A 144179-nucleotide genomic window follows, 5' to 3' on the forward strand; every position below is an offset into this window, starting at 1 on the left:
TGTGGCATACATAGGTACATCAGGATAACTTTTCTAACCGCCTTTCTTGGGAAGAACGCTCCTTTATTTTGAGACGATTATCTTCCCATTTTTAGAGCAGTTTTTACATTCTAAGCAGCAACTCCAAAATCCTGGAACAACTATTGCCATTAGCCAGCCTTATTTCATCATTTAACCCAACGTGCGTTAAGCGTCTGCTCTCCGTGCGGCTCTGGGGATGTCCCAGGGAGCAGGTGCCACCAAATGCTGCTCTTCAAGAGATTCGTGGCGGGAAAGATGGGTATTGACGATGTCATCAGAGCACGAGGAACACCAAGAAGGAGAAGCACGGGACATTGCAGAAGCATGTGACAGGCATCCTCGCCTCGCTGCGGGGGGATCTGGGAAGGCTTCCTTGAGAAAAATGGCATTTAAGCTGAGTAGGAATGAGTAGGATGAGCAGAAATAAACTGAATGAAGTAGCCCTAAGTGGCAGCAAAAAGTGAGGCAGTTTCAAGGAACAGAAGGGGCTCAAGAGCCAGGGGGCTGGCTATGTCACAGGAGCACTTTATTGTTTACATCTAGATGGTCTATGGCTAAAGAGGAAAGTTCCCCCACCACAGGGTAAGCCTGAATTAAACCCATAGTCTGCATCTCCCAAAAATGTTCCTGACTGCTTGCAGCAAAGTCACCAACGAATAAATGCCTGACTGCACACTATCAAGTAGTGTTTGAGAAATAAACGTTCAATGAGTAAGATTCTGTCCCTGGCTGAGGAGGTTGGACAAACAGGTTACTTTGCTGATCACTCTGTGCTTTGTTTCGTTTTGTTTTTTGTTTTTTTGCTTTTTTTTTCTGATGCCTAAAATAAGAGGGTTAGTTCTTAGTGCTCTAAGGTCTATTCCAGGGCAAACATTCCATAACGATAAATGTGTAACAGCTACCATTTATTGAGCATTTAAAAATTGAAGTGACTGTGTTAGATGTTGTATCTGTATTATCAGTAATCCCCATCACAGCCTCACGAGATAAATGTTATTACCACCATTTTATGGATGAGAGACTCTGAGACATAGACCAAAAGTTCCAAGGTCATGCTCTAGTACATAGCAGATCCAGGACTCAAACCCAGTGCTGTCTGATTCCCAAACCCATGCTCTCTCTTATCAGTTTGTGCACACTACCGTGAAGTCTTGTGATGTTCTGTGATTCAGCTCCTTGTCCCTTTGATATTCTTCAGCATGGCACTCAGAGTCTCTTCTGAGCCACTCTTCCCCCTGGCTGTAATCACACTTGCCTTGGGGCTGGTCCACGATACTCATCCCCCGGCAGCACTCTGCTTATGATGTTCATCCCTGATCCCCCCATCACCACCTCCTTCCCCCACTAGAATAAAATCAAGTAAGCAACTGGACAATGGCCCGGAAATAAAACACACTGAGTGGGGTCATACAAGCACACAGGAGCAGATGTTTTAAGAGAAGCTATTTGAAGTCCAACCGGGCTGATGGATGGAGTAATTCCTATGGAGTGAGTAACAGGATAAAGGTCTTGGTGGGCCCGTCAGCATCCAGAATCTCCTACAAGTGTGACAATTGGACCACATACACAAATATACAGGCATGATGCTGGCCAACAGTGGCCCAGGATACAGCGATGAAATTCCTGAGACTGTGGGACTGGGTGGACGACCAAGGCAGGCGCTTCAGCCCTGAGGAGCAAGGCAAGAAAGAATGGAGCCCAAGACTGGGGTTTGGCTCATGGGACAAAGAAGGAACCAAATCATTTATGAGGGATGCCTCATATGAGCCAGAACAGCAACAGAACCCCCCCCCCCGCCAGCCCCCAAAACAGGACGAGGGCTGTTCCCAGGTGCTGGAACAAATTTGAGTCTGATGTCTTGGACAGGGAATCAGTGAGATCATTACACTTCTCTTGGCTACTTTGGTTCTAACCCTAGCCCTGATGTTTACTAGCTGGGCAACCTTAAGCAAACTAGAAGACAACTCTCCATGAGTCTCTCAAGTTCACACGTCTCTATGAGAGAGGTGCTGATTACTCTTTGTTCCAGATTTAGCTCTTCAAAGACATCTTGTGTAACAAACAGACTTGGAAGATAGAGTGCCCCTTGGAACAAAATACAAGGCTTATTGCCCTTTATAAAAGATTTGGGTCCCCTAAGCTCAAGCTTCCTCTTTTATTTTTTATTTTTTTTTTTTTTAATTTTTTTTTTTTTCAACATTTATTTATTTTTGGGACAGAGAGAGACAGAGCATGAACGGGGGAGGGGCAGAGAGAGAGGGAGACACAGAATCGGAAACAGGCTCCAGGCTCGGAGCCATCAGCCCAGAGCCTGACGCGGGGCTCGAACCCACGGACCGCGAGATCGTGACCTGGCTGAAGTCGGACGCCCAACCGACTGCGCCACCCAGGCGCCCCATCAAGCTTCCTCTTTTATAGTGAAACCCACTTCAGGTACAAGTATCATCTGGTCCACCTAGCAGATTTACTCAACAAATTACATTCCTTCCACCACCTCTTTCAGAGAGGTGGTGAAAGGATCCTAAAAAGCGCTCACCATAAATGCTAATGTGCTCCATTGTTAATAATTGTTACTAACAATACAAACCCTACGACTTCAAGTCCCAGCTCATTTCTCTGTCTCCATTTTGACCTTTTCAAATAGGTGTCAGGACAGAAGTTAGTCACATAATTTACACATATTGTCAAAAATGATTATGCTTACTTCTTAAGCATAACTTTTAGCTCCATGACTTGATTATTAGTGTTTGAGGGCAGGGATCATATTTCCCACCTCTTCTGGATCAGGTATCTACACTTAGCTTTATGATAAAGATGCCCAGTAAACACTTGTAAATGATTGAGTCTCATATGTCATCGTTCTACATACCTATTACCAGGAGAAGCTTAAGGAAGGTCAATAGGAAAGAATGTTAATTGTTTTTTAATCAGTTTTACTGTCTCTGTGATACAGGCTTTATAGCCTGGAAAGAGGGCAGGCTGATAAAAACTGTTTGTGGGATGGCAAGCCCATTGAACTTATCTGAAAGGCTGATTTAGCAGTTAAGATGTTTATAGGATATTTGCATCAAGTGTATTATTGAGCACGGGCTTAAGTATTTATATATGCAAAGCAAATTGCAATAATTCACATGAGTTTTTTCCAGCAACTCATCATGTGGAACAAGCCATCTGCCCACCTACAAGAAACAGTCAGGGTCAAACCTCAGAAGCCACATCTTCACCCTGTTCCTGGGCTCTCTGAGCCACAATGCATGCCATCTACTTCAAAAAGACATTAACAAAATTAAGCTCTAAGCTATTAGGGTCAGCAAGCAATAACTCCTATGAGAAAAAGCAAAACTAAAGCAATGAGAACCAAAATCAAGTTTATTCTATAAATAGTTACTATGCTATTACTATCATTATAGACAACAGGGCATCCAGGCAGTTTATTTTCTCCAAGACAGTTGTCCTACAGGGTGATAGAGGTACCTGGGTGGTGGCCTCCTAGTCTAATGGCTATACGTCTTGGACACATGGTTAGTAATGAGTTGAGAAAGCTCTCTCAATTAGTTGTGCTAAATATACGAAAGTGTTCCTAGAGTCACCAGGACAAATCCAAACCGATGCTGTCGTTGAATATGACAGTCCACAAAGTAGTATGAGTATATCATTTCACAAACCTGCAAGTGAGGATCGGCACTCAAAAAGCGCCCAAATGTGGAAGTCTACCCATGTTATAATCTGACACATTATCAACAGCCAAATTATGGAAAGAGCCCAAATGTCCATTGACTGATGAATGAATAGAGAAGAAGTGGTACACACACACACACACACACACACACACACACATATATATATACACACACACACACAATGGAATATTACTGGTATATATTTATATTACATATATATTTATATTATATATATAGTTAGTGGTATATATTAGTATATTAGTTTTATATATGTGTGTGTGTGTGTGTGTGTATGTATATAATGGAATATTACTCAGCCGTCAAAAAGAATGAAATCTGATAGAAAGCTTATGCAGGTAATTGAAGAAGATATAAAGAAATGGAAAGACATTCCCTGCTCATGGATTGGAAGAATAAATATTGTCAAAATGTCAATACTACCCAAAGCTATCTACACATTCAATGCAATCCCAATCAAAATTGCACCAGCATTCTTCTCGAAACTAGAACAAGCAATCCTAAAATTCATATGGAACCGCAAAAGGCCCCGAATAGCCAAAGTAATTTTGAAGAAGAAGACCAAAGCAGGAGGCATCACAATCCCAGACTTTAGCCTCTACTACAAAGCTGTCATCATCAAGACAGCATGGTATTGGCACAAACACAGACACATAGACCAATGGAATCGAATAGAAACCCCAGAACTAGACCCACAAACGTATGGCCAACTCATTTTTGACAAAGCAGGAAAGAACATCCAATGGAAAAAAGACAGTCTCTTTAACAAATGGTGCTGGGAGAACTGGACAGCAACATGCAGAAGGTTGAAACTAGACCACTTTCTCACACCATTCACAAAAATAAACTCAAAATGGATAAAGGACCTGAATGTGAGACAGGAAACCATCAAAACCTTAGAGGAGAAAGCAGGAAAAGACCTCTCTGACCTCAGCCGTAGCAATCTCTTACTCGGCACATCGCCAAAGGCAAGGGAATTAAAAGCAAAAGTGAATTACTGGGACCTTATGAAGATAAAAAGCTTCTGCACAGCAAAGGAAACAACCAACAAAACTAAAAGGCAACCAACGGAATGGGAAAAGATATTTGCAAATGACACATCGGACAAAGGGCTAGTATCCAAAATCTATAAAGAGCTCATCAAACTCCACACCCGAAAAACAAATAACCCAGTGAAGAAATGGGCAGAAAACATGAATAGACACTTCTCTAAAGAAGACATCCGGATGGCCAACAGGCACATGAAAAGATGTTCAACGTCGCTCCTCATCAGGGAAATACAAATCAAAACCACACTCAGATACCACCTCACGCCAGTCAGAGTGGCCAAAATGAAGAAATCAGGAGACTATAGATGCTGGAGAGGATGTGGAGAGACGGGAACCCTCTTGCACTGTTGGTGGGAATGCAAATTGGTGCAGCCGCTCTGGAAAGCAGTGTGGAGGTTCCTCAGAAAATTAAAAATAGACCTACCCTATGACCCAGCAATAGCACTGCTAGGAATTTATCCAAGGGATACAGGAGTACTGATGCATAGGGGCACTTGTACCCCAATGTTTATAGCAGCACTCTCAACAATAGCCAAATTATGGAAAGAGCCTAAATGTCCATCAACTGATGAATGGATAAAGAAATTGTGGTTTATATACACAATGGAATACTACGTGGCAATGAGAAAGAATGAAATATGGCCTTTTGTAGCAACGTGGATGGAACTGGAGAGTGTGATGCTAAGTGAAATAAGCCATACAGAGAAAGACAGATACCATATGGTTTCACTCTTATGTGGATCCTGAGAAACGTAACAGAAACCCATGGGGGAGGGGAAGGGAAAAAAAAAAAAAAAGAGGTTAGAGTGGGAGAGAGCCAAAGCATAAGAGACTGTTAAAAACTGAGAACAAACTGAGGGTTGATGGGGGGTGGGAGGGAGGGCAGGGTGGGTGATGGGTATTGAGGAGGGCACCTTTTGGGATGAGCACTGGGTGTTGTATGGAAACCAATTTGACAGTAAATTTCATATATTAAAAAATAAAAAAAAAATAAAAAAAAAATAAAAAAAAAATAAAAAAAAGAAGAATGAAATCTGTCCATTTGTAACAACATGGATGGAGCTAGAGTACATTATGCTAAGTGAAATAAGTCAGAAAAAACCAAATACCATATTTTTCACTCATATGTGGAATTTAAGAACCAAAACAGATGAACATAGGGAAAGAGAAGGAAAAATAAAATAAGACAAAAAACAGAGAGGGAAGCAAACCCTAAGAGACTCTTAAAGATAGAGAACAAACTGAAGGTTGCTGGAGGGGACGTGAGTGGGGGAGGGGATGGGCTAAATGGGTGACGAGCATTAAGGAGGGCATTTGTTGGGATGAGCACTGGGTGCTTTACGCAAGTGATGAATCACGGAAGTCTACTCCCGAAACCAATATTACACTCTATGTTAACTAACTTGAATTTAAATAAATTCTTGGAAGGAAAAAAAAGAATCTGACCACACTTCAGCATGTTCATCTCCTGTGAGTAGAGAAATACAAGAGGCCCTACTTTCTGGTCTGAAGTACAGATGGCCCACCACATTCTTTAACTTAGATTTTCAAACACTCACACACACACACACACACACACACACACACACACACGGCTTTCAGGTAACATTACAACCTGGGAAAAGAAGTGAAATCATGTATGTGATGTTTCTGATTCATCATTAGCATTCACTGAATGTTCATTCAGTCCTCTCTTTCCTTTCTCCCTAAAAGAACCAGAAATGAGAGCTAAGAACGTGCCAAGAAGTCAGAGACAGTAAGAGACCACAGCCTGCTTCATCAAATGCTACCTCCATCCTGGCCACTCACACGTGGGGCGGAGGGTGAGAGGAAAACCCAGACCAGACACCTGCTGCCGCTGAGAATGGAAACACTTGTCTTTAAAAGCTTGTGCTGTGATGAGACCCGCCCAGATAGGTCCAGGTTAGCATCTCTAGGCAGAGTGCTCGCTTGGGCCATCAGAAACAGAGCTTTCCCACCTCTTTCTTTCACCAGAACATGAAGCATTTGCAGTGCGAGTGAACTAGACTGAGAGCCAGCCTTTGGTCCTTCCCGGTTGCGCATTTGACAACCCCTACGTCACCCACTACCGCGCAGGCAGCCAGGCGAAGCCGCCCAGGATCGGGCAAACTCCGGCACATCCTCGATTAATGAACCCCGCGGACTTCATTAAAAATCAGAAAACGTGGGTCAGGTCTCACAAACCAATATACTATTGTCATTTGTTTCCACCTAAGAGGTGAAATTCCAACCTTGGGCAAGTCAAAATACAACCTTGGGCAAGTCAAAATACTCTCTCTATAAATTAAGTACAATTATGCCTGGCGGCAGATATCAGATATGTCGAGTATAAATAGCTTTGAGATCTCAAGATGAAAGGTCCAGTTCTCTTTGCTCTTTGTGATGTTATTTGCAAGAATCCCCAGATACTGCCCTTTTCCTCTTTTGCCCTGTGCCTTCCACTCCCCTCCCCCAACCCCTTGGAAACTGAGCTCCAGGGAATGCTCCAGAACTTTTGCATCCGATTTGCCACAGGGGAAAGAAAGATGGGGGAGCTCAGGGTTAAATTCTGAGATTTAGAGATTATTTGGAATAAACTCACCCCTGTGAACCAAAATTTCAGATAACGAGCAATTTTATGAAGTGCTGTATCAGAACGACTTGTGGTAGCTGCCATACAAAAGGTAATGTTTTAATGAGTGTTTTTGCTTCTTTTATTCAAGGGCCTTGGAATCCTTTAGGATGAAAGGTCCTGGGAGCCTGAAAGGGATTAATGACAGGCTTTGCATGTTATTATCCTCCCACAGAGGCACCTACAATCTAGAGTGCAGAAGGTGAGTTTTCAGCCTGAAGCACTCAGTGACACGCCGTTTTTGCTGCTGCAGAAATCCTCCGCGAGAATGACCCTCAGTGCCAAGAAAATAAAAGGAGGGCAGGAGAACAGTCACCCTCATCCCAATAACAGCATGCTGAGGACAACAGTTTGAATTTTACATTTTCCAGATGAGGAAACTGAGGCAACAGGAGATTAAGTAACTTGCTCACATTTGAAGATCTTATAAGTGGTGCGAAAACAGAATTTGAATCCGGGGCACCTGGGTGGCTCAGTCGGTTAAGCGACTTCAGCTCAGAGCCTGGAGCCTGCTTCGGATTCGGTGTCTCCCTCTCTCTCCGCCACTCACCTGCTCCCTCTCTGTCTCTCAAAAAATAAATGTGTTAAATTTTTTTTTTTTAAACAGAATTTGAATCCAAGTAGTCTAATTCCAGAGACGAAGCTCTTGACAGGGAGACAAAGCTATTTAATCCTGTCCATTTCATAAAAGACCAGCTCAGGTGGGAATAGAGTCCCCATACTCCTTCCCTGTTCCTCCCTCTGTACCTCTGCTCTCAGTGTGGGGGAACACCCATCCTACCCACGAGAGGAAGAGAGGAAGAGAGCAGGCCTCTTCCCAAGAGAGGAAGCTCAAGGAAAGGAGGGGGGAATCTGCTGAGCATTGGCTCCTCGAGTCTGCCTCAGAAGCTGCTGTGTAAAGACAGATTGAGAGATCTAACAGATGGAGGCTGAAGGAGGGCCACACTGAGCTCTGGACAGACACTTTCCAGCCCAGACCATGCGGAGCTCATTCAGAACAGCCAGGATGGTGAAAGAACAGGATACTACACCCAATAAGGAATTGCTGAAGGAACAGGGCATATTTAGCCCGGAGCAGAACAGACTTAGAAAACAGGAGGGCTATCCTCCCGCACCTGATCTGTTCTCCTGGAAAGAGAGATGAGACTTTGCCTGATGAACCCAAGGGAAGAATTTATGCTAATTTTAGCTAATGCTCAGAGCTGTCCAAAGACAATCGCACCGCCTAGTCTTAGCAAAGGTGTTTAGGTACGAGCCAGAGGCCCACCGGCATCCTTGTTAGTAACACATCCTTTCACTTTCAAAAGGGTCCTGACTTGGGTCTACAATACTGGTCACCGGAAAGAGGGAACACAGACCCTGAGCTCCTGGATGACCTGTGTAGGTTTCAAAACATTTCTAAGTGTGTCATTTTTAAACTCACATATACAAGATTTTTTGAGATAGTAATCCCGTTAATGATTCGTAACTACAAGGATTATACTTTTTATCTACTTTTCCATCATTTCCATTGTGGTGATGGAGCATAGTCCTTCACAGGCCTGCTCCGCTTTCCTGTCTGTGCGCTCCCACCGGCAGAGGAAACAAGCCCAGGAATGTTGTGCTGAACGGAAAAGACAGGAAAGTTCTGTTTGACTTGGAATTCTGCGCCATGTGGCAGCAGGGTGGAGGAGTGACTGAGCTCTCTGAACAGGGTGTTCTTTGGGGCCTAGAAAACTTGCTGAAAGAATCTAAGTTCCAAATAAACCGGGAGGGAAGGACGGAAGGGACAGGCAGGGACCAGGCCAGGGGAAAACAGCGTTCGGGGACACAGTCTCACCCTTTGGTGTGGCAGCACCACTTTGTTTTGCTTCGTGCTCTTTCTTTTTTAAAGAAAATACATCACCAGGCTAGGGGCTAAAGTAGCCATTTGAATTACAGTGTATAGGGAGGGAGGGAGGGAAGAGAGGCCTCAGAAAGGAAAATTATTTAAGAAAAAGAAGTAAAGAGATCCTCATGCGGTCTAGGTACCAGGTGCCTCCATCAGAGGACACGAGCTAAAGTTCTCTCAAGTTCCTTTTAGTTTATGATGTGCTGATTTTTGCAAAGAGGAACTGCAGTCCCGTGCAGTGTGAGAGAGCAGAGAACATTTGGCTGGGGTCACCACTTCCCTGCTTGATTCTGGGGCTTTCCCTAAGTCACTTCACCTCTTCGAGCCTCAGGGTCCACATGTGTCCACATGAAACCTTGAGGACACCATGTTTCCAAGGCCGCTTCTTTTTTTTTTTTTTTAAGTTTATTTATTTTGAGAGAAAGCATGAGCGGGGTAGGGGCAGAGAGACAGGGGGAAAGAGAATCCAAAGCAGGCTTTACGCTGTCAGCGCAGAGCCTGATGTGGAGCTCGAACTCACAAACCGTGAGATCACGACCTGAGCAGAAATCAAGGGTCCGACGCTAAACTGACTGAGCCACCCAGGCGCCCCACCAAGGCCCCTTCTAACTGAAGTTCAGTGATTCTATGATTAAAGTCTAAAAGAGCTTGTAATTGCCCTGGGCACGTCCTCCAGGTAAGGCAATGAGATGGGAAGAGCGGCAGGAAGGGAATCTGTCCATGAGAGTTCTTGACATGCTTGTAAAAAGGAACTGGGCTGATGAGGAATGCAAGCAGGGAAGCCCCTAGACTTTTCCTCTTACTCCATGTCTGATGATCACCAAAGAGAAGGGCAAAAACCACTTCAATTGCCCACCTCTCCTCTGGAAATATCCTCGAAAAATGAGATAATGGTGACAACTGATAGCATCCCTTCTTCTGAGGGGCTGAGGAGGCACAGACAGGAGGCCTATATGACATCATCAGCTGATTTTATCAGAGGCCAGCTCAGGCTTCAAGCTCCACAGACCAGGTGTAAAGTGAGTCACCCAACACCACGAGTTAAGGCAAAGAATCGGGAAGGAGCAACCTGGCAAAATGTGGAAGGGAAGAGGGGAGGTCTCAGGGTAGGCATATTTGTAGAAGACCCTGAAAGCCCCAGGAAGCCAGAACGGCTGGGGACTAGTTGCCTTCCCACACGGAAATTCTGTTCTAGGTCCTCAACAGCATCCCCAATGCAGCCAGTTGCCTCTTAGATGCCTACACAGGCTCTGGGCAAAACAGTCACCAGTCAGTGCAAACACACGTGTCGGAGTGAGGGGAACATATCTGAGCACGTCTCCTGCTGCTTCTGGAGAACCAGGTTTGGGTCTGTGCTGTCTGACAGCCCAGTTTGCGAGCCGGAGAACTAAGGCCACCGAGGGAACACATCCGCTAACGTGCTCTGTACAGCAATCCCTCCCAAAAGCCAGTGCAGCTTTGAATGTAGCTGTCCCCTCTGGGCAAGAAGCCACCAATAAAGCCCCATGCCCCTAGGTGAGTGACATCATAATAGTAGCTGTGTGTGCAAAAGCCTGTGTGTCAGGCTTTCCTGTGTGCCTAGCTTTGATGTATGCTATCTCATCAGATGCTATAACAACCCCGTGAAGTAGATAAAATTGATCCTGTCACCCCTATTTTAAGAATAAGAAAACTGAAGCTCACAGTGACCCAATGACCTAATCAAGCTCCCACGCTAGGGAGTGTCCGAGCTTACACAGACTTTGGTCCCAATTAACGAAAGGCAATACTTCAAAAAAGAAAGAAGGAGCCTACCCACTCCTCTTAGCTTTGCTTTGGAATTTACTTGTATTTATGCCACTGTGGCTGTGAGCCCCAAGGAAGAGAAGTGTGTGCGCTTTCCTGCACAAGAGGCTCTAAATACCTGGCCAATCAGTAGCGTCTCCCTGCTCACTCCTCCCACACACTACACACAACTCCCCAGAATCACACTGGGTGGAAAAGTTAATAACGATCCCTGCCGCACTCCGACACCAATTAGTACCTAATGTACGGAACACCCACGCAGTCCTCACCAAGCCCTGCAGGGCTTTATGGCCACAGAGAAAATGCTGTCTTTATTCTCAAGGAATTTACAGTCTTAAGAGGAAGTAGGAGAAGATGCATATCAAGTTACGCATGGCATAAAATGCTTCACAAAATGCCAGGATGACTGGGAGTACCCGAAATCTACACATAGGTGGACGATGTCTCCAGCGGGAGAGCGTCCTTGGGGTCGGGTCACACTTCTACGTCCAAGGCTAATTGCTTGACCAAGCATATTTGCCTTGCTCGCTGTCCTTAGTAAATAAAAATGCACGTGCATACTTTCAAAGGCGTGCTTAGATTTCACAGCCTTGCATTTACTACTACGATAGCTAATACGCTGCACACTTCCCTTTCCCTTTTAAATGCCTTTTGTGTCAATTAGGACTATTAATAATAACAGCCTCCATTAAGTAGATGTTTACTCTGTGTCTGGCACTGTTAAATGCTTTGTATTTGCTATCTCATTTAATTTCTTCTAAGACCCTATGAAGTAGCTGTTTTTAGCTTCACTCTTCAGATACAGAAACTGAGGACTAGAGAGTTTTGAATAAACCGACTCAAACTCATGCAGCTGATAAGGAAAAAGTAGATTTGAACCAAGGTCTGTCTAAATCCAAAGCTCCGAAGCTTAGAGTCTTCCATTTTAGCTTTATGACACCTTTATGAAGTAAGTAGGAAAGGTTTTATTAACCCCATTTTAAAGATGAAGAAATGGATTTATCCAGAGTATCAACAACTTACCTAAGAGTTTTGGCACTAATCCTGCAACCCATTCTACTTGACAGTCTATCCCATCGTCTTTCCACGGTATCAGCCACTACATACATGAAGAGGGAAAGCCAGAATATTATAATCAGCCTTGAGACCTATCATAAGCAAGAATGCAATCCATGTGTTTTTTAAATTGTTATTTGCTACATGAGTAGCATCGCATCCAAATGTTAAAAATTCTACCCTTCACCCAGTAGAGAATGCAGGTGGTTTGGACTCTTCAAAGCCAAGCTGGAAATGACCTACATTTGAGAAAACTCATGTCCTGGGCTCTCTCAAAGCCACACGGTGCCAGAGATGGTTGGAACCTTGAGCAGACTCGTTTCAGCGCTTACCACTCGAAACTAGCAGTTACGTTGGAATCGCCAATGATTCAGACTCCAAACTCCCCCGGAATCCCTCCCTGCAAGCCCTGTCTGCTCTCAGTTTGCCTCCATAGAGAGTCACCTTCTCTGAACTTCCGCCATGTTTGTTAGTCATCCTAGTAAGTTGGGTCAAATGTGCGTTCAGGCTGTGATACTTTCGCTTCCACAGAAACCCTCTGAGAGCTACAGTCCTGCTGTAACTTACCAGAAATTCAAGGGTCGTGATCTATACAGTCATATCCTCGGGTTGTTCATGGATAAAATAATATTAATGAGTCCACCTGACTGCATCACGGGGACTAAATGAGACAATGAACAAAAAAAAATCCCATAGCAGAATATGTTGCAAGTAGTCAATAAATACCCAATATTGTATTACATCACATTATACCGTATTATGTTATTAACAATGTAATATCATTATATTATTACTACTCATGAGGAGTTTGAGTATATTGAATTTAATTAAGGAGAGTATGACTAATCAGTATAGGCAATTGGCTTTTTTCTTTAAAAAACTCTGAGTAGGATCCTTTCTCGGCCAAACAATGGTTTAAGAAAGGAAAAGACAAGAGGTAGAATTATTTGTATAGTCAATTTGGATCACATTGTGCCTGTGATGTCTGAATGGATCAGGGGAAGAAGGCAAGGTTGAGAACCACCTACCTTTCATATATGGGAGGGAGAAGAGGCTTACATGAAGAGCTTGTATTTTGGAGACCTTTGCTCCTTTACTCACAGAATCCCTACGTATTCCATTTTTCTGTTATAAATTAAAAGCAGTAAGGCACAGAGAAGACATGCCTTCCTGCAAGTCTGTGTATGAGCTGGGAGTGAGGATGGAGACTGAAGTGATTTCCATTTCTACCACTGTATTAGTTTCCTAAAACTGCTGTAACAAATTACCACAAACTTGGTGGCTTAAAACGCCAGAAATGTACTGTCGCCGACTTCTAGAGGCCAAAAGTCTGAAAGTTATTCCACTAAGCCAAAAGCAAGGTGTCGGTAGGGTTGCACTCCCTCTGGGGGCTCAGGAGTGCATCCTTCTTTGCCTCTTCCAATTCCTGGCCACCGCCATATTCCTTGGCTTGTGGCCACATCACTCTGGCCTCTGCCTCCACGGCCACATTGCCTTGTCCTCTTCTGTGTGTGCCCAGTCTCCCTCTCACATAATGTTCAAAGTTCATCTAGTAACAACTTTGTCCCATCTCTGGGATTGGCCATTTCTTTGAGGAACTCTTGGTTTTACAGGCCAAGATTTGAATGCTAGGTGCTCATTGCTACTGGGGAGCCTTTACTTCTAGGCCCTTTCAGTAGACAAAGCTAGAAAAAATATACATATATTTATGCATATACATACAAACATAATACATAGGTGCATATTATACATATACACACATGCACACACATATGTACAGGTATACATATTTAGGTGTCCATATATATTTATATGCATACATATGTATATATGTATGCATATGTATGCATATAAATATATATGTATATATAAATAATACATATGTGTATATATAATACATATGTATATATGTATATATATAATTTATATACAAATATAAATATATATATATTTTTTTTTTTTTTCACACTGATGCCTCTAATTCCAGTCCACCCAATAAGGTTCCTTCTTGCCTTCCCCCATTCCATAGTTTGATGTCACTTTCCCATATGGAAATTCTAGCTCCCAACTGCATTAACCATGTTTCCATTTGCCCAGTGCCACAATACCTCTGAAATGTTTCAAAATTGCTTGACACATCTACCACAAGATGCATTAAGGATATTTACTAAAAGGAGTTCAAGAGGTGGCTGCCATTCTCCTCAACTGAACTTCACCCAAGACAGAAGGTAAATAGTCACGAGTTACTTGGATTTGCTCCGTTCCTTTTTCCCCTTCAGGGTGGTTGTAGTGTTTATATGAAATACAATTGCCTTCGTTTGTTTCCCGTTTGTGTTCAGTTGTAGGTTTTTCTTTCCCTTCCCATCTTGTTTTAATTTTATTTTTGAATACGTAGAACATTAACATGCTTCCAAAAGTCAAAACGACACAAAAAACATTGTTCTCCGCGAAGTGTCACTCCCTCCTGAATCACTTCCATCCCTGCCCCCCACCAAGTAATCAACTTCATTGTTTTTTGGTTTATCTTCCTGTTTCTTTGGTAACAATAAGCAAATATTTATGTTTTATTTGCCCTTCTTTCTCCCACAAAAGACAGCATGTTCTATATCCTCTTTTGCACTTTCCAGTTTTCCAGTTAATATTTCCTAGAAATCATACTATATCAGTTCATGGAAATCTCCCTCATTTTGGTGTTTTTTTATTTTTATATAGCTGCACAGTACTTCATTGTTTGCATGTATCCATAGTTAATTCAACTAATCTATTTTGGGAGATTCAGGTAGTTTCCAATATTTCATGACTGCAAAGAGCACTGCAATGAATAACTTTGTGCATATGTATTTCCATATTGTTGGAGGTGCATCTTCAGGGTAAATGCCTAGAAGTGGGATTTCTGTGGTCAAGGGATAAACACATGTGTAGTTTTGTTCAATGTTGCCAGTTCTCCTCCAAGGGGCTGGTACCATTTTGGATTTCTACTAGCAATGAATGAAAGTGCCTATTTCCCCCCACAGCCTTATCAATAGAGTTATATTGTCAAGGTTTTTAATTTTGCCAGTCTGCCAGATGAGAAATGAGATTCCATTGTTTTTTTTCCAATATGCACTACTCTGACTATAAATGAAGGTGAACATCTTTTCATATATTTAGGGCCACTTATATGTCTCTTTTCTTGAATTGCCTGTTTCTTAATTTTGCCTGTTTTTTCTAAGGGAATTTTGATCTCTTTTCTCCCTTCATGTCTGAAAAATCTTTATATGTTAGGGAGAGTAGCCTTTTATCTGTCATATGTATTACTCATATTTTCTCCCAGTTTATGATCTGTTTTCTACTTTGTTTATGGTGATTTTTGCCATGGAGAAGGTTTTTGTTGTTTATTTGTTTTTTAATGTAGTCAAACTTATCAATCTTTTCTTATCTAGTATCTGGATTTTTAGCCATAGTCTGAAAGCCTCTTTTTCACCCAGATTATGAAGTAATTTGCCCACACGTTCTTCTGGTACTTGTATAATTTCATTTTTTTTTACATTCAGATCTCTTGTCCGTTTAGAGTTTATTCTTGTATATGGCATAAAAATGGATACAATTTACATTTTTCTAAATAGCTAGCCAAGTGTGTCCCAATGTCATTTGTTAAAAAGATCATCTTTGCCCCAGTAATTATGGATATCACCTTTATCATATACTGGGTGTCTATATGGAGCTGTGTGTATTTCTGGACTTCCTCTTCTATTCCATTGATCTGTTTGCTAGTTGCGTACCAGCACCACATTGTTTTCATTATAGAGGCCTTGCAGCCTGCTTTAGTATCTGTTAGGGTTGGTCTCCCTCAGAGCTCTTTCCTTCCAGCTAGTGTTGTGCGTCTGTTTTCCTAAATGAACTTTAATATCAACTTGTCTTGCTCTTTAGAAATGCTCACCGGTATTTGTATTAGGGTTACATTAAATTTGTAAATTAACTTAAAGAGAACTGACATCCTGATCAAGTTGAAACATGCCAAGAACAAGGCATGGTAATTCCTTTTGTTCAAGTTGTCAATAGGTCATTTCAATCTGGTGTCCTCCCTTAGGCATTTACTTAGGCATCTTAGTGAATACGAAGCTCCCCATTGTACAATCGGATCATACATGCTATACAAGTTCAGAGGAAAGGGAGAGAGGAGACAACTAGAATCACAAGAGAAGGCTCTGGGCTGAATAGAGACTGGAATCACGCGTCCTGAAGGTTGTGTAGAATTTAAGTGGGGTAGCAAAGAAGAGGAGGGAATCCCAGCGAGGGGCACGCAGGCAAAGCTCAGGGGTGGACTGAGGGTGACCTGTCTCACAGGGCAGAAAGCCCCCATCCAGACTCTTAGCTGGAATAATGGGAAAGACACCACCTTGCTCTTTAAACCTCAGAGTTACGTCTCAGTGTCAATAGCTCCCAGATCCTCGTTATGTATTATTAAGATTGTATTAGTGAACATCAACTAGATTTCCAGATACTGGAATGATAATTTCTGCACATTCTTGCCTTTTCTGGGAATGGTCTAGAGCTGTGTTATCCAAAACAGTAGCTACTGGTCACGTGGTTACCGAGCCCTTAGGTGACTAATGCAACCAAGGAATTGAATCTTTTTTTTAATAAGGTTTTTTTTTAAGTTTATTTTTATTTATTTTGAGAGAGAGACAGAGAACAAGCAGGGGAGGGTCAGAGAGAGAGCCAGACAGAAAACCAAGCAGGTTCTGAACTGTCGGCGCAGAGCTTGATGCTGGGCTCGAACCCACAAACCATGAGATCATGACCTGAGCCAAAATCAAGGGTCAGACGCTTAACTGACTGAGCCACCCAGGCACCGCTGGAGCTCATTCCATTTTCATCAGTGTCAGCTTTTTTTCCATTGAACCCAACTTTATTGCTCTGAGGAGGACTACATTTTATTCTGATGATACCACCGCATAAGATACCATTGTCGCATCGCAACATGTGTGTCCATTTTACTTTTTTAAATGTGGCTCCTAGAAAATTGTAAATTACATGTATGGCTCATATTGTATTTCTCTCTGACGGCACTGGTCTAGAACCTCCCGCCTCAGTGCGGTCAGCAACGTGTGGGAACCATCCCAGGCCTTCAGAATCTGCTGGTTTACAAGGATCCCCGGCAGGGAGCGTGTTCTTCGGCCCAGGAACAGCAGCCCAGGTTTGGATGACTCAGAAGATATCCAGGTCTCTGGCAGTTACCCCAGAGTGCCCCCCCATCCTTCTGGGGGTGGTGAGAGGAGACGGGGGGGAGGGGTGCAGCAGAGATAGCCCTACCTCCCACTGTGATGTCACAGAGAAAACCTCTTGTGTCAGCCAGCCCCACCCGCCCTGGGCCGCAGGATATCCTTTCCATCTCCGGCAGCCCATCTCACACCACCTCACCCCTCTGCTGGCAAGAGGGGACCTGATTCGTCTTCACACCAGAAACTCATTCCGTGCAACCGATTAAGGCAGAGCCAAAGAGAAACGGAAACACCCTTGCCTCAGAGCTTCAAAAGTGAATGAGCAAACCCTCCCAACTGACTCAAAATGTTTGTCTCACCCAGAAGGTAGGTACCAAGACTTTTTTTTTTTTTTGGTTTTATTTAAATCCAGTTCGTTGACACACAGTGAAATGGTAGTTTCAGGTATACTGTATAGAAATTCAACAGTTCAGTACAACAACATGTCATCACAACAAAATTTTTGAAATCTCATGACTCTCCCCTGCATCATACCCCTTATGGTGGATTTCTAATACAGCTTATAAAAATTCACTGCCTTGTTTCGCATGCTCATGGTAAGGAGCTTGAGAACACACTATGGGATTATACAAAACAGGATCGAAATTTGTTACTCAAGCCCCATTTTTTTTTTAATTTTCTTTTTAACGTTTATGTATTCTTGAGACAGAGAGAGACAAAGCATGAATGGGGGAGGGGCAGAGAAAGAGGGAGACACAGAATCGGAAGTAGGCTCCAGGCTCTGAGCTGTCAGCACAGAGCCTGACTCGGGGCTCGAACTCACGGACCGTGAAATCGTGACCTGAGCCGAAGTCGGCCGCTCAACCGACTGAGCCACCCAGGCACCCCGGTCTCAGGCCCCATTTTTATTGATAAACCTGGTGATGTCCATACCTCGGCCTTGGGGTTTTTTTCATCTTCTTCCATTATACTTCCCTTCCCTCCTCCTTTGCCTCTTCATCTTGCTTTTCCTTGCTGCTCCCAGGACAACTTAGAGCCCTCTAGTTCTCCTTTCTTCCCTCCCATCTGTATGATTCCCGCTGCCCAAATCTGGTTCCTGGTAAAAGGCTCAGCGGTAGTGGTAACCACAGAGCTGTGTATCACTCTAACGAAGAAAGAGCAGATTTTAAGTTCTCTGCCAGAAAAAGGTGAGGCATCCCCATGGTCCTGCTGGTAGGGAGCTCTGATCTGGAATCTACTGGAACTAAGGACAGCACAACCTTAGTTGGGCTCTTTCTGGTCTCAGGGAACCTGGGAGTATCTGCAGGGATCCTTGCAGCTCCAGAAAGACCCTCACGGTCGGCAAAAGATGTCTTGGCTTGTTTAGGAGAACTCACATCTGGAAATGACTTGCCTCCCATCTGAGATAGTTGGGAACTGCCATCTTTCCGCTCAAAGGGTTACTAAAAAAGCAAATGTTCATTCTCATACCTCTTGCCTTTCTCGGGAGAGAAAAATGAAGCTTACAATTCGCCAGAGAAGTAAAACCCGCACGCACACTCACGCACACAGAGCAATGTGGTGTGCTGTTAATTGGCTGGATATTAGGGATCACAAAAGAAAGGATAGAAACCCAAAGTGAATAGGTCATAAATAGGAGAACCCACAGAAATGGGCAAGAACGCGATAGAAAAAGCCAGACATGGTAAATTTTATTGATTATTGATTTAGGAGAGACAGAGGGGGTATGGAAGTTTGTATATCTTAAGTATAAAACACAATGCGTCGCATCATTCTGTGTACGTTTCCATAATCTGTCCTGCGATCCCTGTCTTTTAAGTGTGTGCGCCTCCCCTTTACGGAGGGGCAGCCTGGGGTTGAAACAAGAGACTTTGAATATTGACTCCACCATTTACTAGCATTGCGGCCTGGAGCAAGTCAAATGCTCCCTCTGGAAACCATCTGTCCTTCAGGCCTATTGTGAGGGTTCAAGGAGATGTTTGTGAGGAGCCTAGCAAGGTGTCCGGAACACCGTAGATTCCCTTCCCCTTCCTCCACACTTTCACGAGGCCTCTTGGTCTTCACGGCGGGACGGTGAAGAACAACTCTCTCCTAATTTACTCCTGAATCACTCAGGTAGGTTGTGTAACTTGGCCGAAATCGTTAGTCCAGCGGTGGGCGGAGTAGTGACGAGAACCCAGAACTACTGAGGCTTCTCCGTGTCCCAGTTTCCCCTCTTGGGCCCACGAAAGGAGGCAAAGACACAGTCTTGCTTTAAAATTTTTTTTTTCAACGTTTTTTATTTATTTTTGGGACAGAGAGAGACAGAGCATGAACGGGGGAGGGGCAGGGAGAGAGGGAGACACAGAAGCGGAAACAGGCTCCAGGCTCTGAGCCATCAGCCCAGAGCCCGACGCGGGGCTCGAACTCACGGACCGTGACCGTGAGATCGTGACCTGGCTGAAGTCGGACGCTTAACCGACTGCGCCACCCAGGCGCCCCAACACAGTCTTGCTTTAGAACAGCGGCCAGGGGCCTGAGCCTTTAGGGGAAGGGCGGGGGCTGGGAAACGCCGGACTTTGGGCTCCCCTGCACCCCGAACCTCCTGACTCTCAGGCCTACAGGCCGGGGAGTGACGAGATGATCGGATGACCCCGGCGGCGCAGGAGCCGCCGCCGGCCAGCAGGCCAGCCCTGGGCACCACGTGGCGGCGGCCCGGCCTCCCTCCCGCCAGCTCTCGCCGGCTCCTGGTCTCGGGAGGCCCCGGGCCGCGGCTGTCAGCGGACGCAGGAGCCTGGAGAGGAAGACCGGCCCCAGTCCCCGGCCCCAGTCCCCGGCCCCACCCGCTCTCGCGTCCCCAGCGCTCAGCCGCTAGGGCGGGGCCTCGCCAAACAATTCAAAACACGCTCGGGGCGCGTCGCCATGGCAACGCGCGCCCGCTGCTAGGCGACTGGGGAGCCATAGTAAACCGGGGGCGGAGGTGTTACTCATGGAGGGAGGGGGGCGAAGGGAGTCGGCGGGGACTCGGCGGGGCTCGGACACCGCGACTGCAGGGGGGGAGGGAGAGCAGAAAAGTAGGGACGAGGGGGGCGCGCGCGGAGTGCAAATGGGGCGGCCCAGCTCCGGGCCCTGAGCATCCCTGGGGAGACCGCTCCCCTTCGGCGCCCCCTCCCGCCCCGCGGTCCCCAAGAGCCCCCAGCCCCGGCAGGCCCCGAGGGCTCGGTCACCCGCGCGTGAGCGATTGCCCCACAGGATGTGCAGATGTGGCTGCCGCTCTGATTCACTCCAGCTGCTTAGGGCATGGAAGAAAGGCCGCTTCCTCTCCTGGAAATGACTGCATTAGCAAAAGCCCTCTAACAATTCCACCAACAACGGAAAGGGAAAGGCGACAGAGGAGAGGCCCCCAAATGCTATTCTTCAGTCCTTCCCACTGGGCATAAGTAGAAGCGTTCCCAGAACTCAACTGGGGACCCATGTTAGAAAGGAGTCGGTCGTATTTATTCTACACGCCCCTGTTCTGGGGCCATGCGGACCCTAAACACTTGCGGGTGAGGTTAACCTGAGGCTGAGAAATCCCACAGCTAAGGGTCCTATGTTAATATTTTGGACATTCGGCATGGGCACTTTGGTGACATGACTCTTCCCTTCTGGGCTGGGAGGCCTATCAAAATGTCCTGCGTGAAGACATTCCTCGTTTTATCAGTGATTCTGTGAGCTGTGGAGCTGTGAAATCTCAGATGGCTCAAGACATGTCATCCGAATGGGTTCCAATCACTAGGGAATCACAGAGCTTGGGAAAGGACATGGCATTTCCAATCCGTCACTGGCTTTTAGCAATCTGTTTGTACCCTGCTATCTGTGAACCAAAGATAATACTCGTTCGTGAGATCACTGCTGTTTTCTGGGCTTTGCTCATCAAAAAGCAGGAATGTTTCCACAGGTGGGAGGAAATGTATTGGCAGAGGATCTGTTCAGTGAAACTATGGGTGCATCTGTGTAGAAAGGCACAGGGTGTGTCTGTGGACCTGTGGACCTTCTACCTTCTCACTGTTCTCCTGTATGGGAATCAGGAAGATTTGCTCGTCCCTTAACAATGAAAGACTGTTTGGGACACTTTTCTTGTGCTCTTCACCCATAGGCTTCCTCATTGTATTCTGAGCCTGGTTTCCATTACAAACCTCATTCACTGATTCCCGGATGTTAGAAAGTGCTGGGCGCTGAGGATCAACAATGAATAAAACACAGCTGCTCCTGTATCTAGCGACTTAAAGTCAAGTGAGCATGTTATGAGCTGCCTGAGAGGCACACGGTAGAACATGCAGGAACAAAGAACAGGGGCATGTAGATCGGAGCCAGCGACAGGAGAAACATTTCGCATTCCACTCCAGCTTTTTGTCTGCTGAGTAACAGAAAGGGATTAGTTAATGGGTCATGGGTCAGATAATCTGACTCCTGGGCAAAGGACAGAGATACTACTGCTAGGGAGGGCAAATGAACCTATCCTGGGAGAAGAGGCCACTATTGATAATGGGGCAGGGGGACAGACAAGAAGGGATTTGCCACGAGGCTTTGCCTTAGGGAAGTGGTATGCTGTGCAATTTTCTCTGGCTCAGCATTCTTACCCATTGTTTTAATCATGTCTAATGGACACTGTATTCACAAAACAGTAAATTGGATTCCTGTTTACAGAGTTTGTGTGGGTGTCCCCAAACCATTGTTTCCCTTTGTGTGTACTTAATAAATATGGTTTCGTACAGTGCAGGGAACAGGGACTGAGGACCTTAGCAAGTATAGGTTAGTCCCAACCCTTGGTTTGGTGATGTCATAAATGCTGAGTCACCTATACATCCCCATGGGGAATCGTCCTGACATGGTAACAGTCCAACATACCAAAGTTAAATACTGTTTTGGGATGTGGAATCTTTGTGTCTGTCCTGAGTCATGAGCTTCTGAGCCCAACCTAATTATAGTCATGGTGCATTGACTAGCAATGACTTTTTCTGTTCTAAGAGAGGAAAGAGAAGAAAAAAATATTAACATGCCTAAATTATAATGAAAGGAAGTGAGTGGGATGCCAGACAGAGAAACTCATGGTTCATCAAAAAGGGGAAAGTAGACATTGTGGCATAGGGTCCTCGGGGAGGGAGGGTGTCCTCCCTGGATGGATCACAGCTAGTAGCCAGCCAGCCCAGCCATGCAAAGAGCCAGGCTTCGAAGGGGTGGATTCAGGCTTTGGGGAGGCCTAAAATAATGTAACTTTGGAGGCTCTCTTTAAGAAGAATCATACAAAATGAGGAGTATGTAACGGTCTGGGAAAGGGGCTGAGTTAGCAGAAGACCCCAAAGCCAAAGTGTCCCTGGCTTCACTCAGTCTACCTCTAGGCCTCCTCACATAACCTCCAGCCTGTGCCGCTCCCATCCCCTTTCCCTTGGAGAAGGCGCATTTAATGCTATGAGGGCAGAGGGGGTGCGGTTTCTGAGCAGAGGCAATAAAAACCAAAGACATCAGACTGTGCCAAACAGTGACTCAAGCGGGATATGAGAAGTGTCTGCAAGTATTTGAAGGGTGTAAGCACAGAGCAGGGAAAAGAATTGTTCACTGTTCTGGGGTGGGAAAGGGAATGAGGATACGATTCAATAAAGAAAAATGTGCACAAAACTCATCAGGAAACATTGGCGAACTCTATTTTCTGACACGGTGGAGTTGTATGTCCCATGGGAAGTATTTGAGGATCTATTGAGTCACTGGAACTGGAACTGGCCACACACACACACACACACACACAAATGTGCTACAGGAAATAATCCTGCGAGATGTCCTCGAGGGAGCGGCTGGATGCTCCCAGAGTTCGTTCCGAGCCCTGAATTCCAAAAGGCTGACACATGGCATTGTATAGATTAGTGAGTGGGGAGGAGGCCAAAGGAAGAAAAAAGAGCCATCCCCCCACAGGGAGGGACAACCACCTGCACCCCCCTGACAGGAGTTCAGGACGGAAGAGGAAAAATATGAGGAGACAGTGCCACCCAGCGTCAGGACAAAAGCTGTAGCCAGTTGAAACGTGAAAAGTGACCACAAAATTCCTCCTCCCTTCTCCCAGAGAGAGAGCTCTGCCACAATGAATTAAGGGTCCTTTGGGTGAAACGGAGAATCAACGCCTGGGCATAAGCACATGCGTGTCAAATGTGCTGTTACATCAGTCCTAGAAGAGTAGGAAGCAAGATCCAGAGACACCCATCTGGCTACAATCTGGATTAATTCTGTCAGAGGGGAGCGGGCCTTTGAGTCCCCAAACTAACTGTACAAATACACAACGGGAAAACCATGGCTTGGTTGGTGGCAAATCTGGAAGAGGTGGGGGAGGGCCGGGGTAGAACACGAAGGGTTTCATTAAACCTAAGCCCAAAAAGGAATCAAACAGGTATTACTTCATGGTACATTCATTCCCTGGCTGTATATTTTCCAGTCTGTTCCGCCTTTTCCTCGTTGTAAGGCTGAAGTGGCAACTTCCAAGCTCTTTACCTGCGGAACCAGAAACCAGAAGTCCATCCCTGGGTGTATACGAAGAGTTTTCTACAATTGCACATTCCTGGACCTCACTCAGCCTTACTGTGGAATCTCAGGATGGGGCCCAGGAACCTGAGTATCTTTCAGTTTTCTGATGCTCAGAGGTTGTTCTGATGCTCAGGCAGAATTGAGAACCTCTGCTCTCCAATTAAAGAGTGGCCTTTTGAGGACAGGACGATCAAGCCAACTAACCATGAACCACAGAAAGCATTACGAGAGGGGTGCAGTATGGAAGGACAGAGAGGAGGGGGTTGTTCTTTGAGAGAAAAGAAACATTTTCCAAGAATGAGTGGCCTTAACACTACTCTTGATAAGAAGCAGATCGGGGCGCCTGGGTGGCTCCGTCGGTTAAGCGTCCGACTTCAGCTCCGGTCACGATCTCGCGGTCCGTGAGTTCGAGCCCCGCATCGGGCTCTGGGCTGATGGCTCAGAGCCTGGAGCTTGCTTCCGATTCTGTGTCTCCCTCTCTCTCTGCCCCTCCCCCATTCATGCTCTGTCTCTCTCTGTCCCAAAAATAAATAAACGTTAAAAAAAAATTTTTTTTAATAAAAAAATTAAAAAAATAAAAAATAAAAATAAAAAAAAAAAAAAGAGGCAGATCGCCAGATAAAAAGGGACTGAGGACATTCCAGGTAGAAAAAAGAGCGCCTGCAAAGGCACCCAGGACAAAAAAAAATGTGTGGCATCGGGGATTTGGAGAATCAAAAGCAGCTGCAGAACGAGCTCCATCCTTGCTATCCCAATTAATTGGTACAATTTTTGAGGACGGAAAGAATTCCTGGTTCTCAGGTGGCTGGCCGCAAGAAGCTATGCAATCCACCCCTTACTGATTTGTCAAGTTACTTTTTTAAAGTCTTAGAAACACTTTTTAAAAAAATAAACATTCGGGGCGCCTGGGTGGCTCAGTCGGTTGAGCGTCCGACTTCAGCTCAGGTCACGATCTCACGGTTCGTGAGTTCGAGCCCCGCGTCAGGCTCTGGGCTGATGGCTCAGAGCCTGGAGCCTGCTTCCGATTCTGTGTCTCCCCCTCTCTCTGCCCCTCCCCCATTCATGCTCTGTCTCTCTCTGTCTCAAAAATAAATAAACATTAAAAAAAAATAAATTAAAAAAAATAAACATTCTTCTTCCTATGCCCTGTAATATTTTCTGTGACTACCATAAAATCAAGCCCAGTCCCACCAGCTACCGAGGGAACGGCAGTCAGATGGAAACTGAATCTTCACTTACTTTTTAAAGACCCGTCCCTCTGAGAATGCAGGTCCTTGCTTCTTTGTGCTTAATCCTGGATCCCTATTGGCAAGCTCTCCCATGTAATCTTCCAGAACAGCTGGGCCATGATTGCATTGTCAATTATTAAATGCCCACGTTCCCTGCAAGGCAGCGGTTTAATCAAGAGGCACTCCAAAAGAACAGGAGGTAGAGGAGGAGGGAGGGGCCGGGAGGTGGGAGGGTGGGAAGGCAGTTTCATTCTGTCAACATTAAACCAAAGGGACTTGGGGCACAGATGGCATCCGTGGTCCTTCAGACAAGCAGCAAGTCGCTGACCATGGCCAAGGTAACCCAGCTTCTCGCTCTTATTGCTCAGAACGTACATTCCATGGTTATTTTGCACCTGATTTAGAGGTGTGTCTGTCTCATCAATGTGTTGTCTATGTTAATTCTGAGTTTTTCTGTTAACCTCTGTCGATGGAAGAATTAGTGACGTTTTGGCACCTATGCACTTCCAATTGGTCTGAGCCAGAGTGTCAAGGGAAGCCACTCTCTGCCCCTTTTCTCAAGAGTAGAGAGTCACCTTGGCGCGGGACTTGTCAGCATAGGCAAAGATAAAATTTTCTTATGGCTGCTACCCCTTCATGATGACCTTAAAGAGACCATTGCAAAATTAGACTTGGCCTTCCAATGCAAGAGGTACCTGAATCCTGGAGAGAAAAGGCCATGTTTAGAGGAGAAATAAAATACAGGATGAAGGGCGCAGTACTGTAAGTGTTGAAGATGATTCTCGAAAAGGCTCTTGAATGAATTCCCATTCGATAATCAAAATAATTCTTGAATGAGTCTCCTTGCGTCCGTCCTTGGTAGGACACTCCTTCTAGAAGCAGCCTCTTTGAGCTTTACTCCAAGCTGTAGTTCACCCTTTGTCTCTCAACTCACTGCTTCCTTAAATTGGTTATCACCTTGGTGCTGCAAAGTGGTCATACCATGGTGTGGGGTTCATTATCCTTATCTGGCAACAGTCTGCAGAATAACTTACAAATATGTGTAACTGGAAATGGATTGAGGGTAAAGAAAAAAATCTGATGTGATAGTAGTCAAATCTCCAAGCCATAAAGTTGCTGAAAATATAGAATTGCCTAAATCATTAGCTCAGTCTGTATACAGAATGATTAATGAAGATGTTTCATCTGGAAGTCCATTGCCTGTTCAAGCAATGGATATGAAAATAATTAGAAAGAGTAACTTATAGTAACAGAGCAATGACTAAACCAATAGATTTCAGAACTAAAAACAAGATGAAAGCATTCTTTTGGGGGGACAGGGGCAATATGTGACTTCCATACCTGGTAATATAAGATCTTTCTTCATTCCTGATGCTGTGGTTTTCAGTCTTTACCAAGGTCACCCAGAGTCTTGCACAGACTGACAATTCTTGGGGGATTTAATTTGTTGAGTGCTTTTTTAAAAAAATCATATTAGCAGATTGCTTTCCAGAAGTCGTTTTATCATGTATTTTATGTATTGATTTTTATATGCATATGAACCTTATATATTTCTTATTGCCATAAATAATCTGTCCTTTATCTGTGGTATGCACTGTTTTAGTCCCTGGAAATTCTGAAGAACAAACTGTTATATTTCTAAGGTAAAGTTCTCTGTTAAATGTAGAAAATGCTAAGCTGGAGATGATGAGGCAGATTTATGAGCCTGTCCCATTTAGCTATGGTTTTATTTACGTTTCTTAAGCTAAGAAGATTTAGGTCTGATTAATTCTGATATGAGAGATCCCCCGGAAAGCTCAAGATGGTTTACTTAAGAAGCGTCTGTCAGCAACTAAATATGGGCTTCTTTTCTGTTCCGTATGTATTAATGTAACAGTATAAACAGCTCTATAACACAAAAGTGCAAGACCGGTCAGATTTCTTTATTTTCTAAAGTTCAGTCTGGCTCTGAGCCACCACTCATCAGGGTTGAAATATCTACTATTAGTCATTTTTCAGCTGGCTCTCCTCTTAGGCTAAAAATGAGGAGGAGGTCAGGGGCTCCGGCCAGAGCCACATGGGCCACAGATCTTTCTGCGGCCACACACTGTCCCCGCTGTGAGGCAGGCACCACTGCTGCCTCAAGCAGTGGAGATGCCCCCCCAGTTCCTCCCCAGTGGCCAAGGGCATCCTCCCTGTGGCTCCATGACCATGACACTTGGTGTTCGGTCTCCACGGGCACCACCCGGATACCTCCCATTTGAGATTCTGTCATCTCTGTGGCAGTGTGTGAAAGCCGGACCCAGATCACCATCTCTCAGAACCTATAGCCCCATCTCCTCTCCCGGAGTCTCAACAACCCCGCGTCCCAGTTGGTCCGCTGCCTTCTTTAATCCTGAAGGCCCTAATCCTTGCTCCCCGCCCCCTGACTGGGGTGAGCCACTTTAATGTTTATCGAGAGAACATATCCCCCTTTCCTCTCCTCTCAGAGGAATCTGTCAGGCAGAGAAGAGGGCAGCAAAAACTTCTGCTGTTACAATAATACCTCAGCCCATCAGGACTACTACGTTCCAGTGAAGACAAGATCAAAACAATTCTCAGCAAGAGCATTAGAGTGACCACAATTCTTTTACTCAGCTTGAGATAGACTAGCTCAGTGGCTTAATCGCATTCTGACTGAGGTTATTATCTGATCCTTATTCAGATCATCCTCAGTAAACATGTTCATGTAATAAGGTCCAGCTTAAACAAACAGCATCGCCACGGTGTCCACTCCGGGCCACTGCTAAAGCTGAGCCTCCACACGGCTCCTTGGAGAGAGCCCCGGGGGCGGGCTGTGCCTGGCACAGGGGAGGGGCGTGGCTTGAGCCCAGGGAGCCTCAGGATCGGGCACCCTGTCCAGATCTCCGAGGGGGCTCTGCAATCAGCTTCTCCGCTCCTGTTGGTCTGTTACAGGTGGAACTCTCGCAGGGCTTCTATGGCCAACGGGCATTCCTATCTGCCATCCTCAACATGCTATCACTCAGCCTCTCCACAGTATCCCTGCTCAGCAACTACTGGTTTGTGGGCACACAGAAGGTGCCCAAGCCCGTGTGCGGAAAAGGTCTGGCAGCCAAATGCTTTGACGTGCCAGTGCCCTTGGATGGGAGCAGCACCAACAACACATCATCCCAGGAGGTGGTGCAATACAGCTGGGAGGCTGGGGATGACCGCTTCTCCTTCCATACCTTCTGGAGTGGCATGTGGCTATCCTGTGAGGAAAGCGTGGAAGAACCAGGTGGGCTCCTCACCCAGGGGACCTTACGCAGCCGAAGAACCAGAGGGCAGTGGCACTCGCCATCCCCGGCTGGGCCCCACCCCCGGACTCGGCATCTCCCACCTCTGTGTTGTGTCCCTTCTCCTCGGACTCCCTTTTTCTTTCTTTGAAGTTTTATTTATTTTTGAGAGACAGAGAGAGAGCGAGCCCACGTGAGCTAGGGAGGGGAGGGGCAGAGAGAGAAGGGAGAGAGAGGGGCGGAGAGAGAGAATTCCAAGCAGGCTCCCCGCCGCCAGCACAGAGCCCCAAACCCACGAACTGTGAGATCATGACCTGAGCAGAGACCAAGAGTCTGACGCGTAACCAGCTGAGCCACCCAGGCGCCCCAGGACTCCCTTTTGATAGGGTCAAAGGCCATCTGGATTTTCCCCTCCTGACTGTCTCGTAGACCCTCTGGTTTAAAATAGCATTACCCTTAAAGGGTTTCATTTAGACTTGTAACATCATGAGAATTCCCACTCTAGTGAGTTAGGATTGCCGTTTGGAGACCCAAGGGAGGAGAGATGATTCTTCTAGAAAAAGCCCTGGCTCTGCCTGGCTGTGACCTTATATGAGCAGCTTCCTCTCTACAGACCTTGATTTTCTCACAGGTGAGATGAAAGGATCAGAGTAGGTTACCTGTACAGCCCCTTCCTCCCTGCCCCCAAAAGGGTTTTCTCCTTCTAAGTATTCTCATTATAATTTACCAGGTCAGGGAACTGAAGCCCCAAGAGGGTAACTAGACCCTGTAAGGGTGCCCTCGACCCTCCCAGGTCTCCTGCCACTCAGCGCATACCGGCAGAGCAGTGCCCTGTCATTGTGCATTCCTTCACTTGTGGTTCTCGGTCAGGAGCAGTTGGCCTAAGGACACCCCCTCCCCCTTGTGCAAAGCATTCAGAGGTCACCTGCTAGTGAAGTTTCTCTAAAGCCCAGAATTGTGTACAATTAACCACATTCTATTTCTCCCAATTTGGGCTAAGGGAAAAAGGAGATGGAAGAGAAATATAAATGCATGTATATTTAGATTTAGTATGAACGTCCCGCTTAGCACTCCTCCAACCCCAGTCCTGGAAACAATCGAGAGCCATTCAGACCAGTGGTACAGCGGCAGCAAAAGGTTGACACTAGGATTGTGAACCCTTCCTGGCACGAGAAATGGGGACGTTTCCCCGCGGAAGCCCTCTCAGCGATGTTCTCGTCTTCACTATCTGGAATCGGCGCGGGGCGGGGCGCGGGGGGGGGGGCGGGGCGCGGGGGGGGGGGCGGGGCGAATTAATCCTGAGGAATTCTAGCTTATGCCATTGCCTGCCTACTGTATGCGGGCAGGCACTGGTCTGAACGGATGGAGCTGCACCAGGTGGGAGACTGGGGGCAAAGTCTTCATCCCTCCCTGACGTCAGGCCTCGTCTGTGTTTCAGGGGAGAGGTGCCGAAGTTTCATTGAACTCACGCCGCCAACCGAGAGAGGTGAGAAAGGACTACTGGAGTTTGGCACGTTGCGAGGCCCATGTCACCCCACTCTCCGATTTGGAGGGAAGCGGTTGATGGAGAAGGCTTTCCTCCCCCACCCTCCCCCAGGGCTTGTGGCAAGTATGTGGGTTCGATAACAAATTTAGTTGCCGTTGACTCTGACTCGGGCCTCTCTGGCCCAACTGTGCTCTGCATTGTACTGTGATCTCCTTGTCTCTTCTTCTGAGCCCCACAGGCTGACACACATTGCTTCCAGAGTTGACGCTCATTCATATTCAGGAATGCAGAACAGGAACAGCAGGAACAAATAAAGTTCACAAATAGAAAACCGCTTCCAACCAACCTCTCTAACTTCCTCTTATTGCCTAGTAACCATGTTGAAAAGCTTAGAGGGTTTTTCCCTCCCATATATACATATAAATATATTTTTTTCTATATATATTTTTTAGTGGAATGGAATGAAAAAGGGGAGGGAGGGAGAAAGAAACAAAATTGATCGTTCCAAATTCAATAAGGAGAAAAGAGAGACAAAAATGACCCATAGCAGTCATGCCCCTGGAAGATTTTATGACCATTAGATGGCTTCTTCTGGAATCTCCCTAACGGTGTTTCCAGCCAATCAAGTTTACTTGATTATATATCAGGTAGTGAGCAGAGAGAGCCGAGGGGCTGACAGCAAAGGACCCAAATTGGAGGAAGCTCCCAAGCAGGTTCCGGCTGTGTCTCATTCTCCCCTTCTCTGACTCCGCAAGGCTTTTCCCTTCTGATAGTCATCATTTGTACCACGTTCAGTTATTTAACTGCCTGGGTGAGGGCTCTTCTTCTTCTGGTTTCTGACAGAGATCCTATGGTTATCAATGGGAGCCCAGTTCTCCTCCATTGGACTTGAATTCGTCAGCTTCCTCCTGCTACTGATGGACCTGCTGTTCACTGGGAACCCGGGCTGCGGGCTCAAGCTGAGCGCCTTTGCGGCAATCTCCTCCGTCCTGTCAGGTGCGTGCCTCCCGGGCTGGAGGGGGTGGGTGTCCTGGCCACCTTTGAGGCACCCCCGGAGGGTGTGTGTGTCTGCAGGGAGGGCAGGAACAGGGTGCCCACAGGCGGTATAAAGAATGGACGTTGCAGGCATGTTTAAGTTGAAATGAAATTTTGTATTAGAGCATTATGTACTCTGCAAAATGATTTATCTCTAGGTTCTTTTTACTTGCAAGCTTTCCCAGTATGTGAAATATGGTTTGGTTTGCTTTTCAGTTGTACATATACACACACAGCTTTTCAAGACTCTTTTGGATCAAGTAAGAGAAAGAGATGCTTATATCTATCTTACATCTTATATCGGCAGATATAAGACAGATCAGGAATAAAGCTCACGTACAGGGCCTGGGTAGGAAGAAGTAAAAGCCCCAAATGCAGCATTGACGCAGAAACTTTTCCCATAACCCTACACCTAAAGCCTGGGGCAGCCTATTGGAAAGCTATGCATTCAAGGAGAAGCCCCCATTGCAGATGAGTCTCCCTGGGAATGTGGTGGCAGCTGGGTAATGGAACTTCTCAACCTAGGCTGCACCTGATGCAAAACAAGGCGGTTGCTCCAAACTCCTATTCCCTGTAGACGGCAATGCCAGTGTCTCTCTAAAGGCGCTGCCTTCCTGTTCCCTCTGTAGGCCTTCTGGGGATGGTGGCCCATATGATGTATTCACAAGTCTTCCAGGCAACGGTCAACGTGGGTCCAGAAGACTGGAGGCCACATGCTTGGAATTATGGCTGGGCCTTCTAGTAAGTGCTTACCGTCTCCTGAGCCTTTTACCCCCTCCTCGGCCAACCTGCATTAGATGTTCTGCCCTTAAGCAGGTGCTTGCTCCGTGTCGTCCTATCTTCTCTTCATCCTTCATCCCTCATCCCAGGGGTCTGTGGACCAGCGGGCTGGCCCATGAGGTCACATCTATTCTTTCCCCACCTCCTGGGGAGCTACGGAAGGGATTCTGTTTTTCCGATGATACGGTGGTAGCAGTTGCTTCTTCGCCTAATACACATGTTGCTTTGGGAAACGAGACTGGTTTTATGTGACTTACGGAAGCGATGCTCCATGTTTTACGTATTTTGTGGCTCAAGGTATTGGAGGACAGAGCAACGAAGAAATAGCCTTGAGATTTGGTTGGAATCCCATGGCCTGTGAATGGCTGACTCTTCTCCTGTAATGAAGAGTAACTTCCTCCTCCTTCCATTCTTATCCCACCAAACTGTGTGAGAAATAAAACCTCCCCTGCTGGACATCCCCTAACCCTTAAAGAATGAAGGGGCCAGTTGTTTTCGATTTCTCTTGAGGAGAAGCAGCCACCGTGACAAAATAAACACCAAGTAAACATCCCCTTTAAGAGTTCCTCGCCTTCTCCCTTGAGGAACATGCTGTCTCGGCTGCACGGGTGCCAGCTTGGAGTTGCCCTACTGTCTGGGATTAAGTGCGAAGTACTTTCATCGTGCTGAAAAGACACGGTGCTGGGCTCAAGGAGGCGATATGGAAGCCCATCCATGTCTGTTAGGAGGTCTTATCCCCTTTTCTCATGATAGGAAACAGGCCATTTGATTCAGGCGTCTTTGGCCTAATCCACCAGCCACCAGAACTTATTTTCCACACACGTGGTTTTGCACCTTGTGTCTATCTTTAAGCCATTCTTGGCATCAACATCTGCGGGGCTCAGACTACAAAACCCCCATCAGAAGCATTGCCAACCTGAGCCCACTGAGTCTGTCAGAGGCAGCAGATAGGAACACACTGTGCCAGCGTGTGGCCTGGCTTTAACCATCACTTGACCTCCTGAAATTCCTCGCTAACCTCACACAACTTCCTGTTTCCTGGGCTTCCCAGAATCATGGGGAGATTTAGGGGTTGACTTTCCAAGTTTTTAGGAATGTGTTTGATACAGTTCCCTGGTGGGTTTTTTTTTTTTTTCCTTGTCAAATCCATCCAGCTTCTCTTAAATCTCCGGCTTCTCTTCCATCCATTATAAACTCCCTTAAGCCAAGAACCACACTGTTTTCATAATAGGCAAATTCCACTATTACAACCTATAATACCTCCAGATTTGTAGTGAGTATTTCCTGAATGACTCTGAGAGGCTCAATTTGTGAACCCTAAGAATGCTAACCTCAAAACGAAGAAGGCAGAGGAATGATCACTCTCAGCATCTGATCTGAACAAAGGAAAATCTTTGGCAGGGTGTGGGGGGTGCTGAGGGGGTGCATTGGGCTGCATCCACTCTACACGGCTGAGCTACAGGTTTGTGCAATCTCGGGAGATTACAAGGGTATCTGCAGCTTGGAAAACAGTCCAGAAAACTGTGTGTGTGTGTGTGTGTGTGTGTGTGTGTGTGCGTGCCATGTGTGTTTACATATGTATATAAAACAGGCACACTGGGAATAAAGGAGCTCAGCACTGACAACGGATCAATCCAGTGAAAACGAATCTGTTAAACTCCTAGTCTGACTCTTAACACTACTGACTACAAGAGTCATTCCCTTGGACTACAAAACATTCAGAACGTATCCTACTAAGACAGACCAAATTAAGGCCTCGTGCCCATGGTTCTTGACCTACAACGTAGTGGAGGGAGCACACGCAGGTCCCTAAACCCTGAGGGGCATCGGCCTAGTTTGCTGGTAGGAAGGAATCATGGTATTTTCCCTGAAACCTGTAAGGAGGTCAGGTTCTTACTGTGCAATTTTTTTTGTCCATCCCTAGCACGGCCTGGGTTTCCTTCACCTGCTGCATGGCATCGGCTGTCACCACCTTCAACACATACACCAAGCTGGTGCTGGAGTTCAAGTGTAAGCACAGTAAGAGCTTCAAAGGAAACCCGACTTGCCTGCCACATCACCACCAATGTTTCCTCCAGCAGCTATGTGCAGCCCACACAGGGGGTCCTTTGACCAGCTACCACCAGTATCCCAATCAGCCCATCCGCTCTGTCTCTGAAGGAGTTGACTTCTACTCAGAGCTCCGCAACAAGGGATTACAACAAGGACCCAGCCAGGCTCTTAAGGAAGAGGCGGCGGGGTCAGTCGTAGAGGAAGAACAGTGTTAGGAGTAGTGGGGGGTTTAGAGGGCAGGCTGAACCCAACCCTACATGTTCGTTACCAACATGTACATAAGCCAAAGTCTGTGTCTTAAGCATGGTTTTGATGGGTAAGAACAAAAGTATCTTAAAGTACAAGACCAAAGGGGTGTGTGCCCAGGTGCCATCACTCCCTTTTCCTTTCCCACTCCGTCTCCTGTCTCGTTTCACCGTCCCCCTATCTCCCATGTTCAGAATCACCTCCTCTCCTTTACTGATTGCTTATTATGTGCCAGGTTCTGGGCTAAGCAGCACAGTCCCTGTCCTTTAGGAGTTTATCAGTTTGGTCATCTATCTGGGATTTGGAGGAATGGAGGTGGGCAATTCAACAGGTGACTGTGACTCACCTTTCCACGATGCACTTGAATTTTCCTGGAAGCCTCAGAATGGAAAACGAAGGCCCTTCCGGGAGCTTGGACATGTAGGACAGATGTCCTCCACACTGCCTGCTGCAGTGTCCTGCATCCACGTAGGAGGGTACCCAATAAAAGTTTAATTAGGTATTAACCCAGAGGCCACCAGGAGACTAGTATCCTAGTACCCGGAAAAGATGCTTCTCTTTTCCGTAAGGGAAAAGAAACCATTCTAATGGCTAAGAAGAATGAGGATAACACACAAGCATGTTTCTACACATAATTTTTATTTGTTCTGCAACAATTCACATTTTTAATAGTGCTTCCTGACCATATACCAGCTGGCTCTTCTGTAGTATGGGCAATAAAAGTAGCAATTCACATTCAAGGGGGTTGGTATCAGCATCCCACACTGCCAAGGAGGAGTAGAGACCATCTACGGGATGGGGGGATGCCGTCTAGGATCGAAGAGGCTGTAAGGATAGCAAGGAGGAAAGCTTGGGCGAAGGAAGCCCCTTGCATTTGCGGAAGTCACTACTATCCCTAAGTGGCAGTCATGCTGGCCTTGCCGGCTCCCCATGTTGTGAGTGGGGGGGAAGGGAGGAGCTCTTCCTATCTTAGATGTCAGGTTGGGTGGGTGCCTATCTGACAGACCAGCACCCAAGCTGGTCAGATGAAGCTTCCTCAGTCCTCAGCCACCATTTCTGCCCTCTGCATGGCTGCAGGAGGGACGACAGCTTGTACTGTGTCTAGCAAAAAGGGAAAATTATAGTCAAAACAGCCTATGTTAAGTTAGTCTGTACACACATCACGAAGAATGTAGGGATGTATGCTTTCCTAGCTTCCTCTTACATAGTTCTGGGACTCACCCAGCATAAACACAATCTTCTACCAAAAAGGATCCCCCCAGAGCAGGTCCTCCGTAAATGACCTTGCATTTTATTCCTCTACCTAAAGTGGCTGGCTTCCCAGAGAGCCTCAGCATGGTAGAGAACGAAGTTTAGGCATAGATGGCTCAGCCCAGGCCACAGGACCACAACCCAAGCTTTAGGTATTCAGTTGACTATAGATTAGTCCTTAGAATTATCTACTAGGCCAAACAAGATCCTAGGCTCTTCCACCCAAGTAGATTCAAACCCTAGAAGTGAATCTAGAATCATCCCCATCCTCTTGGGTTTTCATCTAATTAATTGTTTCCCCAAGTTTACAACAAGCTGGACCCACACGTGCTTCCCAAAGTATTGAAACCAGATTTGCTTTCAGAGACTATGGCAAGGGGGTTTCCAAGAAACATCGCAGGCCAATCTGCTAGTGCTACCAAACTCGTGTTATGTCATAATGCCAACCAGTGGGCAAGTAATATACATCCCTTTAAATCTGGGATCCCTAAATTTCTGTAATCTCTAAATTTTCTGGACTCCCTTTATTAACACAAGCTAAAAACACAAAGGCTCAAGCAAAGACAGAACCTGAGTTGCACTCGGGCATGACCTATCAAAATTATTCAAGAAGAAAAGCAGTTCTTCACCGGCTAACGTGGGATTTTCTGCTATACAAACAATGACCTAGAAGTTGAGAAGAAAACTTAATAGAAGTAACATATGTATTGAAGAAGGAAGAAATAAGCACTGGAAGTAATTCCAAAGAACTTAATTATAAAAGTTATAATATTTACATGGGAATTTTCCCAAAATACAGTGCTTCCAAGGCTCTACAAGGAAGGAGATGTGCAGGCAAAATGGTTGCATACTGGACTCAAGCAAGAGTAAAAATCCAGAAACAGCTTTGCTGTCATGCAAGCAAAGCAAAAATATCTCGGCAAGTGAGAGGCGCTAAGGAGGATGCCCCGTAGGAGATGCTAAGAAAGCAGAGTAGAGATGAGGCAGGGATAAGGCTACCCACCTCAATCGTTCCTGACTTCACACACATAAGGACCACACACGCACAAGCACTCCTGACGTTACTGCCGTGAAAAGGTCATGATGGGCAGGGCAGAACAATCAAGACCACATGATACCATTGTTAGAGGTCGGTCCCCAACTATACTTCTCTGGCTCCCCTTCTGACAGGAATATGGTGGTGGTTATGGTAACTAAGAATATAGAGATGGAAAGTGTGAGGAGGGAGGCTCTGTATGATAAGAAAGTGCTGGATGGCTACCTCAGCCCCTCACTGCCAGTCTTCTCCCTGCTGTTAAAGTAGGGAAGAAGCCAAGGTACAGGTGGTGAGAGAATACAGAGGGAAATGACAAGTGGCCCTGAATATTGGAGGCAGGGCACCTGACGTCTCAAGATGACCAAATAACCCAGATGTATTTCAGAAGGACAAGAAACCGGGTCCCTGAAGCTTAAAACAGACCTAGAAAATATTTCATCACAATACTAATACATACACACGCGTGGCATGATGCAAAACAAAATGTTCTGGGGAAGAACTTCACTGGAATTTCCCAGTAAGAGTTTATAAATTAGACATACAAAAAACAACATGGAAGATTCACATTTGCATACTATCCACAGAGTGCCCAGAGGGGGTTAACGCAGGGACTGAAAACGTAGGTCAGATACCCCAGCCAAATGGATGGTGCTGTCATCAAAGAACTCTGATGCGCCTTCCAAAGTGCTTTGCAACAATTGCGCAGACGTGGTCAAATGAGGTTGAAGTCTTCCTTCTCTCCAAAGCACTGACTCTGCGCTGATGGGGGGGGAGAGAGTACCACCCTGCTCACTTCTTCTGAGACTGAAGATTCCATCAGACTATATCTAGGGGCAAGAGCGCAAGTATCAGAGACTTTATTTTTTTCATGGTAGAGAACTGGAGGAAACCTAAAGGTCAGGCTATTCCTCTACTTTTCTGCCCTTTTGTCTAGCCCCAGTAGTTCATAAGTCTTTCCGGAAAGGTCCAGAGACTTTACCTTTTTCCATGACAAACTCATCAACACTGAACTAGACCACAGTATTTGAGGGGTGGGGGGTTAGCATTTTGAGCAAGATAATCCTCCGGAGTAACCACCACAATCACTGCATGACGTTAGCACCACTAGGCCCAACCCAGAAAATTAAAGTAGAAGCCACCCACCTCCGTCACTGAGACGGTGAAAACCATGAGCCCACATTTCCAAATGTCCCCTAAAGGAGATGGTACCATTCCCAGCTAAAAACAACTGAGTATTTCTGAATGGTCATGAAGCACCCTAAGAAAAGAGTGCTGCTCTAAAACAACTGGTTCTTGGCACCCAAGAAGACTCCCACTCTCCCTACCTTCTAGAGAACAAAGTCGGAGTTGGTAGTATTTGCCCCAAACCCTCAGTGGTAACCAAGTATTTCTTTCAGAAGCGATTCACCTGGTAGGGAAGATCAACAAACTTTATCCTAGAGAGGAATCTTCGCAGCTCCCCGCGGCCAATTTTGGGGGTGGTATCCTCGAGTTGGACCACCTGGCCTTCCATCAGCGCCCACCGTAGACTGAGCTTGCTGACCACCAGGGGTGCTGGGTGGCCTTCAGAGCTGGGGCCTGTTGTCCTGGTAACATAAAAGGCATCTTTCCAGAGGTCGTTAATTCCAACTGAGGAAGGACAAAAACAAGAGCAATTAACACAAAGACCAAAAACTTCTGCTAACAGGAGAGTGGCTCGGTTCAGCAGCTAGATTCATTCATTCATTTACTCTTCCATTAATTCATACACAAAGTTTATTGAGCACCTAACAAATGCAGGGCACTGAGCTAGGCAGTGGGTGCACAGTGGGAATGACTGGTGGCCGGCAAACCAGCACATTCCTCTCGGTCTCTGAACCTTTCCTTCTCTGAAGCTGTTTCCAAGAAAACCCCAAATCAGGAAATGAGGATATGCCAACTCTGGTGACAATTTGGTAAAAAAGTGAGCACGACAAACCAGAACTTCTGAGAATTCCTGGACTGTCAGTGCATGGTCACAGAAGCTATGTGCCTCCCAGTGTTTATTTGGCCTCATCCTTAAAACAGGGATCATAAAAATGGTCTGGATTCTTAATCACCATCATTTAGCCCTCACTGAATAATATTTGATGCTAATATTGAGAAATGGCTCATTTAGATCCAATCACAGGATTCTCCCCCACCCCGGCCCCCCACCACACACACAGCCAGCAGGCCAGTATGCCTGCAAGTTCCAGATCAGGTGTTCTTCCCGATGTATCTCAACAAACTGAGAGCCACAATCATTGGCTTTAACTTCAAGGCAAATGAGTTTGTGCACAGTGAGCCAGTCTGTGAATGGCAAGAGAACACAGAAGTAAAGGAAAAGGGGCCAGTCTGGTCTTCCTCTCCACAATACCCACAGCAAGGACTACAGACTCGCTTAGGCCAGAGAGAGGCAAAGGATGTCGGTGGAGGACACCATCAGACACTTCCAGACCAGGAGGTGGCAGCGGCTGAGTTTCCAGAGCTTTGACCACCTGAATTACAGGACTCCAATACAGGATCCAGATTTTGCTGTATGGTATTATTTACATACATATATAAAGCTGAGGAATACTTCTAAAATGTTAATAGCAATTATGAGTGGTCAGATTCTGGCAAATTTTTTTTTTTCTTTTTCCTTTGATTTTTCTCTTGGCAGCCACTTCTACGCAATGGGCATGTTTACTTGTACTAGTCAAAAGAAAGCCTCCCACTGATCCTAAACCAATATCCTGGAGACAACATGCTATCTCCATCATATCCCTCACAGTTAATTCTAAATCCTAAGCTCTTGGAGGGTCGTGAAACCAGTCTTATTTGTATTCCTAGCACCTGGCACGATGCCTGACATACAGGTGATGCTCAGTGAATGTCTGCTGAAGGAGTGGCTGTGGGAATCACATCCCCCCAAGAACCTCTGGGACATGGGGCTGCACTGGCCCTTGGCTTTCAGGCCTATTGAGAGAATTGGGTCCTCAGCCTGTGAGCCAAGTGCTCCTCCCAGAGGGAGCACTCCGGCCATGGCCCTGGGCACCAGGACGCCAGGGAAAATGCATGGGAGTGCTCAGCTGTCATTTGAAAGTACACATCCCTCCGCTGGTAGGACGGTGGTACCCTCACACACACACAGCCGGCACACATCTCCTCCCCTCGCTGTGCACGCAGTCCCCACTGTCACTGGGACTCACCCTCTGAAGCCGTCACTGTGCCCGTGGCATTGGCCAGATCGAGAAGAAGAGAGGGGAATGCTGGGTGCAGGAGGTAGAGGTGGTGAAGGCTGGGTGGCCCAGTTCCCGGGATGGCGTCCTGACAATGAGAAGCAAAAAGGAAGAACGCAGGTAACTCTACGTTCCCACATGTGAGGTCCTCAGACGAAAAGGGCAGAGGGGACAGTGATTACTCACTCCTCTCTGATGCTATGACCTGACCCCAAATACAAGCATGTGTTTGAGAAAAACTCCCATATAAAACTCCACATATTTCAAAGGGCTCAAAACAGACTAACCACTAATTTCTTCAAACCACTAGAGCTGGAAAATGCCCTCTCCCTTATGAGAAAAAAAAGAACGGAAATGTGCATGCCCCAGGAGAGAAGTTTGATGGGGCGGCTCCCAGTCTTCTGCCCGTGGAGTATTACAACACCGGGTCATCTCTTGCAGTAGGTGGGGCTTTGTGGAGACAAAATGTATGTTTGAAAAGACATCTGTCTCCTCTCACTGGATAGTAAAGCCAATTACAAGTGTCAAGCTAAAATCCACAAAACTCTTCTCAGTTCCTGAGATAAACAGAGCATTGGCCACACAGAAGCAAATCATTAAAAAAAAAAATTCCAAGGCCCAAGTGTCAGTGGTCTTTGCAGAAGACATGCACATTGGCCCTTCCTTTACCGGTGTGACTTTTGCGCAGAGATGACATTCCACTCTTGCACGTGTGCAGCCATTCGGTTGTTAATGCACAAAAATACCACGGATAGGTTAGTAAATGACTGCTCTACCAAGCTCCTCGAGGACCTCCCCTCCCCTGCGAGCATCCTGGGGCTCTGCTAGTGGAGGAAGTGGAACCCCATATTCTTAGCATAAGAAGTCCACTGAGGGGCGCCTGGGTGGCGCAGTCGGTTAAGCGTCCGACTTCAGCCAGGTCACGATCTCGCGGTCCGTGAGTTCGAGCCCCGCGTCAGGCTCTGGGCTGATGGCTCGGAGCCTGGAGCCTGTTTCCGATTCTGTGTCTCCCTCTCTCTCTGCCCCTCCCCCGTTCATGCTCTGTCTCTCTCTGTCCCAAAAATAAAAAAAATAAAAAAATAAAAAAAAAAAAAGAAGTCCACTGAGTGAGGAGAAACACAGGCGGGAAGCTTGCAGCCACGCTCCCACCACCACACAGAAGAGGGCGTTTTCCACACACACGCTCAGGAGCCCAGGCTTGAGAGGACAGACCTCTGGCTCTGTCCACGTGACAAGCAAGGAGTCAAACTCCCTCCTCACTGCCTAGGGAATGGAGCCCAAATTCCTAGCCTGAAAACCAAGGTCTTACGGCATTTAATCCAAATCTGCCGTTTCCAGCCTCTTCCTACAATTATTTACCTGCCCACCCATGCTTCAGCAACCTCTACTGCCCTTGCCCTCTCTAACCTCTGCCAACCTATTTCCTCCTTAGACTGTCTAACAATCCCTGCAGCCCATTTCCATGCATTAATACAATTCTCAGCCTTAGGTCCCACACCTAAATGCCACCCCTTTCACAAAAAGCTCTCTAACTGCCCCAGACAAAATTAATATCCTCTCCTTTTGTGCTTCCACCTAAACCTCTTATTTGTGCTTCCTTTGCGGCATTTGTGACACGCCTTTGTTTTGTGGTTATTTATAGACACTTACATTTGAGAGTCACTTGCTCCAATCCCCTCATTTTATTAAATGAGGAAACCGGGAAGTTTAAAATGTTAGGCAAACTATCCGTGGGCACACGTTGGGGAAGAACAGAATTAGGACTAAAACCTAGATTTTGAGTAAATCTGATCCTCAAACTGGGGGAACATATTAGCATCTTCACTAACAGATAAAGAGCATGAGGCTCAGAAAAGTGAGGTGGCTCGTCCAAGAGTGCACGGTTGATGAACTCAGGACTCTTCATCCTTTGGGGTCCCCCCCTCATCTGGGGACCATCTGCCTTCTCCTCTAGAGGACCAGCACTCTTTCCAGGCTATCCTTAGGTCCCTACAGAGAACACGGCATCTGGCGCAGAGTGAGTGCTGGTCAAGATGTGTTTAACTGAACTCATTCAGAATGGGTGTTACCAAAAACTCCCAAGCACCTAATACAGGTGGCACCCTGCCTCATCAGCCCCACTGAAATGCTGTGTATAGCACTTAACACATTCCAAAATCTGCCTTCTGGGCATAGGACCCTCTCTCCCACACTTCCCCCGGGTAAACTCTCAACCTCAGCCTCAGCCTCGTCATCCTCTCCAACTGCTTGCCATCCCAGCCCCACACCGTTTCTGCAGGCTCCATTTATTCGCCTCAAAGCCCAGCCTCACCCTCCATGAGACCTCCTCTGCCCATTCCACACCAGTCACAGTTAGTTCTCTTCGACTGTGGCACAGATGGATCATCTGGAAATCTGGACCTTGTGGCTTTAGAAGATCTATCCTTTATCTAGCCTCCCATTGTCAGCAGCCAGCAGCCAGGGGCTGTCGGCTTGCACAATGCTCGGCCGAGAGGAAGGCCAGGGCAAGCAGCGCTCAGGAGGAAGCAGGGTCTTGCCCTGCCTGCTCCAGTGCTGCTGTGATCCACCCCTGCCCCCTGGAAGCATGGCGGCTCCATGGACCCCCGCAGGCCCAATCAGCCCAGCAGAGCAAATATCACCTCACCAAGTGACAAAGGCCCCCACCCCCCAGGCCCACTTACAGAACTGGGAGATACCGCCGACATCCCCTCGGCCCAGAAGAGGAAGACAGACTTCTGATCTGAAGTAACCGCCGAGGTGGTTGGCGTTTCCTTCATGTGGCAGGGAGCGTTGTAGGTCCAGGTAACAGAGCCCGAGTCCCCATCCACCACCATCATCTGCAGAAGAGGAGCCTGTGAGTACAGCCCGTCTCCAGAAAGGCAGCAGGCCAAGAAAACACACAGAGCAAAGAAAACCCGCAGAGATCCAAATAACACATGTATTAACAGGTTGAGCTTATTACATGTGAACAAACTGGGTGTTCGGAGAGCATTATATAAGGCCTAGGGACCAAGCCCCACTTTTCAGCAGCCGTTGTCTCCATTTTGTAGAGTTTAAAGGATTGTAGAATTCTCCAGTGGGAAGGAGATGTTAATCATCTGATCCACCTCTCATTCTCAGGGTGAGAGGGTGGGAGGCCCGGGACAGGAAGGGACTCAGATTGTTCAGGGTCTGTGACAGTGCTCCGACAGAGAGCGGCCCTTGGAGGGGAGCACCTCCTCCCGCTCCTTCCCTCCCGCCACTGCAGCCACCACTTTAGGGAACAATGACTAAGTGGACGTAAGTCCTATGGGCTGTGCTAAAAGCTTTCTGGGTTTGATGATGTCACGACACATGTAGCTCAGCCCCAGGGTGGTCTCAAATTCAAAAGAGCACATCTAAACAGATGAACACATAAACTAAGAGATTCACTTAGTTTACTTAGATTTACTCCTCAGCTGCGTCTCTCAAAGGACAATTAAGGGGCCTGAACTCATCATCCCTGACACACTGCTATCTCCTTTTCACCCCAAATACCTCATACCTCACAGTTTTAGAGCCTCTTCTCGGCCAAAATCCACAAGAAACTCCCCATCCACCTCTAGCCCCTGTCTTTATGGCCCTTCTCCTCAAGGGTCTTTGTTGCATAAACGGAAGGACTATAGCTCTGGCAACAATCACTTCCCTGTTCTTCCAGCCTCTGGGTCCTACCCTTCTTTGTCCGTGCTCGGACTCTGCCTCATGGAAGGTCCTGGAACCACACAGAGGGACAAACTCCCCTGAGCCAGCAGTTCAAGATTCCCTCCGGCAGTCTGAGGAGAAAAGTCTTGAGACACCACACTAAAAAATTTTATCCAGTCACACATATTATTTAGCTGTCATAATAACCCTATGAAGATAGGTGATACTCCCACCTTATAAAGCGATGTAGAATCTGCAGTTGGGTGAGATTATGTAATTCACCCAAGGTCACTAGCAAGTAGTGGAGCCAGGATTAAATTCCAGGTCCAAACCCTCAGCATCTCAGCTCTTAAGCAAGCAACATATCCCCTTCTCCCTTAATCCCGCTGGAATGCCCATGAAAATTCCAATCTCTACCTGAAATCTTCCTTCCTGGACAGCACTGCTGGAACTGCTCCCTGAAGTGATGCTTCCATCATCGGCTCTGTCCTCCACTCATGACCAAATAACCCTACTGTCTCCAATACGTCACCTAAATTCTGCAGCCTTGCTTTTCAGGGCTCCCCATCATCAGCTGAGCTCACTCTGATCTCTCTGGAGGAAATGCCCCTTGGCTTACCCTTATATACCGACCCAGCAAACCACTTCCCTGCTTTCATGATTTGAACATCTCACCTGCAACCAACATGAAGCACCTCTTGACTCCCTGTACTCTATCTGCTCCCCACATCCCCCATGGCATTGGGCAGACCTCCTTTACCTACCCACCATGATGTGGTAGGGCTGTGTGCATACAGGCACCCCAAAGACTATGAACTACACAAAACCAGGACCTTGTCTTCATTACTGCTGTGCCTCCACAGACATCATCTGGGCATCTGGCACGGAACTTGGCAGATATTAGAGGAGATGATTAAGTGTTGTGTTTGCTCACAGGGAACAGGGCATAATATATAAATATATATGTTACAGTAAAGATAAACTGAAAAGATTGGTCAGTTATAAAAAAGAAATTTTAAAAATTCTAATTCTCCCGGTAATAAGAATGAAAACTGTCTATCCAATCATTATAACCTCATAATATGCAACCTCACATAAAATCAGGAAGACCTATGGAGCATGCCATACCATTCTGTCTCTGGGCCACTGGTGTCAGTGTTTCTAACCTAACAAGCCTTCCCAACCACCCTTCCTCATATAAATGTGGTTCAGCTTTCCAGGTTCTGCTCATCATCTTTCCCTCCTTTGTTAAGTCTTTCATAACAACCCAACCACCCCAGATATCCTGCCTTCTCTGAAATCTTGGGAAGATATGTACTGAAGTACTAAGTTCATTTATGCCTGCCTTTCCCCACCAAGAGACTTCAGAAGGTTCCTATTGCCTAACTGTGAGTTAAGAATCCAGAAAGGGGGGGCACCTGGGTGGCGCAGTCGGTTAAGCGTCCGACTTCAGCCAGGTCACGATCTCGCGGTCCGTGAGTTCGAGCCCCGCGTCAGGCTCTGGGCTGATGGCTCGGAGCCTGGAGCCTGTTTCCGATTCTGTGTCTCCCTCTCTCTCTGCCCCTCCCCCATTCATGCTCTGTCTCTCTCTGTCCCAAAAATAAATTAAAACCGTTGAAAAAAAAAAAATTAAAAAAAAAAAAAAAAAAAAAAGAATCCAGAAAGGGGGGTGGGGAGGGCGGCGGGGAGGCGGGCAGCACCTGGGTGGCTCAGTCAGTTAAGCATCCGACTTCAGCTCAGGTCAAGATCTCGTGGTTTGTGAGTTCGAGCCTCACTTCAGCCTCTGTGCTGACAGCTCAGAGCCTGGAGCCTGCTTCAGATTCTGTATCTCCCTCTCTCTCTGCCCCTTGCCTGCTCACGCTGTCTCTGTCTCTCAAAAACAAATAAACACTAAAAAAATTTTTTTTTAAAAAAGGAAAAAAAAGAATCCAGAAGTGGGAACTCATGTACAGGAAGGAAGTTAGCTAGACAGGCTTCCAATGCTATAGATTGTAGCACCGAATTGTGAGTTTTCATTTTATCCATCAGCCAGAGTTTGAGTTCTCTGAAGGAAGGGACCAAATTTTAGGTTCTTTTTATTTCTCACAGGGCCTAGCATATGGCTGGACACAACATATATACCTTATATATGTTTCAATTGATTTGAGTCCCAAAGTTTTACCTTTTTCATCCCAACTCCATCCTGTATCTGTAGAAGGAAGTCTAACGTCTGATCATCAGTGAAATACCCAGGAGTAGGCTGGCTGCAAATGAGAACACAGTGATCAGTGGTGAATAAGAAGAGGAGGAAAACAAGGAATTCTCTTCTCCTGCATTGCCCCACATATCAAGCGATTGTTCTGAGGAATTTTGACACACGGGAAAGCGGATCAGAACGGCAAACACACAGAGGAACACGCTGCAAACCTGTGCAGGCCTTGCAGGCTCAATGTCCAGGAAGGTGTCAGATTCTGCCCCCGCAGCAGGACAAGGCCTTGCCTGGCTGTAATCAGGAGGTTGCTGCAGTTGGAATCAGGTGCCTTCACCATCTGGAGTAGCTCGACACCATCACTGAATTAAACAAGAGCCCAACAGTTAGCCTCCAGCTGGGATGAGATTCCCAACCCACCAGCTTGGGTTTCTGGTCTTGGTACTCTTGTATTCATCTCCCACCATTATCTCATCAGGTGGGCACTCTGTCATTCCAGGGAATCTCAGTTTAGAAACCAAACATCCCTAGAGAATTCATGCAAGTTCAAAAGGAACTCCCAGGAGAAGCGCTGCAGAGCCATATCTCTGATGTTAGACGCCCTGGGAAAGATAACAGAGCCAAGGATAATGGCAAGGAAGGCGGATGGAAACCTGGACAGGAGGCCTGAAACTGTCACTAAGCTTGGACAGCAACTCACTTGACACTGCATCAAATTATTTCTCTGTCTGGACAACTGGGACGATTCTATTTAACAACTGCCAAACTGACTGAAACAATGTGATACTGCCAGAGAAAATGCTAGAAAATGATTTGAAACTTCTGACAGAAAAGAATGAAGACAATTACCATCCAGGCCTGGGGTTAAATGGGTAAAATCCAGAAAATGGCATGCTTTGGATTAAGAAATAAACAAAAATAAAAAATAAGATTTCATGGATGCTAGCCTTGCTTCTGCCAAAATGAGTTTTTAACTAAGAGAAAAACACAGAAGAAGAGTAGGGCAGATGCTTCAGCACAGTTTTACAAGCAGGTCTTTTAAATAAATCTGTCTCCCTACCTGAAGGGTTCCCAGTCTCACCTATCCCCTCAGAACCCTAAACAAATATCCTTCTTTGCAACCTATGTGCAGAGTGGTCACAAATCATGATCACCAACACACAGCTATCAACACATTATGTTACCAAGAAAAGAAAGTTTCTAACTCACCAGACCAGAAGATGGTATATTAAGGGCAGCACTGTTTCCCCCCAAACTTCTGCCCACTTATTCACCAGCCCAACCAAACTTGGAGACTCCATAACACATGAGATCTCAGATCTCACTGTGACAAAGTCAGACATCTGCCCTACCTGTAAATGTCAATGAGCTCAGACAGGTTGATAGATCTTCGCTTCTCCCATTCTGGCTCTTCTATCTGCAGAGAAGGTGGTAAGCTGTCTCGATTTTGGGCCTGAACAAAAATGTCCCGCAGGGCGACAGCTTGGATATTTCCTAGCACCACAGGAAGAACCAACACTGAGAAGTTGAATTTACTAGAACTCTCCCAGGGTGAGGATCTGAGCAAGAGACACAGAGCCGAATCAGATGGGACTAATATAGCCCACCCAGTACATATCCAACATGGAGTGACTGGAGAAGTGATTAAGTGGGTGCTGCACAGTCTTTGGAGAAGGCAGCTGAGAAAAGCAGAGTTAATAACCCGCAATGGGTGGGGGAGAGTGAGAGGCCCCTGGGACAGGAGGTGGCAATAGGGCTGGTGACAGCAATTCCCGAGCTTTCATTGTCTCAAAAGGGAGGCCTAACACACACACACAGATGGGGAACAGCAGCGAAACTACACTTAATTCTTTAATTCTTACCAAAGCCAAAAAGGATATAGACAGCCCCGTTTGTGGTGACGTAAACCTGAGGACCAATCAGATTCCCCACGCCCACGATGTTGTACTTCACAGGTCGGCCCACCGGACTCCCTGTCCGGCCAGACACCAGCAGAAAACACAGATCTGGCTGAAGAAGCAAAAAAACGGGAGTCAATAGATGTCATATCGTCTCCTAATCAAGTAGCTTCTACAGAAGTCACTGCGCTCTGATTAGCTAAGGGTTCAGAAACACTTCCCAACGTTGCACAGCACAAAGCCAAACCTGCTTCCCTTTTTTTCCCTGGAAGCAAGAAAATGAAGCCAATGTCCCATTCCTTGTTAGATATGTGCAAAAAGCATCTTCATGGTAGCTCAGGCAATTTCTCTGAAGCATGGTTGTTGCCGATTAACAGTCTTCTGAGGCACAGAGTTCTAGCCGAGACCTAAGTATAGGACAGCTGACTGCTGGGTCTCTATTCTCATACCCAGAAATCCCCAGTAATATTTGGTCCCAACTAAAATCAACACGGGCAGTCTCTCCCATCATAACATTACATGTCTAGCCTGGCCACTATCAACCCTCAAGCAGAGATCAGCAAACCTATCCTGTGAAGAGTCAAAAGGTGGATATTTTAGGTTTTGCAACTCAGATGATTTCTGTAGCAACTAGTCAACCACCATAGTGTGAGAGCAGCCATCGATAATAATAAATGAAGAGGCATGACTGTGCTCCAATAAAACTTTAGAAAAACAAGCAGTGGGCCAAATCTGGCCTGCAGGTCAGTTTGTCAACCCTGCCCTAAAGGGTTTTCTTTAGGAATAGAGTCACCGGTCACTACAATATGAGGACTGTAGTGATATCCTGACTTAAGTAAAGCTTTTGACGAAGTTTAACATCACGAATTCTTCTGGACAAGATAAAAAGATATGGTTTTCAGTGCACCTAGAGTAAGAGTCAATGCCAATCCAGAGGGAGACTTTTGGTGGGATGTCACAGCACTCTGCCATTATCCCATTGCTACTAATCACTCTCATCAAAGACTTGAATGAATAGCTTATCTCAAGCTTATCACAGAACTGAAAGTGATAGCTAATATGCTATATGACAAACTCAAAATTCAAAGAAGTCTTAGGCTTGGAAGATGGGTCAAAATCTGAAAGAAGAAATGGGGCCACTAATGAGTTGATTAAGTAAAAGGTGTGGGTGCTTTAACGGATTATAAACAAAAACTAAATCTTAGAAAGGCTATCGCAATCTTCAGCTGCATTAATAGAAATATAAAGCCTATATCTAAAGAAGTAATAATTTCCCTATGCTGGTAAAACTGGCTATATCACGTGGGGCGCCTGGGTGGCGCAGTCGGTTAAGCGTCCGACTTCAGCCAGGTCACGATCTCACGGTCCGTGAGTTCGAGCCCCGCGTCAGGCTCTGGGCTGATGGCTCAGAGCCGGGAGCCTGTTTCCGATTCTGTGTCTCCCTCTCTCTCTGCCCCTCCCCCGTTCATGCTCTGTCTCTCTCTGTCCCAAAAATAAATAAAAAACGTTGAAAAAAAAATTTAAAAAAAAAAAAAACTGGCTATATCACAAATAGAATATTGTTTTCAGATATGGGTACCACATTTTAAAAGAGATATGGATAAAATGGAGTGCAAAGGAAAAGAAAGCAAGAAAGAGAGGGGTCTAGACTTCATTTTGTACAGAGTACAGTATAAGAAATTGGGGGTAGCCTTAGAGTAGCAGGTGTAGTGGGACGAGGCTAAGGGCTAATAGGCCTACATGAAAGCATGTAGAAAGAGGATTAGATTCTTTCAGAGTAGCTTTGTGGGGCTGAAGCTGGAACAGTGAGTGGAAGCTATGAGAAAACAGAATTCTCACCAATGTGACAGAATTTTCTTGACCAAAAATGAAATGAACTGCCTTACAAATCAGTGATATTCCCATTAGCCTGAGTACTCATGGAGAGTATGGATGCCAATGTGTCTAGAATACCGTATCAGACTATAGCACAATGGAAGAGGGTTCACCACATGGCTTTTAAGGTCCCTTCCCACCTAGAAGATCCAAACTGTTCTAGACCAGATCAGTTCCTCTCACCCCAAACCAGGTCCCACTGTCCCAAGCCCACCTCACTCTAAACCCAGATCTAAGAACAGAGTCACTCTAAGTCATAGACCTCGTATGTTCTATTCCTCAAGAAGAGAGAGCCTTCTATACTGTAGCTTAGAGTAAACCAGCTTAAGTTTCCCAGGTTCTTTGTTGCTGGCATCTTGGTCAAGAGATGTCAGTAGAAAGATGAGGCTACTGCTGTAAACCCATTGCTTCACTAAGATTTTTTTAATCTATCAACCATCTATCAACCATCTATCAACTTTTCAGGCAGAATGTGTAAATAAGTAAATTCTGTGACACAAGTTGGGCAATACACATTTTTGCTGTTTGGTTAAGACAAAAAAAAAAAAAAAAAGCACAGAGTTGGAGCAGACAAGAAGCTAATTCTTCTAATAGAGGCCACCTCACTATGGAGGGTCCTTAGAAGCCAGAACCTCTAGCCTGTCAACCACCTCTGGCTAATAAGCCAAATGGGGTATTAAGGCCGAGATTTTTAAACTTATCCAGGATACAGAAACTTTTTCAATTTCTTGCTATGCCTCTGCTAACCATACTTCCATTGAAAAGAAACTCCCCATACTTTCCACTTTGGCACCTTCGGATAATCACTCCCTGATGGGCATAGTCTTCAAAAATTTCCCCACACCCTGGTCTCTTTATTCACAATGACTGTAATAAAAAAGGTTATGTAAACAATAGTTGAGTTTTGGGTTCAATCTACTTTGAGACCAACTGGCTAGCTGAAGAAAAACTAACAGAAAGTACCCTTAAAACAAGCTAGCCTTCAGAAATTTACCTAACTTCTTTGTTTTCATCTTACAAAGTATCACCAGGTGTCCTAGAGCAGTGCTCCTCAACACTTGTGATTGGTGAAGCACTTTCAGTTAGTCTCTGGTGCTCCTGGCAGAAAACCATAAAACGCTGATAGATTTCACGCTATTCTAAATAATTTCACTTGCAGATTTTATAACTATACTCCACGCATATGCATTACAAAAATCACAGCAGCAAACACAAGGTCTACTAAAAATTAACATATGCTACCAAATAAAGCAAAATCATCGACATCCACAGTTTTCCACAAATGTTATCTGCCAATTGTTCCTGGCAAACTCACATAGGAAGTCTGAGAAAAAGACTTAGAGGAACTCTGACACAAGCTTGAAGAAAAGCTTTAGGAGTAAAAGCTTAAAGTTGAGATAAATCTGTTCATTAACATATTCTTTCCTGTGAATCAGGAGGGAAAACTACTATTATTTTAACTGTGCACAGAATAACTAGTTCCAGTACCCCACAGCTCCAATAAAGCAGAATTGAGAAGCGTAATTTAAGGACCAACGTACTAGACTCAAAGTCTGTATTATCATAGCCTGCGTTACAGCTATCCTTTCTTAGGTCATTGTTGTTATTACTTATTCAATTTACAACATGCTCTTATGTACATGAGCTATCAGCCTATCTTATTGTTTTATGTAAAATAAAAATTAAGTATACATAACTAACAACACAAACGCATGGTCCAACAGGCACTACGTTAGGCACTTAAATACATTAGTTCCAACTTTCACAACTATCCTGTGAGTAGACAGAACCTTCCCATGTCCAGGGCCCACCTGGATCCCATGGCTTGCCCACGGCCACACAGCTACAGCAGAGCACGAACTGAAACACAGACCTATTTGGCTCCAGAGCTCTGCCATGTCACAGTCAACGGGAACATAATGAGGCTGCCGGGGAAAACGAGTTCATGATCGTAATTTAGTCATTAAGTCTCACAAAGACTATTTGCTTAGACCCCGGCCCTCGTAAAAAGCTTTCGAGCAGCATTTATAATAACAACACCAGGAGCTGACTGAAGTTGGAACGTTTCCTACGAGAAACACAGACCATTTAATACCGGCCGTACCTGCAATTCCCCAGCGGCCAGGACTACCAGATCTCGAACACCATCTTCATCCAAGTCTGGCAGCACCACCCCTGGGGCAGCCAGGGTACCGTTGGATAAGTAGTTTGGGTTTAAAGTCCAAATGGCTTTCCCTAGGGGAGGGCAAAGAGGCTGATCACAATTTACAGCTTGCGGACTCTGGAAAAGGCAGACGCCGTGCTCCCAGATCAGACAAGAGAAACCCAATGGGCAAACGACAGACAGCAGCTCTTCCTTACTTTTTTAGTTTTTATCTTACAGGGGGCAAACGGAGCAGGGAGTGCAAGCTGAAATCCTCAAGTGTCTGACTCATAAACCTGTGTGATAACTTCATGCCTAGATTTTTTAGATAAAATAGAAGTGCGGAAATCTCTTCAAGAAAGAGGAGCCCACTTGTCTGGGGCAGAGAAACTGATCTGTAAGAGATTATTACAACTATTAAGGAAACATCCAGGGGCAGCCAGCCAGACCAAGTCTCCCTCCCGCTACCACATGTTCACATGAGCAGGGAAATTGTAGGAGGTTTTCAAAATGACTTCACTTCTGCAGTTAACTCACATTTAAATTTTTTTCACTCAAAGTTACCCCACTACCAAACTCCAACCTCTAAAACTGGGAAGGTTGCTATGCATTCATTCAGCTTCGCTCGAGTACGCTTATGGTGGTGTCGGGGGCCTTCACTATATTTGATTCTCTTTCACTCCTTGTGTCATGGATGTCTGAGTATAATAAGAAGTCAAAAGGCCAAATCAACATGCATCAACAAACCTTAGTTTCCTCCCTGACCTTTGCTGAGGTGGTTAATGGCCAAGTTTACACAGGGACCCCGTATATATCAGATACAAGAGACAGAGCTTGGCTGTCTTTTGTACACAGCAGGAAGACTAAAACCAAAAGCCTCAGGGTAGTTTCTGTTTGGGCAATTCAGTTTAGCCCCAACCTAACACCAAACAGGTTTAACCGTGGATCTATTACTCAATCTATTCAAACCCTTTCTCTATCTACCTTAATACTCACCTTCCCAAGTAGTAAAATCAGATTTTCCATCATGCGACAGTGGTAAGGCCCCCTCCACACGAGACTGTTCTGACCAGAGACTGTGACTCACTGGAACAGAGGCTTTTGTGGAAAATGATCTTTACCTGAAGTCGCATTGAACGCACTGAACATCTTATGCGTCCCTGTCACGAGGCAGATGGTCTCAGCCACGCTTCCCGGTATCAGATCCAAACATGTAATATCTCGGGCCTCCTCGGGGAGGGGACTCAACCAGAGTGTGCTGCCATTCATCCCCGAAAGGCACACAAGGATAGCAGCTGGCCTTGAGACACCTAAAAGCACTCGAGAGATACAAGAAAAGAAAGGAGACACAGAAGATAAACAGTACAGGTGAGAAGGAGGCCAGAAAACCAAAAGTAAATGGTGCCGAAGCAGCACCTCACACCTGCGTATTCTGCTCCTTCCCATATTTCTGGCTCCAAGTCTCAACAACAGAGTTCCTCTCATATCTGCCCAACACACTTCTCACGTAAGACAAGAGGTTGTGGACCTCGTCCGGGCCACCTTGTGTGCATGTTGCACCTCCCCCAACACGCTTGTTTACATGTCCGTCACCTCAGCCCCCACTAAATAGCAACACTCGTAAGCATAAAGACTGTCACATTAATTTCTGTATCCTCAGTGCCTCACAAAGCACCTAGCACACACAGCAACCAATCGTTTGCTGAATAAAAGACAGGAGCAAAATCTAGAACATGGGAAAGTCACTGCGGAGAACAAAAGCAATCAAGAGGGTAAGGCATGCTCAGAAAAGTCAGACTGAGCTAGAACATGCACAGAGCAGGGGCAAAGAAATAACTGAGTTCTGAGACGCCGGGGAGGCTCAGTCAGCAAAGCCTCCGACTCTTGATTTCAGATCAGGTCATGATCTCACGGTTCATGAGATTGAGCCCTACATCGGGCTCTGTGCTGACAGTGTGGAGACTCCTTGGGATTCTCTCTCTTCCCCTCTCTCCGCCCCTCCCCTGCTCTCTCTTTCTCTCTCAAAATAAATAAATAAACTTGGAAAAAAAAAAAAAAGAAAAGAAATACCTGAGTTCTAATCATCGCTAGCAAGTGCTCCCTGAGAGCAGAAAAAATAAAACATTTTAAAAATAAAATCCTGAAGATTACATGTAGCAATGATCAGTAGGCCTTCCTGGTCTAGACTCCCAAGGAATCAGCTGATATAGCCCCAGTCAGGAAAGAATACTTGGGAAAACTTAATGTCTATGTTCACGGACAGCTGGTAAGGGATCAGAGTAGCTCATCTCTTTAGTAAATAATCCTTTACGTCACTTAATTAACAATTAGAATAACAACTTTCTCTCTTGCCAGTTTTACATTCACTTTCAGGATAGGGATGCTGACTCATCTCAACACTTTCCACTTCCAGCAACAACCAATATGGACAAAGCAATTAAGTTTTAGAGTTTCACTGTACCTATTCCTCAGCACTGCTAATTAAATATACAACCAAAAAACAAGAGACAAGCTGTGGCTCACTGTTTCAGACCCTGTTGCCAGAAGCATTGATACACATGACAAATTACAGTAACATATGTTAGCTTCCGGACTTCCCAGGGTGGCTGTGATTAATATACTGTGCTGTCCTTCCTCCTTAAGGACCCTCTGAGACTCCAGATCAATTCTCTGAATCATCTTTTTCCAGGTGGTAATGGGCTATCCGTTCCCCACCAGACTGCGGCTCCTTGAGGCAGAGACCACATTCATCTTGTTTAGCTTCAATATGACTGGCACAGCTCTATGTAAGGTGCACAGCAGGTATTCAATTCATAGTTGTTGAATAAATGGATGCACAAATGAATAAATAAATAAGTAAATAAATAACATAATCCTTCTTGTGCTCAGTGGCACAGATCTTTGAACCCACTGGCTGGGGTTATGGGCACAGCAGTTTGACATGAGGGTCAAGGATGTGAACTCCAGAGACTCTCAGCTATACAGTTTGACCCCAGCTCTACCATTTACCAGCTATGGGACTTTGCCAAGTTCCTCAAACTCCCTATGTCTGTTTCCCCATATGCAAATGGCGAACAGAGGGATATTAGTCTACCCCATAGGATTATGTTGAGAGATAAATTTGTTCATAACACGTTATACACTTATACCAGTGCATAGTATACAAGAAGTACCATATGTTAGCTCCAGTGTTTTCATCATCTGTAACAAAATCAGGCTAGTCTGCATTGTGCCCAAACCCATGGCCTTGCCATTAGGAGTCCTGATATATAGCAATCTGTGTAAAACAATAACTAAAAAAAAGTCTCCAGGGGCGCCTGGGTGGCTTAGTCGGTTAAGCGTCCGACTTCAGCTCAGGTCACGATCTCGCGGTCCGTGAGTTCGAGCCCCGGGTCGGGCTCTGTGCTGACAGCTCAGAGCCTGGAGCCTGCTTCCGATTCTGTGTCTCCCTCTCTCTCTGCCCGTCCCCTGTTCATGCTCTGTCTCTCTCTGTCCCAAAAATAAATAAACGTTAAAAAAAAAAAAAATTTTTTTAAATAAAAAAAAGTCTCCAAATCTAAAAGGGGATAGGGAAAATTTTTACTTCAAAGGCTAATAGTCATAGACAAAAAAAATGTAATTAAAGTTCAATCATATAAAAGTCAATTAAAGTCAAAAGTCAACCCTCTAGGCTGAAGTTTCTCTCTGCAAACAGATCTATTCCTAAATTGCTTCTACAGATTACACAAGACCCAGAAGGTTTTTTTCTAATAATGTCAGAGAAGAGGGCAGCTTAGCATTCCCTAAAACATACCTAGATGTTTATTCCAGGGCCTGGATGATTAAAAAGTAGCTACTAGGGCATCCTCAGCCTCAAACCAGAGTTCCTGTATCAGTTTACAGACTACAGTTTGAATCCACTTTAATGGATGCTGTAGGACAAACCAGAAGCCCCCATGTACCTACACTGAAAATGCAACTTTTTTTTTTTTTTTTTTCCTGTAGTTGACATATATCACACACTCAATCAGGTTAAGTTGTGGTAAGGTTTAATAAAGAGACTGTTTACAAAGTTGTGGTCTGGGTACAGACAAACCACAAGGGATAGTGCAACCCCTTAGAACTGTTACCACTCCCAGGCACAAAGAGACAAGAGAGGAAGTGATTCCTGAAATCCCAAAAAAGAAAGTCCTATGAGAAGACCACCTTAAGAGAGGATGTGACCTATGATCAAGGATGTAGCCAGCCTGAGTTCACCCTGGCAGGGAGGGAGCCAAGGGAATAAATACCCTCCCCCCACTCTCTTCCTCTCCTCCAACTTCTTGCCTGTGCTTCCTATTGGCCAAACCCAATCAGAAGTTGGTAAGCAAGGTAGCCTGTTGACATAATGCCTACTGGTTGGCCTTCCAGTGCAGAGAGCAGGGTGGGAGACCAGAGAGAACGAGAGAGGACTAAACACGAGTAAAAAGAAAGCACCTGGCCAAGATATATGTGTGTAAAAATATATTAGAACATGAACAGAAGCTTTCTGCTGGGGATGGGAAGGTCAGATTGGATTAGCATTTACTATAATCTAAGAAGCAATGGAAAATTGGCCGGGAGAAAACTCAAGAACCCTGAGAACTAATGCTGTTCATTGGTGTGTAGACAAGTCACTTCCTCTCTGGATCTCAGCTTCTGTATTATGGGACTGGGCGACCCACTAAAAGTTCTTCCAGCTACAACTCTCCATGATTCCTTGAAATGAGCTTTGCTTACACACAGGAGCTTTCCAATAAGGTTAGTCACATATGATAGACCCATGATGACTTTCTATTGACTCCAGATCCTTTTCTATAGTGCCCTTCCAGAGACAACCCTCATGTTTTCTCTTAGTTCACAGCCCCTCCAATCAATGAACTTCTCCTGTAGCAGCCTCTATAAGACATGTCTCTTACCGACCGCACTCCCATTCCTTGAAGTTACGAAGGAGAGAAGTACATCGCGCAGGCCATCTCCATTCACATCAGCCAATTCCAACGGAGACAGGTCCCCACCTGATGAACACATAAAAACAAAAAAGTCCTGAGTTAAGTCACCACAAACCAGTTCTCCCAGGTTACAAAGGGAACAGACACAGAGCACTGCCAGCACCTCCCTAAAAAACAGGCAGACTTCTGGTTCCTAGATAAGACAGAGTACACACAGTACTGCCTATTCTTCTAAGTGCAGCTCAAGTCCCCAGGCATTACTGAGAAAACAAATGTAAGAAGACTCTGGAAGGCGCAGAGAAGGTAGCATGGCTAGAGACTGCAAAACCCAAGGAATGACAAGGTGATGACTCCCCTGGGCTTTCTTTTGGCCTGAAATGTCCCAGACGAGGTGCTGCAGAAGCTGGCAACCAGAAATGCCAGCAGGTACAGACAAAAAAGGTCCAAGAAAAGCTGGCTCCCCTAGCCAAAGGACCAGGAAAGGAGCAGCATAGCAAGACAGGCAAGTTTTAGATGACAAGTGTTCTACACCAACCAAACACCATACAGATAGAACTGTGCCCCCACCCCACCCCCACAGCAAAGGCCAAGTGAGAGCCTAGAGTTCCACTTTGCCCAGCTGTAATAAGGCACCCTTCCCCCAGCCCAACCAAGGTCACATCGGAGAAGGCCAGGTGGGGAGCCAGGACTTTCATCCCTGCCTAGTGCCCTCCACACACACAAGGGAAGCCTATAGTTTTACCCCTACCTGGCATGAATGAGGCAGCTCGCGCCGCCCCTGCCTGGGTGGTGTCAGCAGAGGCCTAGCAGGGAGTCTGGGCTTCCCACTGAGCGGTGACAAATAGATAGTGCCACCCTACCCCTCAACAGTGTGGAGTCAGAGGACACCTGCCAAAGTTGGAGAGAACTCATGCACAGCTGGTGGAAGTGTAAACTGGTACAACCACTATGGAAAATAATTTAATGTAAATTGAACACACACACACACCTTATGACCCAGCAGTATCACTCACAGGTTAATGCTCTACAGAAATGCTCACACACTGCATCAGCAAACATGTACAAGAATCTTCTTAACAGCATTATTTATTTTTTAAAAAATAGAAGTCACCTAAATGTTCATCAACAGTAAAATGAATCAATAAATCATGGGATAATCATACCATGGGAAATCAGTGATGAAAATGAGTAAGGTCCAGTTACAGTATATCAATATTGATGAACCTCAAAAAGCATTTTATAAACATGCTAAACAAAAAGAAAAAACAAGTCACAGAAGCCTGCTTAATTACATTTATACAAAATTCAAAACGGGAAAAATTACTTTACCTTGTGGTAAAACTTTAAAGAAAAGTAAAGAAATAATGACACAAAACTCAGGGCAGTAGAACTCCGGCAGGGAGAGGTGGCTTTGGTGAGGAGGGACACATGGCGATTTCAACGGTCTTTATAATGTCTTATTTCTCAAACTCGATGGTGGATACATCAATGATTTGTTCCTAGCCTTTACACCATATACAAATATTATAAGAGCTCACTTAGAACCATCAAAAAAGGAAAGAAGAGGTGTGCCTGGGTGGCTCAGTCAGTTGAGCATCCAACTCTTGATTTCAGCTCAGGTCATGATCACAGGGTCATGGGACTGAGCCCTGTGTTGGGCTCCAGGCTCTGAGCTGAGTGTGAAGCCTGCTTAAGATTCTCTCACTCTCTTTCTCTCTCACTCTCTCTCTTTCTCTCTCTCTCTCTCCCCCTCTGCCCTTCGCCCCTACTTGAGCTCTCTCTCTATATAAAATAAAAAAAATTTTTTTTTAATAAATTGAAATCTTTGAAAAAAGGAAGACAGGGAGAGATATCCTGTGTGGTGGGAATACAGCATACGTCACATCTACCCAGTCTTGCCTTAAGAGAAAGTAAAGGTGAGAACACAGAACTCATCAGAAGCTAAATCAACTAAAATTAGTGAAGTGTCAGAGGTAAAATACTTCTAAACGAAGATGATGTAGGGGTTTGGGAGTATTGTAGGGGAGGGAAAATTTCTCCTCTACCTTCTTAGGGTTCCTAGCTGGGACTGAGTAATAAAACATAATGAGATAACTGGTTAAGAAGACAGACTGACGTGACAGAAGGACTCAACGTTTACTGAATGAAATTTCACATGTACGTGGGAGGCCCCACAGAAAAATAAAGACCTGGAGAAGTGCTTACGTACTAGGTTGAACAAAGAGTGGTAGCCATGGGAAGGGAGCTAACACGTCTAAAGAGACTAAAGGAAGAGAAGAGTTATTTTAACAAGGTCTCTGCACAGACTTCCCTCAGCCTCAACCCCCTGTCTCTGTTGATTAGAAGGCTTCTTTCCTCCTGGTATTGGGAGGGCATCTTTCACATAGGAGTTTCATCTCCTGCTTTAGGGAAGAATTAAAGGTCAAGGTCAGAGTGCCCTTCTTGCATCTGCTGCTATTCATGTGCCTTCAACTCAAAATAAACAATATTTTGTTTGCTGTGACATATTTTGGGGTGGTGTTGTGAACCCCCGCACCCCAAGGCAGTTCATAAAAGACAGGACTGTTTGGCACTCACAGCTCAGATGGAATCGCATTCTGGACCCAGAGCAAGCGGTTTTAAAGAAACCTGCCCCAGAATGAGACAAAATAGCTAGAATTACTTGGGTGGCACCAACCTAACCATTAGGAGCAAGAAAGAAAACTTACCGCAAGAAAACAAGTCGACTTTACTTGAAAGAAATTATTTCAAAATTCAAATTGGGTGAGGCTCCTATAATCGACAAATGCCTGAGGGTCCTACAAAGCCCTGGCCTCCGCTCTGGCCAGGCCTTGAGCCTTACTTTTCTCTGTAAATAGCCCGTCTCACAGCTTTGCTCTCCCCTGACAGTGTTGGCTGCACTGCAAGGACCCAGCAAACCAATGCTCTGTCCTATCTGCATCTAATTAAGACCAACGCCAATAGAAACACAACAGAGCAGCGACCTTCCCAAGCTTCTGGAGCTGTATCAATCTTTTTGTTTTATTTCCAATTTTAACCTCCTAACCACCTCCACACACAGGGAGAGGAATGCTATATGACACACATTTCTTTGTAAAGACCTGGAGGGAATTTTCAACGCCATCAGCATACAGTTTTACAGAAGTTTTACAAAATTACATGTAAACTTGAAGTTTTCCACAATTGGGGCTGGAAATCCTGCAACTCACCTCTCTGGGGGCCCAGGTGGCGGCTCCAAGTGCTGTGCAGATCTCTGGGGGGACAGGGGATCAGGAAAGCACATACGAGCACCAGGATCATGGAGATGACCAAAGTTAGCAGGAAGACAGATGTGCGTACGTAAGACACGATGGAAGAGGTTGCCTTCTGCTCCAGGCCCCCAAGAGGTTCTGAGGGGTACCCCTCTGTGGCGACTTCTGAAAGATGCGGCTTTGCAGCCCCCACAGCCTCAGCATCTGAGTCAGGTTCTGGCACTTCTCCCAGAGGGCTCTTCCCGTTTTTGACCCCTCCATTCTTCTGCTGCAAGTTGAGCACAAGGTCATCCTCGCTCTCGTCACTGTCGGCCTGTGTGAGGGGGTCATATTCCCCTAGATCTGGACTTTTCTTCCCTGAAACACAGAAAGACGGAATGTCAGGAAGAACTAGGAAGGAAAAACCCTCAACAATTACATGGCAACTGTGAACAGCTAAAAGAACACACAGAAAACAAAATAACTTAAGTTTACAAACTTAAATCTTGATGGCTATCTATAAAACAGATGCCAGCAAAATGGGGAAAGAATGGGGGGGAAGAAAATCAGTGTTCTAGAATTATTGCTTTTATGACTTTAAAAAATTGGAAAAGAAACAAAGTGGCAAATTTCAAATACCTTTTTAGTTTTTTTTTTTTTTTCAATATATGGAATTTATTGTCAAATTGGTTTCCATACAACACCCAGTGCTCATCCCAAAAGGTGCCCTCCTCAATACCCATCACCCACCCTCCCCTCCCTCCCACCCCTATCAACCCTCAGTTTGTTCTCAGTTTTTAAGAGTCTCTTATGCTTTGGTACCTTTTTAGTTTTAAAAAAAAACTCTTAATTTGTGTGAATCTCACTAAAGAAAGACATGGCTCTTATATCAACCTTCCATATGCCTTATGTGCAGATTTCCTTTGATTTTCTTAGATCTGTGATGTTCCAATCCTTCCTGGAACTTGCCTAAACTTCAGAAGAATCGTTCTCTGGGCACTGCTTCTCACAGTCGGATATTCGTGGCTTCCTAATGGTCTCCACAGAAACAGCTTGCAAAGTAGAACACTGTCACCTGAAAACTCACTTCTGAGAAACTTCCCATGATTCTAAAGCCCTGTCAGTACATGTTTCAGTAAACACTGTTTACCTTTAAAAATGCTATTCCGACCAAGTATTTTAGGAGGGGTGGGATCAAGCAGGAATGCAGCGGTAAAGGATTTTTCTCAAAGCTGGCTTACACAACAAGCGCCCTATTTTTACTTAGACTCTACATTTATCTGGGGTGGCTGACAGGTGAAAATTATAGGAGAGCTGGAGCTCCCTATGTTGTTGGGAGCAACACTTGCTCCCAAGCCACTCCTTGACCCTCACCGCCAATGACTAACTGCTTTTATGCCTTTAGTTCATGCTATCACCATGCAAAACCAAGAAAAAATTTCCAGTGTTAGAAATTACATGGTAAGTTGTACTAACATAAACTCCATTGTTAAAGCTTTTATTAAGAAGAAATGTAAAGGGGCACCTAGGCTCAGTCAGTCGAGCGTCTGACTCTTGATTTCAGCTCAGGTCATGATCCCAGCATCGTGGGATCAAGCCCCACATCAGGCCCCTGTCAGACTCCATGCTGAGCATGGAGCCTGCTTAAGATTTTCTATCTCTTTCCTTCTGCCCCTCTCCCAACTCTCCCCTCCATCAATCAATCAATCAATCAATCAATCGTGTTTAAAAAAGAAATATAAAAAAGAAAATACGACCCAGTTAATTAAAAAGGAAAAAAGAAAAATTCTTGATGTTGATCTCTGCCTCTTATCACTGTGATCTTGGTGATGTCACTCCATATATTATGTCTCATTTACTCAAGACATAATATGATGCAATAAAACACTATATAGAAACCAATATGGGAAGTAAAATCTTTAGTGTAAAGCTTAGTGCTTGGTACACAGAAAATCAATAAATATTTTATTAAAAAAATAAACATTGATGGGTATTGAGGAGGGCACCTTTTGGGATGAGCACTGGGTGTTGTATGGAAACCAATTTGACAATAAACTTCATATATTGAAAAAAAAAAACATTACACAGATATACTTTATAACATTAAGTATTTTACAAAAAAAAGCACAGAAGATACTGAGCAAACTGGCATTCTATTAACTAGACACTCCTACGTATTTTCACTTTCAAAGCTATTCATTTTATCAACAAATATTGGATTTGTCTTGTAAAGGCACAAATTGTAAGAAAATAGACCAATTATTAGGAATTTAATTCAAAATAGTATTTCCAAATTATGCTATAAAGTCAGTACAGGTTTTAAGCTAATCTTCTACAATTTATATATCTACTCCGTGAACCAAATTATTTTATTAATTAGGGTACCCCATTTTCTAACTGTCCCATATAATTTTAGTTACAATAATCTGCAAACAGAACCATAGGCTGTTATAATAATATTAACTCTAAAACTTAAAACAAAAAATTTTTTTAACTAAAAGGATATACCTGGTGGGATTAAAAATGTGATATATACTTCCCATGGATTACTATCCCACCTTAAAAAGTAAAGAAACTCTAACATGCTATATAATACAGACGAACCTTGAAGGCATTATGCTAAGTGAAATAAACAGAGACACTGTATGATTCTTATATGAGATATTTACCTAGATTAATCAAATTCATAGAAACAAATTAGAATGTAGTTTCCAGGGCCTGGGAGTATGGGTAAATGGGGATTTGTTATTATTTAATGGGTACAGGTTTCCCTCACTATCCAAAAGTAGGGTATTCCTGTCAAAATCCTCCTAAGCTGTAATAGCATAAAACAAAGAAGGAATTATCATTAATTTATATGGAAAATTTTTTTGAGCTTTCCCAGACCCAAGCAATAACCTCTCCTAGGCTTTTCTGATACCTCAGGGCACATCTTGCTAATGGATGCACAAAATAAGTTGGGATAAAGCACAGATGCCCCCAGACACAGTTCAAAGCCCTGGCGGCTTGGGGCTGAGATGCTGAGGGTGGTTCCCAGGCAAGGAGTTCGGCGGGACCCCTCCCACAGCTGGGGTGAGCGCTGCCTCTCTAATGACTTGCTGCAAAACAAGCACCGAATGCTCTTTTCATTTTTTGCCTTTTTTCACAAAAGCGAAAATCCTCTTTGGATTTCTTTAGGTTAGTGAAAATAGGCACTGACACAGGTCTTTCATAAAAGCAAAGGGACATAATGCAAACTATCAAAGAGCGGGGGATGCCTTACAGAGTTTCAGCTTTGCTAGACAAAGTGCTAGACACTGGTTGCACAACAATGTGAATATGCTTAACAATACTACATTTAAAATTGGTTACATTTTAAACATGCATTTAAAAATGGTTGAGAGGGTGACTTTTATGTGTATTTTACCATGATTTCAATTTTTTTTTTTTATCGTTTATTTATTTTTGAGACAGAGAGAGACAGAGCATGAACGGGGGAGGGGCAGAGAGAGAGGGAGACACAGAATCAGAAGCAGGCTCCAGGCTCTGAGCCATCAGCCCAGAGCCCGACGCGGGGCTCGAACTCACGGACCATGAGATTGTGACCTGAGCTGAAGTCGGACGCTTAACCGACTGAGCCACCCAGGCACCCCTAAATTTTTTTAATTAAAAAAAAAAGACTATATCTAACAAAGAGGAAATCAAACACCCACCATGCAGTCACTCAGCATACACCTGAACATAAGCAGTGTGAGGGAAACTCACTGCCCTCCAATCCAGAAAGCAGTTCCATACACTGATTCGAGAATTTGTTTCTGGCCATTTGCCGATTATCTGCCCTAGTTCTAACTTCTGGGACCCCTCTTCCACATGCAAGTCCTTCAAAACGTGAAGACACCAGTCATAAGAAAAGTATGGCATGGTGTTTAAGAGTTCAAGTCTTTACAGGCAGACAGACAGACAAGACAGACAGTCAAATCTCGGCTCCATCTCTTTTTAATCATGTGACCTCAATTAATTTCTCAGCTTTAGTAAGCCTTATTCTCCCCATTTCTGAAATGGGGCAATTATTTTTCCCACCTCATGCAACTATTTTTGAGGATTAAATAAGATAACATATGCATGGACCTTAGGGTCTGGCTTATAGTTGCAGTCAACAGATTTCAGCTTCTATTATTACTGTTGGCATTATTTCTCCCAACTGCCCAATCTTGTCTTCCCCGGGTTAAATGTCTCCACCTCCTTCAACTCATCACTTGAAGAAGCACCATTTCACGTGTCCTCAACATCCTGGTCGCTCTGCTCTGGACACAATGTGATATGTCAGTGCTTCTTAAAGTATGGTTCTTGGAACTGGATACAATCCCCAGGGTGCAGTCTGACCAGGCCAGGGGAGGGCAGAACCATGTCCTCCCTAATCTAGAGAATACGCTACAATTCGATTACTGTAACCTAATATCTTGCCAGCTTTCTTGGCAGTCACATCACACAACTGATTCAACTCAAACTCCCAAGTATTGTCTACATACACTCAGGCCATCTTATATAATGGTACAATTGGATTTTTAGCATCAAGTGAAAAATTTAGCATTGATACTTACTAAATTCAACCTTGCTTGTCAGTTGCCACCTTGCAACAAATATACCAGTCTAAAACAGTCAAAGTAAAACCATTACTAAAATATTGGCTAACAAAACAGTTTAAAAGAAATGCATTTTATGATATCACACACTATCACAGGCAGGAAGAGAACTTGGCTGCATATGCTACAGAAACTAGTAAAATCTTTACTAAACCTATAAAAATAATTTGCAAGCATCCTTTGAAAATCAGCTGCTCTTGAAATGGTCTCTGTAAAATACTATATACTTCCAGTTGATGATAACAAAGGAAAGCATTTCTGTCAGTAGTCGTCCTAAAAACTGGGGGGTGGAGGGAGGGGTGTAATAAAATGGGAGAAAAGAAAACAACCACATTCCCAAACTACAATTTATGAAAAATTGTTGCCAAATGCAGCAAAACTTGTATCCTATTGAGGAAGCACAGTAAGAGTAGATACATGCATCTCAGGTCCCCACCAGTGAGCAGAGTTCACAGAGTTAATAATGACAACAATAAAGGTGATGGCAATAATGATAACTGAAAAGTAGGAGTGCCTACTATCCTGGGCACTGGTCCAAGCATGTTAATTCATTCCACCCTCATGACAACCCTGGAAGGTAGGTATCGTTGTTGTTGTTGTTGTTGTTGTTGTTGTTGTTGTTGTTATTCCCATTTTACCAACAAGAAATGAAAATATAGACAGATAAGTTGCATAAGATCACAGAACTAGGGAGAAAGAGAGCCAGGATTCAAACTCAGGCAATCTGACTACAGAATTCACAATCCTAACCAATCAATTGTATTACCTCCCTTGTTCCATGGATATATAGCCAAACTGGTTATTTCTTGCTTAGAAAGACCAAGTCCGGGGTCCCAAAGGCATCAATGGGCCCCATTCAACACCACAGACTCAAAAGCAAGGTAAGAGTACATGAGAAAGGCTTCTATGTTTACAGGAAGCAGGCTGTCAGCCTGGCAGGTAAGAAAAGTAGCTGTACACAGTCAGACCTGAAGAGGGGGATTTTTTTTTTTTTTTTTAAACAGGCTGGGGCCCAAGTAGATTAAATTCTAGCTTCTAACTGCCCTGGCTCACTCCCCCAGCCTCTGCCTGCATGTCAGCCAAGAGCTAGCTATAAAACAAATGACCATTAAATATGATTTATAAAAAAAATAAAAAATAAATAAATAAATAAATAAATAAATATGATTTATAATCAGAAAGAAGCCATCATTAGTACTTATTCTATGAGATACTTCAAAGTTCTGCAAATATTCAAGAAAGAAGTTACAAAAAAACAAAGCCAACAAAATCTACTGAGGAACCAATGCTGGACAAATTATGCCACAAAATGGAAGAAATAATGAACAGATACTTCCCCAGAGAATCCAAGAAATTAAAGAAAACAGTTTCTCTGAAATAAGAGTACACACACACACACACACACACACACATAATATTTCTAAGAATAAAGGACAACTGAATAGAGAAGATGAGAAGTAAACAAGCAGGGCTCAGAAAATCAATGGAAAAAATAATAAAACAAGTTTAGAAAAGATACCCTTACTGGAATGAGCAAACAGGCAGACATGGCTGAAAAGAGTCCGAGATATAAAGGGCAGACGGTGGAAAATCAAGCAAAATGAAATGGAAACAAGAATGGCTGGTAGTTCCAAGCACTTAGTGTGCCCTCTTCCACACCCTTTTACTGCCTTATCTCTGCAAATCTTCATAACAACTTTTGGAGACAGAAACATTATTATCTCCGTTTTCAAGATGAAGAAACTGAGGTTTGGAAGTTTAAGTAACTGGGCCCACAGTTAAACAGCAAGTAAGCAATAATGCAAGCATTCAAATCCAGGCAGTCTGGTTTTGAGGTCTCCCATGGAAAAGATCAAGACTTTCAAGAAGACTAAAAAGGCATAGATACAGACAGCAAAAGTGACCCCATATATGCGTAACTGAAGAAGACAACGGAAAAGAAAATGGAACAAAAAACAATAATTAAAAGACATGCCAAACAAGCTCCTGTAATACAGCAAGACCCAAAATGGTAAAGGGTACACTGAGTCCCAAGAAAAACTGATACAGAATAATCAATACTGAAATATATTGCAAAAAAGGGGCTAAACTTCAAGGACAAAAAAAGAATCATATATGAGCAGCCAAGCCAACGGAAAGAGAATCCAGTCACTAAAGATGGGAACAAAAACCAGGCTAACTTAGTAGTGCAATTGCTGGGTTGTAGGGTTTTGAAGGGGCACATGCACCCCAATGCTTACAGCAGCACTATTAACAATAGCCAAAGTATGGAAAGAGCCCAAATGTCCATCTACGGATGAATGAATAAAGAAGATGTGGTGTACACACACACACACACACACACACACACACACACACACAATGGAGTATTACTCAGCAATCAAAAAGAATGAAATCTCGCCATTTGCAACTACGTGGATGGAACTAGAGGATATTATGCTAACTGAAATTAGAGAAGGACAAATATCGTATGACTTCACACATACGTGGAATTTAAGATATCAAACAGATAAGCATAAGGGAAGGGAAGCAAAAACAATATAAAAACAGGAAAGGGGACAAAACATAAGAGACTCCTAAACAGAGGGTAACTGGAGGGGTTGTGGGAGGGGGGATGGGCTAAATGGGTAAGGGGCATTAAGAAATCTACTCCTGAAATCACTGTTGCACTATATGCTAACTAACTTGGATGTAAATTTTAAAAATAAAATAAAATAATCAGGCTAACTTCTCGTCAGTAACCTATATTATCAAAAGATAGTGTATTTTTCCAGACATTACACAAAGCCCAGCTTAATTATTCCAGACTATAAACTTGATCAGAGAACTCCTATGTAAATATGTTGGCTATCTTTCACAGAAAGACAAGGGATTGTGAAGTATAAAGTACACCAACTTGCCTGAAGTTATAATCATGATCAAATCCACACTTCAGAAGGCAGGGCACTTTAGCACTTTTTTCTCTACTGATTACAGCCACCACCCATATTTTTAATCAATGAAAGGTTTTCAAAGAATAAAGGAGAGGATACTGATTTCATAATGTATCAACATAAATGAGCTTTCCACAGCTATCACTTTTCACCTTAGGAAGACTGAGGATGCCAGTTAAACAGCATTCCCAAAATGGTACAGAGGAAAACAGGAAGGAAGTACAACTGTATCTTTCCCAGGTATGTTCAGGAAAACATGGTGTAAAACACACCATTCTGTGATATGTGCTATACATAGACTACACTCTACTGCAATTAAAGGTAAATCACATCATAGATTAGATTATCCAGGGCCCATAACGATTCTAAATTACACATAATAAAACACATCATTACAGTAACACTGCGCTCTGATATACCTTTCAGGGTTTGACCTTCAAACTTTAAAATGGACTAAAAAAAATATTTACTTAAGATAAGTTGTTCCACAGGCTGCTTTATGAATGTCACATTGTCCTTCTGTTACTAATTTACCCTATCATATGCATGTGAGCCAAACATCTTTCCATCTTGGGCTTAGTGGAAGGGTAAGAGACTGAAATAGATTCCAAGCAACTGTCCTTTCTTCACCAACTTGATGACATCTGTCATTAGCTCACTGTTACATTAGGCCTTCCTTCAGGAAGCACATTCCTAAATGAGCCTGGTGCTAACAAAGATGATAATAAGAACTAACACTTACTGAATAATAACAAACCTCTTCAGTACATCCATTTCTTCTACTAAGACAAATAATCCCGTGGCGCCTGGGTGGCTCAGTCAGTTAAGCATCCAACTTCGGCTCAGGTCATGATCTCACGGTTCATGGGCTCATGCCCCGTATCCGGCTCTGTGCTGACAGCACGGAACCTGGAGCCTACTTCAGATTCTGTGTCTCCCTCTCTCTCGCCCCTCTCCAGCTCGCACTCTCTCTCTCTCAAAAATAAATAAACTTTGGAAAAAAATTTTTTTTTATTTTTTTTTAACATTTATGTATTTTTGAGACAGAGAGAGACAGAGCATGAACGGGGGAGGGTCAGAGAGAGGGGGAGACACAGAATCCGAAACAGGCTCCAGGCTCTGAGCTGTCAGCACAGAGCCTGACGCAGGGCTTGAACTCACGGACCGCGAGATAATGACCTGAGCCGAAGTCGGACGCTTAACCGACTGAGCCACCCAGGCGCCCCCCAAGAAATTTTAAGCCAAATAACCCCATGAGGTAAATATGTAGCAGAGTGTGCAGTACCTAAAGAATTTTCCACAATAATAGTATTACGACACATGAACAAACTAAAGCTTAAAAAGATTAAATAACCAATCTGGTAAACACTGGACTTGAACCCAAAGCTGTGTCATGCTCTTAGTTACCATTCTAGTCTGCTTCCTTACACATAGAAATAGTGAGGATGTCACTGTGGTGATCATTTTGCAATATATACAAATATCGAATCATTACGTTGTATACCTAAAACTAATAGGATGTGTCAATTAGACTTCAGTTTAAAAAAAAGAGACGATGTTAACTAAGGTAACATAACATAGTAGCCCAAACTGGATAACAGCCTCACAGTCCCAATCACAGGAAATCCAAAAAAAAGTTATTAAGAAGGCAACTTCTACCTAATATAAAAACTAAAAATTGTATTTGGGGCAGTGGGGAGAAACGACAAAAGAGAGACAAGCAAAAAGTACTAACAAAAACAAACAAAAGAAACCACAACCCACATCATCGAAGAGAACACATGGCCATTGCACCCGGGCCTTAAAAAGTATGGAACATACCTGTCTCTTCAGGTCCAAGGCGCTGTTCAAACACAGGCCCAAGGACCAGACTATACTTTCCCTACCCTGTCAGCTGACTGAGTTACTGCAACTGAATACTCCAGGGAGTGATAGTGTCACAGCCTTACGACGTGAGAATGCAAAAGAGCTCAAGAGTTTCAAAAGCGTTTTTCTTGCATTCCCGTCCTTAGAGAAGAATAATATCTATGCCGGAAAAAAAGAAAAGGAACTTAAAAGAAATAAATCTAAATATGTCTGACATCTCATTATCCTTGGAGAGGATATCATCCTACACTAAGGATATACAAACTCTCTTTAAAGTTAATTAATCCTGGGGCACCTGGGTGGCTCAGTCGGTTGAGTGTCTAACTTTTGATTTCGGCTCAGGTCATGATCCCAGGATCGTGGGATGGAGCCCCACGTCCAGCTCAGTGTGGAGTCTGCTTAAGATTCTCTCTCTCTCTCTCTGCCCCTCTTCCCCGCTTGTACTCTCTCTGCATTCTCTTAAAAAAAACAAACAAAAAAAACTAATCCTGCAGATAAAGGCACACATCCATCCCCCACTTCATTCCAATGTTACATACACATTCCAAGACAGATATTATCAATGTTCCTTCCAATGTTCTAATGAGCCCATGTCAGGGGAAAAATGTCTCAGGTCACGAAGTCTGGGGACAGAAATGCAAATTCATACCCAACCCAGTGTCATCCATGGCACAATGTGGCAGCAGGCTGGAAGCTCCTTTAGAATAAAGTCCCTGTGATACACCCTGTGATGCCATATGCTGGATTATCCACCAGACACCAAACTAGCCCTTTCTTCTGATGCCAGTGAAAGCAACTGTTTTTCCTACTAACCCTGCTTTTCCCACTATCACCGTATCAGCAAATGCCTGTTTGCAGCTTAATGTTCAAAATTTATTTGGGCAGTACAAATATACTTTTATTTAAAAAAGCAAGCTTGTAGCGGCACAGTCCCATTCTGGAGGTTTAAGAGAAAATTTTTAAAAACTTGAAGCTGCTGCCCAAAGTACTGAATTAGCTTTAGAAGTTGTCGACACTACCAGTGTGCCTCCTTAAAGAACATTCCACAATTTATCTGTAACTTTCAGGGGCCAAATCCTTTCCCTCCTCAATACTTAGCCTTGAGAGCCAGAGGCTGATCAATAGGAATCAAACCCCAGGATCTAGAATCAAGAGACCCCAGCCAGAGGTTCTAGTCCAGGCGTTTCCAATACCGTTTTTGCGACCTTGGGACAAGTCAATTAGCCAAATAACTCTCATTTTCCTCTTCTGTAAACCAGAAGGGGTAAACACCTGTCCCGCTTACCTTATGGCTGCGTCAGTGGTGTCATTAAGCGGAGAGGCTGCTCCAGAGGGTGGCCCGCTGTCCTGCAGCTCCTGTCCCCCCTCGCCCGCAGGGCCAGCCCAAGACAGAAAGAACTGGGGACCCTGCGGTATGTGGTCCACGGCGCTCAGGAAAGGATGCTCCCCTCACCAGCCCTCCCTTTGGGATGGCGGCGACGCGCGCTCTGACTGCCGCCCTCGAAGCAACGCCCGCCTGCTCCAGGCCACCAGCCCCGCGCGCCTCCAGCGCTCCCTCCCTTGAGTCTCCCAAGCTCGCCCCGCGCCCGCGACCCCCGACCAGCCTGGCGCCCCTCTCGCCCCCTGGTGGTGACAGACCCCCAGCCCGTGGGGGCTGCACCGGCTCGCCTCCGCGCGCCTGCATCTACGCTGGGGCTGGGGCCAGGCCCCGACCGGCTTCGCCTCCAGCGCCTCGCCTCCCAGTCTCCCCAGGGCCCGCGGGAGCAGGGTGGTCGCGAGGCTGCGACTCCTTACCCGGGAGCTTGAGCGCCCTGGACAGCACAGTCGCCATGGCGGAGGCCCCGGTGCGCGTGCGCGCGCCCGCTTCCTGCCGGGAAGTGTAGTTCGCAGCGGGCCGTGCGCGGGACTGGGACCGGGGAAGGTGGGAGCCGCGAGGCAGAGCAGAGCCGGGGGAGGCGCGGGGTTGCGGCACCGTAGTCCACGTGCACGCTTCTGCCCGCTCTCCTCCCGCCCACTCGGAGCCAGACCCCTTTCCCGGCAAGTCACTTCACTGCTCTGAGTCTCACTTTCCTGCTCAGTGAAATGGGGAAATAAGAACTACCCCGGAGGCTTCCAGTGAGAAGGGAATGAGATAGCAGGTATTAAAGCAGGAACTGGTTGTGAAATGAGCCTGGGCTTTGGAGTTAGACGGGATTTGAATCCTACCTGCATACCTTGCCAGCTGGGCCATCTTGGTCAAGTCACTTGGCATGACTAAGCTTCAGCTTCGTTTTTTAAATGGAGACCCTACCTAATTCACAGGCTTATTGTGAGAATTAGATAATCTGTTTAAGACACAGGGCACACACACAGTAAACGCTCAGTAAATGTGTTTCTTTATGTTTCTTAGGTAAAGGGTGAGGTTTCTTGGGCCTCTAACCCTCGTCTGGTGTTTCCAGTTCTTCCCAGGTATCTACTGGACACTCTACCCTGCAGCTTCTAGCTTGAAGGGTGTAGGAAGCAGGAACTGACCTGCTTCTTCCCCACAGGCACCAAGAGATCAGCATTTTAGCGCAGGATTGCTGAAGATGTTATTTATCTTAGACTTGGGACGGGTCTTAGAGGTCACCTAGTCCACCCTCCTTGTTTCTCTGAAGAGAAAACTAAGATCTAGAAAGATGATGTGACTTCTTAGTGTCAAACAAAAGCTCTAAGATACCTCTCTCTTGGACTCTGCCCCCTTCCCATGAGAAACCGTCAGTGGGTATCCTGTGGGTGTAATTCACATCCCATCACCCTTTTCCATTCAAAAATATGTCATGGACTCTGACAGGACACAGAGTCTGGGGACAGGCCACTGAGTTTGAATCCCGACTCCACCATTTCCTAGCTGCCAGATCTAGGGCTTCTTGCTTAATCTCTCTCTGCCTCAATTTCCTCATCTGCAAAATGAAATAGTTCTAATTCCACAGAGTTGTCCTGAGAATTAAATGGATACATGCAAAGCACTTAGAAGAGTGCCTGGCACCTAGTACCTGTCATATAAGTGTCAGTGCTTCTTTTTATTAATAAGTGATTAATTTTTGACAACTTAATAATTTAATAACATAAATTTAATAATAACTTAACGGATTGGTAATTTATCCATTTATTCTTTCAGAGTTCTACGATACCCCAAATGTTTACTCTTTGCCATATCTCTGGAGGTATGATTAAAAATCATATTTTACATCTATGTAGGTCATCCTGGACCAACAGCACTACAGATCACAGTAAGCCAGGAGTGGATTGCCTGATACCAGATTAGCTAATTAGAACACATTCTTGAGATATGGAGACTGAGGAAAATAACTTTAAAGTGAGCAGGATGCGGGGCGCCTGGGTGGCTCAGTCGGTTGAGCGTCCGACTTCGGCTCAGGTCATGATCTCACGGTCCGCGAGTTTGAGCCCCGCGTCGGGCTCTGTGCTGACAGCTCAGAGCCTGGAGCCTGTTTCAGATTCTGTGTCTCCCTCTCTCTCTGCCCCTCCCCTGTTCACGCTCTGTCTCTCTCTGTCTCAAAAATAAATAAACGTAAAAAAATATATAAATAAATATATAAATAAATAAATAAATAAATAAAGTGAGCAGGATGCAGGATATGTCAGTGTTAGCTGCAGAAGAACAGGAACTTGAGTTTCTAGGAGAAAGCAGGTGGGCTGGAACAGCCAGGGTACACAGAAAGGAAAGAGATAATCTATCCACTTTTCATAGTAAAAGGGTATATGCTTCTTATGTGACGGAAGTAAAAGTGTACAGCTTAAAGTTTGATTAAAATTCTGCTTCAAAGGGCATAGTCACCCAAAGCACCAACGTGTGTACATAATTACCTGTGAGCACATACACACGTGTGAGTGTACACATATCCCAGAGCTGTGTCCTCTCCGGCCCCTCAGCTTTCCATGCCTAATCTTTGTGGCATTTACAATCTCCCTATAATCACCCCAGCTTTGCCCAAATGATTTTCAGGGGGAAGCAGATCGCTGAAGACTCTTTCTCAGCTCCCTGAGCGGTCCCCCCTCTTTGTTTTCCTTGGCCCTTCCAGAAATCTCTTCCATCCTCCAATTTTTTTTTTTCATCTTAACACAGGACCTCCAGCTTAGAACATTGTTTCTCAATTTCAATGTGCTTTGCTTCCAAATGAAGGAAAAAAACCTCAGAGCAACCACCAAATGAATCAAGATCCTGGCCTTTTACAAAGAGGAAATCTGCAAGTTCCTCTCTCGTTACCTGCAGGAATGTGCCTTCAGTGCCCAAACACCCACTGAGGTCACTGTGAAAAACGCAAACATCCTGGGTTTCCTGACTGCCCAACTTGGCTTACCTCCTGGAGAAGTGAAATAAGGGGTGGCCGGGGAGGGATGCCAGCAGACAGCCTAACCTGCCTGAGTGTTGTGCCTGCTACGTGGAGAAGAAATTCTATTTCTGGAACTCATTAACTGAAGCCAGAAGGGCCCCTTCTCTTCTTCTTACATGATCTGCATTGGGAGAGTTCCTTCCCAACTTTCCAAGGTTCCAATACTTGGTAGAGGGGACCCATACTTGCTGCTTCTTATTACCATCATGCTTTCCCAAGTTTTGCTCAAAATCTCGAAGCGTCCTACATGGGTTCATGATCCTATCTGGTCATCTAATCCTTAACATTCCCTGGATGCTGTCACCACTTCTGCTGGCTGTGACCCTCGCATTAGCATTCACCGCTTCCCCTGGGAACCCATACTGCTGTGTCCACCAGGAGCTATAACCCCTCTCTCTTGGTACTACTGAGACCTCCAGGCCTCCTGGCCATTTCTACTTCCTTTTAAAACTGCTCCTTCTTCCTCTGTCTCCCATCAGTTAACGCCACTTCATATTTTAATGCTGTTAACGTGGCAAAGCTGTTTGATGCAGTGGCGACTAGGGAAGACTGGCTCTCTTCTTTTTTTATGTTACTCTTTATTAGAAAAATACTAACGCTATGCTGCCCATTCTTCAAGGTCAGATGCAGTATTTTCATTAAACAGAGATTTCCATTTTTACTTAGCAAGTCAATCAGGGCAAGGTTATTGCTGTTAACGAACAACCTCACAATTTGTATGGTTTTAGAGGATAAGAATTCATTCAGGCTCATGTCACCATCAAGGTGAGAACGGGGATAGGCAGCAATGGGGTTCTATTCCTCCCATTTATTCAGGGCTTCCATCTGGGGCTTCATTCTTCATCCTTAGGGCCTTGGATTCCTCCACTGGATTATCTGCATCCCCAATCATGCAGGAAGCTTCATGTGCCAGGCCTGGAGGTGGTATATGTGACTTCTGCCCACATTTATTTGGCCAGAAATCAGACAGAGAGTATGTATGCCAGGAAGGTATGAGCCCAAGAAGGAAAGGAAACAGTTCAGTGAGCGTCTTTTCAGTCTGTGCTATAGTAAACACCCTACCTCTTTATAGCATATAGACCTGAGTTCTTGGTAGTGGGGAGGGGGTTCAGCACTGCTCCACTTAGAATTACCCTTCTCCTCTAGAGGCTAAAGCTTTGCTCCTGAGCTGAGCTTGTTGTCCCGAGCTAAGACTTCCCAATGTGTGTCAGATAAGGAAGTCTTTCCCAGGAGGTTCCTCAATCCCTCCACAGACGGATGTCCAGGAGGCATTTCTACGTCTGTCAGCAGGACAGAGACAAGTCTGAACCCATTGGTAGACCCATCTCAGGCCCATCTCTACCCTCTGCTTCACTGGTGCCAAAGACATAGATCAGGAAGCAAAAGAGAAGCAAATCGCAATGACAGCAGGGGAACTGAGAAGAGCAAAAGAGGTGCACAGCAAAGATTACTTTGGGGTTAAATGCCAATGTCAAGAATCCTACGAAATCAGCCTTGCATCTGGATCAGGAAGTTCTAAAAGGGCCCGCGCAAGTGGCATATTCGCTTCTCGTCACAGACGACTTGATTCTATGACCAGAAGTGGTATGGCTTATTGCAGGTTTATGTTCTCAGAGCATCCTTTAGTAAAACACAAGGGCTCATCCAGCTTAGATTCATACACATAGAACTTTCTAGAGTCTAGACTATAAAATGCTTTCTGGGCCCTGAGATTTAAACAAATGCTGCTTCTTAAGTCTCTGGCTGGAACATATGTTTAAGAATGACAATATAATTAAGGACAGACCTGCCCAGGGCAACTTGGCTCTCCTTCATCTGGGCCTTCATCATAGCTTGTTCCTATGTCTACCAAAGCACTTGTGGTAGTAATGGGCATGCTGATAGTTACCATGTACTGAGTACTGATCTCCTACAGGAGAAGACATTGTTTCGGACCCTTGCCAACCTTGATCCAAAACTCAGCCCTTCACCAGCTTTCAAAAATAAAAAAAAAAATTCAGTGGACCAAGTATATTGTGAATTGTGTAGTTTTCCTGAAGATTTAAGGGAGCCAGAGGGTGGAGACACAGGGTACACATAGCATTTCACCAAAAAATATTCTCCCGGGCCCTTGTTCCTGGATCCATTACTGTGTCTTCCTCCACCAGGACCCCCTTGTGTCTGTCCCACGTTTAAGCTAAGCTCTTTCTTCTCCCTTGTATGCCTCCTGCTGCCCTTAGCCTTGACATAGGCTGGAATCTTACCTCCATCCTACAGTAGGCATGATCTTTGCCTGGAAGCCATCACTTCACACAGTGGAATTGTGACACGATGTGTGCCATGTTGTGCCTCCTTAATTCTCACAAGGGTCCTGTTCCTTAGGTCTTACCCCAATCTTACGACGAGGATGTATAAGCTAGATGGATAAAGCCACTGGCCCAAAGTCTTACAGCTCCTTCACACTGGAAGGAGGATTTGAATCCAGGTTTGTGGTTTTTATTTTTTTAATTATTTTAATGTTTATTTACTTTTTGAGAGAGAGAGACAGAGCATGAAGAAGGGAGGGGCAGAGACAGAGACAGAGAGAGAGAGAGAGGCACAGAGTCTGAAGCAGGCTCCAAGCTCTGAGCTGTCAGCATGAAGCCTGATGTGGGACTTGAACTCACAAACTGGGAGATCATGACCTGAGCTGAGGTCGGACGCTCAACTGACTGAGCCACCCAGGTGCCCCCAGGGTTGTGTTTTTTAATCACAAGCAAGGACATCAAATACATGACACGTGGACTACAGTTTGTCTTCCTTCATCCCTGGCACACATCAGTCACCACCACATTCTTTCACGGTGAGCCTACACACAGCTTCCAAATCCTTAACTCAGCTATCTGGGGAGTCACAACCTATCAATTTCTAAAAACTGGCCTAAAAACTGAAAACTATTTGTAACCCTTGCCTCGCTTATGGCATGGTAACCACACTACACACCCCTTTAAAGATGGTACCTGATTCTCGACAGGTGTTCAGTGTTGAATGTAGCTGATAACCGGCCAACAATTGCTCTAATTGGTCAGGAGTCCTAGATGATTAGTCAGACAGGTTATGATTGGTCAGGACCTATGTGGTACTGGTTTGTTAACATCTAGACTATACCCCTGGTTGAGTCTTTTCAGTTCTGCACTTCTAGCTCACTGGTTAAGTCCTAAGTAATGCTCTAAAAGTCAGTAAACTAGGTTTTTTGTGTAACTAACTCCTTTTTTCTGCCCTTCTTAGAGTATCACAGACAACTGCGTATTGTAATCATTTGAATATATGTCTACCACATTAAAACTCCCATACAAAATGTTGACTTCTTAAGAAATAGAAGTGAGATTCTTGTATCTTTTTTTAGCCCTATACAATGCAGAGGACATTGCTTTCAGATGTTTATTGGATAAATGTGAATTCATGAATAAATGACTCATGTGTGAATAGGATGAAATCAATTTAGCAACAAGGTCTTTAAAACTGAGATCCCTTTCATAATGAAGGAAACCTTTTTCCCCCCTAAGTTCACATTCCTCGATTCATGTAACCCAAATGTTCTTTCACCACTGCTCATGCTGCCAGGGCCATGGTCCAAGCAGCCAGCCTGCCTGACTTCAGGAAACCCAGTCCCTTTGCAGATCTGCCCCTTAGTAGTGCTTACACACACCACATATGCCTCGTGCTGTTACTTCTCCCCCATCACTCTGGTTAGGTGAAGTCAGCTTGTCTGATAATTACCTCCGGTATTCTCATCTCTGCATTTCCATAAGGCATCATACTACAGAACAAGAAGCATTGACACTTATATCAAGTGCCTTGCTCCTGGAGTCCACAGGCTATGTCCTTCTCAAGGGGCCACTCCTGGCCAATTCTTTCAGCAGAGCTGAATGTAAAATACATTCACGGGGCACCTGAGTGGCTCAGTTGGTTAAGCCTCCAACTCTTGATCTCAGCTCAGGTCATGACCTCATGGTTTGTGAGACTGAGCCCCAAATCGGGCTCTGCAGCTGACAGCATGGAGCCTGCTTGGGATTCTCTCTCTCTCTCCCTCTCTCTCTGCTCTCTCTCTCTCCCCCATCTCAAAATAAATAAACTTTTAAATATAAATAAATAAAATAAAATAGCGAACAGAAGCAGCAAGGCCTTGCAATCTACGGGGAGAGATGGACATCAAGCAAGTAATAAAACATGTATCATTACAAATGGTGATAAGCACCATGAAAGAAAAGAACCTAGTGCCATGAGAGAGAATTACAGGGAGAACATTGAATAGGTAGGGACTGGGGGTGGGGGGGGGGCATGGGCACAGGAAATGGCTCCCTGTGAAACTGAGACCTGAAGAACAGGTAAAGGTTGGCTGAGGAAAGGATGAAGAACAGTGCATGTGAAGTCACGAGTCAGACAGGAGCTTGGTTGTATGGAGGAAACCAGTGTGCCTGGAGGACAGTTGCAAAGAGCTGGTGGTGAGAGCAAGAGGTGATGGGAGTCAGACCAATCATGCAGACGCCTTAAAAACTGTGACATGAAGGACTTCAATCAAAAAGCGATCTGATCTAGTTGGCTGCTATGTGAAGAATAAATTGGAGGAAAATAAGAATGGACACAGAGGGAGCAGTTATAAGAAAGATATCATGGTGCATGAGGTTTCTCATGCTTTGTCTTTCAGACAATATATGCACAGATTCTGATTTTTCACCTGCTTTCCTGTTCTGGAAAGAAAGAAAATATGGGGATTATCTATTCTCCTCGTATCATGCAAACTATTAAACCTCACAGAACTCAAGCGTTTTCTCCTGGGAGCCTGACTGTAGATGGCACAGTTAACCACACCCAGCCTGACATCAGCAGCCAGCCTCTCTGTAGACACAGGCAGCTTGCATCCATAGGAGTCCTGGACCAAATCACACACAGACATAGGCTCCCTGGCTCTCTCACACCCTGAGTGATGCCACTGGGCTGTGTGGAACCATTGCCTTAGGTGACAGCCCAACATGCAATGTGTGGAAATAAAACTCTTTCCCTCTATATTGATCTGCCATGAGGGGACTATAAACGGCTGCCATATGAAATATACCATATAAAATTATGTTTTCTCTAACACACAATTATGTTAAATACTATCCAGGGGCGTCTGGGTGGCTCAGTCAGTTGAGTGTCCGACTCTTGATTTTGGCTCAGGTCATGATCCCAGGGTTGTAGGATCAAGCCCTGCATTGAGCTCCAAGCTGAGCGTGAAGCCTACTAAAGATTCTCTCTCTTGGCCCCTCCCCCACTTGCAAGCACATGCCCACTCTCTCTAAAAGAAAAAAAAAAAATAGAGGCACCTGGGTGGCTCAGTCCGTTAAGCATCCGACTTCAGCTCAGGTCATGATCTCATGGTTCATGGGTTCAAGCCCTGCATCAGGCTCTGTGCTGACAGCTCAGAGCTTGGAGCCTGCTTCGTATTCTCTGTCTCCCTCTCTTTCTCAAAAATAAATAAACATTTAAGAAAATTTTTAAAAATACTATCCATTATTTTCATTCCTATACAATTAACACTTTCAGCTTTCCTTATTTGAAGCACATTGTTGTAATTTAATGAATTACGTTAAACCTAAAAATCCTTTCTGAAATCTTTGTCCTAAAATTATGTCTTAAATATTTTTAATTATAATCTTATGACCAAAACTTACTTCTTAAATAGTTTTCATTAGGATCTTGCCTCTAAGATAATCTAATAAAACCTGATTACTGTTTACTTCCGGCTGGCTTTCTGGGTTTGGCAGTGAGCTTGTCTGGTCAGCCTGGAGTTTACTATAACACAGGACTTATTGTGATGCTTCATTTCTCTCTAGAATGTTCTTTGAGGTTTCGAGAGGACTGATCACAATGGCAGAGTTGACAGCACATATGTAACTAGAAACCCTCCAAAGGTTGGGAGACAAATACATCCACCCTACCTTTGCCACCACAAATATTTTCATTCATTCTTTTTTTTTCTTTTCTTTTGTTTTCTTTTCAAGAGTTGGTCCTTGGGGTGCCTGAGTGGCTCAGTCAGTTAAGCGTCCGGCTCTTGGTTTCAGCTCAGGTCATGATCTCACGGTTCGTGAGATTGAGCCCCATGTTGGGCTCCGCACTGACAGCACAGAGGGGATTCTCTCTCTCTCTCTCTCTCTCTCTCTCTCTCTCTCTCTCTTTCTCTCTCAATAAATAAAGAAACAAATAAACTTGAAAAATATACTTAAAAAAAAAAAAAGAGTGTGTCCTTAAAGAACTAAAGGCTCTGAGAACATTTTTCAGAAACTCTATATAAAGCTGATTTTTTACTTACCCAATTCATAAAATCACATTCATTTATTTTTCTTCTTTCCTATCACAAATATCATTCTATCTTAATCTTCCACACCTGGGAATTTTATTTTTTCACCTGAGTAACAACTTTTTATTTCCTTACCCCGGCCTTAAAGACCAAAAGTGGGTTGCTTAGAGATGACATTTTGCATACGGTTATGTCCTCCTTCCCAACACAGATTGTCTCACTTTATTTCTTTCTCTGGGTTAATCTTAAGAATTTGAGTTTTTAAAATAAAATAAATTTAAAAAAGAAATTAAAAAAGAAAGAAAAAAAAAAAGAATTTGAGTTTTGTTCTTCACCTGGAAGGTTTTGCATGAAACCAATCTTTTTGCCACTTCCCTAGTCTTAAATACTAGTGCTGGTCTTATTTGAGGAGATGTTTTATAATAGGTTGTTATATTTTTTCCATCACTTTTTGGGGGGACACTTATTCCCCAATGCTCAGATTTCCTTACAGAGGGATTTCCACTAGAACATCATGGAAGAAGTGAGTTTTCTGATCCGGTGAGATCAGAAGAAGGAGGGGGCGCCTGGGTGGCTTGGTCGGGTAAGCGTCTGACTTCGGCTCAGGTCATGATCTCACAGTCCGTGAGTTCGAGCCCCGCGTCGGGCTCTGTGCTGACAGCTCAGAGCCTAGAGCCTGTTTCAGATTCTGTGTCTCCCTCTCTCTCTGCCCCTCCCCTGTTCATGCTCTGTCTCTCTCGGTCTCAAAAATAAATAAACGTTAAAAAAAAAAAAAGAAGAAGAAGAAGAAGAAGAAGGAGGGCATGCTTAGCATAGCTGTTTCTCCTTGGGACTCATACATTCATTCATTTTAAAAATTATTCATTCAATCAATATTTGAGTGATCACTACTTTCCAGGCCCTATTCTAGATGCTGGGGATAGAAGATCAAACAATACAGACAACACTCCTTACTCTCTGGCATATGTGTTTGCGGGAGCAGAGGAGCCAGGGAGGGAAAAAGGTAGATAAATAAAATATATGCTGGGTCAGATGGTGATATATGTTATGTAGACAAGAGAGAATAGGGAAGGGGAAATGAAGGATGGAAGCTGTAGGTGGTGAGGGGGGCAGAGTGCCCAATTTTAAGTGGGATGGTTAGAGAAGATCTCAGTGAGAAGGTGACATTGGAACAAAGATTTATGGAGGCAGCATGAATAGGAAATGAAAAGTCTTGGAGGCAGAAGCCTGGCCTATTTGAGGATGAGCAGAAATGTGGCTTGAAGGGATGGTTCTAAAGAAAGATTAGTAAGAGATGAGATCAGACATGGCCAGAGCAGAAACAAGTTATACGGAGTCTGTGGGAGACCCAAGGAAAGATTTTTTGGCGTTTAGTCTATGTTAGGTAGGACTTCGAACGTTTGGGGGCACGGAAGTGTTGATTTGACTTAGATTTCAAAAGGATTCCTGTGGATCACTTTCCTGTTCTGAGAAAAGACGATGGGGATGCTAGGGTTGATGAATGCTTTTGGCTAGTGCAATAATCCCAGTGAGAACTGATGATGGCTTAGACAAGAATGGTGGCAGAGGAGGGAGGGAGAAGTGGTCAGACTCTTAATTTATTTTGAAGATAGAGCCCAAAGGATTCTCTGATGAATCGAATGTGAGCTGTGGAAGAAAGAATTAAGGAGACCTTGAGGCTTTTGGCGTAAGCGACCGGAAAAAAACAATGACAGGGAGACGGAGAGGACCAGGATGGAAAGAGGAGATCAAGGTTTGGTTTGGGGTTGCCAAGTTGGACATCCAATTGGATGTGCAAGTAAAAATGGCAGTTGGGCAGTTGGGTATCAGAACATGGAGACAGGGAGAAGTACTAGGTGGAGATGTAAATTGGGGGTTGTTAGCACGGAGCCCATATTCGAAGCAGGTCAGCATAAGGAGTGCGTGTCGCTGAGGAGAGCAGGGAAGGGGAGGGGTAGTAGAGTGAGCCCTGTGGCATTTCAACATTCCTGGTTCTTGGAGAAGGGGGAGAACCAGCAGAGGAAGCCAGCAGGAGTCGCCAGTGAGATCAGAGACTAACCAGGAGAATTTGGTGTCCCAGAAGCAAGAGAAAAAGTATTTGGCAGTGGGAGTGCATCAATCGTTTGAAATGCAGCAGAGAGACCAAGGAAGAGTAGCCTAGGAGTGATCTGCCTGCTTTCAGAGCGTTTATTTTGGTCTGTTCTCTGCAGCTGTCCTGCTGGGTAGGTCTTTCTAATTCAAAGAAAGAATCTGCAAGCCCTTTTCAGCCCCAGATCTAAGCCATGTTATTCAGTATAGCTTTCTTTTAATAGTGAAGCCGGTATTTTTGTCTCCACCTTCCCATCCCTTTGCTCTATCCTCAGTTCAGTCAGAGCTATGCAGGGAAGATGGGTATCAATTTATTGTCCCCCTAAACCTTCAACAATCAAAAATATTCTTTTTGTATCCCTCTGCCTGATGGGTGTCTGTTCTCTCATACTACGTTTCCAAATGATGTTATTTCCTCTTCTTGCCCTGTCTTAGGTTCTCTCCCAGGCTACTTTCTTCTCTAGCCCCCAGCTTTTAACACCTATTACAGGAGCTACAGATACCTTCACGTGGAGCCAGACCCTGATCTAGCCACGGAGCGATTCCTTCTTCTAATGGGGAGCCAATGGAATCAACACACCGTTCCTAATTATTGTTCTTAAACAAGGTACTACAAGATTTGTAAACCTCTTCCCAGAAGCCAGACTGTACATCAGACACAAAGGAAAAGAAGGCACATTTCTTTTTTTTACACCGTCACCATTAAAAGCCCCTCCTTATGGAGAAACCAGGCTTGTATCTTTTCATATTTCTAAGAGGACAGGAATAAACATGCCCCTTGATGACCCAAAGGAAGTGGAGGAGATGATGGGTTATCTCCATGATCCCACAGTATCTTCTCTGAGCAAAGTAATATAGAGAGTGAAAAACAATCCTACTGGTTGAAAAAGTCACGAGGTCATGCCTGCAGGACATTCAGTTGCCCACTCTCTTCGGAGTCCAGATAGACAAAGACGCACCAAATCTGGGCCAAGGACCCCTGGGAGCTTTAAGGAAGACCCCCTGAGGCAGACGAAAACAGCAAGGAAGGTCATAAAGGTGTTGGACAATCCTCTGGTAGCCTCTGGCCCTTGGTGTCTGGAATTTCCCTCTCAAGATCAAAAGCATCAAAACGCAGTCTAGCTGAGATATGGCACTTGCCCCAATTTTGGAAGAGCCTAAAAATAAAACCCATTAGGATTTATTAGAGACATAATAGTGCGTGGGACTACTCTTGCATGAAATTAAACTTATTTATTCTTCATTCTATCTTTTATGTTGGCGTTAAAGAGCTTGGATTTTTTGTTGTTGTTGTTTGCCTTGTCATTGCTTTACAAACGATTAAGTAGGATTCTTAGATTTACATGAAGCTATTTTCTTATTATCATCAACAATATTTTCATTCTAACCTCTCCCCCGGGGGCTAAGATTTTATCCTTTTATTCAGGAGACAGTACCCGAAGCTACATTCTCATGCCTGTGAAAAGCCCTTATTTTTATGTATTTACACAAAACATTCTCCTTCAGTAATAGAGTCTTAAAGTCAGGTAGATTTCTGACAATGGGCATTTCACATAATGCCAACCCACTCTTAAAAGTACAAATTTCCTTTTCTTCTCAGCCTTAAACATTTATGATTGAGTTCTTTTACTGAGAAAATCTGTGCACATCTCTCTTTCACCTTGAAACTGGGTTAGAAATATTAAACACTGGAGAATTTATTATCCTTTGGCTTTACATGATATAATTCTTTCCAAGTGAAATAACAATTTAATTTTCGATCTATCTTCCATTACATCATTATGCAGGTTTTAAAATATTAATCTCATTGATGATATATCATCTCCTCCAGATCCTGGTATATGGTAAACTACATGTTCTTCAGTTTTCATTTAAATGAAGAAATGGAGGGGTGCCTGGGTGGCTCAATTGGTAAAGTGTCTGACTTCGGCTCAGATCATGATCTCATGGTTTGCGGGTTCTATGCTGACAGCTTGGAGCCTGAAGCCTGCTCCAGATTCTGTGTCTCCCTCTCTCTCTCTGCCCCTCCCCTGCTCTCTCTCTCTCTCTCTCTCTCTCTCTCTCTCAAAAATAAATAAAACATTAAAAAATAATTAAAAATTAAAAGATTTAAATGAAGAAGTGGAGGATAAAACTTGGCAAAAATCTAGTTAAAAATGGAATAAACAAAAACACTTCATTAATCTTCATCTACCAAATTTAATGTCATGCCTTCTAAGTAAATCCAGAATGAGAATTTCAGACGAAAGGGCAGTGAGTACAGCCTTCACACCAGGGCAAACAGGGTTCCTGTTCTGGGCCTTACAGCTCAGAGAACACCCAGTTTGAAGAGCCTTCCTTGATATGTCCTAAGTTCCCTCCAGCGCCTGGGACCAAGTGGGTGCAATGCATTGTTGTCGCTCTCATTAGGGGAGCTCTGCGACCCTGCCCCCACCCACATGCCCATGAATTTTCCAATACTTTTTCAATCAAACTGTTTATATTGATGAGGCCCTGCTAGAAATATTTCCCCAGGTCATCCCCCACCCACCAATAGCCTCCCCACCACAGAGAGACACCCTACCTCGCTCCCCGCCAGGTCCAGGGCCAGTCTTGCTGAAGGGGATTTGAGGGTTTGGGGTTGTTCCTTTTAGTAACATTGGATCTCAGTGTTGGAAGGGATTCCAGATGTCTGCAAATCTAACCCTCACCAACTAAGAATTACTTCTGTACTCCCCAGTCATTTCATTTCTGCTCAGGTATTATCAGCCTCTGAGAGCCCGTGGCGTGCAGCAGATACCCGCTGTTGGATAACTTTGCGACTGCCACCCGTGACCCCCATCCAGTAATAGTAACGCTTCCTTCCAAAGCCATAGAAGAGGCCTAATTCCCATGCCATATGGCAACCCTTAAAATGCCTGACATACGAGGCAATGTCTCAAGAAATTTCGCTTGAAGTTATTTCCCCTTTTCTATCAAAAATATTTTTCTTTCTCCCCCTCCCCTTTGCCTTAGGTATATGAAGTCTTGTCTCCCAATACAAGAGGTTCGCTTTGACGTTAATTTCTCCTTTCAGCAATCAAGCCTCACATTCCTTAGAGAGAAGGATTTTTTTATGGAGTTAATCCCCCCTTCCTCTCAAAACTGTTTTCTCTCAATGCATGGGCTTTAAATCCTTAAAGACCTTAAATGTATTTTCTAAAAGCTGAAAACGTCCATTTCCACTGGTCAAAGCTTGACGTTCAAGAAAGGCTTTTTTCAGAGAAAGGAATGTACCTAGAGCTACTTGGACCTATCCCATTCCATCACAGAACTCTCTCTGTTTCCCTTTCTATGCTAACCTTAAAGAACCAAGTTTTTGTCCTCACTTCTAAGAATGAAGCTCTGTTCTTCATTAGGCCAACCTTAAATAAGAGAAAGCACCTTAGAGAAAGGATTTTTGCATGTTTTTCTGCCTATCCCATATAATCCCTTACAAATTCTTTCTTTCGCCTTAATTTTAGTCCTGCAGTGCTGTTCCCTCATCTGAGAAATTGTTGAATATATTTTCCTCCACTCCCCTTTTTTTTTTTTAATTTTTTTAACGTTTATTTATTTTTGAGACAGAGAGAGACAGAGCATGCACAGGGGAGGGGCAGAGAGAAAGGGAGACACAGAATCTGAAACAGGCTGACGCAGGGCTCGAACTCACGGACCGTGAGATCATGACCTGAGCCGAAGTCGGACGCTTAACCGACCAAGCCACCCAGGTGCCCCATCCCCTGTCTTCAAGATCAAGGATGCAAGAGTCCATTTGCTTCTTTTACAAATGTATTGCTTTCTACACATTTGCCTTATAGATCCGCAGATTTGTTCTTTTAGTGAATGTGCAAAAAATACAAGCTGGCAATTTAGAGAATAGATACATCTGGGACCAATAACCAGATACTACTTATTCAGATTATATATATAATATTTTCATTTTAGAAGAATAAAATAAGGGTATGGTTCATTTAATTTTATCTTTTTGTATATCATTTCAATGAAATAAAAATGTAATTCATTACATTTGGGAGAAGGGTGGGTGAAATAGGGGAAAGGGATTAAAAGGTACAGACTTCCATAGGGCGCCTGGGTGGCTTAGTCAGTTAAGCGTCTGACTTCAGCTCAGGTCACGATCTCATGGTTCCTGGGCTTGAGCCCCACATCAGGCTCTGTGCTGACAGCTCAGAGCCTGGAGCCTGCTTCAGATTCTGTGTCTCCCTCTCTCTCTGCCCCTCCCCTGCTCATGCTCTGTCTCTCTCTGTCTCTCAAAAATAAATGTTAAAAAAAATTTTTTTTGAAAGGTACAGCCTTCCAGTTATAAAATAGTAAGACACAGTGATACAATGTACACATCGGAAATATAGTTTATAGTATGTAATAATTTTGTGGTGACAGATGGTAGCTACATTTATCATGGTGAGCACTTCCTAATATGAATAAATGTGGAATCATCATGTTGTCCACCTGCAACTAAGTTATAATACAGTATGTCAACTTCCTTTGATACAAAGGAATACATGATATAAAATATGTTACAATTGTAATTATTTAGCGGTCATTCATGAAATTGATACTCAATCCAACAACTAAAACATTCCCACTGGTTTGTAGCCATGTGTTTTTTCTCTATTCTATTTCTCTGCTTCCCACAAGTGATAACCAAGATACTGAAGATTGCCTTTCAATTTCCTTTAAAACATGAAAATGTTTTAATACATGTGGATATATACCTAAACAATAGCTGTTTAATTTTGCTTGTTTCTGACTTTATGAAAATGGTATCACATATTATCATCTTCTGGACTTGTTTTTCCCTTAAACAAATATTTCAAGGATTCATCCATGTTATTGTAAGTAGCTATATTTCACCGCCTTTTCTATTGTCCATTGGGTGAATATATCGTGATTTATTTTGCTATTCTCCTGTTAATGTATGTTGGTTGTTTCTGTATTTTCCCATATATAAGAGTGCTGTTGCGAGATTCTTGCTATTTGAGGGAAAGTTCTCCTGTAATAGACACCTAGGGGTGGAATTGTTGTGTTGAAGTGTATGCAAAGTACAACTGTATCAAAAATAAAAATTTTTAATTTAAAAGTTGTAATACTATCATTCCTACTAGCAGTGTATTAGAGAGTCTGTTGATGTACATACATCATTGTCAACACATGGAATTGCCAAAACTTCTTAAAGTTTCTGCTAATCTAAAGGGTATATGCAGGGGCGCCTGGGTGGCTTGGTCGGTTAAGCGTCCGACTTCGGCTCAGGTCATGATCTCACGGTCCGTGAGTTCGAGCCCCGCGTCCAGCTCTGTGCTGACAGCTCAGAGCCTGGAGCCTGTTTCAGATTCTGTGTCTCCCTCTCTCTCTGCTCCTCCCCTGTTCATGCTCTGTCTCTCTCGGTCTCAAAAATAAATAAACGTTAAAAAAAAATAATAATAATAAAGGGTATATGCAGCATGTAATTCCCTGATTACTACTGAGGTTGAGAATATTGTCCTATGTTTCTTCTCTTATGTGCTTCTTTTTCTGAGAATTGTTAGTTCTATCTTTTGCCCATTATTCTACTGAGTTGTTTGAAGTAAAAAAAATAGATTTCTAAAAAACATAATTTGTTAGTATGTGTGCAGAATGAAAAAAATAATGACGTAGATCTAAATGTAGTAAGATGGGAACATATCCATCATAAGTTTCAGAAACATATAGACAATGATCCTGTGTGTGTGTGTGTGAGTTAATGTATATAAAAAGATGCAATGGACTGAATGTTCGTATCCTCCTACAATTCATGTATTGAAACCTAATCCCCAGTGTGATGGTATTTGGAAATGAGACCTTTGGGAGGTGATTATATAAAGAGGGCAGAACCCTATGAATGGAATTCGTGCTAAAAGAGACCCCATGAAGCTCCTTCACCCCTTTGCCACCTTAAGACACAGCAAGCAGACAGCCATCATGAGCCAGGAAGCAGGTTCTCTCCAGACACCAAATATGATGGCACCTTGACCGTAGACTTCTCAGCCTCCAGAACTGTGGGAAATAAATTTTTGCTCTTTAGAAGCCACCCAATCTGTGGTATTTTGGTTATAGCGGCCCAAACGGACTAAGATAGGAAAGATAAATCTAAAACTGTCAAAAGTGGTTATCTCTGGAAGGAATGTTGCATTACACCATGAAGGGAGAGTACTGTTACAGAACTTTCACTTTTGACTCTGTATTCAGTTGTGTTCGTGGGTAATAAACATATATTCCCTATAAAATATTTTAAAGTTGCCACCAGAAGAGAAATAGAAAAGAAAAATTAAATATACTAAAAACATAGAGTCAATCAAGAGAAGTTATGTAAAATGTAGATATTAATTTCTATCAAAATGCTTTTCTAATATCTAATATTAGATACTAGATATCTAATATTTAAATTTTATTAACCTCAAATTATGTCACGTAGTTTAATTTTATAGTCTAATGGTGATTGTATTTAACATTGATTCCAGTTTTCCTGTGAAATAGTCTGTGATGAACTTTGGTATCTCTCCTCCTGCATATTGAAGACTAGGGCTATATCTCTTAAGGAAGCATTATACATGTTTTCCCACCGTGGAATTTCAGAGTTTTTATATCATAAGAATTCTTCACAAAAAAAATGCTTTCTTTTTCGTAGCGGTAGTCAATATTTTATTTTCTAACCCAGCATGCAGTTCCCAGCTTTGCTGAATGCCTGTTTTCCTCAACTTGACTCTAATCAGGTTCAATTTCTCTGGGGTGTTGCCATAGAAAATTTGTAAGAGATGATAAACCAGCGTTTCCCCATATTTTCTCTCTTAAAAAAAATAAATGTCGGGGCGCCTGGGTGGCGCAGTCGGTTGAGCGTCCGACTTCGACCAGGTCACGATCTCGCGGTCCGTGAGTTCGAGCCCCGCGTCAGGCTCTGGGCTGATGGCTGGGAGCCTGGAGCCTGTTTCCGATTCTGTGTCTCCCTCTCTCTCTGCCCCTCCCCCGTTCATGCTCTGTCTCTCTCTGTCCCAAAAATAAATAAAAAATGTTGAAAAAAAATTTTTTAAATAAATAAATAAATGTCCCTTTCCCTTGTTTAATTTTAGAAATCAAATAGAATGTTTACTTCCTGCAAAGATGGAAACCTGGCACAGATTGCTGGCTCCCTTCCCCAGGTGATTCAAATGAGGAAACAGTTGAAGGGGATGTGAATTCCAGGAACTAATGACATGGATAGTCAGAAGTTCTGGGGAGGTAGGAGCTGTGCACCTGAAGCGGGTTGGGACACATGTTGGGCACAGCCTGGGGCAGATGACTGGCAGCGAGAAACAGGTTAGTGGAAACAAGTTTACATTTCCTCTTGCCTCTTCCTTATTCTGCTTTGAGGCCATGACTGTCTTCCCATTTGCCAGGGAAATCAGTGAAATAGGGACCCAGCGGATAAAATCAGGCAACTGCAATCTCAGCAGGAGTTACGAGTTAATGAAGACGGGAGGACTGACCAGCCTGAAGCATTTACTCCTCCAATCCTTCACCATCCTCTCTGGCTATTCACTTACAAGTTACATGTCCAGGCTGGACCTTGCCCCTGAACTCCAGGCTCAGATAGACAAGTGTCTATTCTAACTCTCCCTGGATATGAATAGGCATCTCCAACAAAACGTGTCTTCAATCGCACGCCTGATAGTCCCCTTAAAACCTGTTCTTTTTGCAGTCTTCCCCCTTGCAGCAAGTGATAACTCTACCCTTCAAGTTACTTATTCCAACTCTGTTTTATCTGGATAAATTCACACTGTGGAGAACTATGCAGCTGTAGAAAGGAATAAGATTTCTATGTACCACTATGGAGTGAATTCCATATGTTTATTTTAGCTCAGTGAGAAAAGCAAGGTGAAACATAAAATTCTACTATTCTAAATTTTACATTAAAAGTGAGGAAATATATTGGGGCTTCTGGGTGGTTCAGTCGGTTAAGCGTCCAACTCTTGATTTCAGCTCAGGTCATGATCTCATCAGTTGTGAGTTCAAGCCCCAAGTCAGGCTCTGCGCTAACAGTGCAGAACCTTCTTGGAATATTCTCTCTCTCTCTCTCTCTCTCTCTCTCTGCACCTCCCCTGTTCGCATTCTCTCTATATCTCTCAAAATAAATAAACTTTTTTAAAAAGTGAGGAAATATGAAAAAATGCATATATTTTCAAAGATGGAAGAACAAATTAAAATGTAATGGAAAATGGTTACTGTTAGGAGGAAAGAGGAAGCAGGTTAAAGGGAACAGGGCTAGAAGCCAAACTTCTCTGAACTTACTTTGGGTATAGCTTTTAACTTAGAAACCATGTCAATGGTTTACATAATTATAAAACAAAATTAAATCAAGATGGGAAAATATCAGTCCCAGAAATTGAAAACAAGATATCAAACATATCAAGTTTATGTCATAACTATATAGAGAAGATTTAATTTAGTAACTTCTAAATATAGCAATTTGACTGTATTTTCCCAGTGGGATGTATTCTAAAGGGAAAATAAAATTTCAAAGAAATCTTAAGTTGTATTCAGGGCTCATATTGCTAATAACAATAGTATGAGACTATTATACACATGTATATAACAGGATAAAGCCAATATGTAATTTGCAAATGATGTTTGAAACTATTATATATACACACAGAGTAAGCTAAAGCAAGTTAAGGAATGAGTTATGTTAATGAGTAAGAGTAAAGAGATACAAATATTAAATAAATGAATTAGGTAAAGAAAAAGTGTGATGTTTTGAGTTGGAAGTATGAGAATTAACTCTCATGAGGTATTTTTCTTTTTCATACAAGAATACATACTTCTAGTTCTGTCCAAGGAAAACGCGATGGCCGACCCAATGAGGACCCCTAGTGCCCAGATTGAATCTCTAAATACTACTGCTTTTGAAAAGCAACCAGTACTCCTTGGAACAATAGAGTTTCAATTGGGAGCAGGAATGAGCCTGTAATATCTAGTCATGCTAGAAACAAGGAAGCTTTTAAAGTCCACTGGGGTCGGGGCGCCTGGGTGGCGCAGTCGGTTAAGCATCCGACTTCAGCCAGGTCACGATCTCGCGGTCCGTGAGTTCGAGCCCCGCGTCAGGCTCTGGGCTGATGGCTCGGAGCCTGGAGCCTGTTTCCAATTCTGTGTCTCCCTCTCTCTCTGCCGCTCCCCCGTTCATGCTCTGTCTCTCTCAGTCCCAAAAATAAATTAAAAAAAATAAAATAAAATAAAATAAAAAAAATAAAGTCCACTGGGGTCATGTTGAAAGGTCACAAGAACCAATCTGAAGGAGCTCCCAATGGTCAAAACTGCAACAATTTGGGGGCACCTGGGTGGCTCAGTTGGTTGAACGTCCAACTTTGGCTCAAGTCATGATCGTAAGGCTTGTAGGTTCGAGCTCCACGTCAGGCTCTGTGCTGACAGCTTGGAGCCTAGAGCCTGCTTCAGATTCTGTGTCTTCCTCTCTCTCTGCCCCCCACCCCCCAACCACTCACACTGTCTCTCTCTAAGAATAAATATTAAAACATTTTTTTTAACTGCAACAATTTGAAGGGGCTCCCAATAGCCAAAGATGAAACGTTATCATTAAGAATCATGATTATAAGAGAGTGAAACATACAAAATATGTTAAAATCCATAAGTTTGTAATGACACATTAAAAAAAAAAACCCTTACTGGTCACTTTTGGAGGATACAAAAGGATGAAATAATTTTTCTAAAAACTGGAAATGCAAGAGACTTAATGCCCCATGGGACAACCCTCATACAAGAACAGGAGGTGATGATAAGTATTCCCTTCCCTTCCCTTTCAAGCAGACAGTTCTCACACACATTCTTCCCTAGCAGGGTTCACCTCGAATTCCTCACAGTGGATCAACTCAGTGAGGTGCTCTTCGGTTACCTGTTCTTCCTTGCCTGCTTCATTCTTCCTTTTTCTGCTCCTGGAAGGATCATTTCCCAAAATAATGACCATCAAGCAAGTCCTTGTCTCAGGCCCTGCATTTCTTGAAGACCATCGGCTAAAACAACGGGCAGTAGAAGTAGGTCTGGAAAGCAGACCCTCAGAATGAGATTCTGGAACTGGGTCACCTATAGGTCAACCATGGGTAGGGATTCCATTAGTGGTGATAAGTAAGAAGGAAATAATTATAAAGACTGTGGAGTTGGCTGGCTTTTGTTCATAGCCTTAGAAGCCTTGAAGAAAAAAAATTAAATTTAAATTAAAAAAAAAAAAGATGGGCTCAGGTTAACCAGACAACTCAAGACACCCTGGGAAAGTGAGAAAACCTCCATGGCAGTGTTTAAAGAAGTGCTTATCCTTTGTAGCCCAGGGGGCAGACCATGCTGAAAATCAAGTCCAGAATTTCATTACTAGGCTAGCAGGGCTCAAAGAATACTGAACAGCAGCCTAAACAGGTCTCCTGTCAAGGTCAAGGACCTTGTATGATGATAGTGAGAATCAGAGACCTAAGATGGGGATATCTGGGTGCATGAGCCTAACAACCTTGAACCCTTATACCTCTTAATCCTCCCAGTATGCAAAAGCAGCCCCCTCCCCGTGGCTAAAGGAGAATAGCCTCCATTCCATCGGAGGTTCCAAAAGACCTCAGCTGAGGCAGGCACTTCACGACATGGTGCCTGTCCTTCTCAAGACCTGCCTCCACCTTTTCTAACTTCCTCCAAACCAATGACTAGGGAAAAGTCACAGATCAGCCCCAATGGGTAACGCCTCCCCTGGAAACATGTTGTTTCCTCTTGGAAACATGCAGCGAATGAAAATACCTGGCCAACAGGTATCAGCAGGAATTTTTTAGATGTCCTTGCACGTGTGGGAAAGGATATGTGTAGGGAGTTATTCATTCCAGCATTGTTCTCATTATCAAAAGTATAAACGGCTATTGACTGGCTACTTTTTAAGTGTGGCACCTCCACGCACGGGAATCTCCACAGCTGTGGGGAATATGAGGATGTTCCTGATATACCAACACGGAACGAATTCATTCTGTATTGGCACATAAAACAGTTTATAGAAACCATGAGTATAGCAAGCTACCATTTGTGCAGCAGGAGTGGGGAGAACAATAGATGCACGTATTTGTCTATGTAGAAAAAGAAATCTGGAAAAAATATATCTGAAACAATGTAACAATATATGCTTCCGAGAAAGGGAAGTAGGTAGCTGAGAAACAGGGGGCTAGAAGGAAACTCTTTACTACATATCCTTCGGTACCTTTTGGGTTTTTGAAATGTATACGTGACTCAAAAAAAAAAATGGCATGAAAATTTTTAAAAGTTAACTGTTTTCCTGTTGTCCTCTCCCAGAGATTCTGATTTTGGGCCAAGGAATCTGCATTGATACAGAAGATACAGGAGATGCAAAGAGCACACTGTGAGAAACTCAGACTGACATCACAGGTCCACATATCAAAGTATTCTATGTGAGGTATCACCAGGAAGTGACAGTGAAGAGAGACAAAGATGACGTCCAGGTGTTTGTACCATAAATGGGGAAATTAGAACACTGTTCTGAACAGGATAAGATGGAAGGGGAATTTCCCAAAATAAAGGACAAGCCAGTCCACTTAGATGTAATTGGGAACTAGATCCTTTTTGCCATTGTAGCTGCAATTTTCATAGAGATTCTGTCATCAAAAAGAAATCGCTGACATTACAATGGAGTTATGGGTATGTCAAAAAAGTTCCTCTCTTTTGATTCCTCTTTTTCCCCAAAACTGCTGACTATGATCAACTCTGTTTCAAACAAGCACATTTTTACAACTTTTTCCTTCTCCCTCCTAAAACAGTGTATTTGGTTGGTATAGAATAGAACATGAGACACTAAGACACACACACACACACACACACACACACACACAGAGTCTCTCCAATAACTGTGCTCATGTTGCCCACTTTCCTCCTAGAGTCCTGCCCCTCCCGCTCTCCCCCTCCCATCCTCTCACACCCCCTCCCATCTTCATTCATTCAACAAATATATATTGAGAACTTCTGTTTCTGATACTGGGTACTGGAGACAGAGTCCTAATCAAGGTTCCTTCTCTCATGATATGTACATACTAGTGGAAAGAGCTAGAAAAAAGAACGAAAAGTATAGAAATTAATTAATTAAATATTTTCAGATAATGGTAAGTGTTCTGGGGGAGAGGGAACACTTTAGGTTGGGTAGTCAAGGGAAGTTTCTCTGAAGAGGTTATCTGAGACCTGAATGATGAGAAGGAGCCAGTCAAGTGAATTTCTGGGGTAAGAACATTCCAAGCAAAGGAATAGTCAGTGCAAAGGCCCTGACTCTTGAGGAATACAAAGAAGACCAGTCTGGCTGGGGCAGAGTAAACTAGGACAAGGGCACAAACGTATTAGGCGAAAGAAGAAGGCTATGTGGATGCGTGCGCATAGCTACTATAATTTATCTCCACATCTTTTGATAGTAGGCTGCATATATCATGCCATTTGTCACCTTAATACTTCAGTTATGTTTCCTAAGAACAAGGATATTCTCCTGCACAATCACAATACAGTTATTAGTTTCAGAAACTTTAACGTTGGTACGTTTATCTAATCTACAGTCTTATTCCAATTTAAACAATTATTCCACTAATGTTCTTTATAACATTTCTCAGTACAGAGTTCTTCATAGTATTTCTTAGTACAGACTCTGGTCCACAGTCACAGACAGCATTTACCTGTCATGTCTCCTCATTCCCTTTAAACTGGATCAACTTCTCAGCCTTTCCTTGTCTTTTAACATACTGGCCAGTAATTTTTCTTTATTAAGTTGTTTTTTGTTTGTTTGTTTTCAGACAGAGAGAGAGTACGAGCACATGTGAGTAGGGAAGGGGCAGAGAGAGGGAGACAAGAGAATCTCAATCAGGCTCTGTGCTGTCAGGGTAGAGCCTGACGTGAGGCTCGACCTCACGAACTGTGAGATCGTGACCTGAACCAAGATCATGAGTCAGTCACTCGACAGACTGAGCCACCCACGTGCCCCCCAGGCCAGTAATTTAGAGGATTTTCTCTTATTTGGTTTTTCTGATATCTTTACCATTCGATTCAGGTATGCCACATATGTCACATGGGCAATTTTCCATCCTCAGAGCATTAGTCCAGAGGCACGTCGTGCCTCATTGGTGACGTTAATGTTGATCATTTGTGGAAGGGATCATCCAGGTTCTCCGCTGTGCTGTTACTTGGTGGGGAGATACACATTAATTTATATCCAACAAAAAATTGACTGTCACTCCTGGGTTCGATTTTATGGAGTAGTTAGAAAAAAAAATTTAACCTTTAGTTATGTCAGTCAGGGTCCAAAAAAGGACCATACAATGCATTCGGTTGCTATGTCACCGCCCTGTCTAAAGTGGCATACACAATGGGGCGCCTGGATGGCTCAGTCGGCTGACCATCCAACTTCAGCTCCGGTCATGATCTTGCAGTTCGTGGTTTCAAGCCCCGCGTCAGGCTTTGTGCCAATAGCTCGGAGCCTGGAGCCTGCTTTGGATTCTGTGTCTCCCTCTCTCTCTCTGCCCCTCCCTCACTCGCACTCTGTCTCTCTCTCTTTCTTTCTCTCTTTCTCTCTGTCTCTCTGAAAAATAATAAAATTAAACAAATTTTAAATAAATAAATAAAGCGGCACACACTGACACACCTCTGGCTCAACACACACCACCTGCCCTATCATATATTTATTGGTGCATTTATTTACTACCTGTCTCCCACATTAAAAATGTTAACTCCAAAAAAGCAAGGGCTTTTGTCTGTTCTGCTCACTGCTCCAGTACAGAGCCTTCCTGAAACAGAGCACTTCAGGAAGAAGTACTGAAAATTAAAGGAAATGACCTTTTGTTTTTGTAATTCGGAAGCAAAGGCATCGCTACCATGGGCAGAGAGTGGGTCTTCCCTGAGGTTAGAACATGTGCACAGTCAAAAAGGACAGGGTAGGATATCGTTGATGAGAAAGGCTGACCGGGGAGGCAATCTTTGTGCAAACGGGGGAACTCATTAGAGGGGGGAACGCCTTCCTCTCTGAGCCTCAGTCTCTCGGACCCGCACTCAGAAGCCTCTTGGTTACACCAGATGACCCTCTCTGCTAACGTGAGTCAGGAACACCAATTATTTAGCCCCGCTATGTAAAAATCTTAGTGGGATAGATCCCCACTACCTGGACCATACACTCTAGGCTTCCTAGTATTGCATACAACCGTGTTCTCATGCCTTATCACCAATTACGATTTGGTTTGCCGATGCTTTGCCTCTAGGGAAAAAAATGGTGCCTATTCTGCCCTGTACCTGTTCTACTATTCTCATAATCTACTCACAGAGAAAAGAAAATCTTTCTGACATGGGCTCCTACACCTTCCCACCTGCAACCTCCAAAAGCATAGACACCTATACTCATCTCCTCCTTTTCTCTTTGCATAATGGAAGATACGTCCTGATGTATGTCTTTCTTAACTTCTCAGAAATATCACTCAGCCAACCACCTCCCTCCTGAATCTTGACATCTTCCTCCTTCCTAGCTCCTTTTTTTCAAAATTAAAGTAACTTGCTTCAGTCTCTCCATGGTTTAAAAAAAAAATGTATCTTGACCTCTCCTCATTCAGCTGCTGTGTGTTACCCTCCTTGTAACAACTAGACTGTGCTATCCGCTTCTGTACCATCCACAACCTCCTTGGATCTCTCAGTCTGATTTCTGCACCTCTCAGCCTGCGGTGTAACTGTTCTTGCCAAGATCAGAGGCTTTCTTGTTGCTACATCCAGCCAATGCTTCCCAGTCTCTTTCCTACTTGGCTTCTTAGCAGCATTCGACACTGTCCATCAGTCCTTCTTGGGACACACATTCTCTCCTCTGGCTTCTTGGCTTAGTGGCTCCTTATGTCACAACTTTTTCTCATTCTCCTTAGTACAACTGTCCCCCACTTCTGCCCCCTTGAATGCTGGCATTCCTCAGTGTCGTGTCTAGGCTCTCTTTTCTTTTTTTTTTTATTTTTTATTTTTTTTTAATTATTATTTTTTTTAACGTTTATTTATTTTTGAGACAGAGAGAGACAGAGCATGAACAGGGGAGGGGCAGAGAGAGAGGGAGACATAGAATCTGAAACAGGCTCCAGGCTCTGAGCTGTCAGCACAGAGCCCGACGCGGGGCTCGAACTCACGGACCGTGAGATCATGACCTGAGCCGAAGCCGGACGCTTAACCGACCGAGCCACCCAGGCGCCCCTAGGCTCTCTTTTCTTATTCTACCTTCTCTACTTGGGGAATTTCATCACTTCCAAGGTGCCCATGAGTACCTGAAGACGCTAATGACTTTTCATATCTGTTTCTCCAACCTACCTCTCCTCCCTGAGGCAACACAGTTCTGCCCTAATTGTCAGCCTCAGCTTTTAAGGCTCAGAAACTTGGTCTACCTGCTTTTTAAAGTGGCTTTTTCTCAGAGGAAATTAAGTTATAATCGTCACATAGTAAAGATGCCAAAAATGTTAGGAGTATTGTCATTGCACTGATATTATCAGTGGTATCGTTAGCATATTCATCACAAATATTTTTAGCGTGCAAATGATTTTTAAACAATAAATCAAGCCCATTCTGAAAGGGGCAGAGGGACCAAAAACAAAATGGCTTGTCATGCTTGACTGCAATAACCTACAAACAAGGGAACACGTCTCCATTATTCTATCCTATTTGAAGGGAAAGATGTCATATTGTACAACCTCGGTGTAGAGTGTGTTTCTGGACTTCAATTCACAGGAAGAATAAAACTAAAAATCAAGGCCAATCAAATGTTATCCAAAGTAACTGAACCTTGTCTCCTTTTAACTAAGGCCAGGCTCAACTATGACTTCCCATGTGACCCCCTGACTTGGGAAAGTATGTTGGCTTAATAAACGTTTCCTGTAAAGAAGGAAGAGGCAATTATCGTATGTTTCAGGGTAAAAAAAAAAAAAGAAAAAAGAAAAAGCCACTTCCATTTAAAGTGTCTTTCCTCAAAATCTTCCTCTCTCCTCAGTAGCTGAATTCTCCCTTCTTACCATGCTCACTTCACCAGACTCCCTTCCCACAGCTCCTGGTCTCGCTCTCTCTTCCCTGTAAATGGTTAGTAGGCAATTCAATATGCATACAACTTTGGTTGCTAGAGCTCTGCTTTGTTTTGCCTTACACATAAATATTACTACCCGCATGATTTCCCTCTCGGCCTAGGTAAACCCTGCTTCTGAGTGTTCCTCCCATCAAGCTCCAAATTTTGAGTGGGTTCTTCTGCTGTAGATATCAACCCCCGCATCCACCCCCGATCTCGTGAACTTGTCTCTCTTCCTGGGTATCATTTCCAAGGAAACAAAAGCAGCTGTAGCCATTGCTGTGATTCATTGTGAAGTCTCCGACTGCCCTCTTCCCCAACCTCTTCAGCACTTGGTGACTTGGAAATTGGGGGGGGGTCACACTTCCTGCTCTAATGCCCTAGATATTTACAGAAGCATTCAGAGCAGCATGACTCTGGCCCTACAGTACCTGCCTTTGAACCCTACCTTCACCGTTACTAGCTGCCTGCTCTTAGGTAGATTACCTAGCCTTTCTATGCCCCAATTTCCTAATCTACAACACTGGGGAAGTACTAGTACCTTCCTCCCAGGGTCAAGGTTAAAGGAGATAAACCAAATAGAGCACGTCTGATGCTTACTGGTTCATATACAGCCCTTAAGGAGTGTTATTATTATCCCTCTCCTACCAAATTCTGCTTCATCATAACATTGCATCCTTAAAACCCCACTGCCTAAACAATCCATACGGTATCTTTTGTCTATAGTACACACACGGTCAACATTATTCAATTTTAATAGCTAATAGATTGCAAAGGGAAGTATCTCACAACATATCAAAGTTTTCAGAGAAAGGAAAACTCCTAATAATCTGTGCTTTAAAATGATGCATCCATACAATGCTTTTGAAGCAGCTGGGGTCAGTTGTAGGTAGTACAACCAACTTAATCCTAGGAGTAGGGAGAGTCTAGCCCTTAACAGTCCACACAGTGCTTTTAAGTGCCTGAGCAATTTCTATCCTGCTGACAGCACTGTAAAGGGACATTATTACCCCAACATTGCAGATGTAGAAACGGAGGCCTGCAGAGGCTTGGGAATTTGCAGAGGAGACTAATCACACTAGCAGGACAGAGCTAAATTGGAATCCAGATCTTCTGACCCTATGTTCTTCTGATTCCCAAATGTTCTTGCTACTTGACCATGCTGAGAAATAGGCCCCATTTCACTGTAACTAAAACAGATGATTAGATCTAATGGGCGCCTGGGTGGCTCAGTCGGTTGAGCGTCTGACTGCGGCTCAGGTCACGATCTCACAGTCTGTGAGTTCGAGCCCCAGTGTCCAGCTCTGTGCTGACAGCTCGGAACCTGGAGCCTGCTTCGGATTCTGTGTCTCCCTTTCTCTCTGCTCCTCCCCCGCTCATGCTCTCTCTCTCTCTCTCTCTCTGTCTCTGTCAAAAATAAATAAATATTTTAAAAAAAGAAGAAGAATTCTGTTAATCATTGGAAAGCCATTGAGCAACCCTTGGATGAGGGTAACGCTAAAGAAAAATAGATCTTTGCCCTTTAATAGATTAGTTTGTAATAAAGGGGACATGGCTATGAGAAGGAAAGACCCAGGAACTCTTACAAAGCAACATACAATCTCTTCCGAATCGTAAACTGCATGCTATTTCACATTTTAATGTCCCTGGATGATTTCAAATCAATTAAATATCATAGTTTACCAGGTAACATTTGTTTTCTTTCTTGGTGGCACATAAAATAACAGTGCCTCATAATCAGTGTCATCAAGTAATTAAAATAATTAAACAGTCATTTATTTTATAGTAATCAACAAATATTAGTCAAAAGTAAATCTTGTTTATACACAATAAAGTTAACATATGTTACCACAAAACTGGACGCCATCAGCATCACCATTATTGATCACCACTATCTGGCTCAAGTTCAAGGTCCTCTCTGTCAAGATGCAGGCACAGCAGGAAGTCCTTCAAGATTGGGGCAGAGCGGCCTGCACAAATGAGGCTAACAATTAGGCTAACAACTCCAGATGACAATGATTACCAGTGAGTTAAAGGTGCATTTAAATTCCTCATATGGGCAGAACACTTTGAATAAACAAAATGGTGGGTGAGTTCAGACAGAAGGACCGCAGGGTGTTTCCAGGGACACAATGAACGTTGTACTGTCAGAGAATATTGACACCATACATATGGACAGCATGCTCAGGGATTCAAATCCTGGCTAAGCTGCACACTGGTCTTTCACCTTAGGAAAGTCAATTATTCTGAGTATCGAGTTCCTCCTTTGTAAAATGGCTATAAAATATGCATGTTTAGTGGTGAGAGGAGGTGATATTTGTAAAATGCTTGTCAGGGGGAACAGGCACTCAACAAATGGTAATAACATTGGTTAGAAGGTTCTGAATAGAAGGGATGAATGAGCAAAGCCACGATTTGAGAAATTAACGTGGAATTTGTGATTAAAACTGGTTGCAGGAAAGAAAGTAGTAAGGAGAAAACTAGTTAAGATGCTTTTTCAATCGTCCAGATGAGAGGTAACGGGGTGGAGCGGGATACACTAGGATATCTGTAGGTGGAGATGCCGCCATCAGCTGTCTCCAGGGGTCAGGAGCTACAGAGACTTTGAACCTCGTCTACTCAGTCCCTGCGAGGGGCAGAGCCTTAAGAGTGGAGCACCAAAAAAGCCCGAGAGGAAGCAGAGGCTTGGAAGTTTGGTGTCCAGGTACCTGAGAGCAGAAGCAGCCGTGGACAGAGTGGAGGGCGGCGGGATATAGGAAGTTCTCCGTTACCGTTGCCTAAATCCCTAACGCGGGAGAATCTCTTTCCAGGACCCCCAGAACGGTAGGACTCAGTGGAGGAGGCGGGGCCGGCGGAGGCGGAGCGCGGCCCCTCCTCCGCCGCTCCCGCCGTGCCCCGCCCAGCCCGCCTTCGAGCGCCGCTCCGCGGGGCGGAGCCCCAGCAGCCCAGCCCGCGGCCTGCGGCCCCGCTCGCCCTATCCACCCTTGCAACCCCGAGTCCGCAGGTGCGTCCGGAGCGCCGCAGCCGCACCATGTTGGGCATGATCAAGAACTCGCTGTTCGGGAGCGTAGAGACGTGGCCTTGGCAGGTCCTGAGCAAAGGGGGCAAGGTAGGCCCGCAGGGCTGCCGAGGACCTGAAGCGGGGCGGTACCTCCCACCGCACCCTGATCGGAGGGGGGGCGGGGGCGGGTTCTGACGGGCAGGTGGGACAGCGCTGTGCTCCGGAATGTGCGTTTTGGCGCCTACCGGGGGCGCGGCCCCCCAGTGCCCAGCACGTGAATTGGGAAGGAGGAAGTAAGGGAAGTCCAGCACAGCAGGCCTAGGGCTCTGCTGGGAGGAGGGGTGACAAAAAGAAGAGGTTGCTTTGGGGGAGGGGTACCCCGTGGCGATAGAACTGCGCCTGTTGAATGCATTCCTTAGTTTAAACATCCCAAGCATTCTGCTCTTTTGCTTCCTGGGAGACCTTCGGTTGCAGAAAGACCAGAAACATGCTTGTCCTTAAGAAACTCCCAACTCCTGGAGGACTGAGTATAAAGGAACAAGATCTGTGCTCCACAGAGGCACCGGGGCAGGAACAAACCATTCTGCCAGGGGCTGATGAGGGGGCCTGCCCTGAGGAGGTGTCTTCAGCTGGGCCTCAGGGAGGTTAGAAGTGCACAGAAAAGGAGAGAGCAGGTGCAAAGGCCCAGAGCTGTGAAATGGTATGTTGGCCAGTGGGACTCCCAGAGTTGGGTCCTAGAATACAGGTTGGGTGAAGAGGGCGTGACTGCTGTCTCCCCCCAAATTTACATCAGTGCTAGCACAAGCAAATGGGACTGCCGCCTGAAGACAGAGTCCCCCACTAGAGCATAGTCTCCTTGCAGACAACTACTTTGTGCACTTTGTAGACTCACCTCCCAGCTTCGCATCTCGTATGTTAAAGGACTGTGTTGTCTGGCGGCCAAGTTCTGGTACCTGCTACAGTGATGGTCACAAAAGCCCTCAACTAGACTCTAGTCTGCACTCTTCAAGCAACTATAACCAGAGGCCTGTCCCTTCATCTGTCTGTCTCTCCGTTTCCTCGGCAGCACATAGAATGATCAAGGTTAGCCCAGATCAAGGGTGACATAGTCAGATGCCCACAAGCATCCAAGCAGGTAAGGGGAATGACGCTAGCCGTGTTAGGTGCTAGGGCAAGGTGGGGTCTGAGGCAAATCAGAGAGAACTCAGGGCCCCCTCTACAAAGGCAGTGATGTGGCTTCACAGAGACGTAAACCAGAGTTGCCAGATTTTTAAGGAAGACCAGTAATCCAGATTTTTGGTGTGAACTCTCCCAAGTTAAAATTAATTTATTTGACAAGGCACTACTTGTCGAGTGCCATCTGTGTGCCAGTCCGTCTTACAGGCTGTGGAGATAGAGCAGTGAACAAAACCAAAAAAATCCCATGTCCTCATGGGGCTTACATCTTAGTGATGAGTGAACAAAAAAACAGGTCAAACATCATTATCAGATGGTGATCAGGGCTGTGAAGAAAAACAAGCAGGGGAGAGAGGAATGAACAGGGAATCTTAGGAGTGAGGCTGTGCAAATATGTCTTTTTTAACTGTGGATAGCTGCCTACGAATGTTTGTAAACTGCGGGCCATAGGATCTGTCTGTGCCTAGACCAGGCCTGTGTGCCTGCCAGTCTGTGGACTCAGCCCAGGGATGTCTATGGTGCTTTTTGGCCCTAACACTTATAGAATCCACATGTTACCAACAAGTTCCAGAGAGCTTTCCTTTCTATAGTGGAATCCAGCTTACTTGGTCTCTTTAGGTTAAGAGACAATTGCACATTCAGGTCTGAGTTGGTCTGCTGCCTGTTTGCCCTCAGATCCCTTCCTCACCCACTCCCTGCTTTGCTCTCTGGGTCTCTGTGTGGAGTGGGGCTGATCCCAGTTGCCTATTTCCCAGGCTCCGATGTCAGGCAGCTGGCAGTGAGGTTCACCCAGTGGGAGGCACTACTGGGAGATAAGAGGGTGGGAGGAAGGGAGGAAGGTGTTTCTCCAAACTATCAGGTCTCTGGCACCAAGAGTGTCTCTGTGGATCCAGCTCTTTCTAGACAGGCCACCATGGTTCTGGCTTCCACCAAGTGATCCAGGTGTCTGAGCTCAGGTAGCATAATCCTCCCTCTACCCCTCCTAAGGTGTTCACTCACCTCTGGGTTGCCTCGCTGCTCCCTGTGGGGCATCTCCGCTCTTCTATTATTTATGAAATTAGTTCCTTGAATCAAGATCCCTCTGTTCAAAATACTCTGGTAGCTTCTGTTTCCCTTATGGATACAGTGTCACCTACCACTGATTTGGTGCCTCTAAGGACAAATACAACTCCCTGATAAGCATCTTCCCTCAACGTTTGATGGGAGTATGATGCTATCTGGGATGTTGCTATCAGGCTGATGCAAATCATTTAACCTGACCGACCTCAGTTTCTGCAGTTGTAGAATGGATATAAAAATATCTTTCCCAACTGCTCCCAGTGTTACTATACATATTAATTTTTTAAAAGGCATGCGGGGTGCCTGGACGGCTCAGTCGGGTAAGCGTTCTGACTCTTCATGTCAGCTCAGGTCACGATCTTGGGGTGGTGAGATTGAGTTCTGCATAGGCCTCTGCACTGAGTAAGGAGCTTCCTTGGGATTCTCTCTCTACGTCTCTCTGCCCTTTCTCCACTTTGTGCTCTCTTTCCCTCAAAATAAATAAACATTTAAAATGTTTACCCCCTTCAAATGTGGTAATATCATGTCACAACTCAGCTCTGTTCTTACTGGCTGTGTGGTCACGGGCAACTTACTTAACTTCTCTGAAGTAAGCATGAGAGGAAATAATTTGTATCTTATAAGATTGTTTGGAAGCTTAAATGAGATAACCAATTCAAAGTTGTTCAACAAAATACCTAACACTTGGTTGGGTATGGTGTTAGTATCCCTTTAGTTTCACAGGTAATTTTGGGTAAACTACTTGACCTCCTAACCACTCTGAACCCTGAAATTCCTCAACTGTAATACAAGAATCACCATGCCTATATGACAATTACTTAAATATTCAAAGGTACTTACAAGCCTTTTTAAATATATATATATATATATATATATATATATATATATATATATATATATAGACACAAATTCAGGGTGTTATTATTTTGAAAACAGACTCTCCCTGAAATTGAGCATCTTACCCTAGAAAGAGTCTGGGTCAGGAACTGTTGCCTACTTCGCTGGGCAAATTGATGGCAAGAAGCGTGTCCTGTGTAGCTCAGGTTCAGGCTCGCCAGATGTTCAGAACTGATTGTGATGGGGGAGGTCCAGTCTGCTGCAGACCTTATCAGGTGCCTTCCACATTGCTTCTGGAGAGATGGAGGACACACTGCTCTCTGTGTTGGATTGGGTGGGTCTTGTGGATGCTCAGAGCAGGACTGACATCAACAACTGACATCTTTATGGGATTTTTTTCCAGCCTGTGCACATTGGTTGGGACCCGACATCCTGGGTTGGAATCCTGGCTCAATCACCTGCCCGCTGTAACTTGGGCATGTTATTTAACCCCTTGTGCTCCAGTTTCATCTGAAAATGAAGATAAAAACACTAACGTCTTCACAAGATCATTGGAGGGACTGAGTGAACGAATCCATGCAAAATATTTAAAATAATACCCGACACATAGAAAGTACTGAGTTAGGTTGATTGTTATTATTATTTTCTTACAATGAGAAAGCTGGCTTCCAGAATTAACATGTTCACCCACCACATCAGGTGGCAAGGAAAAAAAAAAAACTGACCTTGCAGAGGACCTTGCAAATACCGTTGCAAGAGGCATTGTTGCAAGATCCCTGTCTGGAGTTTGAACTTGACCAGGGTTCCCATCGAATGCTGAATATTGGTGTTTGTAGTCATGGGCCAAATCCTTATATGACTGGGAGCATAAGCTAGCCAGATCTGGGGCGGAGGTGGACTATTCTGTTCCATGTGACAGTGAAACACACTAAAGACATTAAATCTGAAGAACCAAATGTGTTAACTGGGTTAACCTAGGTGCTTTATTTTCTGCAGAAATGGAATTCTATTTCAATTCCCCCTCGAGAACTAGAGTAGTTTTGTAATATCCGTCACTTAGGTTTGAGCGATCCAGTAAACAATGAGAGTTTATGGACTTAGATGCTGTAAAAACAAGGTGGGACCTGCCATGGTACCACCTTTAGACATTGTGACCCCGCTTTTCTCCAGCATAAATATAACTAGACTAGTTTCTTATCTCTCTACCCAGCTATGTCTGTTGTATTCCTTGTCGTTAGGGTAAGACCAGGTTTTACTCCGCAGTCTCCTTCCCCACAGACCCTTGCAGTACCTAATATATGCAAGACACAGTAGTACATGCTAAGAGATGCAGACAGCCCCTGCCCCCATGGGGCCTGGGATTGCAGGTGGAGGTTAAACACGTTATTCTTCAGCTGTAATTACAATACGTATTGTGTCTCGAAAGGACAAGGGCCTGTACAAAATACCAGGGGAACTTGTTTTAAATTGGGATCCTCTTTGGGAAGCGACTTTTCGGTTGGGGCTTTTTGGATAAGTAGGGGTTCGTCAGGCAGAGACAGGAAAAAGATATTCCAGGGAGAGAAAAGAGGCAGGTTCAGAGGCCCTGAGGCAGGAATGACCATGGCACTGAAGGCAATAGAAGGCCAGTGAGGAAGTGCTCTGAGTGTGGCTGGCAAGGCAGACAGAAGTTAGGCGGGGCCTGGACCACCTGGATAGGTTAAGAAACTGGTGAATGACGGCTTGTAGGTAGGGGATTAATTAACATGATTAAGTGATACGAACTGCTCATTTGTTCCCCAGGCAATCTTCGCTCCATTCACAGCTTTAGTTACCCCTTCTGCTGATGACTCCCAAACTTATATCCCTGTATCAGTGTCTTGCTGAGCTCTAGACCCACGTGACCAGCTTGCACAATGGACAGTTTGCTCATCTATAACAGGACGCAGATGAACAGATAGATATGAAAGGGCCCTTCTAACCTTAGTCTTGTCTGCCTTCCGAGCTCCTCAGAAGGAGGAATCACTCTGGAGGAGGAGGTTGAGTTGAGCCTTAAGGGTGGGTAGACTTATCATGGAAGCCTTATCTCTCTGAATCACACTGGATTCCTTTCTTTGAAGCCCTTCCTCCCTGTCCCTGGACTTTCTGCCTGGGGGACAGGCTGAGAGCACAGATCGCCTAGACCATCCCCAGAACTCTCCTTTCTGCTCCGGGACCCCTCCTACTCGAAATTCCATATCTGGATCACAAAGTCAGTTGAATTAATGTGGGGTGGATGAAACTGACTTGCACACTCGGCTCACCGTCACTAGGACAGTTGTCACAAAATCCTTCTCCCTGTGACAGCCTATGAGGTCTTTGTGCATCTGGCCCCTCTCTTGCTGTGCCCTGCTTGACCGCCTTTGCTCCAGCCCCAGTGAACTGCATCACCCTCAGCAGTTTGTTCTTCTGTTCTTCTTCTCGTGGTGTCCACGACCTGGAATCGCCCTCCCCGAGCTATCAGAACATTTACTACATCATACGATAATTTTATAATCTTCTCACCACCCAACCAGACTGCCCATATCATATTAATCTCTAAATCTATAGCACCCAGCAGAGGTTTTCAATATTTATTCAATGAATCAATGCATCAGTGGCTGAATGTCCAGCTGGATGATCCATAAGCACCTCAAAGTCAGCCTGCCCTAGCCAAACACGTCAACATGCACCCGTGCCCTGCAAAACAACCTGACCAGTCTTCTTCTGTGTTCCCACCCTGCCCTGCCTCTCCTCTTAAACATATCAGATTATTACCTGTTAGCCCGTGCCCCTCCTGGTGTCAGAGACTCTGTCTCTCTTCTCTGTATCGTAGCCCATGCCACAGTGCTCAGCACACAGTAGATGCCCCATAGTTGTAGGTTGAGTGAATAAAAAGAAGGAACGAAAGAACAAAGGAAAGAGCCAACCAGCTCTTTTCTCCATTGAGAGTTTATCATTGGTTTCTCCAGTTGTGAGAGATGAGGGTCCATGAAATGAATTTGGATGCCCCTATTCTGAGTTTGACGCAGGCACACAAATGTCTATCAGAAGTAACTAACTCAGGGCGCCTGGGTGGCTCAGTTAGTTAAGCATCCAACTTTTTTTTTTTTAATATTTTATTTATTTTTGAGAGAGCGTGAGCGGAGGAGGGGCAGGGAGTGGGGGGCAGAGGATCTAAAGCAGGCTCTGTGCTTACAGCAATGAGCCCGATGTAGGGCTCAAACTCACAAACCGTGAGATCATGACATGAGCCAAAGTCGGACACTCAACCAACTGAGCCACCCAGGTGCCCAAGCATCCAACTCTTGATTTCCACTCAGGTCATGATCTCACAGTTCATGAGATCAAACCCCGCGTCTGGTTCTATGCTGACGATGCAGAGTCCGGCCTGGGATTCTCTCCCTCCCTCTCTCTTTGCTTCTCTCTCTCTCTCTCTCTCTCTCTCAAAATAAATAAATAACTTTAAAAAAAAAAAAGAAAGAACTTAGTAGCTAAAGAAAGATGCTTCAAAGCACTAACACCATCCCCCATACAGTATAGAGTCCAGCAGTAAGCATTAGACTAGGGTTTGGAGGTGTGACGTCTGGTTCCAATTTCACCGCTTAGTAGCTGTGTGTTCTTGGGCAGTTCAGTCCCTCTGGTTCTTCATTTCCTCTTTGGGAAATTTCAGGCTGAAATTCTGTGATTCGCGGAGTAGCATTTCTGGAATTTAAAACATAAATGGCAGGACTCGGTGGGACCTCCAGTGGAAGGTGTGTGTCGTCTGTGCTGCGACAGAGCCAGAACGAACAAAACCGCCCCGTTTACACAGCAGGGTTTGCTACTGGAGACTCTTTGGTAGTGTGACGCTCTCCGAGGGGAGGGCCTCACAGCAACCCTTGGAATTAGTAATCGCGGTAGATTTGCAGCCTCTTGATTCCTGGTCTGGTGCAATTCCCGCCCCCCCCCCCCTTCTTGCTATTCTCCTTTAATTTTGCATTACAAACACAATAGGTATTTTTCTCATTCTAAACACAAAATTATAATGTAAGTGTACTTTTTCAGACTATCCAGGCCACTTAGCCCCACCTCCAGAGAGTCATTCGGTCCCCTTGGGAGTTGAGACCTTTCAGTCTAGGATGTCATAGGAAGTCCTGTTTCCCCAGCCAGGGGCAGCCAAGTTCTCTCTCCCATGTGTCTGTTTTTCATCATCATTAGTAAGCGAGGCAGTTCCTTAATCAATAAATAAATGTCTGTTGAGCATCTAATTTATGATGCTCCGTGGCATAGCTCTTGTCCACAAAGACTTCATGGCAGATTTTTCAAACTGCACCAGTGTTTCCTTACCCGATAGCTCAATATAGGGCACGTGTTTCTTCTTTTCGTGGAATAGCATGAAATTTACTTGAGTAGAGTGGAAGTCAACAGGGAAGAAAGAAAAGGCTAGATTCAGAATGTATCCCCTCCCTAAGGGTAAAGTATTATTTTTGTGAAGCTTTGTTTCTCCTTGTAAAAAAATACACATTTCTTGTTATGTGTCGTGGTTCTCTTTAACGTTTGAAAGACACGGTCTTACAGTGTATGTTGAGGAATATGAAATTATCGGAGATATCACAGGACAAGGAAGAGGAGGAAGAAGTGAAGGAGAGCTGCGTGGGTCTCTATGGCAAAGGACCTTAGGGCAGAGACCCACACAGAGAGTGGTCATGCTGGGGGTGGCGGGGGTGGGGGTCCCGCCAGGAAGGCTCTGGAGAAGTAGTGGAGCTGAGCATCCAGGGGAGTGGGGGAGGGGTACTGTTTAGCGAGACAGGAGTAGTGTCTGGAAGTACTGAGTGAAGAGAACTACTCTGTTTCTTCTTGCCCAGAGTCCCTGCTTCTAGAATGAGGCCCATCCTGGAGCCTTGGAGTCTGTGGCGTTGTTGTTGTATCTCTTTGTTTCCTCCTTTGCAATTCTCTTCTCTTTTTCCTGGCTCTCCTGTCATTCAGATGTTGGATCTCCTGGCCTGATCCCCTGAGTTCATTTCCTCCTCTGTTTTCTTTGCCTTTTCACTTGACTTTCTGGAAGATTTCCTTCCGCTTTATCTTCTGACCTCTCCACTGAATTTTTCATTTCTGTTGTATTTTTAATTTCGAAGAGCCCTTTGATCTCTGGACATTCTATTTTTATAGCATTCTGGGGGACGTTCTGAGTGGCTTGGGAATGCAGTATCTTCTCTTATCTCTCTGAGAATATTGATTATACCAAGTTTTTTTTCTGCTGACTCTACATTTGTAAGAAATCCCAGAACCTTTTTCTCATGGCCCTTCGGACCTCTACTGTCCTCTCTTCTACCCTGCCACCATGCCCGGGTTCGTCATGGAAAGTTCTTTAGCAGTCAGGGTCTCTTGGAGCTGGACCGTAACTGCTTCTGGAGTCACCACAGGTTACCACTTTACATCTCTTAAGCATGTGTATTCTGCCCCTAGGAAGAAGTCTCCTATGAGGAGAGGACCTGTGAAGGCGGACAGTTTGCCACAGTGGAAGTGACAGATAAGCCTGTGGATGAGGGTCTGCGTGAAGCCATGCCCAAGGTCATGAAGTATGTGGGGGGCACCAATGACAAGGGTGAGTATCCCTGAGGGATGTGGCTCTAGTCTCAGAGGCAAGCTTGCTATGTCTCCCGTCATCAGTGGAAAACACAGGGAGAGGCCACAAGGCACATGTCACCGTGTGTTTCCGTGGCCTGTGAACTTGTTGTACTGTGTGCACGGGGGCACTCGGCAGGCGGGGGGGTGGGGGACGGGCGGGAACCACACTGACTTCATCCCAGCCTCCCCCTCGTTGGGTGGTATCCCTGCTCAGTATCACTGCCTTCCTGCTTCTCTCCCAGGCGTGAACATACACTCTGGGGTTTTTAACCATACGGTGCTTATCATGACTGAGTGAAGGAAGCCGAGTCACAGAGCCAGGCCAACCTCTGACCCGAGACCTCTGCCTCCAGGCTGAACATCTCTGCTCAGTCCCCTGGTCTGGTTGCTCAGAATCTGCAGGGTACTGAGGTTCAGTGAGTGTTGAGTACGGCAGGTCCCCGGCTCTGTTCTAGCAAATGAAGGGTCTGAGAATTTTTAAGCTGTCCCACTCCTTACAGTCTTGGCAGTCTGTGATGGCTGTGCCCCTATTTTTAAAATGATGGTGGGGCGCCTGGGTGGCGCAGTCGGTTAAGCGTCCGACTTCAGCCAGGTCACAATCTCGCGGTCTGTGAGTTCGAGCCCCGCATCAGGCTCTGGGCTGATGGCTCGGAGCCTGGAGCCTGTTTCCGATTCTGTGTCTCCCTCTCTCTCTGCCCCTCCCCCGTTCATGCTCTGTCTCTCTCTGTCCCAAAAATAAATAAAAAACGTTGAAAAAAAAAAATTAAAATGATGGGCGTGAAGTTTCAGTGTGCCTGTCAGCATGAAAACCATATTTAATATGAATGTAACACTAAAGCTCTCTAATTTAAACTACCCTTTATGATCAGTGCAAACCCAAAGTGGATCAGAAAGCAAGGTGAAAAAAGAGATGTGATGTTTTATTTTTAGGGTATTTCTCAAGCTGATAATTCAGAAAGTTAGAAACTGGTATTAACCTCAGTAACATTTACTAGGACTAAAGTAATCAGGCTTTGTATAAGTCCACCAGTAGGAAGTCAGAAATCTTTTCCTTCTTAATACTGTCATAACTTTTTTTTAGAAGAAAATATGTATAAAAATTATAAAACTCGTTAAAGAAAATTTTGAACATAACACAACAGCACCCCAAATAATACAATCATTGTTGTCTTCTGAATGTATTTCTTTAGGGCTTTTTGCTAGGCTTTTTTTTAATATTTATTTTTGAGAGAGAGAAAGAGCGTGAGCAGGGGAGGGTCAGAGAGAGGGAGACACAGAATCTGAAGCAGGCTCCAGGCTCCGAGCTGTCAGCACAGAGCCCAACACGGGCCTTGAACTCACAAGCCGTGAGATCATGACCTCAGCCAAAGTAGGACGCTCAACCGAGTGAGCCACCCAGGCATCCTTTAATAGGCTTTTAAAATGTAATCATAGTGTTTGTGCAATTGTATACCCTTCTGTTACTTATTTCATAACTATTTTCCACCTTTGAGAAATTGTCTTCTTAAGCGTAATTATTGATAGCTATGTTATATTGTATCATGCGCCTATAATTCACTTAGACATATTGCTGTTTTGAACACTTATATGGCTCCCAGTCTCTCACAATTATAAATTCTGCTGCAATGAATATCCTATCACCTGTATAGCCTTTTCCACATTTTGGATTATTTCCTTAAAATTTATATTTAAATAGAGAGTAATTAGATACTGATCTATTTACAGTCTTGATATATATTAGCAAATAATGTTTTCCAAATGAGTTGAATCACTACACTCCTATTTCCAAAATATACAAATAAGAGGTGTTTTGTATGTATCTGACTGTATAGTTTTCATACCTGAAAGATTTATTATTAATTTCAAGAACAAAAAGAATCCTGATTTGGAAGAAGAATGAGACCAGCAGGTCTTTCACAGTTCTGAGCCAAAGTTCTGTCTACAATACCCTCACTCTGGGTTTTTATGTTTTCAGGAATCGGGATGGGCATGACCGTGCCTATTTCCTTTGCTGTGTTTCCAAGTGAGGATGGCTCCCTGCAGAAGAAATTGAAAGTCTGGTTCCGGATTCCAAACCAGTTTCAGAGCAACCCACCAGTTCCCACCGATGACAGTGTTAAGATCGAGGAGAGGGAAAGCATCACTGTCTATTCCCTGTAAGGAGAGGGTTCTGTGTGTGTGTGTGTGTGTGTGTGTGTGTTTAATTTATTTATTTAAATTCAAGTTAGCTAACATACAGTGTGGTATTGGTTTCAGGAGTAGAACCCAGTGATTCATCACTTACGTGTAACACCCAGTGTTCATCCCAACAGGTGTCCTCCTTAATGCTTATCACCCATTTAGCCCATCCCCCCACCTCCCCACCGACAACCTTCGGTGTGTTCTCTATGTTTAAGAGTCTCTTATGGTTTGCCTCTCTCTCTGTTTTTATTCTATTGTTGTAAGGAGAGGAATCTTTAGGCATCCAGGGTAGCACGTGACTTCCATCACCACTCCTTAATCATCTGGAGGAAGCATTTACATTACATTTATATTTTATTCCAGTTTTATTGAGATATAATTAAAATATAACATTATAGTGACTTAAAGTATACAAGATGTAATGCTTTGATATAGGAAAATATTATGAAATGATCACCATAATGTTTACTTAACATCCATCACTTGACATAGTTACAATTGCTTTTTCCTGAGAGGAGAACTTTTCAGATCTGCTTTCTTAATAACTTTCAAATATTTATTACCGTATATTGTTAACTATAGTCGCCTTGCTTTCTATTATATCCCCAGGACAAATTTATCTTATAGCTGGAAATCTGTACCTTTTGACCACCTTCACCCATTTCTCCAACTCTCCTCCTACATCCCCTGTCGTTGGCAACCACCAAGCTCTTCTCTGTGAGTTCAGGGTTTGTTTGTTTTTTCACTTCTACATATAAGTGAGATCATATAGTGTTTTCCTTTCTCTGTCCGACTTATTTCCCTTAGCATAATGCCCTCAAAGTCATCCACATTGTTACAAATGGCAGATTGTCCTTTTTTTATGGCTGAATAATACTGCATTGTATATATGTACCACATCTTTGTCCATTCATCTGTTGATGGCCCCTCAGGTTGTTTCCGTATCTTGGCTCTTATAAATAATGTTGCAGTGAACATGGGAGTGCAGATATCTCTTCAAGATAGTGATTTTATTTCCTTTGGATATGTACCCAGAAGTGGAATTGCTGGATCGTATGGTAGCTTCTACTTTTAATTTTTTGAGGACCCTCCATACTGTTTTCCCTAGTGGCTGCACCAATTTACATTCCCACCAACAGTACACAGTTTCTTTTTTCCATAGCCTTGCTAACTCGTGTTATTTCTTGTCTTTTTGATAATAGCTATTCTAATGGATGTGAAGTGATATCTCATTGTGGCTTTGATTTGTATTTCAATGATGATTAGTGATGTTGAGCGCCTTTTCATGTACGTATTGGCCATTTGTATGTCTTCTTTGGAAAAATGTCTATTCAGATCCTCTGCCCACTTTTTAAAAATGTTTATTTATTTTGGGGGGAGAGAGAGAGAGAGAGAGAGAGAGAGAGAGTGTGTGTGTGTGTGTGTGTGTGTGTGTGTGTCAGCAGGGGAGGGACAAAGAGAGAGGGAGACAGAGGATCTGAAGCAGGCTTTGCACTGTCAGCGTGGAACCCAATATGGGGCTTGAACCCATGAACCATGAGATCATGACCTGAGCCAAAGTCAGATGCTTAACCAACTGCCCATTTTTTTATCAGATTGTTTGGCTTTTTTGCTATTGATTTATAGGAGTTCTTTATATATTTCAGCTTTTAATTCCTGATCAGATATATCATTTGCAAATATTTTCTCCCATTTAGTAGGTTGCTTTTTCATTATGTTGGTTTCCTTTGCTGTGCAGAAACTTTTTTGTTCAATGTAGTCCCATTTGTTTATTTTTGCTTTTGTTGCCAAATACAAAAAATTGTTGCCAAGACTGATGCCAAGGAGCTTACACCTTATGTTTTCTTCTAGGAATCTTATGGTTCCAGGTCTTATGTTCAAGTATTTAATCTATTTTGTGTTGATTTTTGTGTGTGGCATAAGATAGAGGTCCAATGTCAGTCTTTTGCCTGTTGCTGCCCTGTTTTCCAGACACCATTTATTGAAGACACTTGGCTTCTTTGTTGTGAATTGGTTGACCATATATGCATGGGTTTGTTTCTGAGCTCTCTATTCTGTTTCGTTGATCTGTATATCTGTTTTTATGCCAATGCCGTAGTTTTTATTATAATAACTTTGTAATACAGTTTGAAATCAGGACATACGCTTCAGCTTTATTCTTTTTTTCTCAAGATTGCTTTGGCTATTTGGGGTCTTTTGCAGTTCCATACAAATTTCAGGGTTGGTTTTCTACTTCTGTGAAAAATTCCATTGGAATTTTTATAGAGATTGCATTGAATCTGTAGATTGCTTTTGGTAGTATGAACATCCTAACAATATTAATTCTTCCAATCCATGAGCATGGAATATCTATTCATTTATTTGTGCCTTGTCCAGTTTTCTTCATTAATGTCTTACAGTTTTCAGGTACAGATCTCTTACCTCCTTCGTTAAATTTATTCCTAGGTATTCTTTCCTATTTGATGTCAATAGGATTGTTTCCTTAATTTCTCTGTATTGTCGATGAATTAAGTTAAGAAATACCGAGTCCTGACAATTTCTCACTTCAGTTTCTTCAGCTTCCAACACGCAAACATTTGTACTGTAGCTGAATAAATGCGTTTGCCAGTTGCCAAATTCACCTGGATAGAGTATCCCCACAGCTTAAGCTGAACATCCACATTAGCCACAGCAGGGTTCTGGGAGACTCTGGGAATATCTAAGTCAAGCGGTAGTTTGGGGTCACGAATATGTAAATGAGTACATAAATACATAAAGGACTTGGGGGAATCTCCTTTTCTAGCCCATGCTCCCTTTGAATGCCAGAAGGGCAGGGAGTATTTGCCAGAGCTGGACTGCCACCCCCTTAGCCACCCCCTTCATTGTCCATGGTCCTTTGAGCAGAGCACTATTATCATTCTAGTCCTGTTGCCAGGGCCTCGAATGGGGTCATGTTCCTTTTGACTGTAGAGCACAACAGGTACAGATGGTTGCATGTTTTTATTCTTTGGGCCCCAACCTCCCTTCAGAAACCAAGTCTCTTGTAGATAATCAATGACTCCCTGTTTTCAAAATCCTACTTCGTGGCAGGCACTGAACCATGTATAGTCAGAGACCAGGAACGTCACCAGTATCAACTATAGGTATGGATCTGCTCTTGCTCTGGAACAACTTAAAGAAAAATAAATATACAAATAATCTTGCACTGGAGAGTTTTTGTCCACGCCCAGGGGCCTCCAAACATACTTATTTGACTGCCCCGCCCCACTTCTGCACCTGAGGGTGCAACTTTCTCTGTTGCCAACACTAGGGCTTGGAATGTGAGTTTGGCTGCTCTGGGCAGTCCTAGGCCAAGCGACGCAGGGCCCCCCAGAGGACAGTGCGTGTACTGCAGTTGGACCGCTAGCACTGGAAACTCCGCTTTTCTCCAGTCATCAGACTTTCCAGCCTTCACTACAGAGTCTGCAGAGAAAGCAAACTCTAAGTAAAGAATGTCTTTCCCAGGTCACCTGGGTGGCTCAGTCAGTTAAGCGTCCGACTCCAGCGCAGGTCAAGATCTCAAGGTCCATGGGTTCTGGCCCCGAGTCGGGCTCTGTGCTGACAGCTCAGAGCCTGGAGCTTGCTTCGGATTCTGTGTCTCTCTGTCTCTCTCTCATAAATAAACATTAAAAAAAAAAAAAAAAAAAGAATGTCTTTCCCAAGGGCAGGGACTAGAGTGGGGAAGCGAGGTGAGGTGCCTGTGGCCCAGAATTTAAAGAGACACCCACTTTCACAGTTGTCCAAGTGTAGGGTTAGCAAGTGAGAGAAGAAGCACCTCCTTAAATCTTATGCCCTCTGTCTCACCTGTCTGACCTTCATGCCTGATCCCTCTGTTCCATTCTCTTCCCTGTGTCTTGGGAGGCAGTCTGGTATACTCCAATGAATAAGTATGTTTTCGTTTGAATCCCAGAAGCTTGGGAAGTCCCTCACCCTCTTTAAGACAGTTTCTCCATCTGTCGAGTGCCATAACAATGTCCCTCATAGGATTATTACTAAAGAGTACCTTTCAGTAGCTACTAAGATGCTTCTGTCTTTACAAATCACTTCATGACCTGTGGTAAGTTTCAGTAATTTTTTTTCCCTTCACTCCTTTTGATTTCATGAGGAATGAGGTTGACATGGTTAAATCAGTTCGCATAAGACTTCAAGCGGACGAGGCTGGCTTTGAATCGTCTGTTTTACCAGACCCAGGGTGATGAGTTGGTATGATTTTTTTTCTTTTAACATTTTAGTTTGGAAATTTTCAAACTTATAAAAAATAGAAGATCGTGAAATCCTACGTAACCCATCACTTACCTTCAATGATAATTAACTCAAGGCCAAACCTGTGTAATAAAAAGATACAATAAACTTAATGATGTTCTATGTAACCTATCACTCACCTTCAAGATAATTAACTCAAGGTCAAATCTGTGTCATGGGTACCCTCACAACTACCACCCAGCCCCTCCACTGGGTTATTTTTAGGCAAATTCCAGACATTTTATCATTTCATCCACAAATACTTCAGTGTGACTACCAAAGACCTTTTAAAAACACACTCATAATGTCTTATTACTCCTAAAATTTTAACATCATTTCATTAATGTGATAATAATATAAAATATGTCCAGTGTTCAGATTTCTCCCACTACCTGAAAATTTGTTCTTAAAAGTTTGTTTTGAGCTGGGATCCAAGTAAAATCCATCCATTGCAATTGGTTGGTATGCCTTTTAAGCTTTTACTAATCTGCGGCCTTCCTCGCCACTACACCTTTTCATTTTTCATTACTGCTTAGGGGTCATTTGTCCTCTTGTTTCCTGTAGTCTAGAATGTTGCAGATTGCCTTTCAGTGACCTTTTAACGTGTTCCTCTGCCTCCGGCACTGCCTGTAAATTAGTCGTTAGAACCAGAGGCATAGTCAGATTCCAGCTGCTGCTTTTGGCAAGGATGTTTCATAGGTGGTGCTGTATCCCTCTATCGGGGGCCCATACGGTTTGCTTGCCTCTGTTTTTGTGAGGTCAGCGACTGTAGATCACCCTTGCCTAGAGGCCTTTCTTAGAGCTGGTAAAGTGATAATGTGTTCTATTTGTCCTTCAGTTATTAGCTGGAATACTTTGATACAAAGAGAAACCTCTCCTCCTCTGCCATTTGACTTCCCTGAGATGGAGTCGTAGAGAAAATGCAAGATACCTTCTCTGTAGCTTGTTGCCTTTTCCTTATCTGTTTTCAGAATAATGACTTTGTTCCTGAACATCTGCCACACGCAAGGTGGTGTCGATCTGTTTTTTGAGTGTCAGTATTAACATACGAAGTTAGACATAATGGATGTGTTTCAGTTCTTTGTAGCTGTTCTTACTGATGTTCAAATTGTCCATCTTTGGCCAGGGGGAGCCTCTTCCAATTGGTTTCTGAGTCCTTTGGACATGACTCTAGTGCTCTATGGTAGCTTCCTTGCTTTCTGGTGTCACAGAAATGTTTCAAGCACATCTGGGCATTTCTTGCTCTAGAGCTGGAATTAGCCATTTCTCCAAGGACCCTGGTTCCTTATAGTGTGAGAGGATATCTCTTTAAAAGTACTATTAACATCAGGTCTGTGGAAGTTTCCTTTTAATTCTCTGAAATCTAAACCGATGAAAATGATAAATAATGGTATCTTGCATGGCTTAGTGAATTTTTTTTTTAACCGAACACATGGTCCTAAATTAACATATGTTATTCCTCAACCAGCCACTGGGTGACACTGCAAGTCAAGTGTGCATTTAAAAGTACCTTTAAGTGGAAGGCAGTGTGAATGCGGTAGTAGAAAGTCAAGTACACAGTATGTGCATTAGATGACCAAACAATTAATTCCAAAATGAAAGCTTTGCATCCTTCATTCAGCCTTCCTTTTGTATGAGCTTGTGAAGGGATGTTCAGAAGGGAGTACACATTTATTAGTAGTATGTGTTAGCAGTCAATGAATAGAAGGCTAAGAAAGAATAATACTATCAGAATCCTTTTAGTATTCACAGGAGGCAATAGAAATACCCTCACATTTATATGAGTGGCCCCATTCCAGACCACTGTCCTCCCTCTGTGTTCCACAAAGGCCACTTAGGTTACAGCTCAGCCTCCTCAGCGTAATTCAGCACTGAGTTCAACAGAGACCGATGGCAGGAGGAGGTTGACAGTTTTGGTGAAATGTCTGGGTATAAAGCGTTGGAAACTAGGAGTTCATTGTCAGGGTGACCTGAGATACAATTCTAGCTCAATGGCCACGGGACCTTTGGCGTGTTGCCGAGCTTCTCTGTGCCTCAGTTTCCCCAAGTATAAGATGGAGCAAGAGTACCTAACCCACAAGGTTGTTGTGAGGATGCAATATTGTGTATCCACAAATGCCTACACATCGCGAGACATTAGGTAGACCCTTGGTGAGAGTTAGCCTCTTCTCTTCTTGACTTCACTTCCCTCTGAGAATCAGGTCAAGTTTTACTAGAATTAACAAAAAAGTCAAGCTACTACAGATACACTTCAGTTCAAACCTCAACTCTAATTATTATGAGTTTTACAGTTGGGCTTTCTGAGCTTTAGTTTTCTCATCTATAAAATAGAACTTATGGACACCTAGTCAGTTAAGCATCCAACTTTTTTTTTTTTTTAATGTTTATTTTTGAGAGAGACAGAGTGTGAGCGGGGGAGGGGAAGAGAGGGAGGGAGACACAGAATCCGAAGCAGGCCCCAGGCTCTGAGCTGTCAGCACAGAGCCCGATGCGGAGCTCATGACCTGAGCCAAAGTCAGACGTGTAACTGACTGAGCCACCCAGGTGCCCCAAGTGTCCAACTCTTAATTTTGGCTCTTAACCCTTCCCAGGATCATGAGATCGAGTCCTGTGTCAGGCTCCATGCTGGGCATGGGGTCTGCTTAAGATTTCCTCTCTCTCTCTCTCTCTCTCTCTCTCTCTCTCTCTCTCTCTCTGTCCCTCATCCACTCACACTCTTGATATCTCAAAAAATTACATTAAAATAAAATAAAGCTTATGATGCACTGTTGTTAGGGTCCAGTGAAATGTGCATATGACACCACTTTGTCAGCCATGAGGCACCAACGGATGCTGATGTTGTTTTTCTCTCTAAATGACCAGGCCCTTGGGGCATCTGGGTGGCTCAGTCGGTTAAGTGTCAGACAATTTCAGCTCAGGTCACGATCTCACAGTTTGTGGGATCGAGCCTTACATCAGCCTTGTGCTGACAGCACAGAGCCTGCTTGGGATTCTCTCTCTCCCTCTCTCTCTGCCCCTCCCCTACTCTCTCTCTCTCTCAAAATAAATAAATAAACATAAATAAATAAATAAATAACCAGCCCCTAACTGAGGACACTGGCAGCTTGGGAAGTTCAGCCTAGAGAACATGAACTTTGGTAAAAAGAGTACAACTGCTAAGCTTCTAGGGTGTTCCCAGAGCTATAGACCAGTGTTAGCCAAGTTCGTAGATAATTCCAGCACCCATCTGTAATCACAGGAGGCTCAGGCCGAGGGTGACATAATACAGTTTTGCCTCCTCGGTCAGCTCAATACTCAAGCTCTGTCCTTTTGATTGCAAGGAGCCTCACCTTCTTTCAAAAACCTCACCCCTTCCTTTTCTGTCCCCTCACCCTTTATTTTCCTCACCTCACTTATTCTCACCTGCGTTATATACCCATTTGTTCATTTGTTTATTGTCTACTCCCTCACCAGGATATTCTTGAGGGCAGGACCTTGGGCTAGTCTCTAGTAAGTGCTCAGTTAAAAGTTGAATAAATAAGTGAGTGAAAGTCTTGGTCCTTGCCTTCCCTGCACTTCTCTTTTTTTGCTGTCCTCCCTAAAGATCTTGGTCCCCTCCCATAGCTTCAACTGTCACCCTTCCATTGGTAAATCTCCAGCCTGACCATCTCTCCAGCTCCCTTGAATGTCTTAGCAATCATCAGACTCAACATGATGACTAAGGTGAGGCCATTTACACATCCATGAATTCATTCAAAAACACCACATATTCATTATTCACTTACTCTGTGCCAGGAATTGCTATAGGTCCTCAAAATAGTGCAGGGGAACAAGTGACGTGGCCGCCCTTTGAAGCCCGAAAAACATCCTAGTGGGGAAGAGAGATGAGAGACAGATGATGTCTCAAGTATTTGAGGACTGTGTTATTTCCGAGATAAGAAGTCGTGTTTGTGGGTTGAGATTATAGGGGAGCATATTTCTTACTCTGGCATGAAGTATCTAACAGTAAGTGGGACAGGTGACAAGGCGAGGAAGCCCTTGCCCTGAAGGAGTCTAAGCATCGTCTGGAGAGACGTGCAGCCCGTGTGCTATGTAATGTTCGTACCAACTGGGAAGTTTGGCTCCACTGGGCAAATGTCTATCGAGTACCTCTGATATTTAAGCCGCCTCCCTTCTAAGAGCCTGCCAGTGATGAGATTCCGAATCTAAAAACATTTCCCCCCCACAACCGGTCAGGTGTCCCGCCAGTCTTTCGCGAACAGGTACTTGGAAGGGACTTCAGCCACCATTTCTGGGCGGATGAGCCTGAGTCAACACGGCTTGCGCTGCCTTGTCTCCCAAGCACCAGCCTCTCGTTCCCACCTCCCCAGGAGGCATCTTTCCAAACACGTCCCCAGGGTCTCCCAAATCAATACGTCAAACATGGAATTCAGATGTCCTCCCCAGATCTGATGCCCTGTGTTCTGTCTTACTAAAGGTCCCTTCTGTCCTCCTACTCGTCCCGTTCAAATGTCATCCTGACTCCTTCACCTGGCACATCAACTGTCGGCCAAGTCCTGGTCACCCCCCAGCCGTGCCTCCCCTTGCATCCGCACTGCCTTGCTCTTCGGCACCTCTTGCCTGAACTGTTGCCGTGTCCTCCTGATAATTTCTAGTTCTTCCACCTCTGCCCCTTCTAAGTTGTCCTTGTATCACCACCTTCCATAGAGCATGGGACCGATCGCACTCCCTCCCCCCTGCTGCTCAACTCCGGTCACGGGCCTCGGGCCTGCCTCTGACCTAGGCACGCATCAGGGTTGGGATCTAAGCCCAAGCTAGTAATAAAATGAGAAGGGGGATGGGGAAACGTTGGGCTGGGTCCCCGAATGTGTAGCCAGGCAGCGAAGCCTAGTAAAAATGCTCTGTCATGGCATTGCATCCGCGACGTCGCCCCACTCCATGTCCACCTGATCTCAGCGCATGCCGCCCCCCAGCTCCCAGGGCCCCCCTCCAACACATGCGCAGGCACCCTCCACTTCCACGCTTTCGCTTTCACCCAGCTCCTCCTACAGACTGTCTCCAGCTTCTGCTTCTTGGAAGCTGTGTGAGGACAGGCATTTTTGTCATATTGTTCATTGTTGGCATCAGGAAGGGATGCTCAATAAACAATTGCTTAATATCAGGTCCTCCATGATGCCTTCCCTTCGTGTTGTAAGTCAGAACCAATCATTCCCTATTCCCCGCCCCCAGAGCATTCCATTTGTACCTTCTACCTTCATTCTAGTGCTTCCTTCTGCCCTATATAATCTTTATGTGTGTTTCTGTCCTGACCACTACAGTTAGACCTCGAGAGGGTAGGTAGACGTCTTCGTCGTCTTTACAGCTCTGTGGTGTCTAGCTTGTGTGTTGTGCCCCGTGATGCTCGACTCCGTGAGCACGGTTCAGTCTGATGGCCTGAAATGCCTTATGGTGTGACTTCTTTCCTGTTGACGTGAAATTATCAGCTCCTAGTCTTAATACCTCTTTTGCCTAGCACAGGGCTACATGCATAGCAGACTGTCTCTAAATTTGTGTGGGCTTGTTGATAAAGTTTTAGACCAAGTTGGGTGGTCAGGCTAGACCATGCATTTCTCTTCCTATTTTATTTGTATGCCTGAACTATTATTATCTTTTGCCTCTTTGGACCAAAGCCTCTTGTCTGTTGGCCTGCCTCATTGATGCCTGCATCATCCATCACCACCCCCCCCCCCCCCCGCCTCCCCAACCTCTTCCAGACCTTTTTAGTCAGCTCCTTTCATGTTTCTGCAATCTAGGGTGTGTGTGTCTTTCCTCGGTTCCCATAGTAACCCAATTCTTTGTTCCAAGTGCTGAACTCTGACGTGGGGGGAGATAAAATGCAGTGCCCCGGAGGAGAGCTTCTTTGAAGATGGAGACTGAGACTTAACAGGCTTACAAAAATAACGTATAGACTTCGTGTTTACTTCCTTTGAGGAGCTCAAAGCGCGTTACGAGAATTCTTGAAATCACACTCAAACGTGCATGTGAACTTGGAGAGCCATGGGCACTGTGTTATCCTCCGCGGATAGCTTGGAAGCTTGAGGCAGGGAGGAAGGAGGCAGCTTACCTGTGAACAGGCTGAGGAGCCAGCACTGGGCCTGAATCATTTATTAGGACCACGTGCCCTGTGGGGTTTGGTATTCTGGCCTGTTTGTGCCGTTCTGTGATTGGGTATGGGTGAGTTGGTTGATTTACCGGTGAGGAGAACACATGTATCTGTTTCATGGCCCACTCGCTTGGTTTGTTTTCTAGTAGAATACCTCCATGATGAAGCAATAGGGAATTTTTATTCTCATTATCAGCATCTCAGTCAGCCTGGGAATAAATATTTTTTAATTGGTTTTTTTTTTTTTTTTTTTTTTAATGAACTTAAGAATCCCCAAATGATGACATTCTCCATCTCACGTCTCAGACAAGTTCCTTCTCCAGTGGCCCTTGCCAAGGCCACTTTTTCCGCTCACTGCTTGGGAAGGAGGACTCCCAAGAGCAAACTGCTGACCCTCTGTCTGCTCACCATCCAGGCCTCGTCTCCCTCCTTACCATGATGACAGCCAGTAGCTACTCACTGAGGACTCCCAGTAGCTGTCACTAGGTCCACCTTCCCACATCAGGATCTCTGACTCCAGTTCTTTCCCAGGTCTGAGGAGATTTTCACGGTGCCCGACACACACCTAGGTACACAGTAATAGTTGCATGAATGTATTTCACAGATGCACCTTCATATCAACATGCCCCCAAACCATATTATTGACCGTCCTCACCCCGCTCCTTCTTTTCTTCAACCTAGCATCCCTATTCTGGTTATTGGCACCAGTTGCCATCTAGAGACTTTACTGGAAGCCCTGGAGAATCTTCGACTCCTCCACCTCTCCCTGCCCTCGCCTCATATCCAGTCACCCCTCACGCGTGCCTTTGTCCAGAAGCCTTTTCCACCTCACACCTGGCTGTTCCTGGCCTCCACTGACTCTATCTCTCCCTCCACTGCCACCGGAGGAATTTCTCCAGAACACAACCTGATCATGTCAGCCTCTTACTTTCAACCGCCTTGTAGGTCCACCTTTGCATCTAGGATCAGGTTCAAAGTCAGCATGGCATTCAAAGCCCTTCCCAGTGTGGCTCCAGTCAATCCAGTTTTCTTGTTTAAATCACCACTACTGTCCCCTTAGTATGTGCTTCAGATTTTATTACATGAGTGAGTGAATATGGAGGCCGATAGACCTAAGTGCTATCATCTTGAGGTCTGTCAACCTGAAGACCCTAATCCTTATTGTTTATCCCAGAATTGTTCATCTAGCCAATAGATCTAATACGTGTCAGGCACTGTGTTAGGTGCTCAGAATATACCAGGGGGGAAAGTGACAAAGATCCCTGCCTTCATGGGGCCTATATTCTTTCAAGAATTCACACCATAGACAATGAACACAATAAATGAATTATATAGTATGTTAGAAGGTCATAAGTGCTGAGGAAGGAAGGAAGGAAGGAAGGAAGGAAGGAAGGAAGGAAGGAAGGAAGGAAGGAAGGAAGGAAGGGAGGGAGGGAGGAATGAAGGGAAGGAAAGGAAAGAAAGAAAAGAGAGTGAGAGAAAAAACAAAAAGAAAAAGGGAAAACAAATGGGGGCGGGGGAAGTGGAGTGAAAAAGTAAACAGGGTTTGGAGAGAGGGTCCAGTTGAGAAGGTGAGATTGTTTATCGAGTCGGGTCTTCATTACTAGGCTGTCTTCCCGGGTTCCTGATATTACCGTAGATTACCGTCATGTCCCCCACCCCAAAGGCAGGGAACCAGATAGCTGTTCTGAGCAGAATTGCAAAGTAACAGCAACAGCTTCTGTTTGTTGTGGGCTTACTTTGTGACGGGCACTGTGCTGAGCAGTTCACAGTCTTTTCTCCCATCATCTTTACAACAGCCTTCTGAGATTCTGCTGTCGACCCTATTTAACAGTTGAAGGATCTGAAGATTAGAGAAATTTAAGCATTTGCCCAAGACCATGAGCTAGGAAAGGGCAGAGGTAGTATGATTGAGCACACAACTAGCCATTTTGGCTCCAACCAATGAATGAAGGTATTTGAGGACCACACCTTCTTTGGACGTTTCAAAAACCCAGTAGCCTAAAGAGCCAACATTGTTCATTTTCAAGGATAAAATGTAGTGTCACAGCATGAGAGGGGGATGCAGAGGGCACTCTGCACTCCTACATTCAGCATCTGATTCGTCTCAGGCAAGTGGCTCTCAACCTATAGACATCTCTGAAAATAATCCCAATGTCTTGCAAGCTTTTATTGCCAGAACAGTCTTTCCTTAATGTTCATCGTTGGTCTGCTAATCCAGTTTCCTCTCATTGAGTTAGAGTTCAGCTTTTCTTCAAGTGCCTTGTAGTCTTTCTTTGATATACTTGAACCAACTTTCTTCTCTTCCAGATTGGTCTCAGCTTTGTCCATGTTCTATGGTGATTGTCTAGACACTGGAAGAATCAATCCCTTAAAGATGAAATCCTGGGTGTTTTTACATCAGTAACCCTGTAATCAATGTGCTGAATGCTTGCCCAGCATGACTAACCGCTTATAAAAGAGCAAAGCGTGACTCAGAGAACCCCACCAAAAATAATGCATTTGGCCTAATCTTGGCCTGGTGCAGATTCAGACTTTTGAGTCATAAAGCTCATTAGAATTGGGGACATATTTGACTCTAATAAAGATTTTAGTGCAACCCAGATTTAGAGTGGTATATTTAGGGTAGGCCACAGGATGAATTTTGGAGCGTAGGCAGATGACGTAAGGAGGGAATAATCATCTTGAAAAGGCAAGCTTTATTCCTTCTCTGTCCCCACCTTCTGCCATCAAGAAAAAGCCTGATTTAGGAAAGTCTTTTTACATGCTAGAAAAAGAAGGCTTTCATGATTTGAACAGGAGAAGGGATTTATTAGAAGTGATTTCTTTATTTGGGGCATGCTTACAGCTTGCCAAGGGGCCTCCCAAGCCTTCCTCGGGTCTCTGCCTTTGGTCACTCTGTGTTTTTAACAGAGCTGCTACCTGTCACTGCTGTGATGTGCTCCCTCCTCAAAAAGGATCTGCTGGGGAAGAGACATTAGCTTCAGCTCCACCCTAGCTAACGCCCCTGTCTCCTCCTCCTTCCTCAGCTAGAGCCAGAGGGGCCCAGAGGAGTGGCTGCCTGGGCGGTAGAGAGATCTAGAGAGAAGGGCGAAGGCCCAGCCTATGGGAAGGTCAGCCTACCCTCGCTCCGGGAGATTCCAGAAAGGAAAGGGAAGCTCACACTTAGCACTTGACTCCTGTGTTTCAGGCTCTGCATTAGTTTTTCACATCCATTACTCTATTTAATGTTCATAACAACCTTGGGGGGAAAAGACAGCACATCCCTATTGTACACACGAGGATCTGAGGCTCAGAGGGGTCAAATCTCCCCATCTAGGAAGTGGCAAACGTCTTACTGCTCTCATGTGCTTGTCATAGTAAGAGCGGCCAGTGACTTCTTTTTTTAAAGACTCCCCCCTCTCTTGGAGACCGCATGTTTTCCTAACCAGCCCCTTGTTCTTCTACCCTAGGCAGTTTGGTGGTTATGCCAAGGAGGCCGACTATGTAGCACACGCCGCTCAGCTGCGGACCGCCTTGGAGGGCACAGCCACCTGCCGGAGTGACATCTACTTCTGCACTGGGTACGACCCTCCCATGAAGCCCTACGGACGCCGCAATGAGGTCTGGCTGGTGAAAGCATGAGTAATTCTCTGAGTTAGACCTTCCTGGACGTGTGTTTCTGTGTCCGCTTCCTCAGGGGAGAGGGAGGAGCAAAGCTGCTGGCTGTATTTCCAGCTTAACCAATCTTCCTTCCTTCAGAGCCCTTCACTGCCAGTTTTCTGAAATCAGCATATTCCATCCCTGCTCTTTTTCTCGTGGTGGGAAATAATACAGCCCAGGTAGGCGGCATCCTTCTGACTGACTTAGAAAGCTCTGTGGTAGACCAGAAAAAGAATCAGCAACGTTTTTCCAGCTATCTAGGGCACTCAAAACTGCTTTTTAAAAATTATTGAACTTGTATTTTTGCTATTGAGGGGAAAATGTGATTTGTGCGTGATCTTTTATCTGTGGTCCTTACGAGATCTTTGGAAATAAAGATCTTCGATTCAAACAGCTGATACCGATCCTAAGTATAGTCATTTCCACGACTCCAGAGTCTCATAAATAACATCGTTATGAGTACTAGTGATGATGTTTACTGTTACAAGAATCCCAAGTTTTGTTCCAGAATATAAAGCCAAAAATCCCGGGGTAGAAGGACATGTGCCATGTGCTTGAACGTGTCCACATCAGAGACGTTCACCTTGACTGTGTTGTGATGATTCTACAACCGTGAGTTGACGATCCTTTTTGCAGCTGTGGTCCACAAAGGGTTCCAGGAGTCACCAAAGTAGACCAATGAGAAAAATCATCACTTTCTGTTACGCATCCCTGAAGGCAGGAAATTTGCTTGGAGGATGTATTCATGGCGACGAGATGAGGTTAGAAAAAGCGCAGGTCTGGTTTCATGAGCTGAAGAAGAATGTGCAGTTTGGCCTGCGGAGAAGGAAAGGGCCCCTTGACCCCCTGCTTCCGGGGGCTGTGAGGGGCAGGCGGGAAAGCGACTGAGCCAAAACAGAATGTGTGGGTGAAGCAAGAGGACAGAAGAGCCTGGTGGGTCATGGGGCAGGTACCAGGGCCCTGCCCTGTCAACAGCCCTCCCGGGGACAGCTGGAAAGGTTTTCTGGGAGAAACCCACCTCGGCACCCATCAGAAAGTTACAACGTGAGCAGCAAGGAAAGAAACCAAAATGAGCTTGGATCCTCACCAGGATAAAACGGGATTTGCTAAGGAAAGGGGTAAGAGCTATGCCATCGCCTTTCTTGGCAACCATTCAGAACGGCCATCTCTTCTGAGGGCCGGGCCGGGCCCCTCTCTGAAGACCAGTGAGAGAGCACCCTGGAGCCTTGGCCACCTGGAAACACCGTGCTGGGTGCCTTACGTGCAACCCCATGTACCCCATGTACACGCTCTGGGAGGGAGGAACTGTGGTGACTCTCACACACAGCTGAGCACCACAGGCTCACACACTGAACTCAGGGCCAAGATGCCAGCGCGGCCACAGGGGCCTTAGGTCACGGCAAGGCGTTTGAACTTTACCCGGAGAGAAAGGAAAAGCACGTGAATGACTGTGAGCAGGAACACGACACCGCCGTGGTTTAAAGGGAAAATTCTGTGGAAGGGAGACCGGAAGGGAATGCAAGCGGAGGTGTGAAGAGCAGTCACGAAACTCTCAGAGGACGGGGCCTAAGGTGGGATGGTGGCGTGGGGGTGGGGAGAAGCGGGCAGTTCGAGAGAAGCAGGATCGACAGGACTTGGAGGTGACCGGGTGAGTGAGGTGAGGGAGAACGGGTCCAGGGCAGTGCCCAGGATGTTGGCTGGAGCGGGGTGGATGGAGCTGCCACTCTCTGTGGCAGGGAGCCCCAGGCGAGAAACAGGTGACCGAGAGCAGCGTCCACGCGATGGTCGTGCGGGAGCACCTGAGGGAGGCTGCCTCCCAGTTGCACGTAGGACATATGTGCGGAGGCCGTCAGTATACAGATGGAGTGGATGAACTACGGACTCTCCCAGGGAAAGGCTGTGGAGGAGAAGCGAGAACCTAGGTAAGCATCCAGGGGAACCCCATGTTTGGAGAAGAGCGGAGGAAAAGAGACTGACAAAGACATGGTCAGTGGTGCAGGAAGAAAATGGGAAAATCAGCAAGGAGGACATGGCCAGCGAGCATTACTACATCAGGAAGTGCCACTGAGGCAACTCTGTCTCCACCGGGACCATCCTAGGGCACGTCACCATCTTTCTTCCCCGGACTCCCGCAGCGGCCTCCTGACTGGTCGCACCTCCCTTTGGTCCGTTTCTATACAACATCCAGAGGGACTTTGCTTTAAAACTCTCACTTTGCCCTTAGACTGAAATGTATGTTCCATTTCGTGTCCTGCCAGGCCTTGTGTGATTTGGCCCCTGACCACTCTTTCCCCTTCCTTTCTTTATAATCTCTTCCTTCTATCCTCCAGCCTTGGTGAACTTCTGCTTCCTTGAACACAGCGAGCTCTTTATCACCCCCAGAGCCTTTGCACTAGCTGTTGTGTCTGCCAGAAATCCTTTCTACCTTCTTTTTCAAGTGGCTGGGCCCTCTTCTCTTCCCATAGGCCCTAACCTAACCCCCTCATCCTCAAAAAAGTCTATAATGGCCCATCTGTCTAAACTAGGGTCACCCACAGTTTTCTATCATAGCATTGTGTTTATGTTTTCCTTCTTAATGCAAGCCAGTATTTGTGATTTGGGGACTTATTCTTTTTTTCCTCTCTGTTTCTTGATAATAAGGAAGAGCCGCATACCTGGTTTGTTCTCCATTATATCCCCTGACCCAGTTCAGGGTCATCATTTAGGGATGAATTTAACCTTTAGGTAACAGACAACTGAACCAACAGTAGCTTAAACTAATACAGTTTGTTTTTCTCACATAGTAAGAAATCTAGTGGTAGGTTCATTAGCTCAATGCTTACATCTCTGCACTTGCCTTGCTGTTTCCCTCATGGCTGCAAGATGGCTGTTACAGCTCCTGCCATTGCACGTTCGTCCATGTTCAAGGTAGGAAAAAAGGGAGAGGAGGAAAGGCTGTATCAGTAGTATCATCCAATTTTATGAGTAAACAAGCAGACACTCCCCCAGCAGATTTCCACTTATATCTAATGGGCCAGGACTGACATAGAGCCCCCATACCTGCAACAGAGATGGGGTAAGAGTGTGTGTGTTTAACTTTCCAGCCTCTGGAGTGGGGAGCAACAAGGGAAAATGACATTCAGAATGGCTTCGGAGTAGCTAATCTACAGGGGTTTCTGCAAGAGGACAGTGAGTAGGGCTGTTTACCTGGAATCAAGAATTTGGGACAGAGAGAAATGAGAGACAGCTGAAGAGATGGGTGGAGGCCAGATTGCAGAGGATCTTAAAGGTTTTAATTCTACATTCTCACTTTTTTTTTTTTTTAATGTTTATTTTTGAGAGGGGGCGGAGAGAGGGAGGGGCAGAGAGAAACGGAGACACAGAATCTGTTCCAGGCTCTGGCACAGAGCCCCGTGCGGGGCTCGAACTCACAAACCGTGAGATCATGACCTGAGCCAAAGTCGGGCACTTAATCAGCCAAGCCACCCAGGCGTCCCCTCTACATTCTCATTTCTGAGCTGGTGCAAATGGCTTTGCACTTTGCTGCCTTCCTCTGCCAGTGGTTCCTGTTCCCCCATCTCTCCTCTCTCCCCCTTTGAAAGCCCAGAAGAGTGGAGCGCCATCAAAGTGCAGAAGGGATTGATTTTCAGTCCCCCTACCCCACAGTGAGGACAGGGGGTGACTGGATGGTGATACAGCGAATTAAGAAAAAAAGAGGGACAGGAGCGAAGGAAATAAAATGTTTATCTTCAATCTCGATTTAACAATGAAAAACAACCACAGAAACCAGGGTTTCCAATTGCCAATCTGTGAACTAGTGAAGGTAACATCTTTTCCTGACTCCCATGTACTTCTCGTCTGTATCTTTCCCAAAATAGAACGTTATGAAAAGGCCCTCTGGCCCCATCTCCCTCCTTCTCTCCCTGGGGTCTGCAGTAGAGCATATAGTTAATATTTGAGATTATTGTGTAATGAAGTTGGAAACCAGGAAACAGTAGAGTACAGATATTAACAAATTATCTAAACTATGCTCAGGGTCTGATGCTTAGGACCACAGCCTTGAACTGCGTATATAAGGATGCTGTCTCTGCCTTCAGCCAGAAGCCATCTTCCTGTGGCATTAATACCCTTGTATGTTTTGTGAGCACCACCCAGTAAGCTTTGTCCTGTACATAACCCAGCACGATACCTCACTCTCCTGCTTACACGAGTGCTTAATGGCCGTCAGGTGATTGTGGCTGTGACTACAGTGGAACATTTGGCTGAGTTCAGGGAACTGGTCATCACTTGTTTAAGGAAGACCTCCTTCATTTACTCTTCTTCACTCTTGAGTAAAATTACTTTGATCTTGAGCACAGTAATTAAAGCTTCATAGCATTTGGTTGAATGCCATGGATCTTGCCTTTGATTGAATTTATATTCTTGACTAGCTCTAGGCTTTCTCTTTAGAGATGTTTTGTTTCTCTAGCAATCATCATTCTGTAGAAGTTTGGGGAGAGACCCGAGCGATGTGCACAAATGCAGAACGGAGAATCCATCTGTGTGAGGTGGAAATGCCAAAGTGGACAGAAAGTGTGGCAGGAATCGGTATGGGCTGCATAGAGCAACCTCGTAATCAAACTTCAGATAAAACTTGAGTTAAGTTTTCCTTGGCAATGAGTTCATTAGACCCTCATCAGAAAGTCATGTATGAGCTGGCTCAAACCCAGCTTCTTTTCACGTCTTGCCTCTTCTCCTCTCCTGGGCTCCTTATCCTCCAATAGCATGAGAATACATGCTGGTTCTCCAAAGGTACCCCTCCCTTTCCCCACTCCGTGCCTTTGCTCATGCTGCTCCCACACCTAGAACCTCCCCTTGCCTCCCTATCCATCCCTCATATCCCGGCTGAAGTGACTTCACATTCTTCTCTGATTCCCCCAGTTACACCCCTCTTCCCCATGTCACCCCCAGAGTATAAGGATATGTGCACAGTGGACGCTCAGTCTTGCTAATGTAGATTGTTTTGAATTTTTAAATGAGAGCTATTGGTAACTAACATCTATGGAGCATTCGTCATGTCCCAGGCATGTCCCTAGGCAAACTCATTATGTGAATTATTTATTCTATACAACAACCCTGTGAGGTAGTCACAGGCGCCGCCGTTTCTACCCCATTTACAGATGAACTGGGTCAGCTCAGGAAGGTTCATTAACATGTGCCAGGCTGCACAGATGGTACATGACAGAGCTAGAATGGGAGCTCAGGAAGTTTGACTCCAGGACCGAATACTCCTAAACATTCAGTTCAACATCTGGCAAGAAGGAAAGGAGGCCAAGAGGGAATATACTGGGTGGACACTCCCTCCCTGTATAATTTATTCTGAGGCTGAGCCAAAGTGGCAATGATATAATCCCTGTATCCCTAGGGTACATGGCATGGCCTGAAATTTCGGTGAACCAAACTCCAGGAACTTAAAACTCCAGAAACAACACCGATACCCAGCAGCAACCTATTCGCTACCTGTCAAACCAGCAGCCTTGGTCTGTCCCGTCCTCTCTCCCCCTCTACAGATTAAAATTCAGCTAAAAGAAGTTCATATGCCACCAATGCAAACACAGGACTATTGCCCCTCCTTAAACAATGTCCACAACATACTTTTGAATATATCATGTGTGTCTGTAATCATGTTGTCTCCACTCTGATTTTAGAGTCCTTTCTTATGGGCCACCAAATGGGGGCATTCACACAGGGTGTTTGCGGGGTGAGCGGACTGTGTTTCATGAACGGAGAGGCCTCAACCAGAGGCAGATCCCTGTCAAGCCTCAGCCATTCTAGAAACCAAGAGGAACGTTCAGCACTTGGTTGTGTCTGCAAAGGCCCCATGGAGGAAACAGTTATTGGAGTCTATGTAATTCTTAGGAGAAGGGCTTGGTGGTCGTTGGACAATACCGTCCTTGATTCCTTCCCTTTCACAGAAAATGAGGTGTCCCACTGTCCATCGAGACCTATCCTGTCACCTCTGCTGGGGCCAGGTCTCACTTCCATAAGAATTCTGGACTATCTTACTCCACCCTTATGATTTCAATCTTTCCCTCTTCCCTGGCTCTCTCCTCTCCAACGTATGATCATCTCACACCCTCCAGTTAAAACAGAGAAACTTGGGGCGCCTGGGTGGCTCAGTCGGTTAAGCGTCCGACTTTGGCTCAGGTCGTGATCTCATGGTCTGTGAATTCGAGACCCGCATCGGGCTCTGTGCTGACAGCTCAGAGCCTGGAGCCTGTTTCAGATTCTGTGTCTCCCTCTCTCTCTGCCCCTCCCCTGTTCATGCTCTCTGTCTCAAAAATAAATAAACGTTAAAAAAAAATTAAAAAAAAAAAAAAAAAAACTTCCCTTTGTCCTGTCTTGTTTTCCAGGTACCATTTCATTTCCTCCACAAATTGCCTTACAAATTACTTTACACACAGGGGCATCTGGGTGGCTCAGTCGGTGGAGCATCCAACTTCGGCTCCAGTCACGATCTCACAGTTTATAGGTTTGAGCCCCACATTGGGCTCTGTGCTGATGGCTCAAAGCCTGGAGCCTGCTTTGGATTCTGTGTCTCTCTCTGTCTTTCCTCCATTCACATTCTCTGTCTATGAAAATTAATTAAAATAAAAACAAATTACACACAGAGTATTCATTTCCTTGCCTCTCGTTCACTCTGTTGATAGACATTTATGTTCTCTGAAAGTGATCCTCATTCACAAAGTCCAGCAGGCACATTTTGGTCTTTATCAGGGTAAATGGCTCCTCTGTACCATTTGATAGAGACACCACCTTCTCCCTTGCATTCCTCCTTTGACACCTGTGATCTGTCATTCTCGAGGTGCACCCACCCCAGACTACTCCCTAGTGCCTTCACTCCCCACCCTGCCCTTAGGTTGCTGTGGTTCTTGGGGGGGGGGGGGGGGCGGTAGAGTCGAGTAATACTCTACCCTCTTTCTGCCACATCAGTTGCTCTGCACACCCTCCCAAGGGAGCCCATCCATGATGTCACAGATCACGTGCCTGGGTTCTGTGACCATCCATGTGCCAGTGACTCCCAAGTGTTCGATTCCAGCCCAGACTTAACTTTTGTATGCATCCCATCTCCTTTCAAAAGGTGGCCTGCAGGCATGTGGAACTAAGAAATGGGTCCATTGCTAAGACCTACACTGAACAGACCCCCTCTCAGTGATGCAAAAACATAAGACCTTTGAAATAACCACTTGTGGGGGGTTAATAGGTAATTGATAAGGCCTGCCCTTTTCTGGAGTCTCTTTCCGGTAGGAAGAGAGGTGGGTGTATTCATTTATTCTTCAAGTTACACCTTCGAGTGCATCCATCTCCACATTTGTCAGCATAGCTCACCAATTCGATGTGATTTCTTGAATGCTGATAGTTAGGCTTATTTGTTTTTGTATTCTCAGCTCCCAGCAGAATACCAGTTCTTAGCAAAGGCTCAGTGTCTGATTGCGGGATGAATAAATGAAAGAATGTGCTTCCCAATTTATGCAGCTGCTGAGAGACAGCTGGAAAGTGAGGGTGAAGGGGTGTCCCGTCTCCCTGTCATCCAGCTTGGTACCAACAGGAACCTGGCACGTGAAGAAAAGGACAAAAAAGCAAAAATAAATCTATAAGCTCCAGATTGCATTTATCCAACAGACTACCTGACATATTCACACACACAATTCACAGGTACTTTGGACTTGTGTCCGAAACTGAACTCTCGGTCCAGCCACCAAGACCTTTTCCTGTCTCAGTCCTCCTTGTCTAGCACACCATCCCCCTACTAGCTTGAGGCAAAAACCTGGAAATCTTCCTGGTAAGAGACAAACCCTCGGTGGGTGGTCCTCAAGCAGCTTCTCCCTCTCCTGTGTGGCTATCGTCTGATACCAGAGTATTCCTCTTGCCAACAAGGCCATTCTCCTTGGAAAGCCCCCATTTTAACTTGACCAGTTGGCCAATTGTTTCTTGTCTCCTCCCAACTTCTCTTACAGAGACTGGAGGGGTGGGTAGGGAAGAGTGGAGGCCCTCTCCTGGATCACCATTCCCACAGTGCCTCCAGGCAAGCTTGGCCAAGAGTGACAGTCCAGGGGCCACATACATGTTGCTGACTGTCTGCTGCTGAGTCCTCGCTATTAACCATGCTTTAGCTTATGTTTATAGCTTGTGGTGTTAGGCTCTCCTCTTGGGCGTAACACATTCCTGATTCCTTCTCATCGCTCATTCATTTCACAAATATTTATGGAGCCCCCACTGTATGCTATATGCCCACTGTTGTGGGTGATTAGATTCATCAGTGAAGGGGCACCAGCGTGGCTCAGTCGGTTGAGCGTCCGACTTCGTCTCAGGTCATGATCTCGCAATTCGTGAGTTCGAGCCCCGCATTGGGCTCTCTGCTGACAGCTCAGAGCCTGGAGCCTGCTTCCGATTCTGTGTCTCCCTCTCTCTCTGCCCCTCCCTGCTCACTCTCTCTCTCTCAAAAATAAATAAACATTAAAAAAAATTAAAGATTCATCAGTGAACGAAACAAAGATCCTTGCCCTGTGGAGTTGGGTATGTAGGTAGTAAACAGTAGACATAATAAATCATTTACTACCTTATATTTTAGAAAATAATAAATGCTATGGCAAAATTAGAAGGTAAAGCTGGATAAGAAAATAGGCAGTGTTAGAGGATGGTGTGAAATTTTTACTAGTGTGGAAAGGCCCCATAGAGAACAAAGACTTGAGGCAGTGAGCGAGCTAGCCATGTGGATATCGGGAGCGGGGCGGGAGGGACGGGGGTGGGGTGGGGGGGAAGCACATTCTAGGCAGAGGAAATAGCCAATGTGAAGCCCTAAGACAAGGTAAGCCTGTGTGACTGAGACCAAGCTGGCAGGTCAATGGGGCTGCGACAGCAAAGGCCAGAGCACAGAAGGCGAGTTCAGAGAGGTAATGAAAAGGGCTGGTCCTGTCAGGCCTTAGAGGCCACTTTATTTTATTTTATTTTTTGTAATTTTTTTTAAACTTTATTTTTTTGAAACAGAAACAGAGCATGAATGGGGGAGGGTCAGAGAGAGGGAGACACAGAATCCAAAACAGGCTCCAGGCTCTGAGCTGTCGGCACAGAGCCCGACGCGGGGCTCGAACTCACAGACCGTGAGATCATGACCTGAGCCGAAGTCGGACGCTCAACTGACTGAGCCACCCAGACGCCCCTCAGAGGCCACTTTAAAGCATTGGCTTTCCCTCTGCACAAAAGGGAGAAGACCATTGCAGTATTTTAAGCAGATACATAAAGCCATCCTTGGAAAGAATCCCTCTGCTGCTGTACTGATTACATACTATAAGAGGCACAGGGTCGGGCTTAGGGTGGGGACAAGAGCAGAAGCAGATGGCCAGCTAGGCGTTTTCCTTCAGCCAAGCAGACAAGGGTTGATGGTGACTTGGGTCAACGGGTGACACCGAAGTGGTGAGAAGCGATCAGAGCCTGTATGTATTTTCAAGGCAGAACCAATAGGATTTCCCATTAAATTGCATATGGGGCGTGAAAGAAAGAGACAAGTCAAGATGATGCCAAGGTTTTGATTTGAGGAACTAGAAAGATGGATTTGCTATAAACTGAGATGTGGAAGGGGAACCGGTGAAGCAGGTTGGGGGTTTCAGGGGCCCAGTTTTCCTTTATTCTCTGTCTCTCAACCACCAGCAAGTCAGATTCCTCTTCCAAAGTGTCCCTCAAATCCCGCTGGCTCCCACCTACCTCCCCCACCAGCCCTAGGAAACCGACAGCCACCATCACGGCCCGCCTGGGCTGGAGGTGGCCTCCTGCTTCCTGTCCTGATCCTCTCCGATCCACGCTCCTGCCCCCAGTTCCTAAGCGGGTCAGTCTGATGCCCAAGCTGGATCGCATCACTAACCTGCTAACCGCCCTTTAGTGGTTTCTGTTGCACCGGGCTCCGTTCCCTGGGTCCCAAGCGCCTGCACCATCTGATGCTCACCTCCTGTCCCACTCTCATCCCTTGCTGCAGACACAGTGGCCTTCTTTCAATTTCCCAAACACTCCACTCTTTGGCAGCCTCGTGCTCCTGCTCATCTTACCTCTCTGCCTGGATTGCTCTTCCTCTTTCTGCATGGTCCAGGCTGGCTCTTTCCTGTCCCGTCCCATCCCATCTCTGCTTCAGTGTCCCCTTCGCTGAGAGACCCTCCTAAGCCACCCTAACAGAGGCACTCCCCACTCCCGTTTTTCGCTAACACAGGCTCTTTTATAGTACTTTCCACAACCAGTAAATAATGTATACTTATATATTTTATTTGCTGTCTTACTGCCTGTTCTCCCACCAAACTGCAGGCTCATTGAGGCCAGAAACATGTCTGTCTTCTTCATCTCTATGTCCACGGCATTTGACACCAGAAGTAGTTACAGATGTTCCATAGCCATGTGTGGATATGGGAACAAATGAATCCTATTAAGTGTAATGCAATAGAAAGCTTAAATGCCATAAATAAAATTACCCTCGGAATAGCATCTATATTCTTTACAATACAAGGCTCTGGGCCCCTCCTCCTCTCTCACCTGTTCATGCCCCACCCCCCACTCACCTACTTGTCATTCCTGGCCTCAGCCACTGTGCATACAGGCTGCTTCCTCCATCTGGAGCCCTCTGATTCCTCGTTTCACGTAGCTTAGCTTGGCTTACACATGTCTTCCTCTGAAAGGTCTTCTCTGATTCCTGCATCGGGTGTACCCACAGATTATTTACTGAATGCCTAATGTTTCCATTATCCGCTCACTCTCCACCGACCTCAGTCTATAAGCAACTTGAATACAGCAATGGGCCCTAGGTCTCATTAGCTGTGACAGCTCAAGCAAAAACAGATGCTCAGAAACAGTCATTAGAAGAATGAATGAGTGGGCACCTGGTGTCTCAGTCAGTTAAGTGACTCTTGGTTTCACCTCAGGTCATGATCTCACGGTTCTTGGGTTCCCCACATGGAACTCTGCACTGACAGCACAGAGCCTGCTTGGGATTTTCTCTCTCTCTCTCTCCCTCTCTCTCTCTCAAAAAGAAAATAAATAAACTTTTAAAAAAGAACAACAAATGAGCAAATGAATGAATTAATGCCAATAATACATTTCTAGAGAGAGGCTCTAGAAGTAAATAAATGGACTACCTTCCTCTGTAGACCTAACATTTGAATTTAACATCATAGTTTGCATGTTGACAATTAAGTTACGAAAGTCCTTTAAAATTAATAGTATTCCTAGGTTCAACAGTCTTCTTTAAACTTTCATAGAGTTTGTATCATCATTTTGCTTTCAAGACTCTTTAACCCAGCCCACACCAAATTATCACAGAAATCACTGATGTTTTCTTCTTTAAGTAAATATACCCACAGGAAAGAGGAAGCATTTATGTAAGTTCAGAGAAATCGGGAAAATTGTCTAGGATCAGAGAGCTAGTTCATAGCTGGTATCCAAACCCAAGTCGGATTCCAGGCCAGTGCCCATTTGATGAAACTAGGATTTTTCAAACTTTTTGTTAACCCCAGCCCACAATCAGAAATACGTCTTACATTTCAACCCAGTAACAGCACATGCACACCCACACACACTGATGAAACAAATGATATGAAAATATGAAATGATATTTCCCATTACTACCAATGGTAAATAAAAACATAGCAGAGTTAACATTGCATATGATTCTATTGATATTTACACAGAAGATAAAAATCCAAAATTGAAAATAAGCAAAAATTTAGACATGATTTTTCTCTACTGAACAGATGTGCTTGCCTGTTTGTAAATTCATTCCAGTGGAATACCTGAAGACAAATGTAATAATTCCAGCTGCTGGACAAAGTGTATACCTGAGGATATACATCTAATACATTGAACCTGGTTCTTTGCCTTTTTTAATCCAGTAAAAGTTGAAAACCCTAAAAATTCACCCAAATGTGTTGTTGTGATTGGTAATATAGTAATACTCTCTATGTAGAACTGGAAATTTATTAAAATCTCAATCTAAATAACAAACATAATACCTCTTAATCATTCTTCAGTATCAGAATGAAATGAAATTACTTATTCTCTTTTCTGTTCATGAAGGTTAATTCAATTATTGATTCAGAGTTATTGACTCAGATTCAGTGGAAAGCAAATGTATCTTTTATTCAATGTTTTCCCTGCAAGCTTCAGATTTTCCTCTACAAAGGAATGATTGGGACTTTGAGAGAAAAATGAAGTGTAACAGTATCTCTCATTTTATTTCATTCAAGCTGATTTTATAATGTTCCCTTCTAGGGGTGCCTGGGTGGCTCAGTCGGTCGAGTGGCCGACTTCGGCTCAGGTCATGATCTCACAGATCGTGAGTTCAAGCCCCGCGTTGGGCTCCGTGCTGACAGCTCGGAGCCTGGAGCCTGCTTCCGATTCTGTGCCTCCCTCTCTCTCTGCCCTAACCCACTCGCAATCTATCTCTGTCTCTCTCAAAAATAAACATTAAAAAAATTTTTTTATAATGTTCCCTTCTATGTGTTGCAATAATGTCGGGAACATACAGCAGCTGGAATTATTACATTTTTAAGGAAAATTTAAAGACTGGAATGAACATCGTTTCAATGGAGTGCTGGTCGCTCTGATCGTATGGGGATGTGGGCCTGAGGCGTTAACTAGACTGCACCCCCACTTACCCACCCAAGTAAAACATGTCAGTTTTCATTTGGAGCACTGAATGAAGTTTCAACGCACTTCAAAGCTTGATGACAGGAACAAAGATTTAGAGGTTAGATGTGAAATTGGTATGTGTTTCAGACCAGGACAACTACAACCTTGAAAAATATTATATGCACTTCTACACAAAAAGCGTATTTGTCACTGGGACATCTTTGTCAATGGGTTATACAGAGCCTTCTCTCAGGATCCAACAGTTTATGAAAGTTACATTTCTCATGTGGGCAGGCACTGGTATTGTCCACAAATTTTCCATAGGGATTCATTATTTCCAATATTAGCTAAGCCAACATTTGCTATCTTGCTGAGTACCGTGCCGTCTTCCAGATGCTCATTTTTTTTGGTCATTTGACCACTCAGTGGGTAAGTAGGTAGGTATTCACCTCTGGAAATGAAAAACAGGAGAGTAGCACATTGGCAAGTCAGGGAGAAAAAAAAAAAAAAAGACCAACCCAGCTCTTTTAGCGCTGATCTCTCTAAACTTGCTAACTCAGACTTGATTCTGCAAATCCACTCAGTAGTAATTGCCAATGTCACTTTTGCCTTCAGAGTGGATTTCGTCACCCAGTACTGACTTGGCTTTTTTAGAACTCTGTAGAAATAAACATTAAGCTATAGAAAACTCATAGCGATGCAAACAATTCTTACATATAGACATGTACATAAGTTCTGTTCAGTGTAGTGTCAGTGGAACACCTGGAACAACAGGATCCATTTCCCAGATGGCTTTTCCATTCCCATGTCTGGTGCTTTGGTGTGGATGGCTGGAAGACTGAGCTGGTGCTGTTGACCAGCAAACCTACCTGTGGTCTCTTAGTGGCTTGGGATTCTCAGAGCATCAGAGCTGTGTAGCTGTGTCTCAGGAGAAATCATCTGGGGATCAAGTATTCCAAGGGACCAAAGCAGAAGCTACAAGTCTCATTTTGACCCAGCCTCAGAATTCACACATCATCACTTCCACCATATTTTATTGGTTACAAGAGAGTCAGCCAAGTGAGATCTCCCCTCAAGTGGTGGGGAATTCGACCCCCTTTCTTGACTGGAGGAATGTCCAATAATGACAGCCATCTTTTAAAACTGCCCTGTCTTTTGGAATCCTTGAATGTGTTTGACATGTTATAGTTTTCTTCCAAAATTGTTAATTAAGGATGCCCCAAATCAGCCTAATGTGCACTTTTACTATCCGAGTATCATGTCCAAAAGGACTTGTGAAATGAGATATTTTCCCAGTTCAAGAAATCTAAATCTTATTTCTGAGTTTATGTATCATGCTTTGCTTAATATTGTATCTTATGGCGACCAGAAATTCTATCATGTATAGTAAGTAGATGTGGTCAGCTCCAACATCTGAACAAAATATTTCTACAGGCTTTACTCACTGGCATCTCACTTGGTTTCAATGAATCCATGAGGTTCAAGAAATTTAGGTGCCAAAGATTCATGATGAATAAACCATGATTGCTAATCAGTTTTTAATAACTCTGATATTGTTTCTGCTCATATTTGTTGTCCAAGCTTGTAATTTCTTTGCAATGTTTCCAGATTAAATAAACATTGAATCAACAAATATTGTTCCAACTCAGAGATTATATTTAATCTAGTTGTAAGTAAAATTAAATGTAAACAACTTAAAAAATCTTCCATAAAAATTGTCTTGTCACTCGTATCTGATATAACCAAAAGTGTTGGCAACTTAGATCAGTGATGTTATCAAGTTAAATCACAAAACTTATAGCAGACTATAATTATGCTAAAACATAGCTTCTCTGTGCTCTGCAATAAGACAGATTTGATGAGATATTATGGTATACAGATCTTCCTCAATTTACAACAGGGTTACATCCTGATAAATCCATCTTAAGTTGAACATAGAGTACGTTTAAAATGCATTCAATACACCTAACCTACCAAGCATCATATCTTAGCTTAATTTGCCTTAAGTGTGCTCAGGGGTGCCTGGGTGGCTCAGTCAGTTAAGCGTCCAACTTCAGCTCAGGTCGTGATCTCACGGTTTGTGGGTTCGAGCCCCGCATCAGCTCGGAGCCTGGAGCCTGCTTCGGATTCTATGTCCGCACCCGCCCCCCCACCCCGCCCCGCCGCCCCTTCCCTGCTCACATTCTGTGTGTCTCCCTCTCAAAACTAAATAAACATTTAAAAAAACCTTTTCATGTGCTCAGAAATTTCCATTCGCATAAAGTTGGGCAAAATCATCTAATACAAAGCCTGTTTTATAATAAAGTGTTGGCTATTTCATAGAATTTATTGAATACTATGCTGAAAAACAGAATGCTTGTATGGGTGCAGAGTGATTATAAGTGTATGGAGTTGTTTAGCCTCATGATCTTGTGGCTGACCGGGAGCTGTCGGCTGCCACCACCCAATATCAGGAGAGAAGATTGCTCAGCACATAGCCGGGAAAAAGATCAAATTCAAATTTGAAGCTCAGTTTCTACTCTTTGGCACCACCATAGTCCAAAAATTGGAAGCTGAACCCCGGTAAGTCAGCAGACTGTAAATTTCATTAAAAATTATGTGTCAAGTCTGTGGTTTTTGCTAAGCTTTGCGTAATTAATTAAATCACATTTAGGTGATTTTCATATTTAAGGTCCTGCCTCTACTTTTTCCTTTTTATAATGCTTAGTCAACATTTTTCTCAATGTTGTTGTGTTTACGCTTCCAGATCCAGCAGTTAAACTTGACATACCTCTATATTTTGCACATCATCTCTTTTCTTCTAATGAGGATAAAACAACCCAATATGAAAGCGATGTATACTAGTTCAATTAAAATGTTACAGTAGTTGCAAACTGGAAAAAAAAAAAAAAAGTCGGATAATTTCCTTTCCAAAAACTACCCTGCTCATTCATAAATGAGACTCAGTTGAGTCTTGACACTTTGCTGACCCAGATAAAACATTGTAGGTTCCTTGCAACTAACTGCACATCCTATTAATATACAATTAAACTGTACAGTGGTAAGTAACATCCCGATATTATATGCATTAAATTGACCATATATGGGAAAGTTTAATGAGATGCCCAAAGCCTGCTACGTAATTTGCAGGGCCCAGTGCAAAATGAAAATGTGGCACCCTACCTGGCCATGGGTAAGTCAGTCCCCCCTTTCCAAGAGCCCACCACCTCAATCCAAGGGGAGAGGTGACCCCTAATGGAGTGTGCCAGCAGTCATGGGGCAGGACCAGAAATGGGGAAGCCAAGTGACCCAGGGCGCCAAGTGGTGGTAGGGAGTAGGCGACAAAGAACCTGTCTCAGGGAAGCAGAGAGACAATGGGAGGCAGGATCACGCCTGACCCCAGGCTCCAAGCTCTCAGGGCCTGCTCCATTGTCTCATCTGACTTCACGTTCATCACACAGATTCAAAGACAAAATTAAGAATTTCGAGATGGTGACCACAAGGCGCTAAATTTGAAGCATGGGATCCTTCCGAATGGGAGTCCCTGGTGGCACCACCATGAAGCTGGTACTGGAGATGCCAGTGAGCAAAATGAGCAGGTAACCCAGTCCTGGCCAGCACCCCGCGCCACACGGCCAGTCCTCGCCTGGCTGCGGGGTGTGCTGCAGGATGCCGAGCATCTGACGTACTCTTGTAATCTATTTTTTTATCTTTCTTTCTTTCCGGTCATGACCCATGTGTCATGTCTGAGTGCTCCTCTCTTCCGAGGCCTGTCCTCCCGAGGTGGGAAGTGTCAGGGAGATAGCCAATATGGCAGCAGGAATGTGCCAGCAATCAGATGGCCCTGGCCATCCCCTCTAACATTCCATACCTTCAGTACCTCCCTTCATCTCTCTGGGCCTCTGCCTCCTTGCTATGCAATTTCTCATGTTATACTATTGGCTTCCTGCTTATTAATTATTAATGAGAGGGTGAGACTAGGTGACCTCTAACATTCCCTCCAGGTCTGTTTCTGGAAGAAAGAGACAACACAAATCGGTGTTTGGCAAAAGGCGTTTGGCCTCTTGACTGTTTTGTCTTCATTTTTATTGGACTTGTTATAATCAATATACTCTGATTCATCAAAGCCACATTTGAACTGTTTGGTGAGATGTCGTTGCTGCATAAAAGCCAAAAGAAAGGAGATGTGAGTAATGTGGACGTGTGTAGGCACAGAAGGCCCTCGTTTCCTTAAGGCCTGGCAGCAGATGGGTTAATTCCATGACCCCAGATTTTAGAATGGCAATAATTAGTACCTGAGACAAGCTCTTTTATCTAAGATGCTCAAAGGGCTTTGAGGTCATTAACCCATTAATTCACCTGCCTCAAGCCATCAGGAGCTCAGGAAGAATCTTCTTAGAAGACAAGCATGCTGGAAATGGAAACATCACCACAGTGAGGAGTGGCCATGAGTAACTAGCTGAGGGGGGGAGGGGGAGGGGGAGGGGAAGGGTCACCAGAACAGTTCTCTTGGAAGAATTAAATGGGAAATCCTCTGCTGTCCTACAGACAGCAATGTAACTACTCACGAGGCCCTCTGAGTGAATTCTCATGGATGTCCCATTTCATCATCTGGAAAAATCTCTTTACCCTTAAAGTAAACTTTAGATTAGCTTTTACAGTTTCTGACAAACCACAATTATGCCTAAAGCAAGTAAAGGAGAGGACTCTCCTCCCTGGAATATTCTTCTCTCAAAGGGGGGGAAAATGGCTCGTTAAAGTTGAAGAGTCTCTAAAGATAGAGCACCACTTCAGAATGAATTTGTCTGGGGTTTGTTAAGGTCCTGACTTGTTTGCTGGTAGTTTCCATTAAAAAGCTTCTGCTGGAAAACCACACTGCTAAGACCTGCCTTCACAAGGTCAGGAATTCTATCATTAGACTCTCCCAGCTGAACAATCCACCCATCACCTAGGATGGCCAGGTGCTATGGGGGCATAAAATGTGGACTAACCACCCCCCCCCCCAAGCAGCTACAAATCTAATCAAGGGGGTGAGGCCAATACAAAGAAAATAAATTAATACACTTATTATTTATTACTATTTTGAATTAATTGATTATTTTATTTATTGAAAATCGATTGATGCAAATAAAATGGACAGAAAATATGGTTTCCACTAATTGTGAAGAGCACAAACCCAACCCCAGCATGCCTTGGAGTTCATGGTAGGAGGTGAGTGGTGAGGACTCCAGGGATTAAGGGAGTCAGGGAAGCTCACAGAGGAAATAAGAGATAAATCTTAGAGGTAGGGAAAGTATTTGGTTAGGGAACAGGATCAGCGGAAATAAAGCAAAAGGCAATTCAGGTCATGGACAACATCTAACAGAAGGCAATCAGACCGGAGTTTGTTTCTTTATGCACAGTGGGAAAACCAACCTGGATAAACCATAGGGCCAGGAGACCTGAAAGAAATACAGTCGGATGAGAAAGATAGGGCCAGATCGCAGAGTGACTGGAAACCAAACTAACAAGTACTGACTTGGGGTCTTTGGAAGTCCTCTATCAAAATGCAAATACCCAGCGAAAGAACCAAGGAGTAAACTGGGGGGTGTAGAGGTGCGGTCAGTATAGGCTGGACACTACTAATGTGTTCCATTATACACTGTCACAGGAGAAAAGGGATTTGTTACACCAATATTGGCTGGTAAATTCAACTGTGAGTTCCATCTTTGGCCTTGGGATGCCCTGATGGAATGAAACCCAGAACAGGTGTCTTCTGATAGGAATGAGGAGAGGAAGGACAACGGGAAATTGTACCAAAGGCTTCAGCATTACCAGGAAGAGCTGGTCAAGGTAGGGGCCCACACTTGTTGGACAGCCAAAGCCTGAGGAAAGACTTCCACTGGATAGGGAAGAGTCGTAGAGAAGACAAATTTCCCCTAATTCACAATTTTGCCAACCGCTGGCCCTTTTAATGCACATAACCCTTCTTTAGGGCCCAGTAAAACTCTTATTCATTAAATGGATACTGTTTTGGATCTCACAACCAAAATCA

At 44.6% G+C, this 144179-nt stretch overlaps 3 protein-coding genes across 7 annotated transcripts; 2 read left to right on the forward strand and 1 right to left on the reverse strand.

The window, feature by feature from the left end:
• Positions 1-17452: 17452 nt before the first annotated feature.
• Positions 17453-33970, forward strand: GSG1 (germ cell associated 1). Of its 3 annotated transcripts, none has more exons than XM_058743613.1 (6): positions 17453-17681; positions 28010-28331; positions 29768-29938; positions 30632-30811; positions 31480-31591; positions 33555-33970. In XM_058743613.1, exons 1-6 carry the CDS (start codon positions 17634-17636, stop codon positions 33895-33897), a joined length of 1176 nt encoding a protein of 391 aa, XP_058599596.1. In that variant the 5' UTR covers positions 17453-17633; the 3' UTR covers positions 33898-33970. The 3 variants fall into 3 exon arrangements, with proteins under 3 accessions (XP_058599596.1, XP_058599597.1, XP_058599598.1); XM_058743614.1 differs by having other exon boundaries at positions 17454-17681; positions 30659-30811; XM_058743615.1 differs by having other exon boundaries at positions 17454-17681; positions 29768-29815; positions 30659-30811.
• A 576-nt stretch (positions 33971-34546) lies between these two features.
• On the reverse strand, positions 34547-70726 carry FAM234B (family with sequence similarity 234 member B). The gene is made up of 13 exons (XM_058743612.1): positions 70595-70726; positions 59359-59757; positions 56117-56215; positions 52322-52510; positions 51162-51292; positions 47147-47294; positions 46637-46778; positions 45503-45646; positions 45258-45339; positions 42118-42273; positions 39407-39524; positions 37624-37844; positions 34547-37042 (listed from the first exon to the last, which is right to left on the reverse strand). The coding sequence occupies exons 1-13, from the start codon at positions 70629-70631 to the stop codon at positions 37037-37039; spliced, it is 1872 nt and encodes a 623-aa protein (XP_058599595.1). The 5' UTR covers positions 70632-70726; the 3' UTR covers positions 34547-37036.
• Positions 70727-100570: 29844 nt separating this feature from the next.
• Positions 100571-125940, forward strand: HEBP1 (heme binding protein 1). Of its 3 annotated transcripts, XM_058743618.1 has the most exons (6): positions 100628-100767; positions 101546-101794; positions 109177-109315; positions 111314-111494; positions 112129-112236; positions 125353-125940. In XM_058743618.1, the coding sequence occupies exons 3-6, from the start codon at positions 109273-109275 to the stop codon at positions 125522-125524; spliced, it is 504 nt and encodes a 167-aa protein (XP_058599601.1). In that variant the 5' UTR covers positions 100628-100767; positions 101546-101794; positions 109177-109272; the 3' UTR covers positions 125525-125940. The 3 variants fall into 3 exon arrangements, with proteins under 3 accessions (XP_058599599.1, XP_058599600.1, XP_058599601.1); XM_058743616.1 differs by lacking the exon at positions 101546-101794 and having other exon boundaries at positions 100571-100767; XM_058743617.1 differs by lacking the exons at positions 101546-101794; positions 112129-112236 and having other exon boundaries at positions 100577-100767.
• Positions 125941-144179: the final 18239 nt, after the last annotated feature.

The sequence above is a fragment of the Neofelis nebulosa genome, chromosome 8, assembly GCF_028018385.1.
Source record: "Neofelis nebulosa isolate mNeoNeb1 chromosome 8, mNeoNeb1.pri, whole genome shotgun sequence".
Classification (NCBI taxonomy): Eukaryota; Metazoa; Chordata; class Mammalia; order Carnivora; family Felidae; genus Neofelis; species Neofelis nebulosa.

Excerpts from the sequence above, each read along its gene's own strand:
- GSG1 (XM_058743613.1), top strand. The coding sequence starts at position 17,634 with ATGAGCAAACCCTCCCAACTGACTCAAAATGTTTGTCTCACCCAGAAG. Across the intron at positions 17,682-28,009 it reads ATGTTTGTCTCACCCAGAAG|GTGGAACTCTCGCAGGGCTT; the intron begins GTAGGTACCAAG and ends GGTCTGTTACAG. Across the intron at positions 29,939-30,631 it reads TCCCCCAGGGCTTGTGGCAA|GGCTCTTCTTCTTCTGGTTT; the intron begins GTATGTGGGTTC and ends TGCCTGGGTGAG.
- FAM234B (XM_058743612.1), bottom strand. The coding sequence starts at position 70,631 with ATGGCGACTGTGCTGTCCAGGGCGCTCAAGCTCCCGG. Across the intron at positions 52,511-56,116 it reads AAGGAATGGGAGTGCGGTCG|GTGTCTCAAGGCCAGCTGCT; the intron begins GTAAGAGACATG and ends GAGTGCTTTTAG. Across the intron at positions 45,647-46,636 it reads GAGCTCATTGACATTTACAG|TGATGGTGTCGAGCTACTCC; the intron begins GTAGGGCAGATG and ends TGTTTAATTCAG.
- HEBP1 (XM_058743616.1), top strand. The coding sequence starts at position 100,690 with ATGTTGGGCATGATCAAGAACTCGCTGTTCGGGAGCGTAGAGACGTGG. Across the intron at positions 111,495-112,128 it reads AGCATCACTGTCTATTCCCT|GACAAATTTATCTTATAGCT; the intron begins GTAAGGAGAGGG and ends TTATATCCCCAG. Across the intron at positions 112,237-125,352 it reads CAACCACCAAGCTCTTCTCT|GCAGTTTGGTGGTTATGCCA; the intron begins GTGAGTTCAGGG and ends CTTCTACCCTAG.